We start from the raw sequence: 143,302 nt of genomic DNA, 5'->3' as shown, positions 1-143,302 counted from the left end.
AAAAAAAAAAAGAAAGAAAGAAAAATTCAAACAGAACACAGAACAATATGCAATCTGCTAGTTTATGAAAAAAAAGCTAATTAAGATAACCCCCATTAATTCCCCCATGAAATTAGAAAGCAGATCTCTAATTCAGATAAGATCATTCAGTGACTGAATGCTCAGTTCCTTTTGCTCATCTCCACAAGCTGCAGCATCTCCAATGAAACAGCCTGAAATGAATCTGAGAAAGACTTAAGAATGCCCTTCTAGGTGGGACAGGAATGGCTCCCATGCATTCACTTTCACAAGGTCTTCCTATGTAGACCTAGTCAGAAAAATTTAACTGAAGTAACTGAAGTTGTGTATTGTAACAATCAGAAAGATCAGTGCAGTGGAACAAGGACACAGGAGGTATAATGACAAAGATTCCAGCACGATGGAAAGGTATTGCAAAGGAAAAGCGCTCACCGATCTCCGAACGTCCAGGCTCAGAAGGAAAACCCCACAAGGGAGGGATCTCCAACCAGAGAACCTTCCCCAGTGCCAATCAGCCCTTAAACGAGGTCTGAGAGAGGCGCAGCCAGGCTGCACCCCTTCCAGTCACACAGCAGAATTGCCTTCACCTGTGCTCCCAGGGCTGAGCAGTCCTTTCCCCAGGTGCTCAATCAGTGGTTCAGGCCATGACTCAACAGTTACCAGTTTGTATTAAAAGCAAATTCCTAAAATTTGCATTTTAGCTTCCAGTCATATGCTTTTGTTGAAAATGTAAGCATTCTTCACAGAGATAAGGTTAAATTGTTTTGGAATAATACAGTTATGATTGAGAGTGCACCCTATGCATTTAAACACAGTTTAACAGTGATAACAGTTTCATTAATGCATATGCAAGTCTAATCTCACACATCAGCCAACTAGTAGCGCTTAATATGGGAATACCCAATTTTTATAATCACTGATCAACATATCAGGCCAATTTTCCACTAACTGCTACCATAAGATGATGTGTAGCAACGAAGTCCTTCTTTGAGTGCTGTTTCCATTGGTCATAGCAGAAGACTGCAAAACTAGCTGAAAGATTACGAAGCAAAACAAGATTTCAAATTGGAAATACGTTACTTGAATAAGGAAAAAAGATGATCTTTTGCTCAACTGTTCAGAAGGAGAAAGAGGTTATCCACATTGCCTGAACTCCTCGAAGGTTCAAAATGACCTGAGCAGACTTTGCTCAGTCTCTTCCTCTCTGTTTTTTCTATTCTCCACCAGAAATGGGAGGGACAGAATGACTTTCCTGCCAACATTGACCTCCAGCTTACAGTTGTGGCCATGACCTCTTTGTAGAATACCCACGACAAGTTACCCCAGACTATTGCTGGGGCTATTAATGCATCACAACAAACATGCCCTGAGCTGTTACACAGCTTTATAAAATTCTTTTATCTTATGGAGTCTGTTCTTGGCAGAACTATTTTGCTACTATATAAATATCAACATATTTATGATATATATATGTATTTTAGAGAGAGAGAGAAGTTTGTCATAAACAAATTCATACATGAACTAGTTTACTTTTCTCATAGATGGGCATTCTGCACTATCTGACTCTCTTCACTCTTTGTATAGCCAGAGTCAATTATAAAGCCTTTATATTTCCCTAGCAGGAAGGTTAAAATTCAATTTTCTTTTATTGCAGTTTGCAAATATGATATACTCTCCATCTGGCTTGGAAAAGCTCTTCAGTTAAATCATTTTGTGCAACACTGCTTTTTAGGTGCTGGTACCTCCCTGTACAACAACCAACTGACAGCTCAGCTCTTTCAGGCTATTTATTGGTCCGTTCCTTAGATATAATAGTTATTTCATAATATGTTTATTTTTCGTTGAAATGACCACACAGACTGTTCTGGTGTTGGGCTTTTCTGTTAGATTATTTTTTTTTAGTTGGTTCTTTGCTTTGTTTGTTTTGTTTTCTTTGGTACGGGGTGTAAGGGGTGTTCTGTTTCAATTTTTCCTTTTTTCTTTTCCTTTTACTTTTGACTGTGCTTTTAAATTTAGAATGTCTCCTAAAGACTTCAAGCGAATGTTGTCCTTCGTCCCTCTCCCCAGTAAATCACTTGCTTGGTTCTTTTTGTTTTCAGGGTTTAAAATACTGCTAACTAACAGAAAGCAAAGTGATGTGTTAGCATAGCAGTTTGCTGTGCTATTGAGCTGAGGCAATGAGCCCAGAAAACCAGATGAAAATATTCCACAGAAAACTTTCTGTCTTCGCTGTATCTCCAAAGCAGATTTCTGTGCTTGTTAGAAATAACAACTTATCTGCCCATGGCCACTGCTGAGGTCTGCAGGAATATTAAAAAGGGCCACATTGAATTACTGGGCTGGCTCAGTTCTCTTAGTCCAGCTCAAGCTTCAAAGATACTCATTATAACTCATCTCCCAGCCAAGGGGAGCAAATGGACTGAATGGGGCTCTGAGCACCTGATCATCTGTGGGTGTCCCTGTTCACTACACGGGAGTTGGACCAGCTGGCTTTTAAGGGTCCCTTCCAACTCACCCAATTTAATTACTAGAAGGACTAGATGACTAGACCCCTTCTAGAAGGATCATTATGTTCCAAAAAGGTGAGAGAAGAATAAAGTGGTGAATGTGAATGCCATTCTATGGGTTCCTATGAAAGTGAGAGTGCTCACCATGAGTTGTTTCTGCTGCCAACGTGGCAGGTCCCAAATGCAGGCAGGTTTTCCTGATCTTTAAGCAATATCTTTAAGCAATAAGGCTGTCACCTGGCAATCCTGTTTGCAGCACGCTTGAGTCATTTAGTCTCAGTTTTACTGAGTACTCCTTGCAACAGAGACTGTTTCCTCTCTGCATTCTAAGAGTTAAGAACTGCACCTAGTGCATAATCACAATGTACAATAAACTTAAAATTCAAGGCGCCTTGGTTGGTTCTGACTTTCCATGACTCAACAAATTTGGTTCTAACCACAGCTGTGAGCTCGAAAGAGAGGAAAATAAAGATCCATTTTTTTTACTGCAGGAGTGTTTTCTCATTCTGTAGAAAGCAAGTGATGCTGACAGCACTATACCATGTGTAGGCTTCCCCTCTCCAAGATGTTATTTTTGGGAGCGTGCAAACCATCACCTTCCCAGCAACATCTGTAGGACAGAAGACTGAGTACCTTTGGTAATTTTACAGATGGAAATGTACAGCCCTGCAAACAACGCCAACAGTGCTAATGACAGTGAGAGATGTCACAGAAAGGTGCACTAATACAGTAATTTCAGGGGGAAAAAAAGCTGAAGTCCAGCTGATAAACACTTCCAAAAGGAAAAAATGGGACTTGCACTTTCAACATACCTGTCCTTCCCTGATCTTTTTCTAGAGACCAATTATTATTCCTACAAAGTTCATTAGGTTCATTTCTATGCCGGATGGGATTTCCCAGTGCCACTTGAACTGGATAATCAGCCTCTGGGAATTCTCAAGGCCGTCACAAGCAGAGTTGGAGCCTCCTCCCTCCCTGCGGAGCTGCTGCCGTTCTCGTAAAGTTTCACTTCTGGCAGTGGCTCAGAAAATCTGCCCAGGAGTCATAGAGGGATGATGAACACCTTACACAACGTCTCGTTGTAAGAAATGCTAATTAATGATTGCTGTGTTACGTCTGGGGGCAACCAGGTGGAGAAAACTCACCCACACCTCACCTGAGCTGTTGCAGGGACACGAGTACAGTTCCCACGCAGCTTTCCTAATGGCAAATATTTCACTGTGTGATCTCTAATGAGAAATTCTGTACTGCGGCTCGTCTTCTTCCTACCTCTATTATTACTGTTCATTATTTCTATCACATCAGCATGCTGTAGAGCAAGCCCTCACTGACAGACATCCTACAGACAGCTGACAAGGGTGATACACAGCTGTGGAGTTGTGCTAAGTCCAGCATGTAAATTCATGAAGCTTTGGGGTGCTACTTTTTGGCTGTGCCCCTTCTGTAAGTGAGGCTGAAATGCTCCACTCTCAAGCTGGGAGCCCCCCTCCCCTTCCCTCGTTGTTCTGTAAAAAAAAAGAAAAGATTAAGTTTGGTTGGAAGAGTTCATTCCTCAGCCTTTAAAAAGAGATTTGTAATATCACCTCAAATCTTTCTGAAACATAAAAACAGCACTGAGCTGCAAATTCAACTGTGAGTTACTTAACACAACAGCAGCAATGTGAAGGAAGGCATCCCCAGCCCCTTCGCCTTTAAAATGCCATGGAAGCAGTGGCTTTCAGCAGAACACCTTATCTGCTCTCAAGAGCTGTGACTCTTCATCCTTTCCTTATGAAGACCCAGGGGATTGCTTACTTAGCATCCACCAGAGGCAATGGATAGGGTGAGCAGTCGCTGCAGCCAGAAAAGCCCAGCACGGAGCAAAGGCAATTACCTCTGCACGCAGAGACTTTGGAGCTGAATTGTGCTGAACACAGAGCCCCTCCGGCTGGCAGAGCCATGTGCGGCCGAGAAGAGCAGCCACTTTCACTCCGCTGAAAAGCAATGCAGTAAGTGACTCTGATATTGCAGCAGGCACCGCTTCCTGAGGTTATTAAGAAGCTGAAGCCCTGCAGCTTTTGCTGCCTCAGAGACAACCTCCAGTCCGGGACCGGTGGCAGGAGCTGCAGGAATTTTTATGTTGTTTCTAAATCAAGCGAAGGAATTGAGCCGATAGCAGTGACACTAAGTGAATAATTTTGCATTGTTGTGTGTATTGCAGAGCAGTGCTTGCTGAACGGTCCTGTGCTGAACTAGTGCTGCTAGGTTTGTGCCTTTTCTCTGTACTCGTGTCTGTAGCGTTTAAGCAGGGATGTTGCTTAATAACTTAATGTCAGCCTACCTTTGTGTGTTCTTTATCACTATGGAGCGTGATTCTATGCTTGGGTGCGAGCTACGGTCTGTATATAGTGCTGGATTTATAGGGACTGTGGCACTGGGTAATGAAAAGCTGTGGATTGCAACTATGTGAGTGAGTGCATTGATGAAGAATAATCCTTGTATTTTACTTTGTCAGACACAGCCCATTTCTATTTTGAGTGGTCTGATTTCTGGTTTCGGTGCTTTTTTGCAGGTAAATGTTTATAAGCAATACTTTATCATAGCAGAGCTGTGTCTTTCCTAGGATTCGAGTGCTATGTCTCTATTCCTGCAGTAGCACAGCTTTCTCTTTGCAATGTATAGCAAAGGGAAGGCATGGTTTAAAGTTTGGTTCCTATGGGGTCTTTGCATAGTTTGAAAGTGTTTGCAAAATAGGGGCTTGTGAAATAATTGCAGCCTTTGGAAGGAGCTCTGTACAGATTTTAAATCAGATTTGTGCAGCTTTTGATCTGTTAATTTAGGGACAGTTATTAAGCTGCGTTCCTCTGGTTTCTTGATACAGCTATCTTAGTGACTTGTGATAGTCCAGCTTCAGACTAACTGCTGTAAGGAGAATTACTGCCATTTCTGGCTCCAGGCGTGTTTATCTCCTCAAGGTAACACATACTAATTTTATTTTTGATAGCAGTATGCACAAATCACAAAAGTTAGGTATTCTTTTCTTACTGCTCTGTCGAACATCATCGTTAAATAGCCATCAGCCTCTTGTAAAAGGTACTAAAGAAAGCAGTCTCTAATTTCACAACTCTCTTTTTTCTTTGTAAGCAGCCCTTATTTCGTCATTGCAAACTACTGGGAAATATGTAGGAAGCTTTCCTCACTGGTACATGTGTGTCATTTTAGTTTTGTGCAAAATTTGAAGCATCACTTGATTAAAAGGGATACTTCTCTCAAATAAGTCAGCTGAAGCTCAGTGCCTGCTGAGGCTTTTTGCAGGAATGCTGCTATAGATGTGTAGCATTTAGCCCATGGCACAGCTGAAGGCACTGAGAAATACCCTGCAATTACAGCTCTGCGTTATCACATCTTTCTGCTCATATGCAACAATTACATCTTGAAGACTTTGCTCCTTGAGAGAAGGAGACAAATGCTGATAATGGTCATTTTCCCTGACAGTGCCATCAAGATAATTTTCTCCTTCCTACCTAAGAGAACCTTTGTGGTGTAAGGTGCTATCGGGTGAAATCATTAAGGCAACAAACAAACACTCTCCACTTGCTGTACAACTTTGAAGATGGGCAGATCTACAAGGCAGGTGAATCGTGTCCGAATCTGACCTGGTCACCTCTTCCCTTTCTCTCTTATCTCAATTTCTCTGGGTTCCTTTCTGTTCATGAGCACCTGGTGGGTGTGAGAGCTGCTCTCATTCAAGGACCTCAGCCCATGATCTGTGCGCTTTCTCCAGCAGCGGGTTTATGATCACTGTGTCATCCATCTCTCTTTTCTTCATCTAGATACCCAGGGAAGCCAATAATGAATTTGGAAGATACGAGGATTTATTATAAGATAATTCTGAATGTGATTTATAAACCTAACATTGATTCTCTATCATGAGGAAATAGCCAAGATTTTACCTGTAAGCAGGATGTATGTGAAACATACAGTTTTGATAACATTATCATCAGACACATTCAGGTAAATTAATCGTGGTAATTGAACATGTCATTGCTTTCACATGGTTTTCTCCCACTAACAAAAGATATAAATTGGGAGCAAAGGAAAGGCAAATAATGTTGGAAAGATGCTAGGTACATAATGAGAATCACAAGAGGAAAAAGAAAGATTATACCTATCCTTCAGCCTTCATGCAATTCTGAATCTCTAATCAAAATGTGTTTCCTGAACTGGAACTTAGAATTATTTCCCAGATATCATTGTTCATGTCAAAATTTAAATGGAAAATATTAAATACAAAAGCTAATTTCTCAACAGTCTAGAGTAAGTATATCAGCAAACAAATGTTTTCACTGCATCTCGCCTTTCAAATTGCTCTGGCAAGGACCTTGCCTCATAAGTCAAGTTCCCTTTATTGCATTGCAATCTCAGAGAGAAGCACACAAAGGAAAGTTTAGTCATTTTAACTTGCGCTGCCAGTAATCAGTTGCAACCCAATTTAATTAACGTTTAGACTACTTTAATTCATATCGCTGTCTTGCTACCGCTTATTTCTCTTGTAGAAGCACTGCCAGCTCTTCACAGTGCTAAATGACTGCACCATCTTGATGTTTGAGCACCAGACAAAATTTCCAGTATAGAGTTGCATTAGAGAATCAAAGAATCATTAAAATTGGAAAAAAACTTCTAAGGTCACATAGTCCAACCTCCCACCTCCCACCAATAGCACCCACTAAACATACCTCTGAATACTACATCTAGCCTTTCCTCAAACAGGAATGGTGACTCTGCCACTTCCCTGGGCAGCCTGTTCCAATGCATCACCACTCTTTCCAAAGGGAAATTCTTCCTAATATCCAAACTGAATCACACACACACACACACACACACACAATCATAGGTGGGTAAACATGTTCTCTAATTTCAAAGCACAGTGAAAACATGTGTCATAGTTGCACCAGAAACCAATTGCAGACAACGTTAAGTTAAAAAATACAACGTTCAGCATGTTCTCAAAGGGATAAGCTTAACTGCATTTGAACAAGAGCAGAGAATTCTTCTACCACGCTTAGTAGAGCTGTCATGTTTATATAGAAGAATAACTTAGGGCTTGTGACATCCAAAATGTGCAGTGCCTTTTTTTCCAGACTATCAAAGGAAGGGCACTTTCTTTCCTTTCTATTGTTCAAGGGTAGACTTTCTGATGGTGTCTAACTACTTAGATATGCTGCATACTAATTATTTTATTCATATGTATGAAAGCAGATGACTTAGAATCTTTGTTAAACTTTTCTGCCGTGAGCATTAAGACTGAATTTAATTGGGATCTTCAGATATATGTTTAGACAATCCATTTTCAACAACAAAACGGCCGTGCTAAATGTTACTTGCTAACACTTCCTACCAAAGGCAATTGTTTAATACTCTGTAATAGTTTCAATTCAGAATATCTTCTTTGCCAGGCTATCTTCATTTTCCACACCCACACAAGTCCCCAGAAGCTCTGTTCCTAAAGCAGCAGTGCAATAGTGCTCAAGGAGGATTAAAGGACTATGATCGAGTACTTCTTAAATACTGCTGCCTGCTCCTGCTCTAAACAACAGCTCAAAAACAACACCTTGCCGCTTTCAAGGGCTGTTCAAGAAGTACAGATATGCACCCAAAATACATCCAGAAATTGAAAAATCAGGCTCAATATTTTGCAAAGTATTCCCACAGGGCAGTGTGACCTTCAGAAGATGTAGAACTGGCCCACTATTCCTCTTTCTCTGAAGCTTTAGAGAAGAATTCTGACATACGGCTTTTTGGTGGATAATTCAATGCAATGAACTTAAAAAATACGGCCATGAAAGTACAACTACTAATAACCTCAGTGATCAGTGACAGACTGCAAAACAGACATTTGATTTTCACAGAAATGTCTGGAGGAAGCTCCAAATGCTCTGCACTTGGTTCTTTCTCTAGGAATTGGCTCATGGAATTTTTAACGTTCTTTTAATCTCTTTTGAACATAAATAGGAGGGAAAGAGCATGTGTACCTAACGAGTGTTTGCTTCAACAACAGCTTCAGAGACACATACACTTTCTGAACATAACTTGAGCATCACATTTCAAATCCATTTCACCTAGCCCTGGCAAGGCTAAACCTCTGGGGTCCTATTCACAAATACTCATAGCAGTCAGCGAAGGAAGGATTCCAATACAGGAGGAACACCATATCCCCAGTGTGTCAGTCAGTACCTTGTTCAGAGGGAAAGATGATGAAGCAAGACAGAAGGCTGCTGAAAACACAGATGCTCATATTTCTCCCACTAGGAACAATGCAAGAATTTATTTTCTTTTATCATAAATCACAGGTTTTCTCTTAATGCTATGCTTTAGACTTTCAATCAGGGTTTATGGCAGTATAGAACCACATGCTCAAGCAAATACAAACTATCTGCTGGAAACAGCTTTCCTTCTTTCTCTTTCTATCCCTGCGCCATCTGAGTCATTTGTTGGTTACTGGAGAATTTGCTGCATCACACTTTTAGTTTAAGCTACAAACTGTCCTGAAGTAAGCTGATGCCCCCCATTCAATACTGTTCTCCAGTACTGATATTCAAGCCCCCACTGTTTCTGCCAGCATCACCAACCTTTCCATGACTTCTTACCAAATGACCACAACACACCACATGTGTGTGCAGAATTCTTTTGGATTTTCACAAGTTTAGTTTGAAAATCAATCCTCAGTCTGAGCATGATCCAGCTAAGAGGAGGAACAACTAACAGATACGAGATCATTTTTTCTACCTCCCTTGAAGGCACTAAGTATTTGTCATACAGAGCCTTGCCATATTGATCTGTTTACCTCCTCTATAAAGATGGATCTGCTGTTGTGAACCTTGTGCTTCCTCTTTATGGAGGAAATCAGGGAAAATAATACATCATATCAGTGTGGCCTATCAATTACGCACAATAGCACAAAGAAGGGCCTATAAAGGAGAGGTTCCACGGAGTTGGAACAAAGGTGAGCTTATGCATATTTTACCATTTACTGTGAGGTTTCCAGAGAGGTTTAGAAAGAGCTGGTACTAGGCTGGGAAGGGAGGTCACTCCAAGCTGGCAACTTGTCAGGAAGGTATCTCCTGTTCCAAGAGGCTCAAATAATGACAAATCATAAGAAATCATTCAAAGTCATGAAACTCGGGAAGGGAACTCCATTCACTTCTCATGGGCTGTGTCTGTTCACCACATGAAAGATGAATAGCATTATATTCTCTCCCAGTTCAGACTCTGTCACAGCATTACAATGCTTGTGCTTCTCATCTCTATGGGGATTTTTGTGAAGGAAGCAGATTCTCCAGCTCAGAAAACAACTGAAGCCACTTCATATCATTTCTATCATAGAACCATATCTCAGCAATGATCTTTTTAAGAGTTGTCTGAAGAATGGGAGCAAGTTGGTACTCACATTCTAGCAAGTAGGAAAAAAAAATCTAACTCCAAATTGCTCCTATAAAGAAATTTTCCCCTAGCATCCTAGTTTGGGTCTTGATCCCAAATCAGCAGACAGCAATGAGGAGACTCCCAGTGACCCTGGATCAGAACACAGCAGACTTCCATTAAGGGCAGATAAGAATGCTGTTAGTAATCAACAACTACTTGCATTTGCAAAACTTATCCTTTTGTGGAGCAAAAGATAAAAAGGAGCACAAACAAACCTGACCTTGCAATCACTCACCTTTGTGAGCAATCCTTTCTTTTGCAAATAGGCAGCCTCTCATCAGTGCCTTTATTTGCTTAAGTCCTTGCAGATACATTAAAGATTTATAATGGAAATGTTACAGGCAATGAAGGAAGTTATGTGTCACCCTTCTGTTTTCTAATAGTGGTTTGATTTAAACTATGGTGAACAAAGGAAGTAATATTACAAAAGAGAAATGAAAACGTAATGCAACCACAAAGAAAATCTGGTCATACATGGAACTTAAGCAGATAAAATGACTTTTCTTCGAAGAGACACTGTGCCTCAGTAGTATATTTTGTATCAGTGCTTCCCAGCTTGAGATTTGGTTTGAGCTGCCCTTTAGACACCTTCACATCTCCAAATGTATCTGAAGCAAACCAGAAAATGGCTAAGATAACAAGTATTTCTGAATGAAATGAATACAAACAAAACCAGTTAATCAAGATTTGGAAAGGGAATAAAAGCAGCACAACCTCCACAAAGTTTCTTTAAGCAGCGTTAGTACAAAAGCATTTGTTATCTTTAATCTGTGAGGAAAATAAGCAATGGGTCACCTCAGTGGGTACCCAGATGGATAGCTGTCTCTCTTGATGAAAGCAGATGAACATTTCAACAAGCAGCTCAGGGAGAAGGGTATATTTTTACTTCATTTTGAGTTTATCTGACAAGACTTGTACAGCAAGCAGTCACAGGAATGGCTGACATCAGTATTTCTTTCTAAAACCATCCCCTATGCTATGACTGACTTTGAAAGGTCACTACCTAGGTGTTGGGAAATTACAGAAACTGTCACTGACCATAACAACAAAAACTTAAATGTCAGTAACACACAGAAGGAGAATTTTATATGCAGTTGTGTATGTTTTACACACATGTAAAACTTGAGGTTCATCTCTGGAGTTTCTACCCATTGAAAGAACCACTAAGAAGAACTTGAGAACCCGCAAGCAACACAAAATTTTAATTTTTACAGATTAAATGCACCAGAGGTTGGACTAGAAGGTGCATCAATTGATTATCTGTACTTTCTGCTCTAGCTAATGCTAGAGTGTAAATGCAGCAAGCACAAAACACGTTGTTCCCCCTCTCCTGCCACATCTAGTTGATGCAGTAGGGCAAATTGCTGCCCTTACTTAAAGTTCCCCTGGAATTACTTGAACACCACGTTTGGTTTAAAAGCTCCCTGACGCACAGTTGAGGATAAAGACTTCAGACACTGGTTTTCCTGCCAAGTCCTGTTCTTTGCACCTGACTGAGAGATCACCAATGCAGATAGCACAGTCCATTTTCCTCAGATCTGCTCTCCCTCATTCTCTGTCCTCTTTGGCAAGGCTCACTTTTTCTTCTCTCTGCTGCTATTTATCTATTGAGTTTCCATTCCTTTAAACACTATGCACCTCTGTCATTCTCCAGCCTCGAGGGAAAGTCCTGTGTTTTCATGGACAGTTTAGTGTTTAAGCAGCAGCCAATTCTAGTCCAGTGTCCACCTTACAATGCGTACTTCTCTTTATGTGCATGGAAGAGTTAGTTGACCTGGTCAGGGAACAGATCTGGGTTAACAAGGCTGGCAAAATATGGTTCAATTAATTCCGTTCTCTGACTCATGCAGTTTGGTGTGTAGCCTTGAAATGTTTTGGCCACCCCAAGTGAGGGATCAGACCTAGACAGGAATAATAGACCACTGCAGGTGAAGAGACTGGACTTCTGCATAGGGTTAAAGCATTGTATCTCTCTAATTTCCCATAAAATGCCTGGCTTGCTCATTCCTCAGCTGCTCCTCCCCAACATTTGCATGCTGCTTACAATCAGACTAATGAAAAACACAAGTTTTAAAACATCTCTGATATTCTTCTATGTTTCAAGTATCTGGACTTACTATATGTGTAATAGCTGATAAGTCTACGTATAGCTTCCAAGTAGGAACCAGCCCTGCCATTTATTTACATGCTATCATAGCAATCCTGTCTCATACATTTAAATATGCTCAAGTGATGCTAACAGGCAGCTCAGTAGGAGAAAACCTCACTGGATTTTCCTTAGTTAAAATTCATGTAAGTTATATTTTAAAACTAAACTTGAAAGACTGTCCATCAAGCAAAACACAGAAAGTAACTTCTACAAATACATGATCTCCATTTCTGGCTGTCTCAAAAATGTAACCCTGCCAAATTATGAGTGTTGGCCTACAAAACATTGCCTACCTGCAGTTGCTGCCATGTTATATGATAGAAATTGCTGAAAGATACCAACGTGAATTTTGCTAGAAACAGCTCTAGCACATCTTTGCCACCTTCCTATTCAGGTGAATGAAGAGTTTATCTTTGAAACTTCCAACCTCCAGGAAACAAAAGTCTTTCTAGTGTACTTCAAAGCCTTGGCCAACTGGAAGCAGGCTGTATAGAAAACTGTTGTAGAATTCATTTGGAAGCTGACTCTAGCACAATTCAAATAAATGAATTTGGCATCTAAAAAGAGGTTTAGTGGAGTCAATAGTTTCTAAGCAGTGTACAGAGAGAGATTTGGCAAGGTTTGTGCATATGTTATCAGCGTTTTACAAAGGGGTAACCCCAGATCTTGTAAATCTCTAACACTGCTCAGTTTGCAGGTGGATGGCTGGAACAGTGCTGTCTAGATTGGGCCATAGTCTTTGTGCAGGCAGATGAGTGTTAGAGACCATCAGAATATATATGCAAAAAAACTTATTTTTCTCCAACCTGTGCTTTTCTGCACTCCCTCCAACCCACAAACCAAAGAGAAAGCTTTTATATGAACAATTGTCAGAGAATTAGCATGGGAATGTTGAGAAAAGGAATAATTATGCTTGCTTCAGGTTATTCAAGCTAAAACAGTTTTTTAAAGTAATTTTTGGGAAATTGAAATCAACGGTGGTTGGCATCATGCTCAGAACATTGCCTTGGGACAGTGAAGCACATAAATGCTTTGCTGACATTTTGGATGCAGCACAGGAGAATTTTCCAAGTGATTTTCCATCTCACAGCACGAAAGATGTTACTTCAATCTTAAACAATTTCTTATTTACTTGTGGACATGTATTTACAGCTTAAGCAAGCATCTGCAAAACATGAATGCCTACAGCACTTTTTAAAATTAATAGCAGAGAAGGAAATAACACTTGCACTCTCAGCAGTATTTTATCTGTTGGATTTGGTAAGAATGGGCTCCTCTGTATAAAATCAAGTCTTGTTTCGTTACTTGTGTAGGGATCAGAATGGGTGTCTTTCTTTTTGCCTGACAATTCATTACTGTAAATCTCCTTATGCACCTACATCAAAACCTAGGGCTCAGCTGAGAGGTCACAATTTAATCAAATCATCAGTACATTTAGCAGAATCCAACATAGCAAGTCAGCCCACAAACTACAAAAAAATAAAATAAAATAACCAACAGCAGCAATCTGTACTAGCTCACCTTTCTTACTACGCCTTCTTTCTCTGTCCCCTTGCAAGTTAGGTCTGTTTATACTGAATTCCTGATATGCAAAACAGTCAACACAACAACCAGGTTTGTTCTGAAGAGATCCTTGGTATTTTACAGTGGTGAGCACATGAGCTGCATGCATAACTGCATGACTGGAGGGTGTTGGGAGTCTAAGCACGTCCTGGTTAGTGAAGTATCATGGCAGAGATCTGAGATGGGCCAAGTGACCTTGTTTTGGGGTACATAAGATTCCTCAAAGTGGCTCAACATCAACAGAAAACATATTCTTGAATGCAAAGCGTGTGATATCACAAAGCCTCGGGCTCCATCCAACCCAGCTTTGAATATCTCCAGGGATGAGGCCCCCACAGCTTCTTTGGGCAGCCTGTGCCAGGGCCTCACCACCCTCTGCACAAAAAATTTCCTGCCAGCATGTAGCCTGAATCTCTTCCTTTTTAGTTTAAGACCATTCCCCCTTATCTTTTCACAATCTGCTGTGCAGATAAATCTTACATTGAGAATTTCCACACAATCAAAAACTTCTTGTCCCATCAATACGCTGAGTCTCATTTTAGCAGAGCAAAACTCTCACTGCCCATATTCCATGAGGCAGTGTCCCATTCAGTGGGCAGTACCACCTGAATGACCTGTTGTTTTTTTTTCCAGAGAGGAAGAGGCTGTATTGAAACAAATTCTTCTAAAAATGTCAACTGCAGCTACTCTGCTCTCCCAGTTCCTATTTCTTTGTCATGAGATCCAACATAACATCTCACTCATCAAATGTTTGGAAAATTGACTAAGTTAGAATAGGAAAAGTTTGTCCCACAGCTCTATTAAATTCACTGGGTTTGCTGAGAGAATAGGATTTTCAAACAGCAGCAGACGTTGTAATTGTAAGCAGACCTTAATTTTAATATGCAACTTCCCAACAGCACTTTTCTGAAATATCTGGAAGTTCCACTGCACTGACAAGATCAGCACTTTTAGAGCAGTTTCAGCCATAAAATAGACTAATAACACCATGGGAAAAATAAGAATACCCGTTCCTTCAAAACATTTTGAGTGATTGGACTTATTTTCAATCTTTCCTACACGTGATCTATTATTTGCCTCCCACCTTTCTTGATATTGGCAAGCAACATCTTTGTATTCTAAACTTTTGTTCTCCTCCATTATTGATGCACTTCTCTTGAAAACAATGGATTTTTGCAGAATGTCTCTGTAAGAGAGATCAGAGAACAGGAGCAGTTCCTTCAGACTGCTGTGCCAGTTCTCCTGAGCACAATGCCGTGTCACTGCTGCTATTAAGCATTTTCCTGCCTTGAAAGCAAAATCAAAGAGAATTTTAAAACAGTGAATAAAATTATGAGACCAGACATGTAGCAGTGAGGAAAAGCAGACACTATCTAATAGTCACTAGGATAAGTGAAATAACAATTAGGCTCTCTTAATCACAATGCTAGGATCTGGACAATCTTTCCCATATTTGTCTCATCATGAAATAAAAATCAGTAAAATCTCTAACCAGAAACTTTTGTCAGAGGAAAATGAGGATAGTACTTTTCTGGGAGCATTTTTTACATGGCACATTAGATAACTATTGCTTCTTTTTTCCACTTGACCTCTTTGGATTGTCTTCATAAGTTTCCCCACCAATATTTGAAGAACTGAACACAAAAAAAGAACTGTCCTTCTGCACAGAGTTTCTGATCAAAACTTTCTGGTTTCTGTTTGCATAGTTTCTTTGTGGTTGAATTAGTGTTTTCTCTCTTCCATACAACTCCGGATGACATAAAGGTGCACTTGAATTATGTGTCACTCAGTGAGAATAGAGGTAGTAAAAAACCAGTAAAATTCTTGTTAGAACAAATTTAGCAACTGAGAACGCTAGCCCATGTTTGAATGAACAGTCACCACGTCTTCAAAATAACAGACAAGTCTACAAATTCATTTGTGAGGCTTTTTTTTTTCTTCTCAGTAACGTTATGAGAGGCCACTATTTTAAAAATGTGAGGCTAGCAAGAGTGTAGGAAAGAAAATATTATCTAGGGTTTTTTTCTTGCACTTATTCTCAAATATGCTGCTTGTACCTATGCAGAATAACAACTACCGTGACTCTGAGAGGGTGCTGTGAGAATCACCAGTCTGTAAATCCTTGCTGGTTGCTGTTAAAAAAAGGCATATGTGAAAGAATAAAAGCACTTTTTCACCAGGTTACTAAAAGGAAGGAAGAAGAAATAGTTTCCAACTGGAAAAAAAAAAACAAAAAAAAAAAAACAAGGAAGTTTTAACCCACGCTTCCATGCCACCTCATGGGGATGTGAAGCTTTGCCTAGAAGCAGCCTGTGGTCAGCATCAAGCCACCACTGACAGAGTGGGCACCATGGGGAATTTGGGCTATCATGTCTCTCCAGGCTCCGGAGCCTGGATGAGAGCCCTTGGCCAGATGGAGGCCATGGTGGCAGGTGCCTGTGGGGGACATTCTTAGGGCTGGCCTACCCAAGGTCCTAATGCAACCAACGTGAAACCAGAGTGCCCTTCTCTCTGTCCATGAAAGCTGCCTCTCTCTTCTACCCCTGCAACACAGGAAAGTACTTATACATAATCAATTTCTGTTTGCCAGATAGCATTTCCCAACACATTTCCACACAGGCTGCTGTTGTTTTCCCTGCTCGAGTAGCGTAGCAATAACAAATACATCTATTATTCATTAAATGACATCAACGTGCATTAATATGCATCAGCATTTCTGAATGGCATTCGCATCGCAACGATACAATTCATTTCTCACCCCATTTGCCACATTAATAGCTAAACATTACAGTTGTTGGTTTAAACTTTGGAGTGCTCACTATCTGTTGAGCGTAAGGCAAAAAATTTAAGGCCTTTGCTGAAAATTCCAGCCTGTGGTTTTGCCCATGGAGCTCAAGCACATCAAAGTATCTGTTTACCAGTTACCTCTTAGTTGGCAACATTTCATAAAATCATTAAGATTGGAAAAGAGCACTGAAATCATCTAGCCCAGCCACCAAATCATCCTCACCATGCCTGCTAACCATGTCCCTGAAGGCAGGATTTGTGCAAAGCAACCACAAATCCTTACAAAATCAGAATACATTTTTGTAGATGCTTCGTACACATTTTCAGACAGAATGGAAAATCAATTCGGTCAGAGCTGAGCCCATGTAGAGAAGCTTTTCTTTTAAAAGGGAAGGATTTTCGTCCTACAGAGATCAGTTTTCCCATATTTTAACCTAAGATTAATAAAATTTACCAAGCTTGGATGATGAAAAATGTGGAAAAGGATCTGTCTAAAGTTAAGGGTGATACATAGGTAGATGCTCTAGTATGCATTTGCATTGTTTTGTGGGTTTGTCTGTTTTTGTATACACCAAAAAAAAAAAAAAAAAAAGAACATAATAGGAAAGAGTAATCAAGAGAACTCTTGTGGTTTTCTGTGCTTGCTGCCTGGAAGCAAGCCTTAGCAGTGCTGCATTAACTGACACCGTGGTCCCAGCCTACATTTGCAAGACAGAGAGCTCTGCACAGCATTTTCCTGGCTGCCACCATATGTCAAACTACATGGAAGATGATTTATGAACTATGTTGTTTATGAGAATGGAATTATGCATAGTTCACAGTGTCTCAAATAATTCCTTAAGGTTCCAAAGTTGTGTAATTCTGTGTTACCATAGTTTTATGCTAGTATAAAATCAAAATAATATGAAAGAACTACTGAAGCAGAATGCATAGGGAACCAAAGCATAGCGCAGTGGGAAGTGAAATGAACCACATCAGCCCTGGAAGCCGTGTAGAACCATCACGTTTTATTCCCAGTTAATGTTCTGTTCTTCCAGTAAAATACTACCAGTTTGTTTTCTTGTCACCAAGTGCAGTATTTGGCCAAATATAACTAGAAATTGTCCTACAAAGTTTAGAGTAAAAGCAAATTTAAATGAAATCTAAATGGTTTCTCTCCTTAAAAGAGGAGTGCTTGAACCATCCAACTCATATTGCACATGCTGGTAAATAGCAAGAGAAGGATCCTTCACTGATTTAAAAGCAGGATGCATTGCAATAAACAGTAACAGTGGGACACTATATTCTTTAAACACCACGGCAACGATGGGGACCCATTCCTGAAAGCAGTTGAGAGGTAATACAGACACTGCACCATACAGACATACACAGAGATTGAATCTTGAAGCAATATCTCACAGATATGCAGAATAAGGCTAGTGGTGAATGTGCAAACTCACCATTATTATTTTTATATACTACGTATCTCCCAGATACGATTGTGGAACTCCAGGCTTTTAGAGAATTATTCCCGGGGGTCTGCATATGCTATCTTCCAAATCCTGGCAATGACATATCTGCCATTCATGAATTTCAGCAGATCTCATGAGCTAAGGCTGCTTTTGTCATTTACTATCTAGTTAGACACTTTAAATGGAACATGAGTCTATTTCTCGTGACTGGTCAGAGGCTTATTATAAAGAGTTCTCCTTTGATACATGAATCTTGCTTTCATAGACCTGAAATAAGATCAGACACTGAAGAACTAGCCGTGCTTTGGGGCAAATACTAAGCAGTTACTTGAGCCTTAGTATCCCACCAAGTATGGGATAGAATTTACTTTCCAGTTACAAAATGGGGAAGTCCAGTGTTTGTAAATTAAATGTTATTTAAAAGAAGAATTAGGAAACATCCTGTACTAAGGAGAAAAGCTTTTGAAAATAGATTTTTATCTACTTGGTCCAAGTCCACAGTTCTTTAATGGTTTCATAAGCAGCAATGTTTTTGTATTGCAAAACAAATTCCCATTGATCTGAGTTTCTAATGAGTGCTATGTCAGGCTTGCCGCATACTTGCTTAATTATTTACTCTGACCTTCCCTCCACGTAACACTCAGAATGATGAACTTCCATTTTACCAGCTGTTTAGGTGCAATTCTAAAGTGCTTATGATGTCAAAGGCTTTGTATTAATTTACTAAGCAAGTTATTTCCAGCCTTTTTTTCCCCAGTTTTGCCTGGTCAGCATAGATCTATGAATTGTGGGGTTTTTTTTGGCTCAATCTGATATCCTTTGTCACATGGATTTAAATTAATATATACTCAGTAACTGTGTCTTTCCCAAAGGTCAGTATTTCTTGAGATATGAGGAAATAACTTGCATTCCAGGGAGAATTTCAGATAAACGCATTAATTTTTATAGTTAGATTTCTTTCTTCTTGTAATTAGCAGTGCTCCAATTCTCTGCCTTTCCATTCAGTAACAGAAAGTGGAGATTAGAAAGTGAATTATTGTGTCCAGCACAAAGACTGAAGTGCACAGAGTAGTCTAGTTCTCAACTAGCAAGACAAGCAAGTACTTGGAAAATGCATTTAAGTTTGACTGTATTATTTGGATTTAGGTTAAAAGTCAAAGACAAAGGAACAGATTGGCTCCTAAATCCTGCCTAAGCACCTCTGTTCTCATTAACGTAGATGAGAAGTTAGGATTTAAGAATCCAAATGCAATTAAGTGTCTTGGCCTTACTGCTTCACTTCTCAGGGCTGCCCTAAGAACATATTAAAGTTAAGTATGTACTTAAGCCTTTACATTAAAAATTCATTTCAAATAGTTCAGAGCAAACACCTAAAATTAAAATATTAACCTTGACTGTCTTATGGTTGCAAATCAAATTTATTTTGACAACAGGTTAACATAAGACATGGCTCAGACAGAGAGCCTGGAGGTAGATGGGTTGTGCAGTTTAATGTTCTGCCATTGAAAGACAAAACCTTGAGCTGCTGTCTTTAAAATGTATATGTTGCAGTTTTGCCAGAGTACTGTTGTGTGCCTAAGTGCCAGCAAACTGGGGCAGTTGCCACCCTGCTTCATGGAACATCACTTATTAAAGCAACAGTTTATTTAGTCTGCTTAAAGGAGGTGGGATAAAACACCAAGCTGGTATTGCTATATGATTATGCTATTATTTTTGTTTCTGCTTATTAATACTGAGCAACCTGTACTGCAGCCAACTTCAAGACATTTCAGAAGTTCTTTCTTTCTCATTCTTTGGCTGGAGAACAAAAGCCTTCATTCTAGACAAGGGTAGGAGAAATAATATTTTCATTCTAGGACACTACCAAAAACTGCCTTCCCTTGGATCTTCCACGCACACGCAGAGATAATAATCTTGATTTTACTGTGAGATATTCAATTCTTTTTTTGGCCACATCTGACAAATGAAATATAAGCCAACCTTGCATCAGAACAGATGGAGTCCCAAGTCTGAATATCCCACTGAGGAAAAACTCAATTCCAGTCTACACGCTTGTGTAATGCAATGCATTGTCTACCATGATAAAGTTGAATGTGGTCTTCTTCATGCTATTAACTTGGAATAAATGATTTTTCCACCTGTCCATCCAAAACTATCCATCCTTCTCCCCACCCATCAGACCTCCAAAATCTGACCTAGAGAAGAGAGCCACAGTTAACTGCAAATCCATCCTGATGCCATGCAGTAACATCGTGCTGCACTAAATCCTGAATAGAAAACAGTCTTTGGAAGCTATTTTAATCAATTAAGAACAGTTAGACCCATTAGCATATGGTTACTGTAGTCTACTTATTATGCATTTAAAACTCAATTACGAACAGGAAAATAATGACCTCTTTATACTCAAGTGAATTAAGTCTATATCTCATCTGCATTCACACTTCCAGCTGCTCACTGACTGAAGCAGATCCTGTTGGCTTTTGCATCCAGCAGCAACGCAGCAGCACTGTATGTAAGGGCAGGGAGGGGGATGGGAGCTGGGAATGCCTCCTGGGTTATCAGATGGCTCCAAGTGCCAGTGCAGAATCATTCTTGGGATGGTGGTAGGATGATGAAGTAGGAAAGAACCTAGATCCAGTTCCCAAGCTAAGGTCTGCAGGGTTACAAAAGCAATCTTGCTTCCCAAGCTTAAAAAAGCAACATTTAAAATAACGCATAAGGAAAGAGAGCCAGGCTTTAGAGTCACTTACTATAGCAGGGAAAATTTCTGTGATTGTTGGTTATCCAGCAGAGTGGGAGGAGAGTGACAAAGGTAAAGGAGCACACTGGGGGGGAATTTTTCCTAATGTATAAATAGAAAATCATCATACTTTCATTTGAATAAGCAAATTTGCAGGAGGAGCAAGTTACTGTGCTTTGAGATGCACCTGACCACAGCGACTGAAACATTTTCCCACACACTTTCACCAGCCAACAAAGCACAACTGAAATTCAGTGCAGCAAATAAACACTGGCTGACACTAGTGAAAGTTGCTTGCTATCATAATTACTTTTGTCAGAAGACCCTAGGCAGAAAAGAGTTAAGAGGAGTCCCTGCCCCACAGTTCAGCTGATATCAGTAGCAGAGTGGTGGGCAGTAAGGATGTTCCAGAGTTCTTACAGGCAGACTTGGACTTGTTCCTAACCACTGCACTTATATTGTCATTTGACAGAGAGATATTCACACATCAGCTACATTTCACCATTAGATTGCTAATAGAATTTCAAGGTTAAGTTTATAAGAAACCTGGCAAACACTTTAATTGCTATCCACTGCAGTAGGTCACCAAGAAAAAAACTACTGTGTAGCACTGAGGATGCTCTTCCTAGGTTTAGAGAGGCATTAAGCTGGGACAACAGTCTACAAGGACTTGAAACCACACCGAAGAGCTGTCACTATAACTCATACTTCCAGCAGATGCCAAGAGGATAGTTTGAACACCATTCTTTATGGTCAAACTTGCTGCCTACCATAGGATTTCATGCTGCTGGTACAGTCCGTCAACACTTCCCACTAAAAGCTGCATATCAATAGAAATGGCCTTATTGGATCTCAGATAACTACTGGCACTTCTTTTGCAAAGTCAAAGCTCTGCTTGGATTTCCTTCTGAAGGAAAAGGAGTTTTATTAGTTGGAGATGAGGGGAGGTGATACCAAGGGGAATTTGTTTGGGGAATGCAGTGTTCTGTCAGAGCATCCTTTCTGGCAGAACGGCTTTCCTCAAAGACAAAATTCAGCAGTGTTTCCTGAAACTGTTAGCTCTCAGAGCTGCCTTAGGTTTTATGGAGGCTTTGGAAATTGTGCATATTTAACACTGCATAATATGGGGGATGCCAAATGTAGGCTGTCAGTCTTTATGGTCCACTGACTCCAGATAGACATCTTGGAAACACAAGCTTTGCTCAGCCTGAATCGCTTGGAGCCTCCCTTTCTCCAGACCTCCTCCTGACCATGTGAGCAATACCTGACCACTGCCATACCAGTCCGAAAATAATTACCCTTATTATTCCTGCTAGTGAAGGATAGTTGCCAGAAGGATGATATTGGTCAAGCACTGGCAATCAGAACTCTCTACCTGCCCACAAACCGTCTGAAGCCAATGCAGTTTTTATGAAGCGTTTTATTACCAAGAAATAGATCTAGATATCAACTCAGTCACTACCAGTCCAATGTTTACAGAACTAATGTAATTCAAGGGTGCTCACCATCAAGTAAATGCAAGAAAAACATTATTCTCTGCTAGAAAAAAATACATTCAAAGAATGCAATGCACAGATCATATTTTAACATGCCCATAAAGTCTTATTTTCTAGCTCAATGCTGTACATCTCTCTGCTTTTGAAAGGTTTGCAGTTAGTGTTCATTCAACCCAGGATAGATGCCCTGGGCAGCTCTAACATAGGAATCCCATTATTTATTCAGTGTATCAGTGTAGGGCTGCTGACCTCAGTAACACTACATGCATCAGAGTGCTTGGAGCAGGCTCCAACCTCTTTGTCACACTCTGTCTTCTCCAGCAGTAAGCCAAAGCAAGTCTCTCCTACTCAGAGGCCTGGTGTATACAAAAACTGAATTTTATGGCAGTCTCATTGCTGTCTGCTTCCTACTCTCCAAAAGCTGTGGGTGCATTCTGGGGTAATACAGAGATGATTGACTAAATCTCAGTTTGCAAAGCAGGCTTAAATAGAAAACAGCATTGACTGCGATGCAGTGTTGGAGGTTTCAATGAGTAAAGGAGCTTCCTTGTATCTTGTTTAATGTATTAGCCTGTGGGCTTATTTTGAAAAATAGAAGAGATTATATATTATTGTTAACTCGCACCTGTACACGTGCATGCCAGAAAACACATGTGCTGAAGGTGCACACATTTGGACTGTAGTTGTGAGCATAAACAGATCTTTAAAGCAGTCTTATTACACCCACCCACCCATTACAAGGGTAGTCTGAGCTCTGCCTATTCTCTCCTCCTTTCTTCTTCATCTTTCGCAGAGGTCTCATTTTTGCGTCAATATGGAACAAAAATACATTTTTTTAAAAAAATCACAGATTTTATTAAATTTAAAATCATTTCTCCCCCAGACAACACAACCTGCTCTCTCTTCACATTAACATGTGGTGACAAGGGAGAAGATAGTTGGCTGCTTTATTTTTGTGAATCAGCTAACGCCTGAAACGCTGCAAAACTGACGAGCACCAGTTGCCCTTGCATCCTAGAAGCGAGCCAAAGCCTTGCTTTAGGAAAGCTGACACTAGAGTAAGAGTCATTTCTGAACCTGGCACTGATGGAACATCAGCAGGCAGAACTGCAGATCAGCAACTGGAAAAATCAGTGCTGTTTTAGGCTGCATGCACTGTCCTTCCAGATGCTCCCGGACTCAGCTGTGGCATATTGAGCCTGTGGGAGATTTGGAGTTGATCCTATCCATAATGCTCAGTGCTAGGATCACCTAGAAGATCTCAGTACAGAAAACAATTCAAGGAGAAGGGAAGAGCACCTCATCTAAAAGCAAGTTCAGATCTGTAATTTGCACATACGTGAAAATTCACCTAAGAAAAAAAATACTCTTTTTTTAAATGAGGAAATAACTACAGTCCAGTTGGCTCCTAGCCTACCACAGATCTTAATATGGATCCACAACAAACAAGGCAGGAGAACTTAGTTAATCCTCATTGCATCACCATAATTCATTCCCTGCATCATTTTGAAGATCACTGGCGAGATGCTTTTGCTTTGCGAGATGGGGTTCAGACAAAGGACGTACTTATTTGTGGAGGCAATATCTATCAGTTAGATTCATACTTATTTCTGTCCAAAAGGGTTCCACAAAACAACTAGCCTCTACAACCTGCAACCTCCAGAAGAACAGATATAAGAGAAGCCTTTGACAGTAAGCAGACAAATACCAACCATGGTCTGGCAGAGACTCACTGGGACTCACCTCACCTTGTTATTCATAGAACAGAGCTGCATGATTTAAGTTTCCTTTCATGCATGAAAAGCTTTTGAGGAATCTCATTATTGTGCTGAATACATATATAAAAAGAGACAACCTAAAAGCAAAGGGCCTTGGGAAAACTATATCTTTTCTTTTTTTAAGCCATTTTCCTACTCACCAGATCTGTGATTCGGTACAGCTCAAACGTATTCCTCCTCAGCCACCTTCCCAAACTGAAGAGCCCCATCTTTGGGTTCTTTCAAAGCAGCTGATAGTCTTTTTGCTCACTTTAATCAGTTTAAAGATAATTCCAGGACAAGAAGTAATAGCTTTAAGTAACAGCAGGAGAGGTTCAGATTAGACATTAGAAAAAGAGTCTTCTCCAAAAGAGCGATCATGTATCGGCACAGGTTGCACAGGGAGGTGGTGGAGTCACTGCCCCTGGAGGTGTTCAAGGACCGTGGGGATGTGGCACTGAAGGACATGGTTTAGAGTAGTCACAGGCATGGATTAGGTGATCTGAGTGGTTTTTTCCAACCTTAATGATTCTGTAACTCTATTTCTTAGCCCACTGACTTGCTTTTGAATTCTGATGATCTCAATCCATCAGAAACCAAAATAACAAAAGGTGTACAGAAGCAGATCTGTGCAGAAGCAGATCATTATTAGTCATGAGACATTCAAGCATGTTCAGAAGTCAGTGTGATCCCTGCAAAGAGGAAAAGACCTTCAAACTGCTGAGTCAGTTCAGGCAAGCCCTCATTTCTCCCTGTACATTATATTTGCTTGAAAGTGTTCCCTGTGGCTAATGGTGCATTAATAAGCTATTGGATGTGTAGGACTGTTTGATGCCATGCCAGAAAAACAGCCTTTTATAAATTGAACATGTACAAAGGTTCTGGCAGTCTGATTCCCAATGACCCACTGACAAGATTCTGATGTAGCTGAAGATGTGGGGATGGAATGTAATTACACACAATCATTTTAATCAAGGGCTACATTTCCAATAACCTGCTGAAGTGACAAAGAAAACAACATTGGGCTGTAATACATGACAGGAATCAAAGCTCCTTTGGTACAGTCTTAATTAAAGAGTGGCTCTGACTACAGACTTTACAGAATAGTCTATGGGTTACCAGCTGAGGAGAGGCTCTTTCTTGATTTGATTGAATGACTGCATGTGTATTTAGAGAGCACAATCAGGAAAAAAAGCAGAAAAGAAAAAAAAAAAAAAAAGCAAAAACACAGGATAAAATTCAGGGCACAGGCTGTGATTGGTTTGCAGTTTGAGATGATAGGAAAGGAGGGAGTGACACAGCACCAACCATCCCCAGCAACTCCAAGCATTAAGCTATAGACAAAGCCATTGCTTTCGGTGCCTGAGGGCTGCAGAGCTGGTGGTGAAGAATGGAGAATGCCCAGAATTAGGGATGAAAAGGAGAGTAATTGTGTGGCTTTCATACCACTTGGGCAGCCTTCAAAGTCCATTTTAGAACAGATGGAACTAGTGGGAATTAGTGGGAACTAAACCAGTATTCTGCCCACCTCCTGACACCCAGGCACATTCAAAAAATAACTAAGTGCTTTACCACTCTCAAAGATCATTTTCGATTTCTCTGTCTTTGATTAATTACAAACTGTATTTTACTCCCATCCATCTGGCACATCTCAAAACGTATCAACAGAAAGATACTAGAAATTCATAAGTTTGCTTTGCTGTTTCTCTGTATAATCGCACTAACATCCTTATCAGCCTCAGAGGTCAGCAAGTTTAAAGGTGTTTAGATGGGCTGTCCATTGCCAGTCACCCTTAGTGCCAAAAAATAGTCTTGGGTGCATTTGATTCGAAGGACAACAGAGGCCATACACAGCTGGTACAGGCTGAGGACCCTGGCTGATCCTCACTCTTCTCAGCAATGGGGCCATTCATCCTTTTGCCCAGCCTCGCTTGGTAGCATTCGGAAGCTGCTCTATTTGTTACGTACCTGCAGAGCTGGAGACCAAAGTTCAATTACCCTTAAATTCTTATCAGGATCTTTCACTCCTGCCAGTGCTGTCATGGAAATGTAATGCATGTCCTGCCTCAAGGTTTTGGTTCATTTATAATAGAAATCATCTGGCCCCTCTGAAGGAAAATGCAATCCATACCCACTGGGAGACAGCTGAAAACATAATTTATCTGGATTCCAGCTGCATTCTCATCACAAAGCTTTTGTGCAGTATTCATGCACGGATCTGCACAAAAAGGGAGTCTGAAAACAGGAAGGTTTTCTGTAGTGTTGAACTGTTTGCTCACACTGATTCCAGAAGGTACTCCAGGCACTCAGCATCTCTGAAAATGGGCTCACTCTCTCAATTCTAATAGCTGAAACAGGAAAAACCTCTCAAAGGAAAAAACTAGTAACAATATTTCTACTTCTTCTGTTGGCAAATTACAACCAGAATTGGCCAACATGCTGCAACAAGTCTGACCTTCCTGCTGGAAGGACTGACAGCATTGAGCTTCCCGATGCCTCCCATAGCACAGAGCTCTGTGCATCCCTGACCCTCACTCATTTCAGGTCATCTGGAGATGCCCAAGGCCAGGTAGGATGGGAACTTGGGCAGCCTGGTGCAGTGGGGACAACCAGTCCAGAGCAGGGGCTGGAACTCAGTGATATTTTAAGGTCTGTACCAACCCAAGCATTCTGTGCTTCTATAACCCTGTGTACTAAGCAGTTCTGAAAAGGAACAAGACCCAGGCAGCAACTTTGGTCACAAACTCCGACACAAAGACAGAACTCCAGACTTTGAGCTCTGTTATTGCTTACATTTATTTAATCCTTCTCTCCTCAAACTTCTGAAGCACCTGAGAAAACCAATCCATGCACTTTTTAATGCAGACATAATTCCTTTGGACTGATGAGTACTGTTATTCACAAGACTTCTCCCCATGTCAAAACACTGATGCTGCCTCAATCCAGTGCAGGCATTTGTAGCTTCTCAAGATGAAAGGTCAAAGGATGTGTCTGAGAAATACCCTGCAAGCTAGAGAATGCTGGACATCACCGTCAGGAAACAGTCACGTGAAAAGGAGTTCCTGTTCTACCTTGAAGTGCATCTTTTGCTTTTGTAAAAATATTGTCACACACTTTTCATTTTTCCTCTTTGTCAGCTTTGCTGCAGTGAAAAATTTCCACAGAGCTTTGCTCATGGTTCTCCTGGGTAGCAGCCAGTTTAATCTATAAAATAACTGACAAGAACAACAGATGTGTTTGTCTCTGTCTGTAGAATTTAAACAGCATGAGGTTTGAACAGTACATAGTACATTAAACTGTGTTCACATAGTATCTACTCAGACCTTACAACCTTGGCTTAAAGGCCAAACCCATTTGTTTCTCCAAGACTCCTTTGTTTGCTGTTTACTGTGATTAGAGGGGATTCACATACCGTGCACTGTATCACTGGGTGATGGGAAAAGCAGCTTCAGTCTCCTTGTCAAAGCACAAATGGGATGAAGGATGGTCTTGGTGCAGATAGACACTGCTTTCCAAGCTCATCTAAACCTTACATATCACATGAATTGTTTTGCATCATCTCTCAAAGGATCAGAGTGGCTCACGCACTGCTCAGAGCCTGGCCAGCCAAAAGCAATACCAGTGAGATACAGAAAAACCCTTTAAACTGGGGATCCAGTTCTCCAGCACACAGCAGCTGACAGAAAGACCTCAGTCCTGGCTTATCTGCCTTCTTCCAACTGGTGTATGTTGCTCACATCCTAGCTCTTTCCACCAGCATGCTCAGCAGTCAACAATTCACCCCATTTTACCCTACTCTTATCTCTGAACTACAGTTTCCAGTCTCTCATAAAAAGCTTCCTAGACGTCCTCAGGATCTCACTTTGGCAAAGTTTAATCAAGGATTATCCACACAATTTGAACTTTGGAGGACTGGAGAGGCTTTTGTCTCCAGAGGCCAACTGCCCATCATTCAGCTCAACAGCTCACAAGCACAACCTTTTGTTTTTCTCTTCTTCTCTGACTTGCAAGTAAGACCATGCGCGTCTCAAGTGAGAAATGATTATTTGATTTAGGGTTATAAGCAGCTCAGTTATTCTATGTGCATGTTGCATCTTTTTCCTCAACGATGATTAATGTTATTCTTACCACAGGGTTACACCAGAAGGAAACATTTGCACAACAGCAATTTTTAACACTTTCTTCTGATTGATTTATGTGCTTATTTGGTTTTGACTTTTTTGGGCAACCGCAAACGATGCCTTTAGTTTTCAGAGGGTGTACTGACCAAGTAATTTATGACTGGCTGAAAGCAAGTTTATTGAGGGAAGATTATTTATCACTTGACCGTAACTGAGTGGGATAGATTGAATGAACAAGTTTGCAAAAACTAAGTGTAAAGTCAGCATTTAAAGTATGCAAAAGAACAAATCATGCACACGCAAAACCAAATAAAGTTAAAATAAATGTTAAAAACCCAACAAGTGGATTAAATAAAATAGCTTAATCCTGTCTGTGTGCTACAGGTAGACAGGAGAAATCACGCTTGTAGGAAGACAGAGCTACTGAAATAAAGTATTGATTTTCTGCTGAGGGAACTGTAAGTATAAAAGGACAATTAATTTTTAAATGAAGGTAGTGGTTATCTTATTGCTCTCTGGATATAGAAAGAACCTCATCTGTCCATATCAATCTACAACATTTCACTTTGTGCTCCAAGGCAGCGAGTTTTTAATCGAAACTAGATTGTTAAGAACATTAGACTATGATTAAGCGTCCAGACTCCTCTTTTATAGATTTGAACTTCAAACTGAGGGCAAGTTCATCTGACACACACCAAATACATCCCTGAAACAGTGCTTCAGCTTCTATCACTTGGGATTTGGGGTCAGCGTTGGCTCATTCTTCTCTCCTGCCTTCACATTCTAACTCTTAAAGCTTTTCCACAGGAACAAATCAGAGTTGTCGCCTCCACAGGCACCCTGAAAGCAATCAGGCAAGCTCCCTATTTTAATGCCTCACCATTTTAATTGCCACAACATCCTGTCTTCCAGCTTGGATAAATATCTTTCTCTTTCTCCAAAAAAGATGAGAGATCAGCTCCTGCTTCTTCCTTTAAATCTCTCCCTTTCCCACCAGACATGCACAACTCTGTTCTTTCAGGAACCACAACAGCCTCTCACCAGCTCTTCCCACCTTCTTCTCCATTTAAGCTGGTCTTCACACACCTCTGGTCACTTGATGAGCACCACCCAACTCCTGCCACGTGTCCCCTCACAAACAGGCAAGGAATTTTGCAGTGACTACAGAATCACAGAATCATTAAGGTTGGAAAAGACCACTGAGATCATTTAGTCCAGCTGTTAACTCATTACCACCATGCCCACTGCACCACATCTGCTAACTGACCTCACTATGCTGGTGCTCACAGCGCTGGGTGGCTGAGTTCCAGCTGTTACCTTCCCAAGCTACCTACTGCCTTCACATCTCAACTCTGAGCCCCTCTGAGCAGCTGCTGCCATTTGGGCCCGTGCTGACAGACACCTTAGTGTGACACATATGGTCCATGGCAAAGTCCCACTGCTTCTACAGCAACAAACAGAAGCAAGGCTTTCAGCAACCAGCAAGATGGCGAGTGGTGCTGCTGAGCAGATCAGGGCTATCCACTCCAGTTGCTGCTGTGACAAATACTTGAGAGCAGATCCAGACCCTCATTCTCTGGTCTAATAAGGACTGTCAGCATCAGAGCACCAAGCTCCCCCAGGAGAAGAATCAAGTTTCTCGACCCTTTGGTTGGTTCCAGTGGGGGGAAAGTGTTTCAGAATCCCAATGTTGACCTCTTTGTCCCACACTCCAGGCAATAAGAAATGTCTAAGTTAACAAAAGTGAGCAGTGAGATGGGTTTCTCATCCAACAACTGTCAAAACTATTGCATGTAAAAAAGAATAGCACCCCAGATTAGACTGAAAAATCAGAAGTAGTAGCCTTCAAAGTGTTGCTACATCAGGTTGGATCAGCCACGTTATTTTTAAGCTGCTGAAATGTTTCCCTTCACTTTTTGTCCTTTTAAAAAGAAAAAGAAAAATTCTAAAAAACTAGAGACGGGCACCACTGGTTCGTCTTTTGCTGATAAAAAGTGTGTGTTTTGCTCAAAGAAACAGCCTAATTCCGGGCTCAAACACTGCTGTCGTTTTGGATCAGGTGTTCTTCTCGGGAGTTTCTGACAGAGATCCATCTCACATCTGACTGTACCCAATTGCTTCAGGCTGTCAGAGAAGTGCATCCCTACTGCTTAACGACTGTAACGCCCACATCCTGCCTGATGAGCAATTGCCAATTATTAATTTTTTTATTTTTTTATTTTTTTTCCCTTCAGAGCACAGCAGTGGTAAGAACTGCTTCCAGGTCTGGGTGGACACGAACCTGAACAGAGCCTGAAGGCGTTAAAGCCAAGCTGACCAACAAAACTTTTAAAATATGACTACAGTGAGGATTTTAGCTCCACGATGCTGCCATGCCGGGATGTGACAGGCTTCCTACCCAGGTCTGGAAGGTAGGAATCTGCTTGCATGTATGAAATAGCGTTGTTTCCCTTCCCTTTGCACATACGTTACTTTGGAAAAGGAGCAGAGGATTTTTTTGTGTTTTGAAATGCGTTCTATGGGTTGAGATGAGTGGAAACAGAATTAACCAGCATAGGAACTGGTTTAGACAAGCTCCCTGTAATCCATGTGCATTATGACTTTGTCTTTAAAGTGACAGCGCCAACATTTGCAGCTCTGGGGGAAAGGAAACATCTTTCACAGCACTGCGCCTAGATAAGAATGAAGGTGAAATTCAGCCAGCCTGCTCAGCACAAGCGTTGCACAGCACTCATAACAGAGGATGCCAACCCATCTCTGTCTGCTGGTGCATACAAAGTCATAGAAAAATGAATATGTGTGGCAGTCCAGGAAAAGAGCACTGGGAAACAAAAGAGCTGAGAACAAAGGATGAGGGTGAATTCTCCTTGAGGGACATGAGTTCTCCATCCCTGCCACACTGCCCACAGACCACACGGGAATGATTTCTGATGGCAAGAACAGTCAGACAAGAAGCAGACAATTCCATGGCCACCGCCAAGAGTTTACCTGGGATGTTATTAAACACCTGGGATTTACAGAAGAGCAGGCACTCATAAGGCTGCTAAGCTGCCTAATAAATTGGAACCAGGAAATGCTCTCATTCATTTGATGGCTTTAAAAAAGCCTAAAAACTGAATGGTTTTCAACAAATCCAAAGAAATTTAAAAGGTACTATTCTACAGCTGAGTGCTCACAGCCCACAAAAAGTCGTTTCCCAAAGTTCAGCTATTCAGAGAAAACCTGATCAGTCAAGCGTGAACGTTTATAATCATTTCTGCTCAACTTTTTGTTTTCTCCCCACGCATACACCATCAGAATCATCAAGGAAATGAAAACTGAGGCAGGGGGCTGGGAAATAAGCAGAATAAGTTTTCTATATATTAGAGGGATGGAAGAGCACAGGAGTACCAGCAGACAGGCCCAGCCCCAAGAAATATGTTTTCCATTACTTAGTGCAGAGTAACTGTCACATGGCAGGAACCTTATGTTTATGGGGAGAACAGAAGGAAGGGAGACACGTGATTGGTCTAACCTCAAGAACACAGTAATCTGGAAAAAAAGATCCTTCTGTCCCATGGAAAATATTGACTGCTTTGCAAAACATATCAATTTAAATCTGAAAAAAAATACATTAGATTCAAGCTGTCACCATAATACGCTGTGAACTGTATATGTGAACTGTAGCTCGAATGCCATATGCTTTCACTCTGATCTCTAGGTGCCAAGAGTATCCTTTTCACAAAGTCACAGAATGACCTGGGTTGGAAGGGACCTCAAAGATCACCCAGTTCCAACCCCCTCCATGGGCTGGAAGTTCCCATCAGCTCAAGCTGCCCAGCGCCCATCCAACCTGGCCTTGAGCACCTCCAGGGACGGCGCACCCACAAAACCCTCTCTCCTTTTTGGTAGGGGTAAGACACTGCTCCAGTGTTTCACAGGAAACATCACCCAGCTTCAGTTCCATAGGTAATGAGATTCTGTGATGGAATTTGAAAAGAAACACTCGAGAGGTTTGATTTTCTGATGACATCTCAGAACACTTACTGAGTAAATTATTAACATTTTAAGAGGCGGCATATTTAGTTGGAAATACAGATTCTCAAAGGTCAATCCTGATGGAAACTTCCTGGTAGTTCTGATATTCCCAGGGGTTAACTTAGTGTGAAATAATAGCACAGCCAGTAAGCCAGGAGGGAAAAATCAAATCCATCCCTACCTTGATAGGAGTACTGATAAGGACAAGGCTACATCATTTTGACAACAGCTTTTTTGTTCCACTCCACAAAAGCACCCAGACTTAGTACTCAGCCTTGCTGACAAAGTCTTGACTCCTGCTCAACAAATTAAGTTATAATGTAAGATCTCTTGGCTAGCAAAATAGGTATACAAACTTCTACAAAACTGTTATTTCAGCATTAAATCCACAGTACTATTTTCTCAGCACGAGGGACTCTGCAGGGAACTATGAAGCCTCCTAACCAGACAGGGATCAAAATCCCCCCCATACTCCCAAATTAAAAGCTGCCAAAATTTCATTCCAAACTGAATTCACCCTTCCTCATAGCCCCACATCACACTGTGGGATAACAGGTAATGTCCATAGGTGCTCACTTCTGCCACAGACCTCAGCTCAAGCCAAATAGGGTGGCAGGGACTTCTGGAGCAGCAGCATAATCTTCTCCAGGGTAGCACAAGTAATTAGCACAAGTAACGGTGTATTCTGAGGACTAAAAACCTCTGGCCAGGTCAGATGAGCACCACAAACCTACCCCACTCCTCAGTGATCATCTTGCTGGCCCATATTTGCTCTTCTCTCCTAAGGATGGTAAACACATACAGTGGCTGCCTGGTTTCATTCAGTTCATCTTCTCTTCCAACTCCCTGCTGCAGGAATGGCTGTTGCAGTATTTTCTAAGCTTTCTGAAAATAAAAACCAGCCATTCTTGTGCTTAAAATAGACTAGAGAGCCCAGCTGATTTATCCTTGCCATGTAGGATCTAGGAGGTGGTAAGATTGGAAAACTTGAAAGGGAATAAATTATGAAAGTAGGTACAGTGATTTGTTTTAAATAAGGGTCCTCAGTTCACCCTGGGAAGAATTCTCGGGGCAGATGGGCTCAGTGCTGGGGTCCTCACAAGGTGCTGCAAGGACACAATGCTCCAGCCAGATGTGAACTGCTGCTGAAAGAGCCCTGCCAGCAGCAGCAGCTCCCTGTACATGGAACTAGGCAAAGCTGGCTGGGATCTCCTTACGGCACTGATGCAGTTATAGAGAGCAGCTGCACCATTTGATACCCAAATTTCACTGTTGTTTAACATCTCTTTGTCTTCTCTACTCCCAATGAAACATGGCTGGTTATTATCTTTCGTGTGAAAGACATTTGCTTGTTTTAAGGAGGCATTCAACATTATTACTCTTTCATAGAAGAAACCCTCAATTCTTACATCTCCCACTTTGACCATGTCAAGAAACTTCCCTCACTCACTCTGTCAGCCAGGTCAGCTCCTCTCCTTAAGCACTGCCACACCAAAGCCAGCTGCCAATGAAGAATCCAGCAGCATACCTGTGTAAGGAGTCAATCTCTGCTGAAGTAATTTTGCTTACGGATTCAGATAAGGTCAGAAGAGACCTTCAGCAGTGCAGACATCTGCATTAAGTAAAATAATTCATGTACGAATCACGTAATCACCCATACCTTTCTGGGTGATAAAACACCTACTTAAAGAACATTGCTTCTGAAAATCATCTCTTGCCTACAGAACCTATGAGTAGTAGAGATTAAATGTTATGGAAAATGAGTATGCATAATTTTCACTTTGCTTTGTGCCAGTAAGAGACAGGAAGTGTTTGGACAGAGAAGAAAATTGGGATAGAAACAGTCTGCTCTGCCATTTGTCTGGTCTTTCACACTAACAGAGGAGTGGAAATATATTTATGATTGGGGAATACTGATACAAGATCAGTGTCTGGATTTCTTAAAAGATGATATTCCAAATAGAGGAGTGCACAAGCACCATCCTTCTCTTTTGTTAACGTTTGTTTCCGTTGTCTGACATTTTAGCAAGAAACACAGATGAATGAAGAAAGAATGTCAAGGTTCTCCAGCTCACAGCCCCCTGTTACTCAAGCTATGAGGTTTCCAGCAGGTTGATTTCCCTCTGAGAACACATCATATATTTTCTGTTCCCACTTGCACCGAGTTTCCCCATTGTCTGACATTGTTTGTTTTGCAGGTGCTCAATGATGTTAGCAGCAAACATAAACCCCGATGAGGAGCAGCATGAGCCATGGAGGGACCCACCCCAGAGCCCGCATATGTTGATGTGGACAAGGGACTGACACTAGCATGTTTTGTCTTCCTCTGCCTTTTCTTGATTGTGATGATAATTCGCTGTGCAAAAGTCATCATGGACCCTTACAGTGCTATCCCCACATCCACATGGGAGGAGCAGCACCTGGATGACTGAAGGGGCTTGGCTACACAGAGCCATAAGATGCTGCAATCTAGGAGGACTCTTCCTATCAGGAAAGCAAGCAGGAACGGCCATTTTGAGATATGCAGGATGATGGCAATATATTTAAGAGCCAATAGCTCATATGATTACTGCTCAATACACCAGGACATCAGCAAGCCATTCTGGAAGCACAATAATACTATGCAGCAACCCTCATCTTAATGAAGATGGTCATCACATAACTCAGTAGCACAACATCCTCTAGACTTTTCCTACAGCTGTAGCACAGTTTGCCCTCTCAGCGTCTCCCGCAAATTCAGGGCTTTAGTCAGAAATTGCAATTTGATAAAGCAATAAGAATGTCTTCCCTGAATACAAGATTGCTTCAAATACCTTTCCGAGTCATTATATTTGTGCTCGGGAGAAAGGCAAAGTTTTGCAGTTGTGTCTTCCCAGGTAATGTTAGGTAGAATCATAAAATCATCAGGGCAGGAAAGACCAACAAGTCCAGTCGTCAGCCCAGGAGAAGGAACACTAAAGCACCATGGCTATCAGCAAATTTATTCTCAATGAATTAAGTAGTGTCCATATGCTTCCCTACCACAGTGCAGTCATATTTTTAGTGATCAATATACAGAAGCACTCAAACTGCAGTTTCCAAGGGGGCTGTGGGCTACTGTTGACTCTGCAGCACAGCCTTTCTCTATCCTACTCATGGATAACTAGATATATTGACATCTGCCATAGGTCCATCAATCAGCCAGATCTCTTGCAATGAGCTTGGTAGCCACAGTTCACGGATCAGAGCTTGGACACCACTGGCTTCAACTACAAAGATCTTGCAACGTTTATCAAAGGCTGACTCCACACAAAACTTCATTAATCTCTTCTTTCAGAGACAGTTCAGTGGGGTCACACATAGATGTTACAGACAATAAGCAAAGACACTCCTAGCTTTGTCAGTCGAATTTGTTAGCCCAAGTTACAGTAGCAAGAACATGCATTCTACCTCGAGCAAAGTACCTTTTAAAAAAAACTTTTCCTCCATGTTTTTGTTGATTATCCATGTATTTCCTTTACTCAATGCATTAAGAATGCCATTACGAAAGAAGCGAAAAAGGGAACTCTGGAATTATATTATTTACATTTTGAAGAGTGGTAATCAAAGGTTTCCCACATCCTCCATTTCTTAAGTTCTAAGGTTTGCCCGTAGCTGCCTTGAGTGACTACACATATGGCTTAAGGGATTGTAAAGAGCTGCTGAAGCAATCAGGAGTAGTTACTGCAACCACTGGTGTCATGAATAGACGAGACCTAAGAGCACAGATCTGCAAAAAGGATACTTCATTTTCTCCTTTTCCTCACCATCTTGTTTTCTACATTCTTGCCATAGGACAACATAGAGTGGATAAAAAAAGGTGGAAAAAGAGGCTGGAGCAAGGAACCAGGGCATAATTGTGTAGGCTGGATATAGACTCTGTAGATTGGTATTCTGCACTCTGACAGATTTGTTTGACTATTACACTAGTCCCCTCTTTCTGTCACAGTCTTCAAACATGTAAAATTGGTACAATACAATTAACTTGTCCTGCCCTGTTTCAGCTCTATCACATCACTATACAAGCTCTTGAAGAGCCTTAGATAAAGACATGGAAGTAAGATACTGATTTACAACATCTTTACTTAAAACTAAACAGGAAGGTCTGAATCTCAGTGTGCTCTATGTACTTTTATTGAGATCAGAACATCCTGAATTATTCTGATGGCACCTGATTTTATTGCCCATTGCATGGAGTTCCAAGGAGTACCGACTACAGAAGAGCAGGCTATGAGGTATATGGAAACTTCGCATGCACCTTTTGCCCTAGGCTCAACTGCACAATTTCAGCTAATCTCTGTTGTAGGAGAGCCCATTCAGAAGGGAGATTTGAGGATCAGCTTTAATCCTGCTCTTCTTTACCGAGAGATCTCCACTGCTTCAATTATCCACTGCAGATTGCTCACCAGCCTGCTGTTCAGCTTCAGGTTCTGTTAGCTAATTAACCACTAGTAATGGAAGTTTTTTAAGTGTGAATGTTAAAGTCCAACACTCTTTGAGCAAATATGTTGGTCTCATTCATGTGCGTGCCTATCTATAACACAGGAACCAATACCCCAGCTCAAAGGGCATGGCTTCCATTCCACTGACATTTAGAGCCTGGTTTTTTTAGTCATTAAGTTCCATATCCCATTTTGATACCAGTGGGGCTACAGAATATACAAAGCAAGAAGTAGTAAAATAACTATTTCCAGCCTACAGAGACTTCTGTATTTCAGGTTACCTGACTATATTCAGAACTGACACAGCAAGAAAAGTGCTTGTCACTACTCCTGGTGCCAATAGTCCTCTCAAGGAGAATATGCATGCGTTGGCTTTGCTGCACACCACCAGTAAGCTCCTGTTCAGCTAAGGATTTATGCATATTCTGAAGTTTAAGACCTGCACTCCCAGGGAGCAGGGTCAGCCCTGTGCTGTGCCTTTGGCTGGGCATGGACAGCAGCACACAGCCCTCAGGGGAAGGAAGCGCATATGAGAGCAAAGGATTATGAATGCTGGGGAAGCAAATAGGTTCACCTCAAAAGAATATTTGTGGTTATCTTCCCCCACTCTCCCCTTTCATCTATACAAAGCATTTTAAGATCTTATTTTACTTTCTGTTTGCAAAAAGCCTCCCCTACATCAAACCTTTTCCTATGACTACCTAAACACTGGTGGGGTTGTTTTTTGTACTTCTAATGTATATATGTATATTCTAATTTCTGCCTTCCACCAACGGTTACCAACACAGCCTCACCACTTTAACTAAAAGCAATACCAAACACCATGCTGAAAGCAGAAGCTTCACCTTGCTTGCATTCTGGCCACCCAGGACATGTTTGTTACTCCATCTCCTGGGAGTCTGGTTGGCAGAACCACGTTCCTGGGCAGTGGAAGTTTGGTAGGGGCTGCATCGCTCAGCACTAATTGCAGCTGCATGTAACAAGTGCCTCTGCCAGTTCTGTTGTTTTTAATCATTATGCCATACTACCGGCACTTGCACTCAGAGGAAATAATGCAAACTTACTGCAGATGTATTTACTTAATGCAATAAACAGCTTCAACATGGAAAGAAATTGTGTGTGTTGCAGTTCACTACTCACCAGGATCCAATGCAGGCACAGATTGCAACAAGCCACTCCCTACACCAGAAGCAGCAGATGGAGTTACCATGCTGCTCTCAGAGCAGCTCCTGAATGGATAAAAGCTCCATGCACAAGCATAAATCCAAGCCCTGGCCACCCTTTCCTCCTGACCCCACTGGCCCAGCCTTGCCGGCCATTACACCAATCTCTATGGCTGCCTTCTGGTTCTGCACAGCCCAGATGAACTGATCTAAATAGAGGATACCAAATCCCCAATTTTAACCATGCCTTAGCATGGCCATGGGAATACCTTATTGCTATCTGTATTATTCTACATGTTCACTTTTCCTTTTTAAACTCCTTTCATTAAAAGCAGTCGATACCCTCTGGCCACTGCTCCTTTTCGTAACCCAGGAGGAAAACACTGATCACAGATGTGTTTTTAAGGCCATGCACAGTTTAAGACTTCTAGTTGCATTTACTCTCAGGGTTCATCTCAGTGCACAACAGCATTATGAAGCGTTGAGTGATGTGCTTAATTACAAAGCTCCCTGTTTTGTACTGCAACTTGTCCAGGGAGAAATCAAAAATCAAACAAAAAGTATTAAAACTGCATTAAGTGTGCTGAATCCATAAGGAAAAGGAAGGGTGTTAAAACAAGTTTATAACTCAAATAAGCTTTTCAAGCAGCAGCCATCTACAGACCAATCCCAGCACAGGGCTGTACCTTCAGCATGTCCCTCACGTACAGCCAAACGCATCCAGAGCTTTCAATCAACTTTAGAGCCCAGAAATTATCTCTCTTTCTCACACAGCAGTGACAGCGTGGGCACCTTGAGCGAAGGCAGCAATCCTGAGCTGAGAAGTGGCCTCTTAGAAAGAAAGTGGATGCAAATATCAGCTACTAACAACATCCCTTCTAACAAAGTCACTGCCTTAACCCCAAACATCTTCTGAAAGAGCATTTCCCCCACCCAGGGAAGGAGCCTATCATCACACCACCCCAAAACCCCTCTGGGGTGGGTTTACCTTTCCTCCAGGCCTCTGAAAATCCACAGGGGAATTTTTTCTTCTCCACTTGAGTGACAATCTCAGTGCTGTGACAAAGTAGAGGAGCTCTGGTTTTAAAGCTTTACTTCATTCATTGTTGTTGGAAACTGCTATACAATACACTTAACAAAAGCAGACTTGAATTAAAAGCAATAAAATCCAGAAGCAAAGAGCTCCACCTTCAAATCCAATGGCAATAGAAGCTTCCAGACTTGGAGAGGAAGCTTTTTGTAGGGAGGGTCAAACCACTTTAAATGGCCCTTTAGAAATAAACTCCTCCCAGCACCAGGTGCAAGTATTGATCCAAGATGTAAGCATTGTAAGCACGAAACCAAGGGCCCCAGGTTGAAGCACCCTCCTGCTCCACCCACCTGTTTCCCCCTTGTGGGTGCCCTCCCTCAAAGGGGAGATGCCTCCAACACCATGAGCCCGTGTCTTTATCCTGCAGGTGAAAAAAAATTCACCTTGGCCATAAAAATAATTTCTTTCCTTTTTTAGCATCTGCTGGACTTTTGGCCTCTGGCCATGCAGCAGGCGGTCCGTGTCTCTGAGCTCTGTCCTGAGCAAAGCTTTGGACTTCCTCCAGCCCACATCCAAAATCTGCTCAGAGAGCTGTGTGAGTTCTGGGAAGGAAAACATCAATTTCTGGAAGCCTGGGATTTCTCAGATTTAATCAAGTTAAGGAAGCACCTGGGGGCTATGGGAACACCCTGTCACCTCCTGCCTGTCCCCACCATTCCACAGAGGTTTTTGACCAGGAACTGGGATTTGTATCCCTGAGATGGAAGATGTAGCTGCACTGCCTTTGCACAATGGTTTTAATGCTTTCCAACAAATATTCCTGTACCCAAAAAGCACTGATGCTGCAGTCCTTCCTGGCTGCAAAATGACTTGCATCAAGGTCAAAACCCACGAATAGCAATGTACTGCCCTGACACCTCCATCAGCTCTTGTCAATAGAGATTGTTCCCGGGTTTTTCAGAAAAACAGCCTTCCTTCCAGCATACAAAACCCCTCCGTGCTTCCATGGGATGGTGGCATCATGGCAAGATGAAATATGGGGCTGCCACAGCTTTAGCATCAAGGATCACACAAGTTACTTCCAAATCCAAGAGGGAATATGGCAGCTTGTGGTTGTCCTTCAAGGTCATTTGCCATCTAAGTCAGAGTGCATTAAAATAAGTATCTGTCTATTAGCTCAATTCGAAGTACCTAACAGACCCTGAAGAAAAAATTCCTTTTTTTTTTTTTAATATAAACAAGGAGCTGTTTTTCTGCCCAGGTCATCCCTTCTGCCAACAGTGGAATGTCTTAAGCTAAAAATTTAAATTGATTTGAGGATGATCCTCCCAGCATCATTCTTGAAAGGGACTGTTATTGTTGCACGCTGAGGCTGCCCAGGAGAGATCCCATTTCAGCAAGCATGCCCCGTTAGCAATGATTTATGCACTGTCACATTTGTTCATTAATCTTCATTCCAAATTCACTCTTCCTTCCTGCCTGGCCAAGGGGTCACACAGCACACTCCCCCAAGGGTGATATTAAATATCAGCATGCCCTGACACCCATGTTTGGAGGTGGTGCACCCAGACCCTCTCCTACAGGCAGCTCCACAAGTCAGGATCGTAGCCTGCCCTCCTGCTGCCCCCAGCCCCAGCATGAGGGGCTCCTGGCTCTGGGAAAGCATCTGCAGCCCTGGGACTGCTATCCTTGCACGAAATCCACAGCTCCATCAGCCCCTTCACTTGGAGGACTGAGCAGATATTTGGCAAGATTCCCTTGCACCATACCAGAGTTCATTAGCTGCTCTCTTGAGCTCCTTCAGTCAGTGATGTCCTCTAATTGATGTGATTTGGCACTGGGCCATGGCGTTAAATTGATTTGTAGGCCATGGGACAGAGGCAGATGCCCTTTGCACAGGAGAGAAGTGCCATGTGCTTTGTTCACTGCCCGCTGCAAGGAGCTGCCAGCACCCAGACCCATGTTGTTCCCTGACAGGGGACAAAGTGCAAATCATTATGCTGGGGCTGCCACCCTCCCTTTGGTACAGTGTAATTTCTGTTTTCACCCTTTTGAAAAGGCTGCTCCTTTAGCACCCTGTTGTTTTGCTGTCAGTTGCATTGACCATCACGTTCAATTTTGTGTTTTTGTGTGTTGGTTTTGGGGGTGCTCCTGGAGCAATCTTCCTCCAAATGGTTCCTGGGTTTTAGCATCCACTTTTGGGGTTTTACCCCCAGAAGATGAACACTGCGAAAAAAAGAAGCCAGGATTTAAGCTCTGCTGTATCACCAACCCAGTGAATATTTCAGTTTACTTGAAGACCTTTTTATAGCTGTGATAAAAATATTAATGTAGAAGAGATAAAAATCTCGCTTTCTATTTAAATCATCCTATTCTCACATCGCAAGAACTTTAAAGCTAGGGCAGAAAAACTTTTCTTATCACACCAGAGAGCCACATTCATCTTGCAGATATTTATTGATAATTAAAAATAGTAAGTTTCCAATCAGTCATATAAAAATAATAAATCTGAGTTCAGTAGCACAGCTGTGAGAGGCTGGGGAAACGTCCTCCTTCTCCTTTCCCTTATATTCCACCTTCTTTTACTCCTCCTCCTGGATGTTCCCTTCCCACGAACATCACAGACCTGACACAGCTGGGAGGATTTTTCCTGAGCAATGACCAAATCCCACGCGGAAGCCACTGCCTTGGCAGTAACCTGGGGGCAGAAAACAGGAGACAGGTTGTGCTGTGAGGACAGTGGGGTTCTGCCATGAATGAATAGAATTATCCTCGTGGATAGTGGGGTTGCATGTGCCCAGGCCTGCGCACGTTGAGATGTCGTGATGAGGCTATCCTATGGTAAGGATATTTCCATTACTTTTTAGATGCACATACACAAGAACGTTTTTAAAGTTGGAGCCCAACCCATGAGCACGGTGAGGCTTTGTGGTTTGGTCCTTCTTGTCAGACATCAGGAAAAGTCATAGAATCACAAAGGCTGGAGAAGACAGCTGAGATTATCTGACCATCAACCCACCCCCACCATGCCCGCAGACCACATCCCTCAGTGCCACATCCCCACGGCTCTTGAACACCTACAGGGACAGTGACCCCACCATCTTCCTGGGCAGCTGTGCCAATATCTCACCACTATTTCAGGAAATAAATGTTTCCTAATACCCAACCTGAACCTCCCTTGATGCAGCTTGAGGCCATTCCCTCTCATCTTAATGCTGTTCCATGGGAGCAGAAGCTAACCCCTTCCTCAGTACAAGGAGAACCTGGGTCTGATCTTCCTTCAGGATCTTCCTTCAGCACTGTCCCTTCTCATCGTGGAGCTGTGATCTGTGACAGCTGCTGATTCAGGTGCTGCTACATTTAAGACTGTGTGTAAAGGGGGTTATGAGTACAGTGGTCTTGAAATCTGACTGATAAATAAAAACTTTAAGAACTGCAATGGGGGAAAAAAGAAGTTCAAATAGGCCAGGACTATTGGTGAAACACAGCAATATGCAAGTTCAGTGAATGTGTTCAAAGAACAAACAAGATGTGCAATATTCCTGCAGTCAGAACCAACCTGCAGCACTACCAATCCATTATGCTGGATTTTGTCAGCTCATCCATTTTAGCATCGCCAGAAACACTGCTCTAGTAAGCATAGTGCCTACCTTCATCCTCACATTTTACTTAGATGTTCTGGTGCTTTACTGTGTTGAGTTTTCTCCAATTAAACATTTCTGAGGTAGAGATACAGCTCGGTAACAGATCTTCAGCTTTAAATGCATTAATTAGAGCAGGCAATTGTAGCCTGCCAGCACATGCCACAGTCCTGTTGTTGCTTTCGCCCACTGAACTTTCCTGCAAGGTTTAGGGTTGGTAGCTGGATCATTGCTAGAGGCCAGGAAAAGTGTAACTGAAGACAGTCAGGGGTGGGAAGGAAATGCTTTGCAGTGCAGAAGGAAAACAAAGTGGCCCATGCTCTTGCAAACTCCAGCACTAGGGGAGATGCAGACACATGCATCTCAATAACAATGAAAACCATAGCCCAGCATGAAAGAGCTCTCAAGCACAGCTCTTTCAGAGGAATGGAAAGAGCTGGGGTTGCATGCGTGCACACGGAGCACAGCCATGTCCTCAGCTGTTACCAACACCTGGAAACACCTCCTAGGTACAGCATACGAGCATTTCTCAGCCATTACCTGTTATAATGATTTCATCTCCATCCTGCAGAAATTTACGAGACTGTCCATGGCCAAGAGGAATTTCTTTTGTCCCGTTCCAAGAAAGCTCCAGCATGGAGCCGAAGCTCTCAGGCTCCTGCAGCAAAAGTTATCAACAGGTGAATGTCTCTTTAGTAACAGTCCTACTGCTAAGCTACTTATTGCTGGAAGTAGATTCACAAATAGATTAACACACAGAATGGAGTTTTGCTGTTGATTTACTTCGTTGGTAATACACTGGCTTATTGCTTTGCCTTTGCGTTACAATTCCTTGCTTGCTGTAAGCAGTCATGGCTTCATCTGGTACATTAAAAGCAGTCCTAAATCCTTTACAAGCCGCTTGAGGCAGCTACAGAGAGCATGGAAACAAATCTAGGGCACTCCTGAAAACCCACGCTTTCATGTAACCACATTGCAGTTTTATTTATGTTTTGTTCTTCAGAAGCAAAGCTGGCAAAGGTTTATAAATCATCAATGTCAATCTGCAGCACAATGGGTTAGGGGAAGCAGAAAGCACTGCAGAGGTGCTCAGAATGGAAGGATAGGTATCCATGTTTGGAAACCACTTACCCTGAAGCTGTCTGAAAGACAGCATGAAGAGTGATTATATTTGATGTTTCAGCAAGTGCCAGTACCTTACTCAGACATTGCAACCACTCCCCGTACAAGAGTGATAGCTTGCAAAGTTAGGCCTGTGGATGTAGTATTTTAAATCTGCTGAGCTGTTACTGGTGCTATCAGCACTTGAACACTCACAGGCCCACTGATGGTTCCTGATGCCAGGAGGTCTCCAGGTCGAAGGTTGCATCCATTGATGGAGTGATGTGCCAGCTGCTGCTTCATGGTCCAGTACATGTGCTGCAGGAAGGAGGAAGAGGCTAAAGCAATGAAGGACAAACCTTTGTCACTTGCCTGTGCAGAAGGAATTGCATTCTCTGGATGATGCTGGTCAGGAGATCCCTAAAGATATTTTCTTATTTAATCAGGAACCTTCAGCAGCCTAAAAGTGACACACCCAGCTGCATTTCTAATAGTAACTGTGACATGGCTGATAGCTTTCTATATGATCACAGGATAGTAGAATGAATCATAGAATGGATTGTGTTGGAAGGGACCCCAAGGATCATCAAGTTCCAACCACCCTGCTACAGGCAGGGCCACCAACCTCCATACCTGGTACTAGACCAGGATGCCCATGATGACCAACGGGCTGTTGCATGCATACAAACTCAGACATGTAACATGTAACTTTGCCCCTTAAAATTCCTCCTCTTTCAGTCAGATGCCATTTATCCTCTTCTTCCTCTTCAAGGCCAGCACTACTAGCCCAGGATCCATGATCACGTTTAGTATTCTAACAGGCTTATAGAAAAATCTCCTCATTACTGCTGTGCTGACTGCTGATTTACTGATTAGGGTAATTACTACAGATGAACAGAGCCAAATGTGAACTTAAAATGGTTCACCAGCCCACATACTGTACCAGGGCAGACCTGGGCTCACAGCTGTGTCCCCATGGGAGGTACAAGTTGTGACTGCAAGGCTGTCTTCCACTGTGGTGCAGCAAGAGCCCTTTTACATGAATTCAAAGCTGAGCAGGAGGAGGAGCTGCTCTCTTGTTCAGTGCTTGGGAGTTCTCATCCCAATGGAGGGAAAAGCTGCCACTACCATCCTCTCCTCTCCCTCTGTTTGCATATGGACTGATTTTTGGATGGTCCTGTGAGGTGCCAGGAGCTGGATTAAACAATCCTTAAGGGTTCTTTCCAACTCATGTTATTCTGTGATTCTATGAACCTTACCCAAACCTGACCTGATCTTTGACTAATGCAAAAATCAGTATTTGAGGCTGCCTAAGAGCTGAGCTGATAGCATCAGCAAGATTTCAAGCAAATGAAAGAGGCCAAAGTCCTACCTTGAAATTGGACCTGCATATAGTGGTTGGCATGCTCATTCCTTCTCCTGCAGAAAATAAAATGCAAGAAACAGGGAAACAACTCATTTGTTTTGGATGAATGATGGAGTCTTTTCATTTATAGATGGATGACTTCTTTTATCATTACAATCCCTAGCAGCAGTGCAGCAAATAACATTTTCCATTCCCTTAAGAAGGCCAGAAAACAAGTGTATGGATGGCACCAACGTAACATCAAGCTACCCAATTCTGATCATTTCCTTTACTGTATGAGCAACAATACGGACAACTGGACCTTCTGCTCAGTGAGGCCATTAACTGGGCTTTGTGCTGGCCTAACATCATGGATTTCTGCTCTCTCCTTGCCCAACTCTTGCCCACCCATTCAGACAGCCCCCATAGGGGCTCGTCATCAAAGGTTGATTATCTGCAATCCTCAGGTGGGCTTCATTCCCTCCTATGTGCATCACTGGTTGGCCAAGAGGGAATGTGAAGAGCTTTGCAAGAAAAGAGGAATGCAGAGCCGAGATTGCCTTATGTACTTGGGGGGGTTCTGCAGTCCTTAATTGGTGATTTCAGCTTTACAACTGGCTCCACACTGCCATACCTTTTATTGCAACAAAGAGATTGATGTCAAAAGTGTAGGGTTCTTCATCCCGAAGGTAGGGCAGTGGTTTGGGATCCTAAAGTCATATAAAAGATGTGACAGTTTACACAAGCAAAAAGGAAAAATTCCATGTGCCATGTCAGTGAGTTCTTGTTAATGCAGGCTGTGCTACAATCCATTTACTTTCCATTATTACTGTTCAGATTATTGCTTTTCTTGCTTTCACACGCACGCTTTTAAGGATCTTTCTGAGCAGATGTGATATCCCACAGATTCAGATTCCCTCTTTTGCACTTGGGCTCCAAAAGCCCTCTCCATCTTTTTGGCATGGATGTTAATCCAAAACTAATACAGAGCTAGCACATCTCTGTTCTGTGCCTGCTCAGAGAGGGTGGTAAATTCTCTGTAAGAACTTCATTATCTTTTCCCATTTTAACTACAGTTCCACATAACACAGATGTTTGAACAAAGTGCTCTGGCACAAACCCTTTCTCTCCCTCCTGCTTTCTGGATGCTAAGCACTACCAAACATCACCTAGCAGCTCAGTGATCAGTTCATTTTCAAGACATTTTAGAGGAGATGATATTTCTGCTCTGCTCGAGTGGGCAGGATGGCAGGTACCACGTGTTTGTGCTGCATCAGTCAGCATTTGGATTCGAAGGGCTCAAGCTTTCTTTGTGTCTTTGAAGCAGGATCACACTTACAAACTGTTCAAAGTTTCAAGCCTTTTTCTCTTGCTGACCTGGATGGGATTTGGCAGCAGGAATGGCCGCAGAGCTTCCATGGTGACAACCCAAGGGGAGATGGTTGTGCCAAAGCTCTTGCTCAGGAATGGGCCTAGAGGAACATACTCCCATTTCTGGATGTCACGGGCTAGGAAGGGAAAATTGAAAGTAATGCCATTAAACATACTTGGAGTTGTACAGCCTCTACACTGGTGGAAGACCTCTGCACAGCTACAGAACAAGTTGTGTGGACTTGGAAACATTCTCACTACCAATTTACAGCCATTGTGCCCAAATTCTGGTTTAATTCCATTCTCTTTCTCAAGCCAAAGTTCTCAGACCAGCTACATTAAGTAGTCAGGGATAATTAAAGCAAGCTAGGTCATCCATAATCATATTTTCCTCCTCCATTCAGTTAAACTGACACCCAGCCAGGGGGCTGCACCAGCCGGAGGGCTCATTTCACCTCAATAACAATGCTTTTGTCTGCTTAAACCTCTGCATAGGCAGAGGGATTTGTGATTGCCAAATTATTTCCTAATCCTGACATTGAAATCAATCCTCTGTTTAGATCACCATCCTTAGCGCTGCTCGATCCCTGCTAGATGCATATTAGCTCTTTCATAAGTAGATCAATCTTCATTAGGCAGCAGACACTGGTTCTACTGATTGATCAAAGATGGGTTTAGAAAGAGCTTAAGAAATGCAGGTAGTATTTCATTTTGAAACACACCCAGTGGTTTCAGTGCCCATGAATGTGTTTTTAGAAACATTATTCATCCATCTCTAGGGCACCCCATAATGCTCTGACCCCACCCATGGTGCTGGTTACCACTCCAGTCGTTCATAAGGACCATTCCAAAGATGTGCTCATGGGCTCTGCTGACTGGGATCGGCTCCCCGTGCTTGTTGCCAGGTCCTACAAAGAATGCCTGAAAATCAAAATGTTGGTTAAGTTTCTGAAGGTAGAGAACTTCACCCCTTCACAGAGGGTTACATGTCAGAGCAACTGAGGTTGGCCAAGACATGGTTTTTTGCATCCTTTCCTGTACTAATTAGACAAGGAACAACCTACTCCCTCTTTCCTCCCTTCCTTAAGACTTTGAAACTCTTAGGAGACTTGCATTTCCAAGAGGCAGGAATTAGCAGGACTGTATCAAAACAAAGGAGAAAAATTAGTCCCTCCATTTGCAAAATAATACAGTCCATTGGCCACTCATATTTTCTGTGGGCTGTGAAGATGAAAGAGAATTAAAGTCATTGCATTGCTCAGTGGGAGACTACAGTGACAGGAGGTAGTGGGGAAACGTCCCTGCTGGGTGTTTACCATGACCTAGCATCTCTCTTACCCCCATATGAAACAACATAGGCCACAGAAATCACAACAGGGAACCCTGCTCTCTCCTTTGGAACCATGCTAAGCCACAAGAAGATGCATTGTCCAAGGATATTTAATTACAAAACCCACAGCATGGGTTTTCTCTTTCTAGCCAGGATGAGGTGCTTGGGTTGTACTTGCAGCAATTTCTGCTCCCCCAGCTCCTGCACAGCCTTTCTGGGCCTCCAAAACCCCCACATCCAGCAAAGGATCTTGGCTGCAGCTCCATGAGAACTGCTGACCAGGGAACAGGCTGTGGTGCCTGATAGGAGAACCTGCCCATCTGCTTACTTCCAGGTTGCTCACGTCTGACCAGACAAGTTGTTTCCAGTCTCAAAGCTGTATTAACAAAATAGCGGATGATCTAAAGCACCCTGCTGTCCTCAGAAGGGAAGATTTCCTCCACAGAAACATTCATTGCCTGCTATATGGAGTTTTCAGAGGAAATGGATAAGTGGATTGTGTAATATTCATTTTAGAAGCTGATCCTACCTTTTTTTCCCCTCTTTTTAATGTTTATCTATTAAAATGGCAGGGGAAATAACCCATCTTACCATTTCTAACTCGATATCCAAACGTTTGCAAGCACCGAACACTGGAGGTTTATCTGTGGGCATAAAAAAGAGTATTTTATAGGCAAGAAGCAAACAGAGAAATGAAAATGAAAACTGTACAGAAGAAACAAAGCATCCAATGCTGCCTGGCACGCAAACACAGGGCAGTTTTAGCTCTTGGCTTCCCCTTGCTTTCTGCCTTGACCCCAGCTGGAACATCACAGACCCTACACTGCAATGTGCAGGGAAAACAATAGTTAAAAAAAGAGTAAGGGACCATGTTTAAAGCCTGTCATGGACTCACCATTGTCAGGTTTCATTTGCCCCACAGGTCTCCGGATGGGTGTCCCGGACACCACAACAGAAGATGCCCGGCCGTGATACCCAACAGGCAGGTGCAGCCTCAGGAAAGAGCATCACAGAGTATAGGTTAGATCTGAGAGCACAGCACCCAGAGCAGCTTCATGGGCTGCACAGAGTGCAAGGTTTGAGGAGCAGGCTCTGCACAGACGGGCAAAAACTGTTGCCCCGTCCTTGCTCTGTGATACAGACACATACAAAATCCTGCAACCATGTAGCTGTGCTAATGCACTCCCGTGCCAATGCTCTGCTTAATTCCTTGGAGCTTAAATCCAGAATGCAATTGGCAGAACACAGTTTCTTAGGTAAATCTGCCCTTGAACCAGAGGTTCATTGTGGTTGGTGCAGATGCACCAGCACAGGTTGGGGAAGTGGGATTTGGGGCTCTTTTCTCAAGCTCTTGACAGCAGTATGAGCTGACATCAATGTTTTGCTGAAGGGTTACCCTGACCTTTAAAAATGCATATATATACCTACGGGTGAGCACACAGCACAGCCACCCTCATAACCCACCAGTTGGGCATCAGAGCATTCTCCTTCCCCCGGAACATGATTCCAACGTTGGTGGCGTGTTGTCGCGATGAGTAGAAGTCGGTGTAATCTCCTGCATGGATAGAAACCCAGAGGATGTGGAGCAAAGGATGTGGAGCAAAGGATGTGGAAAAGCCCCTCGTGTGCTGGGACTAAAGGTGATGAAAAGAGTGGGAAGGGGTGCAGGGAAGGATGCAGGGAAGGGTGCAGAGGCGCTCAGCAGCACTTGGAATTGGATACAAGGCTGCACGAGAGGAGCTCCTGCCGAAGCGGGCGGGCAGCTGCTGCCCTCTGCTGGGGGATGTTGTGCTGGAAGCCGAGCTGCAGCCAACTGAGCGTTTAATGCTGTGCATAGCTTCGGGTGCCGTAACATAAGAAGGACGTAAAACCATCAGAGCATCCACAGGAGGACAACGAAGATGGTGAAGAGTCTAGAGAGCAAGGTGAGTGTGAGCCACAAAGACCCTTGGTGTTGCAAATCTGATGACAAGGATCTCATGGCACAGGACAACCCTTAACCCACATCCAGGAATTTTCAGGCTGATATTGAGTGTCCCTGGACTTTTCTTCTTGCACTGCAGACAGCACCTACCATGCACTGCATACAGTGAGCTACTTCTGGCTCCTACAAAGCCCATTCCCCATCACAGCTACGCTAAGTCTGAGCAACCTGGAAATAAAGCAGGTCCTTTAGGCAGGAGCAAAGGGCAGAGCTGAGCAGCTGGCAACCCACAAGGCTTACCAATGTGTGCCGGCAGGTGCATGGTAGCAGAAGCCTGAGGTACAAATGCCCTGAAACAAAAGACAAAGACTTCAGCTCTCAGAACAGTTTGTGGCTTTCACCCTGAAGTGGTTTACAAGCACATAAAGGGCTGAGAATCTCTCGAAGCTGCTCCATCCTTATTTTACTTTGCAAAGCCTTGCAGCGATTCCTTTCTGTTGAAATAAAAACAAGGGCACTGCTGGGATAGGGGGAGGCACGGGCTGGAGGTCCCACAGCCACCTCCCTCATGGAGGCTGTGGTTGGTGTGCATGGAGCCCCATGTATCCCCTGGACACCTGGGACTCTGATCAGCTGTAAGTGCCCTGTAGGTGCAGGGGAGTTGGACCAGTTGGCCTTTAAGGGTCCCTTCCAATCAAATGGTTCTACGATCGCATTTGCAGGCAGTGATTAACCAGAGACACAGCAAGGGGTGGGAAGCTGTCCCTGAAGCTGTATTTAGGCACAGACAGCAGTGGGATCCCATTCAGATGGCGGGCAGCTGCCTCAGGCCCGGGCTGGCTCACCGTTTCCGCAGGTCTGTGTTGTCCCGCAGCGTCGGCTCGGCGGCTGACAGCAGAGACTGCAGCAGGGCACGGGCTTCCCTCCAGGCTGTGGGACCCAGCCCCATGAAGGCGTTGAGGGTGGGCTGATGGGCAATAGATAAGAGACTGAGCTTTGCTTCACAAAAAACATCCAGGGCCCCAGATGCCCCCGCTGCATCCTCACAGCCACAGCCTCTGCCTCTAAGCGTAGCACAGCCAATGGTGCTGGCTGTGTTCCCCATGAAATGCCCCAAATTTGTGCCTTGTCACAGAGATCGGTTGGATATCAGGAAAAATCTCTTCTCAGAAAGAGCGATGATGCAGTGGCACAAGCTGCCCAGGAAGGTGGTGGAGTCACCATCCCTGAAAGTGTTCAAGAACCGTGGGGATGAGGCACTGAGGGACGTGGTTTAGAATGGTCACAGGCATGGGCTGATATCTAGACTAGGTGATCTTGGTAGTCTTCCCAAGACCACTCCATATGGCCCCCAGAATGGGACTTCGGGAAACTTGCATTTCTGTTCCTGCCTTAGATCCAAAACCAAAGTTTCATGAGGAAAGCTGCTAGCACTGCTCTGTGCTGCACTAACAATTCAATGGAAAAGGCCTCAAGGTGACTGGAAATACTTTGCTCATTCTGGATGTTTCTTTCACTTCTCCTTACCACTCAAAACATGGGTGGCATTGCTTCATTGTATTTCCACTTTGCAACTACACCAGGCTAAAAACGGACCAAGAGCTTCAGTTCTGAATGAAAATCAGCATTCCCAGTTTGCTGTCTATGTCTCATTGTTCATTGCTAAAAATTTTCATGCACATATTTAAAAGCATGCAGAAATTCAAACTATAGACTGAGATAAATACCTGGTCAAAGACATGCTGGTGTTTGGCAAGAGCTGGTCCATTAAACAGATGCTTGATAACACTGAGATCCAAAATTTGGTCTCCAATTGCTACTCCAATCCTGTGCCGAGGCTGCAAAGCGGTGAGAGTCAGAGAAAGAGTTTACAGTTGTAGCCAAAAATTCTCCAAAGAACACACGGAGGAAGGCAGCAATTGCAGGGAGCTGAATCCACGAGGACAGGATCGAATGTCACAGCAATTTGTGAACACTGGTGCAATCCTGACTGCAGGGAAAGCATCCTGCCTGTGTAGGAGAGTGCCACGGTCGTGTTGCCTGACAGATGACAAACAAAGCCCCCATTCATTTGCTGCAGTCCTGAAGGGCTCACCATGCTGGTGCTCAGAGCAGCACAGACCATCACAGCCCATCACACTGCAGCTCCACCACTGAGGAATGGGCATTTCAGAAACGCTGCCACGTTCAAAGGCAAATTTCAATTACCCACGCCTTTAAGCAAATAGAGACAGTCTGGTTACACTCATCAGGAAAACTAACTTAACAAAATGGAAAAAAAAATCACTGATGAAAATCCATGCTATTAAACCTATTTTTTAACCTTGAATTTCCAAATGAGATGTTTCTTAATCTTTAATTTCTAAGCATGATTCCCAATGCGATAAGGATTTATTCAGCAAACATTCCTGCATAGCACTCTAAAGGTCACATCAGGTTAATTTGTAACTGGGGTGCACGACATCAACCACCATAGCTCGAAATCAGGGCGACACGGTGCCATTTTAAAAACAATTTTTCCCCCAAGTAATTTCCATAAACCCTTGCCTGCCTTCTAATAAGATCTTAGCAAATATGTTTTCTTCGATGAACAGCGTGAAGGTGGAAAAATAATCCAGACTGGTTAGATAACAACGCATGCACCTAGGAAAAGATTAAATGAACCATCTCGTTTTGATCCGTGGAAAATAAGAGATCAGAAAACACAATCTTTGGGCTTAAATTCTTTTTTAAACCAGTATCGATAAGCAGAGACAGCAGCAACCAGGAGATAGCAATGAAGTTTCAGTATGCAGTCCTCCAGTCCTTCCTTCCCAGGTACTTCTCTTTTTTTCCAGGCCCTGTTACAGCTGCTCTGAGGCATTGGGTGGCTGCAGGTTTCAGGTCAGCAGCTGCCTAATGGGGCTCAGCACCCAGGAACTGGGAGCTCTCTTCTTTGGAAAAGGTTGAACCACATTTCTTGGAGTCCCCAGTACAAGAAAGAAGCAGAGGAGGGCCACTAAGATGATCAAAGGGCTGGAGCATCTCTCCTATGAGGAAAGGTTGAGGGAACTGGGCTTGTTTAGCTTAAAGAGAAGGCTCTGGGGAGACCTCGTTGTGGCCTTCCAGTACTTAAAGGGAGCATATAAACAGGAAGGGGAATGGCTGTTTTTGAGGATGCGTAGTGATAGGGCAAGGAGGAATGGTTTTAAACTGAGACGGGAAGGTTTAGATGTTAGGAGGAAGTTTTTCACACAGAGGGTGGCGATGCACTGAACAGGTTGCTCAAGGAGGTTGCAGATGCTCCATCCATGGAGGCATTCAAGGCCAGGCTGGATGTGGCTCTGCACAGCCTGGTCTGTTGTTGGTGACCCTGAACATAGCAGGGGGTTGAAAGTAGATGATCATTGTGGTCCTTTTCAACCCAGGCCATTCTATGATTCTATGACAAAACAGAGCTGGCTCAAGCCTTTGGGCACAGCTTTGCTTTGGCACATTTAACCCTTTGCTGCAGTGCCGTGCCCAACAAACCATAATGGGGCAGCAGCAGAGACAGAAGTAACACGTGTATGCTGTGCTCTGCTTTACTACTCTTGCAACCACTCCACCCAGCTGGTGAAAGTAGGCTGCTAAGGACCAGAACACGGCACGTACAAATACAGCTATTGCAGGAGACGATTCATTTAACAATAAAAGTAATCAAAACTACACAAGACCTATAGGACGCAGCAGCCAAAGTGCTCCTCAGAAGTATTAACACTTTCCATTCTTTAGTACGGTTTTGAGGAGGCTGTCACCAGAAACCCTACAAGAAGCAAAAAGACAATGCAGTAGCTGCTGCTCTGCTGTCAGATCAGCAACCTGCACCACCTGGAAGATTTTTCCTTATCCCACATCGCTGGGAGTTTCTCCTATTCACAGGATCCACACCATTACAACAGCCCAAGGACAACATGTGCTGTCACTCACCTCCTCCCTTGTGGAAAAAACCCCATAGGGGAGATTCTGAAGAGGGAAATCTGAGTCCTTGTCCACGTGGATGAAAGACATGCTGAATTCTCACAGAGATGGCTCCGACCTGCTGGGCCACTGCGTTCCCACCTCAAAGGAAGAGCCCCTTCAGATGTTGCAAGGGGGAGCACAGCAGCACCAAATCCCACCCTCCATCCGCAGCCCCAAACCAATCACAGCCCTGCCCGCATCCCACCCCTCATCCTGCTGGCAGCAGCCGCGGTTAATTAGTGCCAGAGGTTTGCATGAGTCAGCAGCTGGTAACTGTTCCTGTCGAGGTATGGGGCCAGCACGCAGACAGGCTTTTCCTGCTCGATAAACCCTTATGTGAAACCAAGGCCATCCTTCAGCAGCTCCATCCTTGCAGGTGGGGAAATCCATGCAGAGAGCTCCAGATGGGGCACTGAGACCAGAGATGCCATCCATTTACCTTCCATGGGGTGATTCACTTGACAGCAAGGCAGGAGAACGATGTCCCCACCTAACCTCAACAGAGCAGTTCTTCTGCCAGAAGCTCAGCAACACTGAGAAAGTGCTCAACTGTCACCTCCAGCTGCACTTCACCTTCTTTTTAGCTTCATAATGCTGTATCCAAATTACATTTTTGCCAGACGGTTCCAATAGCTTAAAAACGGGTTTGTGCAAACAGGACAAGGGCAGGGAAACTTGTGGCATCTTCTGATCACCAGCGCAGCTTTTACCCAAAGCACGGGACACCCACATTTGGGAAAAACAGAAACCAATGAGGGAATACTTGTGAAACTGAAACCAAACAGAAGAGGTCACACCTTTTCAATAAGTGTGGTTAGACAGCTTGTGACTGCCAAGGCAAAGAACTTATAAGAACTTATTTCCTGCTCAACTCTTTTTTTTTTTTTTTTTTTTTTTTTTTTTGGCAGAGAAGACTCATTAGAAGAAACAGAACAAGCTGGAGAGGCAGAGATTCAGCACATGATGACACAACACCAGTGACGAGAGCCCATCTGTGACAGCTCCTCACTATAGCAAAGACAGCTCACGTGGTGCCATCTGGAATGGGTTCTTATTTCAAACAATACAATGCCTCACACCAACTCCTGCAAAATTCCCCGTAAGCAAATTCGATGCATCTCAGATACAACTGTTCCAGTGACCGCTGAGAATGTTTAACACTGTGGTTTCATGCCAGGTTACAGGAATTGTGTGCGCATACTCCAAGAAGAAAACATCTTGAAAGCGTGCATCAAATACACAGCACACGTCTGGAAAAACAAGATTTATGCAAGGGTGCTGTAGTGTTGTGAATGCGCTGGTATTAATTAAAGTGTTCATCTGCTAACCTAATGCTGATGACAGAATATGAAAAGCATCGCTGGTTATCCAGGCTGAGAAGCAGATCAACCACCGTGATAACATGAAGCCAAGGCCAAAGCAAACACCAACTTACTATCAGGGAAAGGTTGATTTCCAGTCCAAGTTTCAATATTACATCTTTCAATATTCTCTACTTGGAGCAATCTGCACAAGCCAGGCCACAAACAGATTTATTGGGTTATTTTGAGAATGTTACGTGTAGAAACAGAATTACCCAAGACTGACCCTGCCAGTCAGCACTGCCATCACACTGCAAGTCCAGTTTCCTCTTGGCACAGTTGCATTTCCTACCTTATAATCAAGGGCCAGCAGAATTATTGCTTCATAACAGGCAGCAGTAAGGATTACATGAATTCCAAAGGCAGCTGCTTCTCTGCCCTTTCTTCTTCCAATCTCTCAGATACCAGAACTTACAAAACAACTGTTTTTCCCCCATTGCAAAATCGATGGCATCTCCTCTCTGCTTAGCCCAGAAACATCACTGCCAGAGGAAATAGAAAAGGATACTTCTAGATAAAGGAGGAGAGACCAAAAATACTAAAGAGGAAGTTGTTAAACTCAGAAGGAAAGCTTTAGAGAAGAGTAAAGCGGTGGCTAAGTGAAAAGCAAACAGCCACGAAAAAAGAAGCTGCTGCTCTTCTGCTCTCTATGCTGCATAAGAGGAAGTTTAGCAAGTGCTCTGAGGAAATGCAAGATCTTTGACCCATAGGTGTAGACTGCTACTGGAACATGGAGTTACTTCTCCGCTCCTCTACTACAACAACACTTTGCTTCATCAATTGTGAGTAAGCCACTTCAGCAAGAACAAGATACTTCATTTATGACTGGTCTTGCAAATTACTCTCCATAGCAATCTGATAGAGAAAGCTCCTTCTGCTGTGCAGTGTTTGTGCTAAATGCTTCGTCTGCTAATTACCAACCATAGCTTTTAAAGAGCATTCAAAATTTTAAGGGATGCAGCCAGCTTTGATTAAAAATTTAACATCTTAAATAAAGCCACGCAGTTCCATTTATTTCACAAATGCTCAAAGGCAGCCGCAAGCCACCACGTGAAATGTCAGCCAGGGATCAGAACCACCTGGAGAGGAATTAGTCCCACCTCAGCGTTCTGCTAAGTCCTGTGATAAGCAGCACTGCCTGAATTTACCATACTACACAAACTACTCAAACTTTATGTGGATGACCTGGGTGGTAGAATGGTGAAACACTCTGGGTCTGATCAAACATACTGTCTTAAAGACAACTACTGAACAGTTACAAAACGGTAAGAAGGGTTCTCCCTACCCCCCACAAGAGGATTACTTACAAACCTGCAGATCTGCTGATGCACATGGAGGGTGGCTGTGGCAGCTTTCCATGTTGGAGCCTGTGGATTTCAAACCTGAGAACACAATGCCACTGGAGGAGCTGTCTCAGGACACATTCTGTCATCGAACTTCAAGGAGGCTTGTGCAGTGCTCTGTCACAGTGAATCACAAACCCCAGAGCAGTATTTTCTAGGACCAGAGTCACATGTGCTTGGCCTAATCACCAATAAAGCTGGAGACATTGCTTTCACCTATCTGTAGGCATGTTCCCAACTTCAGCATATCATCACAGATAACCCCACTCCTGCACACGTCAGGGATTTGCACAAAATACAAAATCAGACTATAGCTGGCACTGGGATACGTACAGCCTGTGGACAAATGCACTGTAAGTGAAGGAACCATCAATGGAAGGTTCCATGAAAACAAAGCAGGAGAGATCCAGGTTATTGATGCCAGTGACAGCCACAGGGGCTCCAATTTTTTTTTTTTTTTTTAATTTTATTTAATCAAAGTTAAGACATGAATAAACATAAATACAGCACAGGTACTTCAGATCATTCTTCATATTGTGTACAGACAGACTGATGGATGTAATACCAATGGAACCTGCAGTCAGTGAAGTGCATACAGCCTTCCCCCATACACACAAACCAATTTAAAAAAAAACAAAACAAAACAAACCACACAGACAATCTCAGCACACACTCTCATTACAAATGATTCATACATAAATAGGTAGAGGGTGCAAACAAGCTAATATGCGAACATGTATAACCTCTCGTTAATGGGAAAAAAAACAGAAGCAGCCATAATGATTAAAATACATTCAGTTACTGATAACTAGTTGTGCCATACAAGGCATTATCAAAAAAAGGAAATTGTGCTGCAGAGAAATGCTATATACAACAAGAAAATAAACTGCAAAGTTAACGCATGCATGTTTTATCCTGGAAAAGCACAGCCCTCCAATATTTTCTCCACGTTTGTTATAAAAGCCCTCTGCACTCAACTAAAATTAAAATGATCTTAAAGGATAATACTTGTAAAGTTTTACTTAAGTCTTCAGCCACAGAAAACTGCAATGAAAATAAATGTTCGGTCATTTTCAAAACAAAAACAAAGAACAAAATCTATTCATCTGATGACATGCATGATTAAAAGGTCTAGGCAAGGTACACTGCTCTACATTCCTGATGACTAAGGAAAAAAAGCTCAAGTCAATTTAATTTGCAGATGGTCAAAGGATTTTGTATTCCAGCAGGAGCAGCAGTTCAGATCTTCTGGATTTTTTCCCCCACAACTACAGGATTCTCTTTTCTGATTTTCTCAGCAGCATCAGCTTTGTAATTGTAAGAGCAACTGTGTACATCTGAGTAGCGGTGCATCCCGCAGTAAACGTTCCCACACCGACACTCAAACCCTGCGGACAGAAACATCACTTTAGGCAGTTCAGTGTTCTGAGCACACCCACCTGTTCTAAATCCTGAATGTGTTCACTCACTATCAATAAATCTGTCACCAGTGTCAATCAGCCAAAGAGAAGCTCTGCTGCAGAAAGCATAAGAATCAAAATAATGCATTTAAGTATTTAAATCAAGACTTGACCAATCCTTCCTATTGCATTATGTATCAGTGCAAAACGCATTCCTGAAGACTTCTGGATCACTTTCTTTGTTTCTGAACCATTATCCCACACAACCCAAGCTTCTCTGGCCCTTCCACTGACCCACTGCAATGATGGTTAGCAGATGGCAGCCACCTATCAGCCAACCCCCAGCTAAGCAGACTTCAAAAGAGCAGTACTTGCAGTTACAAATTTCACTTAAAGAAAAGAAGCTGAAAAACAAAACAAATGCATGGAAGACTAGATCTAGTACAAGCCAGCTAGAAACAAAACTTGGGCAAAGGCTCTTTCAATCAACAGCATGAAGAAGTGACCGTACCCCATTTATGCCATAAGATGTTTTCAAAGCTCCAAAGCCTAAGTTTCTTTTTAAGAAGAAGCAAAAAGAGAATTTCTTACCAGTAAGTCCAACTTTCTTCCTGCACATGAAACAGCGATTCTTTTTCTGTTTTGGTTTGTCAAGTGACTTGTCTTGCTCTTCAGGTGTAGGCTCTGCATTCTCTGACACGGAAGCTAATATTAAAAAGTTGATGAGAACACTGGAAAACATTTCTCTCTTCTTCCTCTAAATGATACGATAAGCTAAAGCCCATCTTGTCAACTCAGGCTGTGGGGTTGAGTCATGTACTCAAAGCACTCCCTCCCTTTAAACCTTCAATCCAACTCAAGGAGAGAACTCACTGAACGCCCTTATAGAATTGACAGTATTAAGTTACCACACATTAAAAGGTTTGCTATCTGTCCCTTTGTACATCAAAGTAAGTAAAAATAGGTTTAAAAATTAAGAGTCAGAGCTGCCAGATTTGAGGAGAGAATGAACATCCAGCACCAAGTGTTTCCCATCAGTGTTACTGGTCTGTTTCCTAACACAGGAAATACAGAAAGAAGCTTTTAAGCAGCATTAGCAGCACTGTATATTATGAGTACGTGCTATGAAAAATCCTTCTTACCAAAATGTTGGAACACTTATTTTCACTGAAGGCTGCAATACTGAGGCCATACAAAGTGCAGTGTTTCAGAACAATCTCTTCTACTGTGATGCTGCTGCTCACCTACATCTACAGCAAGGAAGTCACTCCTTTGTCCATGAATCTCAGAACTACAGGACGTCCACTGCTCTGAAACCCACGAGGAAGGGAAATACCTCTCTCAGTTTGAAGAGATTTGTTAAGACTACTATCTGTTCAGACTAGTTCAGTGTTCTCTCACACACAGAAGACAGCTTACAGATTGTGTGGAAGAACAAAAAGTACTGGCAATATTTGCCTTACTCAGGTCAAAACAGAAACTGGTTGGTTTTCCTCAATATTTGCACATTCCTCACTTTTCAAAACAAAAATAGATACCAGAACAAACTTGATTTCAAGAAGGGCTCGAGAGGTTTGCAAGGTAAGTATGAAAGCAGTAAGGACTGAAAGATGCACAAGAAGTATCAGAAGCGGGAAGAGTTACCAAAGTGCATTCTAGCAGTGTTACACAGAGCAGACCTTCCTGCATTTATTAATTCATTAGGAAGCCTTTATGCCATAAATTGGCATTTCGGAGCTAACAACTCAGGCTTACATTTCCTCTTGCAGCAAAATCCAGTTACTTCAATATAAGTTTTTACAGAAAGCCTCTGTAACTGTAAGGCAAATTTAAGAAAAGCTGGCACAGTTCCCTGCATAGCAAGGCTCTCTAATCTACACATACACTTATTTACTTTCTACATAAGACTCTCACACAAGAAAAAAAGGTTTAATAATATTTAAGGGATGCTGCTTACTGCTGAACTGAGTGGGAAGATTCTACTGCTGCCACAAGTCATTTTCTATCTACAGTAATAACCATACATTCTGCCTCTCAGTTTGCTTTTGCACAGAAGACAGATTTGACTGCAGATCCTCTCTGATAATCATGAATGCCCCAACTAATAAGTCACCTTTAGATAACAGGGTGTCAGTGCTCTGTCTGTAAACTAGGCATGACACACAATAGAAAAAAGCTAGGTAAAATGCAATGCCACCCAGCTTGGAGCTCACAGGAAATATGCTGCAACCACTCCCAGCTGCTGTATTTTGTCTGGATTCCAGGATGCTGCTGCCTGTGCTGCTGGAACTGCTTCCCTCCCTTCCTCCAGCCCCAGCCCTGCCTTTTGCTGGGGAACAGAAGCACCAGCAGTACCAGGACAAGCTGCCAACTAACCAACAAGGAACAGAGCAAGAAGAAACACTCACCTCTCGGGAGGCGACAAGCTGTCCTGCCCACTAGAAATCCCTTGCTTTACAGAGCGTGCTCCTAGCTGATCAAAACAACCAGAGCCTGGATTTCCTTCTAGAGGCAGCAGCTTTTGCTAGTGCTTTGCTCATGCCAAGTCTGCTTGAACTTCAGCATACTCTGACCATGAAAACAACACCTTGGAGATAAAGCACACTTAGTTCTTGTATCCCTGCAGGCTCAACACAGAACTGCGTACATTTGTTGCAAAGCTGCTGACACCTCATCTGCTCTCTCCTCTCCGCCTGCTCTGGATGTTTTGTTTGTCACCTCTGCTACCAGGCAGAGCTTCTGAAAGAAAAAGGTCATTCCCATGAAAAGACTAACAGCTACATTTACCTTTTAAGCACATCTGACCAAACCTAGGAAGAACAACACTCACTCCCCAAAAGAAATGAAATATAAGGTTAAACTAGAAGATCACTACTAATTTTCAACAAGAAGCCAAAGTGATCAGCCTAACACACACTGCACCTACAGAAAGACAACAGCAGGATATTGCTGCATTCCAGTCCTGTTTGCATTTTTTCCTCAAATGAGAGGGATTGTTTCAGCCTCAAATTAAAGATGCAACAAAAAACAAAAACCAACCTTATCATTTGCACTCCTTGCTAGGTTCCTATACAATTTAAAAAGGGTTCTCTTCTCACTTGGGTCAGGCTAGCCTTCCCCCACCACAGGCAGAAGGAGTCTTAGATGTTGGCTGATGACAAACATAAGCTAATCCTTATGGATATGAACTAGAAAGTAAAGATCATAATAAAACATAATCACTGTGCTACTTGAACAACCTTAGGAGTAAAGCAGAAGTTCTAAAAAAACTAATCCAGTATACTACTGAGAGACCTTGTACAGTGTTATAATATGGAGGCACTACGTTTATTTTAATGCTATCTTATGTAAAAGCACACTTACCTACAGAATTTAAGTTTAAATCTTTATCATCCTTCCCTCTCTGCCTGGAGAACTCCTCTAGTAAATCAAAATATCCTACGTTATTTCTGCACTCCTATCATAAGCATTCTCCACACCCAAGTCCCAGGTACCACCACAAAAACATGAAGTAGCCATCAGTGCCACTCCAGTACAGCTTACTGAGACAGCCCTGATAAGGCCCACTGAAGTTGATGAACTTTTGGCTCAACAGCATTCCCATTAGGTCCAGGTTACCTGCCTGTAAAATTCCACAGCAACTACTCTTAAGAAAGCTTTTTATTCAGTCAGTGATACCTCACAATGAAAACAACAGCCCCACAACCAAAGCCAAGCAAGTGCAAAACCAGCTGGCTTAATTGAGAACAAACATGCCTGCACTTTTCAGCTGGATACTCAAGTTGGTTAAGTCTGATTTCCTCTTAAAAAGTCTTTCTGAAATATGTGAATCCTAACCTGACTGATTTTAAACTCATTAAACCTAGAGCAGTGAAACACCTTTTTCACTTGCTTGCAGGCTTGCCAGGAGGCAGCCCAATTAACCCAGTGCCCAACAAACAAGGAATCCTGACTGGCTAATTGTAACACGGCTGTAACATTGAGTGAAAGGTACAGCAGTCCACAAGGTAACCTAAAACGAGTTGCAGAGATGCTCAAAATAGAAGAAAGCTGCTAGAAGAGCTGGATTGTACCTACTTAGTGCATTTCATTTTAGGTCACCTTCAATGATACGTTCATAAGAACAGTAAATTAAAGATATGTACCTATTAGCCACTATCTAGTGTCTGGGCTTTTTGCTCTACTCGGTACCTAAAAGCAGGTTTTTTTCCCAGCTAATAAATGCTGAGCAAGTGATCAAACAGGAGAATCCCCACACACACACCCCATGCACAGACAGCACAAGAATTATAAGCTCTTAGTTTGGGACTCCTACCATACTGAGACTTTTTAATGCTACACAGCTAGTCATGCTAACTGCCTCACACAGCCCTATTACATTCTTGTCAGAAGCCTAAAATTCAAATTCTGAATGATGTGGAAAAACAAACTTTAGGATGCAAAACCTTAACAAGGCAATAAAGCCCACTTAGCACTTAATATAAGTTGCTTTCTTTTCAAACTTGCACTTTTCAAAGCAGAAGGCTAAAACTGGAAAGGCTACATTTCATACAGTTTTCAGTTAAGGGATAGCACAGAAGTAATCTTCAGAAAAATGGGGCTGACCCTGCCACAGCCAGTTATAAATAGGGACTGTAATTTAGAACTGCAATTACGTGCTGATGTTCTTAGTTTAGAAACTAATAAGGTACAAAGAAAAGGACACAGCTGAAACACTCTAAACACCTGACGTAGGTTGACCCTTGAAATGCATTCTGCAGAATGGGAATACAGGAACATACCCTTGAAATCAAAGTTTCTAGTTCCTATCTTCTCATAGGGAGAATTAGTTTCAGAGAGGGATAAATATATGTTCCCTCTAATTCTCTGAATGTGATTTGAGACATTCTTCTGAAAGCTTGCTGGGTAAAGTCTTTCCAGAGGCCCAATCACAGAAAAAGCAAAAATGATTTTAAGCTACAATACTATTACCCTACCTCCAAGTGAAAAAGCAGTATATGCTGTAAGCCCAAAGTTTCAACTTGCAGTTAAGCCAAGCAAGCAAGACGTATATGTAGACAGAGACACTAACCCAGGCTCTGGGTGGAAGAAGAATCATGAGACTAGCAGGTTCTGGAAGCTTTTGGGAGTGAGTAAGAAAAAACATGGCAGTAGATGATGAGCCTAAAGAACTGACATCATATTGCCTGATACAGGCTTATTCTGATAGAGATGTGACATGCAGTACAAAGATTTCTGTGTCTGACATGAGGTCCCCTGCAAGGCACATACCTGTACAGGAGCTGGGTTACAGCAATGCTTCCCAGTTTCTCCATACTGTAGAACTGAGATGAAAGTAAAGCCATGTGTGTATTTTTACTCAGAGGTACAACAGCTCCAGATGTGCCTTGAAAAGCCACTTCCACTGTGCAAGTACCCACAACTTGAGACCTATAAGCCCTTGCAGCCCCTGCTTTCTCTCAGACTAGGTAAGGTCAGATGTCACTGATCTGTATATTAAGAGCATGCCTTGTGCACACTGTCGAAGTTGAGGTATTCTGTTCCAGAAAATGAAGTAATGGATACTAGTACATACTCTTAAAGATGCATTCTGGATGTAAATATGTTTCCAGTAATTAACTTTGCAAATAGCAGTACAAAACAGCCTAAGCATTAAAGTCTTTCCACCTCCTTGGTCACACAAACTGTAGTTACGAAACTCAGAAGACTTTGCTGAGCACAGGTAACAGTCACAGAGAGTGACTCTTTTATTCTACCCTACAAAAAGGGACAACTCTGATTTGGTAAAATACCTGAAACACTGAACTTCATTAACAGAAGTTTCAAAAGAACCTGTATTTAGCAACTGAGTGAAATGGCACATTGTATCTGTGGGAAAACCTGAACTGCTATTTTAAGCCTGCAGAAGCAGAGCTCTGTACACTGAAGCCTTAGCTGTGTCAGCAAGAGAAAACACAGAATACTTACTGACTTACCTTTAAGTACCTTCTATAAAGTCTGTGGATTGCAGGCCTGAACAAATTTGGTATACTATCTGATTTTTGCACTTTCCTAAGAAAACTAAAGCGTTTAATGGCATTTAAGTTCTGCAAGCCTCTACATAAGCAGAAGAATCAACAAAGAAAAAAAAACAAGATAACAACAAAATCTGTTTACATTGTAATAACAACAAGAATTATAGGCCAGACTTGAAATGATCCTTCCAGGTGGTTTTTTTTTTTTTTTTTTTCCTCCAAGCAACTGGAGTGCATAACCTAATAATAATTTTATCTTTGATCAAGTAATACACTAAAAATCAATCAAGTCCCTAGGCAAAAGGCTCTTCAGTAGATGTTTCGTGCTTACACTGACAGTTTTCAGCTATGTCATAACACCCTCTGTAACAAATACACTCAAACTTCCGTGGTGCTTGCCTAACCAGCAAGTTACCAACCTGAGAAATAATGAATGCTCCCAAGTCTATCCTCATGTAGTAGCTGTGGCATAGAGACTTAACAATACATTCATTTATGACGTGTATTTCCAATCTCAATTAACACACTTGTTACTGAAACTTGCAATTAAAGTCAAATCTACAGTTCAAGACTCTTACATTAAGTTTATCATTATTTTTTCACATCTGATTTCACAGAACATTTAGTTCTGAGAATGGGCCATCTCTTGAACAGGAGTGTATAACGAACAGTCGAGGTTTTAAAAGATATTTACAAGATCCGTCTCCAAAAGCCAGGTACCAACCTTGCAACTCTTCTGTCTCAGGTACTGTTTTGTCCACAGCTGTACTATCGGGTTGGGATGATGCTACAGATTCTGTTAAAAGTGACTGACTTGATACAGGGCTGAAAGGCAAAGAAAAAAAGTTATACTTTGTTTTTTAACATGAAGCTTGTCTATGTCCTCCAGAGCATTCCTGAAAGAAATACATTAGAGTAAATCTTGACAAGCATGCCAGTACTTTTCACTTCAGTGTTGTTTCTGTAACCAAAGTTCAATTAAGATTACTAGGCAATCTGAACTGATGAAAAATTAAACATCTTTGCATTCATACCGAGAGCAATAAACCAGTTCAACTAACAAAAAATGTGTTATCTCAAGCCCCCCAACCATTTATTGTAGTTCAGTATGTTATTCCTCCATACAGAAGAAGCAACAATGCAACATTCAACACAATTTCTGAAACCTTAGCCAGCAAGATAATTGTAGGGGAGCTACCTCTGGTGTTCCTGTGATACGAACAAGAAAATTGCAGCATGTCAATGTTTCCAGCAGTAAAGCATCTTCAGTTCTACACAAAACTTATATCCGTGCAGTATAAAACACCAATGGCCAACTTTCTCCACTCTGTCAGCCATACTGCTAAAACCAGAGGGCAGCTGAAGAGCCACAGTCAAATACCCAGGATAGTTATGGGAGAGACAGGGGCAGCTCTTCTGTGCCACAAGGCTCAGGTGAGGGGTAACACCACCCACTGGCCCAACTTCTTTCTCCCTCTGTTTTCAGGGATTTGCTCTGAATAAGAGAAATTGGGTTACCCAGCAGCCCACACTTTAACAAAGCCCTCCCCGAAGGCCATGACACAACCAGGACATTTGGGTGGTCACTTCAATTGCCAAGAGTTGCACGCAGCTCTTGACCTGAAGGTCTGAACACCTACAGAAAGGCATGTTTTGTTCTGCAGCTGTTTCCTCAGAGCGTGGAAAGGCTCAGTGAGGTACTGCCAAAGACTGAAGTTGAGCCCCCAACTTTTATTTTGGAAAAAAGAAAACGATGTTGATTTTCTGCCATGCGAGGCTCAAGGCAAACAGCCATTCCTTTCTCCTGTAACCAACAAGCAAGCTAGTGATCAAATACAGTTCTTTTAAATACAGGTTGGGTGGGAAAACAAACCCAAGGCACTTCAGCTGGTTCACCTCTGCACACCGACCTGGATGATTCTTCTTTCATTAATTTATTTTAAGAATACCTAGTGTAACTGTTGTATGAGGGCAAGATATTTACATTCTACCTCAGTTAGAAATCCCAGAATAGAAAAATCAAATACGACATCAAGCACAGCACCCAGAACTCAGTTCAGAGCAGGAGGCAAGCAAGAGATAAAACCTCCTATAAAAAGCTATAGGGCAGAAAACAGCCTGAGCAGAATCAGTCAGCGATAACTAATGAAACCAAATCCTGCTTACCCTTGGTCTGCACTTTACTACATTTCATTTTTTAACCAGCAGTATTTACTCAGATTTTCATTTCACTTCCACCATGCAGCTAACATTCCTCACTCCAAAAAAATTCCAAAGCACTTCTAAAGTTGCTGTTGGTTATACCAATCCATAACTGAAATACAGCCAAGCAAATAAATATTTAGCTTTCACAAATGGAGAGCACTTAGTAAGTCTGAGTGATTTACAAGAGGACATTACGTCTCTCTGTATAATCCAGTTGGAAATGACTTGTTTAATAAGACATCAATTCAGCAGTACAACTTGTACTAGGATTTAGACATCCTTCCCCTGCATGCTCCACATTTTGCAAAGCAACCAGTTTGTTAACACATTATCATACACTTATGAGAGTACCCATCAACAGCTTTCTGCCATTTTTACACAATTCTCAAGTGTATGGAATGGAAAAAACACTGCCTTAGTAAGTATACAACTAACTGCAAATTGTGGAGCTGGAAGACTAGCCAGATAAATCTCCATGGAACAGCATGAAGCTGGCAATGCTCCTATTTGAGGCTAAATTCTGAAGAGAAATTTGCATTTGAATGCAAGATGTAGCTAACAGATCCTCTACTATTTATTGTGAGATCCCATGCTTTAAATGTTTCAGTTAAATTTTAGATGCTTTCCTAAGCTAGATCCCTGCACTTAATTACGGAGCATCAAAGCACACTTAATTTCATCACGCAGACTAAAACACTTCCATGCAAAAAAAGACAGAATGACAGGACCAGCTTACCTTGGCTGCATAGATTGAGTCGATGAAGAATCTAAAGTTGACTGAGTTTCCTGGGCACTGCCTTCTGTGCACTGAACCGGTAAGGACTCGGTTATACTACTGACAGAAGTTGCTGGAAGGAAGACACTAATGTAAAATGTGTTACACTACTTCCGAGGGTTACATAAACTGCACAACTATTCTTTGACCCCCATGACACCAGCCAGGAAAGTAATTGAATCTCAGTCTACATCATAATGAAAAATAGTTTTACAAAAAAGTAATTATGTCTGGTCATATTTCAAACGTGTTTCAGCCGCAGGCCACCACAAGCTTCACAGCACAAAGCTGCAAAACTAGAGCTTTAAAATACTATTTTCTGTTACTTAGAGTGTCTACAAACAGCCTTCTCAGTATAAACTCCAAGTTCTCTAACATGATAGGTTTTGATATTCTTAAATGAACCAGAGTGGATCTCCGAGATACAGCACTGCAGCATCTCAACATCTCCTTAGGATACACTAGGAAGTTGTAGAACCTGGATCTCTAGGTTTCCAGCGATGAAAGCTGAAGCTTCCAAGTAAAAATTACATTTATAATAACAAAAAAAAGAAAAAGTTCACAATAGAGCCCAATGGGAGAAGCTTGGTGTCGATATCCAGCCAAGCCAGAATAGGCATTTCAGATTCTAGAGGAATGCACTTGTCACACTCCTTCCCACAGCAGGACATGCTGAAGTCTGAAAGAGTGAAATAGAACAGAGAAAGGGTTCCTTCTCCCGAGGGAATCACCATTAACTCTGAGGGTGAAGAGCCCTCCCAGCTTTCTCCTAGAGAGGAAATTTCTACTGCACTTACTGCAGTGGGTTGGGGAAATCAGTTATGTAGAACAGAACAAATACTTTGGGCACTGGATCAAAAAAAAAAAAAAAAAAAAAGATTAAAAAGGAGGAGAAGCCTTTCTTAAAATAGAAAAAAGCGTCTGGGAGTCAATCCTTCAGCATCAGGCTGCAAACCTACACTTCAAACGCTTTTCACAAACATTCCCTAGGACAGATGTTTCCTCCACTATCAGTAGTTTTGGGAAAAATGTGTTAATATATCTCTGCACTTTCATCTTGGAATTGTAAACCACCATATGAACATAATATATATTAGCAACTTTAAGGAGCTTAATTACAGCACAACACTGTGAGCATTTCATCCAAGTTCAATCCATCAGTTAAAATACATGGATGAATACAATCTATTGGTTTGCACTAATGCTCCTGCGTATTTAGCACTGTGCCACGGTCAAGGTGCAGTCTAGCTTATCATTTCAAGTTTCCAAACAGCAGCACAACAGCACAACTTACCAGGAGGGCTAATTCTACCATTACTGTTCTGCCTCTGAAGATGTTCTTTGTAGCATACTGAACACATGCCATTTGTCCGAGGGTTCCCATAAAATCCGCAACCAGTGGAACAAAGCATAGGCACTTGGCTACGGTTGGTTTCTTGAGCCATTTTCTCTTCTTCTACACACCTGAAATTGATATATTTCCCATTATTCAGACACCTCAGAAGCACTCTTTTACACTTAATACTTGGAAACCTACATTTCTCTACGCTCCATCAAGGTGCTTAAGGATAACCTTAAACCTTACCAGCAGAACTACCACAAGTGATCCTCCTTAATGGTATTCTTAACTTTGTGACTATTCTCAAAAGGCCTAACTTGTAGATGAGTTTCTGACATCTGTTACTTACTGAGGCAAAATCAATTTTCATTTTTTTTCCTCCTCATATATACAGACATATCTGCTCAATTTTGCACCAGTTGCAAAATAAATGTTTCTTGTTAACAAACTAAGTATCTCAAGGTATCAGCTATTTTATTCAAGATCAGCTTAGGTCTACCATTTTATATTTCCTCACCAGAAATTAGGATGAGGCACAGACAATTCTTCTAAGACAAAATGAAGACAGATTAGCAGCATCACTGAAAATCAATGCTACAAGTAATGTCAGCATACATATCAAAAGCATAGAAAAAGAAAACTCAGAAGTGAAGAGGATCTAAGATACTTGATTATTTCACCAATTGTCTAGCTATAAAACTAGATGAACCTATGGTCAGAAATACACCTGGGTGATAAGGCTTCCTTTTACACAAGATGTATTTGAAGTCACACAACAATTGCATTTTGTGTTCATTTACCAAAAGCACGTGGAACTGATACTCAAAAGCAAATCTCTGGGTTGCAAGGCTCGGAGCAACACCAACACCAGCCAAGTCCCCTGTTCATAGCAGTGAAGTGCTCTACTTTGAGAACTCAAAATGTAAGACATGGAAGAAAAAAGAAAAACTTCAGTATCTTATTAAGGTTCAACCTGCAATTAAGCTTCTTTCAGCTGTCTGACCCACCACTATACAGAAGTGTTTTGCTTTTAACACACAAAGCCCCCACTGACCTCAAATGGCAGCTAGATTTGATTTTGCTGAAGTACTGTACTTGTAAGTGGAGAAGCACCTTCCTGCCTGCCTTTCCTCCAGATAACCCCACTCAAGGAGCTGCAAGTAACCTATGCAGGAATTCAGTTCTTATGCTGGGCCCACTCACACAGTGCAGCTGAAGACTGAAGTGTAAATTAACACGAGTTGTCTGCGCTGTGGTAACTCAAACCACTTTAAAGATGAAACCTTATACAAGTCACTGCTGGCATACAGTATTTAAGATTGAAAATCTAATTAAGAGCCACTTTGGACAGAGTATTTCAACAGCTAATAAAGACTCAGTCACTGGACAAAAACAAAGCTTTTAATTTTAGATTTAAAATCCCTACCAGACTAAACTTCGAGTTTTACTATGATTGTCTTTCCATTCACCAGCCAGCTTCAAGCAGTGCATAGGAACTCAATAACAGCACATTATTGGGTTTTTAATTCCTGCCCAAACAACAGCTGCTGAACAGAGCAGGTGCTAAAGCAGTCACACAGTAACAATCTCTGGATAATGGACTTCAAGTCTGCTCCATTTCAATAAGCAAATTGTGAAAGGTGCACAAGGATGACCAGAAGAAAAACTAGAAAAGCCAGCTCCTGAGTTCCTTAACCAGCGGATCCAGCCACCAAGTGCACACGAGCCAATGGCATGAGGCTCCAGAATGTGCTGATCAACAAGGGAAGTGCCACAGATGCCTCCGGAGTTTCAATAAAAGCCACAGGAAGTGGAAGTTCCTATATTGGTTGCTAATATTTTAGGAATAAAATGAAGAAGAGATAGTATTGAACTGATGCAACAGTACAAAACTCAATGAGAAAGGAGCTGAAACAGCACAACAGCTTGTTGCATTCCAAAGGGGCAATGCATCCATCGCCTCACTTCATTAGCAGCCTGCAAGCTCCAGGATGAGATGGCTGACCTGAACCATCTGAACCCTAAAGCCACACAATGCCAAATCAGCATAATGAGCTTTTGCTGCCAAGCTTCTCACTCCCTCTCCCATGCTGTTCCCACCCTTGCAGCGCTCATAGGCACTAAAAGGGATCAAAGAAGTGATCAGCTCTAGAAATCCAACTGCATCAGCCAAGCTGTTTGTCACATGTTTGTCACGTCCCCTGGAAGTGCTCAAGGCCAGATTGGATGTGGCCCTGGGCAGCCTGGTCTAGTATTAGAAGTGGAGGTTGGTGGCCCTGCATGTGGCAGGGGGGTTGGAGATGCATGATCCTTGAGGTCCCTTCAAACCCTGGCCATTCTGTGATTCTGTTATGTGTTCTTGGGCAAGAGAGAGGGATGAGAGTGGGAGACGCAGGAGCTGAAGATGCATGGAACAACTCATTTCAGCAGAGGAGCTGGCTTCAAGCATTAGGAGAACCACTGACCAAAAAGCAGACACTTGAGAACACAAGTGACCAGAGGCCCAGCATATGCTTCATTGGCACTCCTCCCTCACCTCTCTCACACCACTGGAGCCAAACAGCAGCAAGCACAGCAATCAGGGCTGCTCCCATCTTAGCAGGCACTAATAGCAAGAGGTGGTGGAACAGCTGTTCTGGTTCAGCCTCAGAAGATCTTTTCAGAACCGTCCATAATTCCTCAAACAGGAAGATTCACAGAATCACCGAGTCCAACCATCACACATAACAGTGGGCTGTCATGGCAACTGCACCCTGAGAAGTGCTGCAGGAGGAGTATGCCTGCTCCCACAGCCCCTGTTGTGCTCCCACCCCTTCCTTTGTTGGCAACCCCATGGTGAGTCAGAGCAGCTTGCTTGTGTGATGGAAAACCAGCAAGATCTGTGCAGGTGAACTGGGAAGCTCACTGGTCTGACAGACAGCTGAGATCCAGCATACAGTGCAAGAAAAAAGACTACAAATGGGACTGGCCATTTGTAGTGGAAGCTAGCTGTTACCAGGAATTAAGCCTACTGAACGATATATCCTATCAGCAGCTTCACAACTGTCTACAAGCTTGGCTTGGACACAAAACTTGAATAAACTTCACAGTTGGAATGACAGCAAGGTCTTGGGAGCAGTGTGGATATATGCATGTCCCAATGAGGTGCCACAGAGCAAGTACAGAGCCTGGAACACTGCTGGAAATATTTCTAAGCTCTGCCTGTTCCCCCCCAAGCTGTGCTACCACAATGCTCATAGGGTCACCCTGTTACTTTGAACAGGAATTGATCCATCTTTGGAAGAAAAAAAAAAAGAAAAAAAACAACCAAACATCCAAACTCTTCACAATATTTCAGAGACGTTCCCTGCAGTGCTCTGTAGCAGAGCTGCACAGCCAGCTGCACGAGCACCAACATGAGGGAAGAGCACTGTAGGAAGGGCAAGAGCCTTAAACCAGCACAGCCCCAACACAGCCTTTGATGAAGATTACAGAAGAAATGGCCTCTTTTTGTATTGGCTAAACATCGCTGAAATTAAGACTGACTTCATATTACTGCTCAATTCAGAAATGCTTCTCGTCATAAGAAGCCCGCAGTGTGTCACCACATTAAGTCCTCTCCTTCCTACCCTTTCAGACCATCTCGACCACTAGCACAGGTCCAACTGCTCCCCTCTCACTACTGCACATCCTCAGAGGGGAAATTATTTTCCACAACAAGCAACACAGAACCACATAAACAGCACCAGTGATCATAACACATTCAGAACTGAACTGCGAAAGCTGGTTACGCTCCCCAGGACATTGGGTTCTCTGGGAGAAGAGAGAGCTCTCCCAGTAATTCAAAGAAAATAACAAAATATTTATGAACCTCCTTTCCCCCCCAGACTATGCACCACAATACTGTGCTGTTGGGTTTGTTGTGGTTTGTTTTTGTTTTTTTTTTTTTTTTTAATTAAAATGTTTCTGTGTCACTCATTTCAAAGAGCTGATATTCTAGCTTTATAGGCTTGAAATGTTAATCAGTAAGATCAGAGAGCAGCATTTAGTAGGATTAAACACACAAGGTTTAGGAACTCCAAAATGCCAGCCTGCAGTCAGCCTTCCTTTCATCCATTCCCCTTCAGGAAAAGATCTCCTGAATTCAAGTTGTCCTCACACCTCCTTCCCATTCTGACACGTCCATTTCAACAGCATTTACTCACACCTCATCCTAAAGTTTCTCCTACTTCAATTTACATCATCTTACTCAAAGCTGTCAGTACTGAGACATCTTTTAGCAGGTGCATAGCCAACCAAAATGCAGTTTGGACCACACTGATGCCAACTTTGGAAATGCTTCTCCAAGAGAAAGCAGAGAGCTGAGTTTAAGGTGCTCTTCACTGTCAAGGAAGCTTGAGCAATGCACTGACAGGTATCAACATACTCTCATCTCAGATCTGATTCCAATTTTTAAACAAGTGTTTAAAGATATTCCCTCCTCTATCACAATCACATTTATAATGGAACAGTCCATTTAAACCAGTGCTAATGGTCATCTCCCCTCATCCTAAAGAAGCAGGGAAGAAACTACAAAAAAAAAAAAAAAAACAAAAAAAACGGGCATTGGTGCTGCTTAAGCATGTAAAGCTTCATCCCAGGTCCAAACACAAGCAAGACACAAAGCTGTGCAGATTAAAAACACATTTCACTTTATAGAACATACAGGTATGGATGTCTGATACCACTTGTATCACCGTGTGAAAAGGCACGTTGGTGCAAAAAGCAGTAAGCAGCAAAATGCATTCCTCCCCCGATTTATCCAAACAAATAGCAAATAAAGGCCTAAGAAAAGAGCTCTGCTGAGTCTTGCTGCAGAAGCCTCCCAAGTGCTGACTGTTACAGGACACCACAGCACAAGCCACAGAAACAGGGAGCAGCTGCTCAGGTGCCCCACTGAATGCAGGGCTCTGCTCAGGGTACAAAGCCCCAGGAGCACAGAATAATAGCAAGCTACAAAATAGCCCTGTTGTTTCAGTTTTTACCCTACTGCTCTCTCCCAAGAGGTTCCAATTCACATTCACTGAGCTGTGGCTTGGAGCTCTAAGGCACTGCCCTGCCCCAGCAACTTGCTGCAAACCCAAGGAGAGCTAGCAGGGCTGAGCAGGGCTCTCAGTCCTTACAGCCAGCCCTGCACACCGACTGCAAGCAGACATGTAGGCATGGCATTCCTGCCTACAACACTACAGCTGGTTCAGATTTGCCAGCATAGCTGTGTGTAGTTACACTCTAACCCAGTTTCATCAGAATCCTCTGGGTTAAAAAAAAAAAAAAAGGGAGTATGGTTAAGGACCAACTATGCAAGCAAATCTGGAAGGGCAGTGACCTCTTTGCGTAGCAGCAAAGCACACAGCTGCTGCGTGTTTGGGCACACAGGAGTTCTCCAGCTCCCGCAGCAGCAGGAGATCCCGGCACGTAAAGCTTTCCACTGATTCCTCCAAACCTCTTCCTGCTCGCAGCTGAATGTGGCTTTAAGATGCGATTTGAACTACCGAAGCAGAATTTATGTAATGACTTCATATTGAAAACATAATATTCAAACTAGTGACCAAAGACTTGCATAACGTGTTCTCACAACTCATTTGACAAGTCATCTAATATCTACTTATGCTCCAGTCTATTCTTGTTGAACAGCTTTTTATTTTTGTTTCATGCATACATGTATTTTAGGCTCAAAAACAACAAGCACTTCTATTACATGCTCCTAACAGGAGCTTTACAAAATGAAGAATTGAAGAGTTACAGGAACTCTTCCCTCCACTTCTACATCTAAGTAGGCTGTGAGGTCAGATCCGTAAGAATTAAAGTTTGGACCCTCAAGGAAGCCCCCTCCCCCTCTGCCCCCCCTCAGCAGTATACATCCCAGATTTAAGATGGGAAACAAACAGAGAGCCAGCATGGCTCAGAACCACACAGGGAGGAAGAAGCCACAGCAACACACATAATGCAGCTTCAGAAATGGAAGGTGGACAGAAGGTGATAGGAGGGGAAGAAGCATCAGTCACTTTCTCAGCTGATCTGAGCCAGAAAACAAACCAGTCACCTCATTGCAGGAGCCAGGAACACCTGGTACAGACAAAGCCCTCAGTGTGGAAGAGTTTATATCATCAACTCCAGCTGTCTGCTCTTGTACTCAAGGTTACACGAGGAACAAGACAAGTATTCCACTACAGTGCCTTTGCTCTTACTAGGCAAAAATAAAGACACAGACTCTATACTGGTATCAAGAAGATCACTGATAATGAGGATTCAGCTTCTCACGCTTGTCTGCATGCACTATTAATAGATGCTACTGTACTTACTTGTGCCCACATTCAACCTTTGTAAAGTAGGGATTACAAGAACCAAGAAGAGCTTCCGTACAGCAAGGCACCTTTGAAACTCTCATTCACCTCAAACAAAAGCATCAAGTTACTTGCAGACACCACTGCACCTACAAGCAGACAGCAGAAGCCAAAGCAAATTTTCCTAATTTTGTTTCCAAACCTTTAGTACCTTCACCATACCAAGTAAAGGGGTAATTCCATGACATTCACTACTGCAGCTTAAAAACACCAAGCACAGTACCAGTTATGTTCCATTGACTACTATGAGGAATCACAATCTGTTTACATGGGATTTCAAAGAGGCAGAGCACAGACAACAGGAGTTTAATGAAAGTACCAGAATTCCAGAAAGCTGCCATGCAGAGCTGTCGGCTTTGGCTGCGTGATGCTGGGGGAACATCTGGTAAGTGCTGCAGCACCAAAAGGGCTCAATGCAGCACTCTGCGTAAAACCTTCAAGAACTTTCTTTCTAGAGCAGAAAAACAATCACCCCAAGTCAAGATGCTAAAGCATGCCAAGGTTTATATTTTCAGTGCTACTTTTTTTTTATTATGTATCACTTACCGTATTTTTTTATTTTTTATTTTTTAAACAAGTGCAGTTGGACTTTAGTTCACCAAGACTCACAGTGCAGCATTACCAACATCAGGCCCTTGTGCATGACATTACCCGAACCTGGTGAGATTCAAAGAAAGCTTTTCTCTGGCTGAGAACCCAAGAGTTTCTTCACATTACTCCCAATAGCACAATGCACCTGGAGGCAACCCCAAGAAACCCCAGCACAGAGAAGCACCCAGAGGCTTTCAGAAACACCACCACCACGTGTTCTGTGCTCTTCTGTGATGCTTATCAGAAAGGCTGCCCTTTCTGGAGAGGTCAAACTGCATGCAAGTAACAAACAAAACCAAAAACCCACATACCACAAAAATCACTTCTAGGGTTGAGGAGAAAAAGAGCAGAAAGCCCTCAGAGCAGGACATGCACTTGTTTACAGCGAGACACAACAGAGACCTCTAATGAAGAGAACTGGATGAACGTTTAAAGCACCAAGAGCAATACAATAACACAGTTGTTTTGCACAAAGTGAAGACAACCTTCAAGTGAGCTACCGACCAGAAAAAGAGAACCAAAAAAGAGCATGTCAGCATGTTATGCTTCTGCGAGCTGCTTTTGCATTGGTAAACCTGGGCGAGCTGGGAGAAGCACAGGAAGCAGCACAAGGAATGCCCAGCACCACCAGCATGCAGGCCAAAGGAAAGGAAAGCTCCTTGCTCCCAAGGCACAAGGCTGCACTGCTCAGCTCAGCCCTCCCGTGATTAAAGGCAGGAGGCTGCAGGTCTGCCTTCCCCTTTGGGAAGCTGGCTCTGCAACAAGAGTGCCACAGAGACCTTCCGTGAAGTTACACCAGTGACGGACCACACCACTGTTAGGAAAAGAGCATTAATTTTAGGTAGTGCAGCTCAGGCATCTCTCTGCTCAAAAGCAATAAAGATCCAGGAGTTACACCCATGAGAACAGCAAACCATCTCAGCAATTACTTCCCAACTCACACGAGCCACAGCTGCACCGCATCAGGCACTGCTGATGGGCTCCTCTCTGCCCCAGCACAAACTGCAGGGAGGGCTATCTCACAGCTGAGCTTTGGCACTGAGGTGCCTGAGGCCAAAGACAACACAAGTCCTCAAGCTATTCTCTATATTTTCAATCACAGCCCTATAAATAAAGTGTTTATTTGAAACTGTAGAAATGCTTCCTTTTAAGATGCCCTGGAAGAGATGAGCAAGCTGCTCTGAAGCAGGCAGGACAAAGCTACGTGCAGCCTGCCATGCTATCACGTACTGCTGCCATTTCAGAAGTCAGTGGACGTGTAAAATTAGAGGATTCTAGAATTCCCAATATTCCCTTCAGCCACCAGATGGAAGTTTAAAGGATGAACACGGAATGCAGCTTCATAAACTATCACTGATGCCATTTTATAACAGGACTGGGTTCACAAACTGATAAAAAACACTTAAGGAAGATCAAACATTTACAAGATTACCCATACAATTATTAAAAGAATAGACTTGGGTTCAGTAATCGCTTCCTTTGAGATTCAGAGAGAAGTAATCTTTTCTCAATACAGCATGTTTCACTTATTTTAAGCATATCAAGCCCAGAAGAGATAAAAGCTGCCTTAACACAGCTTCCCAAAATAGACAGCTTCTTGCTAACAAAACACCTGTTGCTCAGAACTGGCAGTAAGCACAAAACACATTATAATTTGTTTTTGTAAACAGCACTATGTAGAATTTTAATTAGCTTATAATGCTACAGCTCTACGTGGGCCTAATGCTAAGGGAGGACCTGCTTTAATATCAGGGTTCCTGGATGTCAATAAATAAAAGGATCATCATCACTTCTGGCTAGGGCAGCTTGAATTCAGCTTAACTTCCAAGAACATTGTGATTACCATGCACGACGTGTTGTTCTATTTAGAATTATGCACTATGTCTAATTTAAGTGTCCAAAATTATACAACACTCTTACTGTGGTTCGATGGGGAATTTAACCTAAAGCTAAAGCCTGACCAAACAAAGAGGGTATTTAGGGACAACTTTTTGGCAAAAGAGGTATAATATTCCCTGTGGCAAAGCTGCATTCCTGGTCTTTTGGAACGCAGTTAAATTTAGCCAACGACTCCAAGGTGCTACTTTGCTTTAACCCTAATGTGATTCTAGGCTTTCTGTTGTTGTGATTGAAATAATAATTAAGGAAAAAAGCACAAGAGAAGACAGCTTACATGTATCCAAATACATAAATATCAGAACCAATCACCCCGCAGAAAACACTGGAAAATACAACTGATCAGTAAGCATCATGCTGGGCAACTGGTATTTATCTATCACTCCACATTTACTAACAAATGGACGAATACATCAACTAACTACTCATACTAGCCATTAAGTTCTGTGTCTTTCCTTACCTTCCTTTCAGCTGTCACTTACACTGCCATGTGCAGCCAGTACATGTATATCCAACATATATTTCCCTGTGACCAATGCAAAGATACAGGTATTTGGGGGATTATATCAGCTTCAGATGCTTCTGACACAATGCTGTTGTGCCAGGCACTCAACTGCCTTGAAGACTTCGCTCTTCAAAAGCCTGGGCCCATTCCTGCACCTGCTTCCTGGTACAGCTCCACAGTTCTGCACCAGGGCAGTCAAGGAAGCAGTTCTCTACAGCAAAAAAGTAGAACTATCAAATCTATATGGGAACCTCTACACCACTGCCCAGCCACAGTGCAAGGAGAAACACAAGCTGCACGTGGCACCAAGAGGGCACAGGGGCAACGAAGTACAAGTTGCCTTGTGTCAGCCTTAAGCACCCAAAGCAGTGTCACATTAACACGTAAGGAGTTAAAGAACAACTGGTGATGTGCAGAGTGTAAGGCATTCTCCCTTCTGAAGGTTTCTAGAACTACACTGTTTGCTCAGATGGAAAGATTGTCAGCACTTAGGAAAATCTTAAGAATTCGTGGAAGAAACTTAATTGATGACACCTGGCATTTTCCCTCACTGCTATCACAGAACAGACAATCTTTATTTTTGTTAATACTTCTAAGACCACACAGAGGAGACCTCAATGCATTTCAGTTCCTCAACCTGAGCAGACTGCCAGCTTCCAAGCAAGACTTTACACTGTAAGTACCAGGGCATCCTTTTTACTTACTAATACTCACTTCAGGTACAACACCAAACTGCTTTTCTGACAAGCAAGCTTGCTATTCACTCCGTTTTCAGACAAGACTTTACTACGTGAGCATGTATTTCTAGTACAATGTCTCTCCCACTTACTGTCCAGAACACTTAGATCAGCAAATTAGGAGCACAATAGCCTAAAAATAGCATGGCTGGATGCCACTGTCTCCCATTTGTTATGATGGTACCTTTGTACAGAGTTCTTTCTACAATTCTACATAGAAAAATACAGCCATAAATGGCATTAAGGGATGGACTCGTATCCAAAAGGACCGAGCTGTTAAGCAGCGCTTTGGGATTCCCCCTAAGCATACAAGAAAATTACATTTTTAAAAACACTTTGAACTATAACTCTTTCTGAAGTACGTCTGATTTCTTCTCTTACCACAGTGATTGTGCTCTCTGGTGGAATACATCAACACATGACAGAGTAACACCTTTCAGAGACAGGAAAATTCATCTTATAAAGAAATAGGAAAGCAAGGAAAACAAGCCAGACCTCACTTCAATTAGTTTGCTAGGCATACTAAAGCCTGCTCCCTCTTCATCCATTCCGAATTATGATTCAAAGCCTGTTCACAAGATACCAAACCTCATTTTGGCCAGCTGCGTGGCTTTATCACAACACTCATTCCCTTCCACTGACAAGTACTGGCCAATGGGACTTCTATCAGGAAACAGTGGATAAAGAGGACAATATATTCCCATTTATTACAGCATACGCTTACAAATACCCAGAGATCAGCAATACCAAGGCCCTTAAACTTGACCTACAGACACATTCACATGCACCACAGCCTCAGCTGCTGCCTTACATTGGGCTAATTCCATGAGTACCACCTGCTTGCTGCAGCTTGAAAAACAGAAGTCCAATACACCAGCGTTGTCTTCCAGAAGTCCCTCCTGTTTCACACTCCTTTTCCAAAGGGAACGCAAAGTAAGAACCACCACTGTTGAAGAATATTTTTTTACCCCTTTCATTAAAAAAAAAAAAAAAAAAAAAAAAAAAAAAGCAAAACAAAACACCAGCACCAATTTCAATGCCATATCCCTGCAAATGCATGGAAGAGAAGATTTTCATCTATTGTAACAAACAACACCAAAGCTGCTTAAGGAAATCCAACAACACATCAATATGCGTTTCACACCATATATACCACCCTGTGTAAGTTCCCCAGACAGAGCTACCAGGCCATGCAAAGAAATTCCAGCAAGTTCTTCACCTCAGGCCTTCGCAGTATAAGAAAGTACCGTCACAGCTGCATGAAGGACAGAAGCATTCCCCAACAGAACAGACTGACACTTGAAGCATCAGGATTGTGCGGTGGGGGACCCGAGGTAGAAGGATAAGTAACAACTAATCAGGGATTTATTTACATACCAAATAACCACGTGTAAAATTAACACCATGACTTTGAAGAACAAGCTAATTGTTGCAGTAGAGACAGATCAAAATAAGTAAGACCAAAACAACCAGAAGTTTCACAGACACTAAGTTAGAGAACGCAAGGGCAGGAAGGCAACCACCCGCTGAGCGACTGCGAGGTGAAATTAGAGTTGTTCAGCACTTCTGTTTCTTGGGAGGGGCAGTGTGGTTGTTTACCCTTCCTTCCCCCCCTCCAAAAAAGAAAAACAAACTTAAAAGCGAGTCAGTTGTTCTACTCCTTCACCCGGGAGTTTTCAGGTGGAATCAAAGCACTGAGCCAAGGCTTGACGAGACTTTTTAGGAAGGCAAAACATCCACGCAGGGCTGTGAGGCCAGTGCAAGCAATGCAGATGCTCCTTAATCTGGGGGTTGGTCTCAGCCCCAGCTCTGCTGGTCACGCTCCAGCCAACAGTGCTGGTTACATAACTAAGAACACACCCACCGTGACCCATCCTTACTAATGCCTCCTTCCTGCTCTTCCACGATACTTCAGACAACCCCCACAACACACACCAATATCCAAACAATTCTCCAGTTGAGCAATTGACAAGTTGAGCAATTCTCCAGCCTCTTACCTAAAACATCATCTAGGTAAGTCCTTCCATATCAGTACTTGTTTTCTGCAGGAGCAAAATGAAACCACTGTGATATCAAAAGCACTAAAACAGTTACTTTCCACCAAGATGACAACACTGGGTTGATAACTAGTTCTAACTAGCTCCTATAGAATCAGTTTACTCAATGACCTAACACCAGTACCCAACAGAACATCACACTGTTACGATATATGGATGGTCAGGTCCCAACACAAGGAGTCTGCAGATGTTCCCTCAGAAAACTTGAACGTGGAAACTTTGGGAGGCTGTTCATCCCACTCTTTTTTAAACACTCAGAACACAGCGAGTTCCTTTGCTCCTTGATCGAGGTTCTGCTGCACAGAAGTCGTTCCATTTCATGATACAGTTAATTGCACTACAGGTCTTGATTCCATGATCATTTTTGGAAAGCATCTTAAGTTTACATAGCAGAAATAGAGACAAATTCAGCTTCCTTTGCAGTCTCTTATCTGCCTGTAGGTTCTTGTCTCCTATTTCCAAAACTTTCAAGTCTTCAGTGGAAAATATCTGTTTCCTCATGCAATATTTGTCTTTCATCAGTCCAATTCAGCGTTTATAGTCAATGGCACACACAGTCTGCTCTCCTGCCTTGTTTAAGCTAATAGCCAGAAGTTAAATCATTGTTTAAAAAACAAACAAGACCAAAACACTCAACACAAAACATTTAAACAAGCTGAGAGCACCTTACTTCTGCCCTCAAAAATACTGCTATTAGGCTGCCACGCTAATTTGATAACCAAGTTTGTTTTCTTCCCTAATCCCTCCCATGGCTGCAAATACATCAGCACCGTGAATCACAGGACATGCCAGCAAAGTGTCGCCTTCAACCCTGGGCTAGCTGAAGCATTCAGGTGGCTGTCAGGGCCTGCCAAGGCAGCCGTGCTGTTTATACTTCAGTGCCACAGATACAGGATTATTACATTTCAGGCTGACAAATACCATGTCCTGAAGGTTAGAGTGCTGTGACGCAAATGGATCCTGACAGGGCAGAATGGCTGAGCAGGGGTGGTCTGCAGCTCACAGGCAGCAACGGCTTCTGCAAGGCTGCTGAACCATTAACTTAAAGGAAGAACCACGCATTTAATGAAACTGTTGCTTCAAAAAGGAACTATTTTTATGAAACGTGCAAGTGAACTTCTGCATTTAGTGTAAATAACACTCAAATGATCGTCTAAAGTTGATCTAAATTTAACAAAAGATGGATTGCGCTAGGATTTCACTCAATCTCAATGCATAATTTAATAGCCAGAAAAGTTACTTTCCAGATGGAAAAAAACCAAACACCTGAGCTTCTGTCAGCAACCACGGAACAAGCAAGCAAATACAACTTCATTGAGAAAAACGGTTTTCTACACTGTCACAGCTTTGTTTTTGCTGATCGATTTAGCTCAAAAGCCCTATAAACACAGTTGGAAGTAGGGATCTGTTAAAAATATATCACCCCACCCCTTCAATTAAGGGCTGAGAAGCTTATGACACATCTGAGACATCCAACAAGAACAGGGAAGAAAGACTTAATGTTCCTGATATTTCTAAAAGATTAAAAAAAAAAAAAAAAAAAAAAGCAGGTTTAAAAAAGCCCAAACCTTTCATGTCTCTGTTAAATGGATTTAAAAGCAAGAAAAGACCTCGGTTATTTTTATTCCTTTGTAGGTCATGTGTAATTAACTGCTTATTTTCACAAAACGTTATTACAGTGTAAACATGGCCAGCCCCATCAGCTGCCGCACCCAGGAGGCCGATCATGTCCTGAGGAGCCCTGTACCACTCTGGGGCCTCACCTCCAGCACCAGCCCTCTCTGCAACACCCCAGCCACAAGTATCAGCTCCACAGCCTTCCTAGAAGCAGCCAGCTATGGAGTGGGCACAGCCCCACGCCAGAAAACACAGACAGATATTGCTTTTTTATTTATTTATTTTTTATACGTAGGGCTGAAGTGTTCTAAGATGACATTATTCCCCCCTCCCACCCCCATTCTGCCTTAGGCACAAAGCAATTAACAGAAATGATCACTATACCACTCTGGGAATAGGGGGAAGAAGAGGGAAGCACAGCCAGCCTGCTTGGCTCAGGACACTCATTTAAAGCAGAGCAAGTGAGTGCAGCTGGCTCTGCCAGCATCACCCACAGGACCACTCTGCCGAGGAGCAGCAGGCTCTCAGCAGGGACCCCAAGCCCAGCTGCTGTTTGCAGGACAGGCCCACTGCCTTCCCTAAGGCTGCAGGGCTTGGTTTACAAAGATCATCCCATGGGAGGTACATGACCTTCACTAAGTCGTTGTCAGCCAGAAGCAGAGCATGGGGTGACCCTGCAGAGAGCCACCCACCCCACAGCATTGGGAACTGGTGAGAACAGTCCCTCTCTGCGTTGCCAACAGGATAACAGGTCCTGCAATTTGTACACGGGTTTAAAATCACTCTAAGAATCTCTTACATCAGAGATGAGCCAGAATGGGATGCACGAGCAACAGACAAATCCCACAGCACATTCACAGTGTTTAAGATGTGCAGATGGAGCATGTGCAAGGGAAGGTTTTATGAACAAGGAGCACTGGTGCAACCAATCAGCGTGGGGACAGCACAGGTCCAGCCCCAGCTCTGAATGCTGCAGCCCAAATACAGAAGCTGTACAGCTGTGCCAACAAAGCAGTACATTGATCCTTCAGGGCAGATTTGCTTTCTACAAACAGCCTGTATTAGAACTGCACACGTGTGGTGAGAGACCAGCACTTTGCATGCTGAATGAATCCAGCAAATTGATCCCAGAGAACGTGTCTTCCCTAAGTTGAGGTAGAGGGGACCAGAGAAGAATGGCTCCTCAGACACCAAGCACCATGAGCCAAAAGCCTGCCTGATGGATGCAGCCTTGTTCTGACTCTTAGCCTTTGGCCAAACACTTGAATTTACTTCAGTTTAACAAGTCTAACTCGCATACACACAGCATCCATTTACAGAGATGGAAGGAAACTGTTTGATTGTTCTTGCCCCCACCTGAGACATGAAACCCATCCACGTGGCCTAGTATCAGTTTTAAATTAAGAAATTAATCAAACCCCAGGTAGGAGTTGGACCCAGTGATCCTTATGGGTCCCTTCCAAGTTGGGATCTTCTACGATTCTAATCAAACTTATGTATACCCCTTTCTAAATTACCTCCCTTTAGACCAGAGAACTGGCTCACCCCTTGAGTGCATACAATCACTGCTCATTCTACAGTATTCCCAAGGTATAAATATGATCTCCAGCATTAAAAACGCCGTAAGCAGATAGAAAAAGATGGTAATTCAGACCTTCAAGCCAGCAAGATGCCACCATGTCAGGATGCTTTGATGTAGTTTCAAAAAAGCAATCCGTACCCATGGCTTTGGGAGAAAGCAAAAGGGCTCAGTGCAAAACCGAAAGTGTGAGGGATGCTTTAATAACCACACTTTGCACAGCGCGAGATTCAACTATGGCTTTCCACAGCCGTTCTCTTATCTTGATTAGTCATACAAATCCCACCAAACTCTTTACTGAGGCTCAACAAGTATTAGGGCCACGCGTATCGCTTTCTGACTCCCAGGAGGAGCTGCATACAGACAAGCGGTTTTGTAAAAAGAAGGGGAAAAAAAAAAAGGCAGGAAATATTTAGGGAAGCAAGAAAATAGGCTCACCCCTTTGGAAGCATTGTTCTGTACGTGGCCTCATCCAACACACTTGTCAGAAAGACCAGAAGGATGGCGATTCACGGCCCCGCTCTCGCCGCAGCCCGGCTTCCTGGCTCTCACTTCCTGCTCCCCTCCCTCCCAGCCCTGTCCCATGCCACCCTGGCAAGCTGGGCTTATCCTGCTCCTCAACGTCCCTCCGATGCATAAAGTATCGCTAAAAATAGTGCTGGGAAGGGCCTTAAACGCTACGTCTGGGACAAGAGACTAAAAATAATCCTCCCTCTAAGCAGACGCCCGCTGTCACCGGGCGATGCAGGGCTCTCAGGGCCCCGAAGGGAAGCCTGCTGGAAGGGCAAGAGACGCTCCCTGCCCGTGCGTGCTCCGACGGCCCCGGCCGTTCGGCAAAGCTGATTAAAAAGGAGGAGAGGAAAAAAAAATCGCCGTGCCTCGCATGGAGTTGTACGTATCTTTGTTCTGAGCGACATTCCTCTCGCCGAGCACAGCCGGCAGCAGAGCGGTCTCCCGTGCTGTAACAATGGACAATTGGAGACACACGGCTCGGAGCAAACGCTATCGCTGAATAATCCAATCGCAGCTGTCATCGTTCGTTAGCTCCAATCTGATCAGAACGAGCGAAGTTGGGGCTAAAACCCAGCTCTCCCTCTCCGTAACATTGTGTAACTCCGGCACAGCGCATCGCCCCCGATATTTCCGAATTCACGGTCTGCCCGCACGGCTCGACCTTCCCGGGCAGAGCAACGCGCTGCGAGGCGCCCGGCGACAAAAGAAACTCGGGCAAGTTTGAGCCCGGCACCCGATTTCCTGCCTAAAGAGCCCTTTTGTTCTGCTTCCCTGCAGAAATGTTAATGTTCTGCCATCATTAGGAAGCAAAACAATGGAGAAAAGCCCCACGCGCGTGCACTTCGCCGCCCCGGGGGGCGAAGCGCGGCCACACGACGCGATTAGAAGGGGAAAATGCCTACCCACGGATCGCCACAATTTTCTGTTCGCTTCACCCCAGATTAACTTCACTTGGAGCTGTGCTGCGGAGCAACCGAGCCTGGCCGCGGCGCCCCGCCTACCACACCGCTATTGGGCGAGGCGAGGAGGCCCCGCCTCCCCCGGCAGGGCTACGCCCGACGATTGGCCCAGCCGCGTATCCATTATAGAAAGAACTTTTCCTTGCTAGCACGTTAGGTTGGCCCGCTCCGAGCACTCTGGGCGAGCGGCTTCTTAAAGGGGCAGCGCCTCGCGAGGCTCGGCCCCACGCGTGCTCCGCCGGAGCCCCCACGCGGGGCGCGGCGCCGCCCCTCCGAACAGCGCGGCGGTGTTGAGCGACACGGGAGCACGGCAAGCCGCCGCTGCGGCGAGCCCGACCGCCGTCACGCGTGGCACCGTGCGAGACGAGAGGCTCCGTGGGTTCGGGGCCCGGCGGCCGCCACAGTTGCCCCGGGAAGCCGGCACGCCGCCCGAATTAGTAACCCGGCTAAAAATACGCGCAGAGGGCAGTTCCACACTGCGCTCCCGGTTCGAGGCGTGAGTCAGCACGGCGCAGGCAGGAAGCGGCTGCCTCCCGCTCGCGAGGTGCTGCGCGCTGCCAAAACTTTTCGTGCTTATTCAGCCTTCCCCCGGCTCGCCACATCTGCACGGAGCTGCTCGAGCTGCGACGGACGGCAGCTTTTCCCACAGCACAGCTTCTTCGTGCTGCGCAAATAGCCGACGCTGGTGTTGTAAGGATTTTCCTACCCGTCAAATGAATACAGGAAGAGTCAAAAACAAAGCGTAACAAATATTTCACAAGCACTGATAAATCCCATTGGAGAACAAACCTGGGGTGGGCCAGAGAACCGCAACTTCCCTCGCACACCCACCAAGTACCAGCAGTTACACAATACCTACCTCACCAGCAAAGTTGCCTTATATAAAGCAGTTTCAAGTGCTTATTTCTAGGTAGCTACCAACACAAAGCTAGATGAAGCTATCATGTTGCCTGCATAAACACATCGGGGTTGGGTTGTTGCTGTACAGGGGAAAAGCTGTTCCGTCTTTCTGCTCCTTCCCACCTCTCCCCAGGCAATGTCTCCCCCACCCCCAGCACAGCCACCCACCTTAACTCCCCCTGTGAACATCAACCAAGTCGAGCACAGCTCAGCACGCTGCTGTTTCACAAACTCTACCAAAGAGAACACAAGCACCTTCTGAACACATGTCTAATTCCCCTTCAAACAGTCACACACGCTTTGTGCTACCTTATATTACAGGCTGATCTGTCACACCATAAGTCCAAACTGAACTGGAAAGCAGCAGTTTGAGCAGTTGTTTAGTTAAGGAGCACAAAGCATGACAAGAATGGAGATACCTTTGATAGGATTTGCCAAACTTTCCCTACAGAACCTAAAATCTGAGCTAGAAGCATCAGCTGTTAACCCTTATGCTTGAATCCAGTACTTCATAGGACTTCAAGTTACCCTGAGGGCAACCAGGAGACCATACTTACACAGCACTTATGGCCACAGCTATCAAAGCAATGAAAACCAAGCATGTATTTCATGCAAATAAAGCATACCAGCAAAGCGTCTTTCAAGTATCTCAGTGACCAATCCTGGAAAGCTTCAACTCAGAGCACATTAACTTTAGACCCATAACAATAACAGCAGCAGAAGTTGCACATCTTATCAACAGAACTGCCCAGTGCTAGCAGAGAACGTGACAACTGCAAACACTGCTTTATGACTTTCAGGAGGAAAATAAAAGTGTTAACCTATAACTAAAGAAGCCTAACCACCTGGTAACTGTTACAATGATGAGAAATCACTTATCATTAAACATCCTGCACTTGAACTCACATTTCTGTTAACCAGGCAGCCAGTAGCTCCTTATCGCAGCACCAGGGTCAAGTTTCTTCCTCCTTTCTCCCCATCTTTCCCCTCCCAGCCACACAGCCTGGCCTACTCCCTCACCACAGCTCTGGTGCTCATCAGCCCCTTCTGTGCACCTCTGGCTCACTGATCTGGCAGGAGTTTGCTCACCTCCTGATAAGCCAGAGTGTGGCTCACCACGGCATGGGGGAATGGCAAAGCAGCTTCTCCTCTCTTCAGAACTGACCTCCTCAATTTGCTCACCTAATTTCATTTTAAAGCAAACAAACAACGTTCTACTATCTCACCAGGAATGCCCCAGGAGTTATTTGCTATCAGCACTGAAGTAATAGAATCCTCCAAAAAAATCTGTGAAATGGGGAGAAAAGTAAAATCAAAACTAGGTTCACAGTTGGCCCTGTCTCATCAAACTGGAAATTGTGGATACAACACATCTGTATTTAGATGTTGGAAGTCCACATTTTAAATAAATTGCTACTCTAGTTATTTCTTGTGCTGAAATCTAGTGGAACTCATCATTAAAAAGCCCGATTTATGAGCTCAGTTTCTGAGCACAAATAATCTATTTCCTCTTCAAACTCAAGACACTACACAGGAAGTGCAGAGACATCATTTTAAGGTCTAGGCTGAAGTTAAGCCTTCGTTACTCTTACAGCATCTGCAGTAATGCAGAAGAAAATAAACCAGCAGATTGCAGCTGCAAGTACACTAAACAGGGAAGCTTTGACAGCAGTGTAAAAGAGATTCGGTTTGCTGCCACTGAACTTTGCTCTGAGGACAACAAGAAGAAAGCACCTGACTCTCATTTGACTACTGTAATCACAGAACGGCTAAAAGCCCATTTGTTCTGTAATCTTAAATATACAGAAGACAGTAAGTTTGGAGGACTTGACAGCTCAAGAGATCAACACCAGAGCCTTCCATCTTTAAGTCACCAGTTCCAAGAGAGACCAGAATAGTAGTGATCAAAAGCCCTGTGTGAAGGCTGTGAGGGGATTAGATACAGAGATGGTTACTTGCTATCCGATTCCCAGATCACTGCATCACAGAAACTTTCTTCACATTTTGCACCTGTTTTCCACAGGTCACAAATACCCAGGACTTCTGGATTTTATACATGTTAATAAGTAGCAAAGCAGTAGAAGTGCAGCTTTGACACACTGAGCTTGAATTGTAAAAGAGGACTTTACCCTCCTGTTGTCAACTGTGTCAGTGTTACAGCATGCGCTGGTTTTGTAAAAACAACCATAGCTGTCTTTTAGTTTTATTTGAGATACTTTTAAAATTAAAAAGTTGTTATAATACTTGTTTGTAAGCTGCAGTTCTCAAACTTGCTGCATAAGAGGTCTTTGCAAATACATCAGTTTAAAAGCACACAAGCATAGGAATTTCAGAACTTTGGCATTTGAGGGATGATTTCAAAAGTTAGCAGTTTTACTAAACCTAAACAACATGTCTACATAAGGACCTGAAAAAAACACCCCTGCATGATGAAAAACACTCTTTTTCATGTTCTTATGCATTCTTCAGCAAACCATTGCGCAGCCTCTAGAGAGTCAGGCAGTCAGGGATAGCTTCTTTCCAACTTGGATTTAGTTTAAAGAGCTTGCAGAAACGCCTGGAAATGCAAGGCAGGATGGGCAAGATGAAAACAGGTTCAGAGTGTATGTTGACTGAAGGTTCTGGAGCGCAGGTTCATTGCCCTGGTATGAATAACACTACTGAAAGTGATCTCCTGCACTACCCCAGCAATATAAAGCTCCATAGCTCTTGGTAGCATACTGCTTCCTGAGAATAATGTTGCTGATAGCAAGACAAAGTCCTAGAAACTTCACTGTCCTAAGCAGTAACTAAGGAGGCCCATGCATACAAAGAATGCAACTTGGTACCCCAGGAGCCTATGGAGCACAACATACCAGACTGATGAGATTGCAGCACTCTTGAAGAACTTCCTGAGGTTTCCCTTGCTGCTTTCGATCCAAGATGTACCACTGCACAGCAATAACCAAACCTGGAAGGAACAGAGAGGTGCACATGGTAAATATCAGGCCTCCAGCAGAGCGGGGCAGTAGTTGCCTGGACAGCCACAGACCCTGCAGTTCAAATAGCTATTTCAGATCACTCACAGGTGAGCTACCATGAGAACTTACTGAAGTTTATCCACGTGTTACACTCCAACTGCTTCCTCCTGCCTAGGGAACAAGCCAGTAAGTGAACAGCTTTGATTATTATTTTTTTTAATGTTTTTCCTTCTGTTTCCCTTTTGCTCCTCTCTTGTCTCCTCATGTACAAGCTGCACAGCCACAATTGTTCTCAATCACCCAGCAGCTGCCATGTTGATATTATTAAGTTTTTTTTAATATTTTTTTAAGATCATAACAAGGAATTACATCTTGTACGGACGCACAGCTGAAGGCTGCAGCATGAGATGCCACAGAACTCATTTCAGAGCACCTGAGAAAGGATCCAAAAAGGATTTGGAAAGATTTTTCCTTGTCGTCAGGTAACTCTCGGGTGGGAAAAAAAAATAATAAAGCCAGTTTCCACTTAATTCAGCATGCTTCACCTGCATCTGTACATAATCTATAATACTCTCTGCAGCTTAAATTGAGTATGTTGAGTACAAGTCCAAGTCTATTCAGTACTTAATTAAAAAGGGAGCTGCACAACTATTAGCTGACAAGAAAATGGAGCCAGGAGTTTGGGTACTTCTAATCCCCTCCGAAATCAAACTGATTAATACAGCTGTTACAGAAGGACACACTCTTACAGAAACAGGGATTACCTTTATCTGTAACCATGGCAACTTTTCACTAGTTTATGTCAGTGCTGCTCTCCTGATAACTTGCTGCTATCTCTTTCAGGCTATTTGTACAAGGTTTTGTATGCACCATCCGAGACCGTGAAATAACAAGAAGCTGAAATGTAAACTTGCATTCTTAGATCACTCTCTCCAAGGTGTATTATGAAACACAACGTTTGTCATCCGTGTCAACAACACACGATTAGGTAAGTTGATTTTAATCTGTTATTATTTTAATGATTCCTTGTTTTGTAAGGCAAAAGCTATTTTAAGAGGTATCCTCAGAAGCACACGCAGGATAGAGGAAATCCTTCCCTGCTGAAGACTCTATCAGGAAAGCAGTAAAATCAAGGAGTGCTGCCACTGATGTGTCAGCTTTGGTACTCAGCATCACAAGGAACAAAAAAAAAAAACCAAGCAGGAACACGCTGTTATTTTGGTCAGAATAAATATATTATGGATGAGGCCAGAGCCAGGCCCCTTGTTCGAGGCTGGGCAGTAATTAATATGATTGATATGAATTAATATGAAGAACAGGTGTACGTACTGCAACAGCACATAAAGGAACCAGGCAGAACTCAAAGAGCAAAGTGACAGAAGTTAAAGCAGACACGGGAAAGACAGCAAGAAAGGAACTAGCAGATTCGCTTCCCCCAGCTGCTGAGTTACCATTATCAACAGAGGAGGACAAGCTTTCTGCAAAAGGAATCGTTTCAGAGGACATCAAGCCAAATCACTTGCTTGGAAGCAGGAGGAGGAAAAGAGCAGCTGCTTCCCCCCCCTCCTTAAAGTTCATAGGGCAGCTGACAGCGCTGCACCCTTCCGCGCAGCGCACACACTTTGGCACAGCTGATGGAGCGCGGAGCCTCAGAAAAACCTCTTAACTCCAGTAACTCTTATGCAATGCCCCCCCGTGCGGGACAAGCCCGGACAGCCACCCAGGGAACGGACTTCAGAACGGCACGGCGCACCTCGGGGCAGCTCCCTTATCCGCCCAAGGACACGCGTACAAACACCTCTGCCCCGGGACGGCTCTGCGCACGCAGCCCAGCGGCCGCGGGAGGGGCGAGGGAGGAAGGAACGACCAAAAAAGGCAGAAAAGCAGCCCCGAGCACGGCGGGGAAACAGAACAGAACGCAGCAGCTCAGCGCCGAACCGCCGCCCCCACCCGCAGCCACCGCCGGTGCCGCCGCCCCGCTCTCACCTGCTGCTGCTGCTCCCAGCCCCGCTCGCTCCTCACCAAACTTTTTCTCCCCTTTCTCCGTGTTTCCTTGCCCCGAGAGTGACGCGGGCGGGCGCTGATTGGAGGAGCCGCTGAAGGAAGGCCTGGAGGAAAGGGGGCGGAGCCGGGCCCGCCGCTAATTAGCGCAAGGAGACGGCGGCGACGTGAACCTCAGAATAGTGTTTAAAGGGACCGCGGCCCGTCCCGTGCGTTGTGTCCTTGTGAGCTGCCTGGGGCGCTGAGCCTCCGCTTTAGGTTCTGTCACGACCTACGATACGTCACACGACAGTGCTTTCTGTGTGGCAATACCGCAGCTCACGAATTGCACCTGCACTAAAGCCTGACATTGCTGCACGGGGTCGTGGGGTGACATTGAAGGGCGATGAGCGACTCGGTGGCTGTTAGCAGGCGGGGGGGAGGACGGGATTCCAGAGGGATGAAACAAAGCAAATACAAGAGGAATTTTATCTGTTGGGCCGAGACCGGGGGAGCTGTAAGGGAGGTCAGAGCAGCAGGTGAGCCGAGGCTGGGAGGAGAAATCCAGCTGTTGTGAAGCTCCAGGGAGTGAGACAGGGCAGGGAGATGGGCAAAACATTTCCATTTCTTATCAGGATATTTAACAATGTTATGGAATGCATGCTTGTTTTAGGGCAGAGGAATTTGAGACTATTCTAAGATAGGCACTGCAGGGGGACACAGGGTGTCAGCAAAAAGAAAGTCTCAGAAGAGACGTTCCATCAGTATGAGCTTCTCACTGCCTACAGTGTGAGCCCAGCAGGCAGACCTGCAAACCTGGCAAAGCACTGAATGGCAAGAAGACCCCTAATTATTATTGCTTTTTTAATATCTGAATTTGGATCAACACCAGAAAATGCTTCTGCGACCAGCGTGGAAATGCTAACATAGCTTTATAGCTATTTTGGTAGAGATTATTCACACTTGGCTGCCTTTGCTGATGCAATACGTCTTCCAAGCGGCAGGTTGCACGAGCAGAAGATGACCTGCATCTCGTGTGGGTATCACAGCATTCCCCACAGCATTATTTGGAGTGCTTTCATGGCCTTGGCAGTAATCACAAGGAGCTGTGGGGAGTGATGATCACATTCCTCCAAGCCTCCCCGTGGTCGCTTCTTTTATATAGTGTTTTATAAAGAAAACATAAAACCCCTTGGGTTCATCTGAAACTACTTATTTGTGCCAGGTTTCATCTCACTGTTAGAGATACAGAGGCTTACTAGAAGGATAGAACACGCTCTGTCTGCTTAGGGAAAGGCCAGCTGATTCTTCTGCAGTTGTGAGCAACCAACACAACAGCTGGCAGGGAATAAAAAGGGAAATGCAGACAGTGAATGAGATGGATACCTCCTGCCAGGAGATATTGACCAGCAACACATGGTGGAACAAATGTTAAGTTATGGCATCAAATGTCAAGGGGGAGCAGCAGAATGTTCAGATGTGATCTTGCTTGATTGCGAATGAAGCTCGCTGATTTTCTGACGTGCCAGAATGAGAAGGCTTAGTCACAGAAATGCTGGAGTAAGTGGATTTCTTGAAACGTTCAGAATTGGTGTTTGGTGTGGTCAGAAGCCACAACTCAAAACAGGCAAACAAGTGGAAAATAGGGAACAGAGAGTCGCGTGTCATCTGCAGAAGGGGCTGTAGTCAAACTGTTAGTGAAGAAGGTGGCTGAGATAATTGGGTAACGGGATGCAGATTAAAAAGCGAATCTTGAGCAACTGCGAGTAGAAGATGTATTAATGAAATAGGGTTCAATTTTTTCATTTGAAGACCTCAAGATTGTGAGGCCAAAAAAATAAGCGTTGTTTGGAAAGAGGGAAGCATCTGATCAGAGAAATGAGTAAAGCAGAGAAAGACCTCCTGGATTTGGAAGGATCAGAAATCAGCTAAAGAGGATGGAAGGTTACATGTGGCCAGTAAATGAAGACAAAAGACTGTTTTCTACAGAGCACAGAAAAGAAGTTAAAGGCTATTTATCCTCCTCAAGTTGATGATAGCAATAGCTTTGATTTTAAAGAGTACACAATTGTTAGCAGGACACATTGTCACTAAAAGCACATGGAGCTTGATAGGCAGTGCATGGAGATGAACATCCCAACAACCTCATTCTACTAGACATGATTTTGCTGTGAAAGAATAGTCAGAAAGGAGCTCCAAGCTCCACACTTTCAAATGGGGCTTCTTAGTGCAAGCTGAAACACCAAAGATGGGCGTGAAAGGTTCTCAGGTCTGTGGCGATTTGATGATGTATGGGAAGGTGGAACAACCCATGAACATTATTACCTCATTTACAGTGTCACAGCTGAAACAGCATTTGATCTCCTTGGCCTGCATTATTTAGATGTTTGTTGCATTTTAAGGTTCCTGTTACCTTGATACTTTGGCACAATTTATTTCCATATTCTTAAGGGCCCTCTGCCTCTCTAGAAAACATATGCAAAAAAAAATTCTGAAATAAGTTTATTCTAAGTTTTACTCCCTTCTTCCCATTATATTCAATCTATCCACCAGCATATAGGACCTTTTCCTTTGGTTCCTGTTATGTATCCTGTATACTGCTATAGCAGTATAGCAGCTTGTTATTTCTTCTTTTGCTAAAATTTTGGGAATTACTTGAGGAATCTTAGTAACGTATTCATTTTGAGATTCTTCAGAGACAGTAAACAGAAAGTCTCTTCTTCAGTTCAGTGGGCTTTGGATCAGGTGTTCAGCGTTAACATCATTTCAGTTCTTATAACCTAGTTGTTTGGGGCCCAGCATGCAGCCCCTGAGACTGCCGAGAATTTCACTGTGGCATTAATGAGAGAGGAATCAGCCTCTGCTTCCTGAGAGACAGCCTATACAAATCCAAAATAAATAACCCCCAAACTTTCTTGAACAGCTGAGTCTCAAATGAGATTTGATTTCATTCTGAATCTCGATGATTATCTTCCCGCGGTCACCCTGACCTCTGTTCCATTCCATACACTAATGGGACGAGTTGGAGTTTGTTATCCAAACCTACTGGAAATTTGGTCCTATGGTCTTTTGGCAGTGTTCTTTAATCAGCAACAATGCCAGCTCCCTCTTTGAATGCACACATTCAGAGATTTGTAGAATTCGAGTCCAAATCCTGCTTGTATTTGCAAGCCCAGAATGCCATTGACTTCAAGGGGGTTGCAGGAGCTTAGCTAACAGCCAAAATTGGCCCAAGATTTTCAGATTCCCTCATGCTTCTGTTTATATGGTGTTATCATCAAGAACTAAGAGCAAACTTTATGCTGCATTTCACTTTTATATTACATAAAGGGTATTTACTCTGCTGATGTTATACAGTTTGCAAGAAAGATGCACATATAAGAATTAAAAAAAAATTAAAACCAACACTGATTACCATTAGGACTTCCATCTTTCAGTGTGCATTTTCCAAAACAACCCAGAGATTATTTCTCACCAGGAAAATGCAGAAATGAAAATCCCATTCCTTGGCATTTCTCTATGGCATTCTGGAGTCTTACTCATCCAACCTGTGATTAAATGGTCAGTAGAAAATCAATCTAATAATGTAAAAAAAGTTAAATGCTGTGCTTTCATTCTCTGTGTGCTGGTTTCCCAATCAGATTCCCTCCCTGAAAAATCTTCATGTTTTTGTGCCTCTCAAGGGGCGGGAGCAGAAAACACACTGTGGGGAAAGCTGAATGGCCACAAAGGACTACAGGAGGAAACAAACGTAAAGACTGAGCAAGAATGGATCAAACCTGTGAAAGCAAGTAGATGGGATACCCAGCAAAGCCCATCTGACTGCCAGGCAGTCAGGGCAGCACATCTGCCATCACAGCACTGCCTCAGAGCCAGCTGCCTACTGGCACTTGGAGCTGTGGAGGGGACCTTGCAGCAAAGTGACTGCTGAGCGCCTTACTTGGACGGGGCACAGCGGAGGATGGAGATGCTGCACAGAGCCCTGCCTGCTCAGCATTTTCCAAAGTGAGGCAGATTGTTTTGCCACACCATTACAAATCTGGGAGCCTCCTTCTAGATAGTCCTGTTTGGAAATCTGGGCTGGGGCCTTTTAAAGACTTAGCAACTCCCTGGTTAAGCTTTTAATATCCACATTAAATAGATCACTGAGCGTGTCCTGGTATTCAGGAGAACAGTGGGCCATTCTTGGCTAACGAGTAACTTCTACACAAAGAAATCATTTGGTACCTCTGTGCTTTTTCTCCTCCTGCTTTGCCTGTGCATAGTGCAGTCTTTGAGGGAGGGACTGGTCCTTAACACAGCAAGCACCAGCTTCCTCTGTGCTCCTCAGTCCTCCACCAGCAGCAGCCTCTCAACCCAAGGGCTTCTGCGTAGGCTTGACTTTCACCCCGCTGTTCTACAGCATTTTATTATTAATCACTATTTAAACTTCAAATCTGCAGCCCTAAATTCTGTAATGCTAAATTATCCATATTCCATGATTGCTAAACACTTGCCCAAACAGGTGACTGGACAGGATGCCCCATGGGCTAGCCATTGCTCTAGCAGCCCAGCACCAAGCTGTGAGTTTAAGGAGCTCCTCTAGCAGGGCAGCAGCATTCCTCCAACCACCAGGAATCAAAAGCCTCCATGCACACAAGAAAGCTGCCTGCCTCAGTTCTGGTCCTCACAATTCAAGGGGAGCAAAGCTGCTGATCCCTTCGAAGCATTTAAAGTCGGCAGAGATGAGTGCATCCTTGGGGCTGCACTTGGCCAATTTTTACTTTTGCAATTTTTGTTTGCCTTCGCTTCACGTAGCAGAGCTCTTAGCTAATCATGTGTCACTGGACTTCTGGATTTAGAGACAAAGAAGTGGCTGGCCTGCTCTGTGCAAATAGCTTTGGTGCTTGGCCACAGCGGGGCATCTGGAAAGCAAACAGCACATTTGACATGGCTGTCAAGGATCTAGATACAAATGGTACAAATGACAGAAGTGTCTGTCCATCCATCTACCTGCCTGTTCAGGAATGCCAAGAGCACCAGCCTACGGCAGGGCTGACTCTCTTGTTTGTGTCGTTCCTGTCCATCTGACCTTGCTGTACCAGACAGGCTATTTGTCAGTGCCAGCGAAATCTGCCGCAACAACAGAGGGAATATCTGGTGTCAGTATCCTCCAGCTTCTTGATGGAAATATCTCATTAGAGAAACTAAACCAGTGCTTTGATTGCTCGAAAGGAAGCCATTTGTTTTGCAGAAATCTCCGAGCTGTTATTCACTTCTTGTAAAACTATAATGCCTCAAGTCTTATTCTAAAGCAGCCTTGGATAGCTGGAATGACTTGAAGTTTGCAACCAATAAAAAAATTTTACAGCAAAGCAGAGCTGATCAGTGCTTCCTAAGTGCCGTAATTAATCTTTTCTGTCAAAATGTCATCAGATTTTGCTGGATTTAAGAATAACAAAATGTTTTATTGGAGAAAGTAATAAAACAGGACATTTCCATGGCTGCAGGGATGTTTCAAATGCGTTTGACATTTGTATCTTTTCCTGAGAAAATTTGGAGCTGAAACCCTTAATACACCTAGAGCAGGCAGTTCGTCCTGGAGCAGCCAGGTATTTTGCCACAGTCGGCTTGGAGCTGCCTCAGACTTTGGCAGAGGACACCAAATGTGAAGGGGATGGCTGCTGTGCTGGTGTCCTACCTGAGGAAAGAAGCTCGTGGACTTGGCATATTGCAGCTGTAGCCCATGTGAGGACACAACTGGAGAGTCACAATACTAGAGACCTTTCCACCTCATTCCTATCCCTGCTACATTTTGTAAAACTAGATCTGGGTCACTCCTGTAATGTTAAATTTACTTTGATCTGAAGAAATTCTGGTGCCCAGTTCCCTTTATTACCTCTTAAAATCTTGAGCACTGTACAGAACAAACTAAAAACACATACCAGCAACTTACCAGCGTTACACAGAAAGTGCCCGGATGCTCTTCCAGAGCAGAAGGTTGGGGATTTGGATCATGGATAAGTCAAAAGGTGAAGAGAGGCTTTGTCTTAGCATCACTCTCCCAAGAACACTCACACTACCTATGACAGCTCAGCTAATGCTTCTTAATGTGCGGCTGTCAATGGAAGCTTCAGCCATCTGCGATTCCTGCTTTCTTTCCCACAGTTTGTTCTCTGTCCATCTTTCTTCCTCTTTGCTGCTGGCTTCCCCCTCTCCTGCTGCCCTGCAGAGTGTTTACTGCCGGGTAGTGGGATTATGACTTGCCAATAATCCAGAAGATTATGACATCAGAGCACTCCATCACATCCATTCAGCCTTTTCTGCTTTTTTCCCCTCATAAGATAAAGAGGAAAGTCAGACCATTAGAACACACACATTCTCCCAGCCTCTCCCGTGGCATCACTGCTTCCCTGCTTACATTTTTCCCTTTGCCTCCTGTGGACACGTTGGTCAAAATATACATCACACTGTGTGCACACCGACAAAATGCATCACTGTGTGTCGGCATGAGTTTCGTATGCACAAAATTTTGTGACACAGAGCTTCTTGTGCTGATCATAGACATCATAACTTTTCGGTTTGCTCGAATGCATTTCATAGCTTTCTGTTTAAAAATAGGGGAGGGGAATTTTATCCCCTTTTTTAACCATCTTTAAAGTTTGTGAGATACTTGTGCCTTGTGTTCCTCCTCAGTCCTTCAGTCTTCATAATGACTTCATGCTATGGTCTTATTTTTGCAGTAATGGCCAATTGACAATATTCTGACATTTTACAGGCTTGCAAAATTCTCCTTCCTTCGGGAAACTGCTAATTATCAGAGTTGCCACAACAAACTAATCCTGCAGAAAGAGGGCAAGGCACCGCAGTACAGACCTCAGTCATGAGGAAGTTGGAATGTGCAAGTAATTCATATTTTTCACAAGTATTGCTTTATAAAACCTACCTTACGTTGTGCTTTGCTCTCTTATGTAGTGCTCTCAGGAAGCTGCGTGGCAATATTCACCTTACCTGTTTTCTTGTCCTTACTAGTACAAAATAATATTTATACACACCACATCGAGTTCACTAGCACTCGCTGTGGATTATGGTTAACATACTGCAGTTAATTTGCTGGCATACCTAATTATACAACTGAATACATCCAGCATTAAGTTATATCTACCTGACAGACATTGATGTGGCTGTTAAACAACACAGAAGCACCCAAGCTACCTTTAAATGAAGCTCAGGCACTGCTACCAGCTTAGCCACGCCGAGCCATATGCACTGTAAAACCAGTCAGAATAGTCCCATAAATATCTGAGTTCCCAGCCTATGCCAAGCCCTGGGTTACAAAACCAGAATGCTACCAGTAAGCAGTTGGGAGGAAGGGATGGTCACCCAGCTCAGAATCCAGATGGGCTCATTTACAGCGCTGGCAGAGATGTGCTGGGGTCTGAGATGCTGGGCTATGTACTGCAGTATGAGACACTCAACCTTTTGTGCTACTTTTATGCTGATGTCAATAATGTCCAGCAAAAAACACTGGGGGAAGCACTGATCATTGGAAGCACCACAATGAAATGTGCTGGAGCCCTTGCTCTTGGAAGGGAGGAACTGGGAGAATTACCAGCCATAAAACAGAAAGCTATCTGATAACAAAATGTCCCAGTGTAGTTCAGAATCAATATTAAGTCACAGGTAAATCAGAGACAGCAAAGCAACAAGCAAAACAGAAAGTCATAAACCTTGAAGACCTGTGTATTGGTCCATATCTAACAACAAAAGTTACCTTTTCCTGTATAGCATATGATTTATAGATGCCACAGGACAAGAGGCATAACCTCACCACAGTACATAGTGAGCCTTTCTAGCACACTTGGGGCAGGTTTAATACAAGGGCAAGTATTTACACTCTTCATATTCTGCGGGAAAATTGATTGTTTGCATTGGCATCACATGTAGGAAGTATTTCAGTGGGATCAGGATTGATTCTGCTCCTGAGAAATGGGATCCTGCTAACATCTGGGGGAATATTTGAGTAAGATTTCTAAGGGGTCAGATACTGTGAAAGACTTGGCAACAAGGAGTAACTGCACATGAGCTTTACTCATTTAGCAAAGCAGAGCAGTTATCAGACACACATGGGTTGTGGAAGGATGGGGTTTTGATGTGAAGGGTCTAATACAGAGCTACAAAGATGGACAAAGACGGGGAGCACTGGCTGGGCACATTATTCCTTACTGTATCGCACATGTTAAATAAAATAAGGCCCAGAGGGAAGCACTGCAGAGCAGTGGAATTTAGGAAGACATCAACGCTTTGCTGGCTAAGTCAAGTATCAAGTGATGCTTTTTTATGGATGGGTTTTTTTATGCATGATTTCCTCCTACTGGCAGGGTGATGACTAAGGACAGATCTGAACAAATAACACTGACCAGTTCTGTGCACAGACACGAACCTTCCAGCTGCAGTTGATCCCTTCCCTGGCTGCTACTTTTATGGCCTTGAGTACACCAGAGAATCAACACTTCAGCTTTGCAGCACTCTTTGTCATGTCAGGGTAATTAAAAGGATGCCACTGCACCTGGAAGAACTATAAAAATGTCCTTATAAAAGCCTCAACAGTATTTAATATTTTATTCATTGCGATGTTGTTGTGTTTTGCCTGCAGTAAAACAGCCGCAAGGAAGCGAGGCACTACAGCTAAAGGCAAGCAAACATTTTCTCATCAACACATTACTTGAGCTCAAAGGTTTTTTTGCCTTCCTATTTTGAATCCTTGTATCTAACAACCTTCCTGCTTTCCAGAAAGAAAGAAAATTACTTCGCTAGAAGCAAGAAACTCGGCAGAGTTTAAGCTTCCATTCCTTTCAAATGCGTGGAAAGGCTTCAAAACTTTACTTCCCAGGGAAACATTTTTCATCTTTTGGTCTCACAATGCCTGAACTGCCTAGCATATAACGTTCTCTTCTGTCAGTGACTCAAGACCCAAAAGGAGAAATAACGTTTAATATATACAAAAGGACATTGATATTTGTTTTATAGAAGGTACTGCAAGCCATGCTGCACAAGCATAGACATAGCAATTAAGGGAAGATTATGAAGTTGCCAACACAACATGTTCAAAGCCACACAATTGGTTTCCAGAATACAGGTTCAGTATGTTCTTATTTGTCTACACTTCTTGATATGCTGGGAAATCATCTGTTATCAGCCTTGTTTTATAAGCATGGAGGCTGGAAACTTTGGTTGAAATTCTTAGGTGATAAGAACTCCAGAACACAGATTCCAGAAAATCACCACCAAGCCACATGTCCTGCAGTAGAACTACACATCTTGGCACCATTCACAAATGAAGTGATGTTCCCATACATGAAGTTCCCCATAAGCACACTGTTTTTCCATCCACCAACCTTGTGTCAGAGAAAAAGGACTCTTTGTTTAAGATTTACAGACATCTTGCAGCACAAAGGGAAGCAAAAGCAGGCTGGGACATCAAGAAGTCCCCACTACATTCTGCATACGCTCAGCTCATACATACATACACACAGGATGTCTGATTCATCCTAATTCCTGAATGTAAGTAGAGGAGTCCCAGGTGGAGATTGTGCCAAGAGTGCTATAAGCACCATGACTAACATCCATCATATGTAGTTTGTTTTCCCATATATTTTTTTTTCTTTCCAGGGGAAGGACTGCACGCCTTGGCAGATACCATTGTATTTTTGGATATGAAGAGCTCTAAACTCTAGGAACTGCATCCAGCACAGGAAGCTCAGAGTGGTGATGTTTGAGACAGCAATAAGTTCCCAAGGGAATGAATTACTACTCCTGGAGACTTGGAGTCTTTCACCCACCTGGCTGAGCTGCACACTCACTTTGCAGCATCTTGTTTGGCCAAGAGCATGGCTGCCAGCCCGTTAATTAGTCTGAATGGTGAGGTATGCCAAGCTCAGCCTTTCTAGCATCTTGCTATAAGGCTCAGATTTCATCAAGGGAAGGAAAATTAGAGAAAGCTTGGAAGAACAACATTAAGAACCTGGTCTAGTGGGAGGTGTCCCTGTGTACAGCAGGGGGGGTTGGAAATAGATGATCTTAAAGGTCCCTTCCAACCCAAACCATTCTATGATTCTTAAAATGCAATCAACCTAATTGCACCAAGCCAAGTAAAGGCAAAAAGAGACAAATGTGCCAAGCCAAAGCCAAACCTTTGGCACATTCAGCCACATGCTGAAGGCACAGACTCTGGGACATTCAGCCCTATTGTGACTTTTGTCCAACACCAACCCACTGACACATTCTAAAAAACAAAGTCCTAGCAAAAGGACTGTTTTCTTAAAGAAGTCCTATATATATCCAAACATGGAGTTATTTCATTGTCGTGAAAAAAAATCAAACCCCACGTTTAGGATGGAAAAGGTAAATCACTCACTTGGTTTCACTGAGTGCTTTCAGCAACAGAATCAGTGTTGGCCATTCTGATCGTTTTACTGTAAGTGTTTCAGTAAATAACTAAAAAAAAGAAAGAAGAAAAAAGGCACTGCGTGTAGCTCATGAAAAATAGGTGCCCTGAGTTTCTAGCCTTCGTGGGTGTGCCTTAACTTTAGAAAGCCCAAAGGCAAATAGAAAGCATGCATTTTATTGTTTTTGATCATCCTTGTGATTTTAAGTCATGCATGACTTTTCTAGGAGGCCTGACTCACAGCATTCTAATATGCTCATATTGGGTTGCAGCATCCCACAAAAAATGAAAACAACTGTAAGAGCTGTAGGGAGATGCCTACCCAGGTGAGAGAGGCTCATGGCAGCCCGGTAGGCAACAAACACTCGGCATTTGCCAGTGTTTGCAGTTTCATACCCACACCTGGCAGTTGGAGCCCAGCACTCCTGGTGTTTATGGGAACAGAGAAAGTTAACAAAGAGCAAGAAGAGGCAAGGAATTCCTGCCTAATGCAAAGATAGGTGAAAGTTTATCCTGGGAAAAAACAGACTGAATCTCTAAGAGCTATCAATGTGTTAATGAAAGGTTGGGACAACAGAGTTTGTATTGCAGAGCTGGTAACAAGAGATTCTTGGTTTCGTTCTGATTTTGCCAGTGACTCACAGAGCAGCATTAGGCTTCTTCACTTCTCACTTCAGAGTGGGTTTGACTTAACTGTAGACCCAGAAGCTGTCACATTTACTCATGTTGAATAATACTTTCTTCCCTGGTGACACTATTTATGAAGTAAGAAGCCTCAAAAAACGTGAATGAGAATTGCTGCAGAAACAAGGAGATATGATGCATCTTCAGCACAAAGATGCTCTGAAGCTTCTCTCATTAGGTCTAATGCCTAATGCATTTCTTAATTAGCTGAGCCACACATGGATAAAGGGATCAGTTACTACTGGGAGCAAATGAACAGAAACAGGTTTGGAGCTCAGATTTGATCAGTTTGAGAGCCCAATGAGTCCTCATCCATCATAGCTGGGGTGAGGTGACCGAGAATCATGGAGCACCCCTTCCATACCTGAAGCAGGAGTAGAAAAGGTGAGGAATTCCCAATATCTTTCTGGAGATGGTCCTGAAAGTCCCCATCCTCAAATCCAAGACACTGCATCCAAACAGTTGCAGATCAGTTGACAGACCCTAGATTTAGAAAGTAAGCTCCATAGAAACTAGGATTTGTTATAGTTGTCGGACTGTGCCTGTGTTGTTCAAATACAAGAGGAGAACTGCTGATACCTTCTCAGATTTCAAATGAACTACATGCAAAATTAATTCAGGCCAACGTTTCATTAGTGCTCTTATGAAGGCCCTTGTGTTTACATTTCTGACTGGTAAATATTTACATTGTTTTCCTTTTCTCAGTGATCTCAAAGAAAACACCGCCTTGTTAGATCTCCCAATTCCTATATTACCTGATTTACACTTATTGTCATTACTTCAGTGCAAAAAAAAAAAAAATAATAAAAATAAAGAGGCCGGGCAGCTAAACATCATTGTGTACTAAATGCTTCAGAACTTAAAGCTGCAATAAAACCCTCAACTTTATGCTCACTAGCTCAACAACTTCACACCCCCCCTTTTATTACATATCCATAACTTACAGCAACATAAAAACACATCATTGTTTCTCTTGATAATTCTACCATCCTGCTATTTTATGAGCCTACGAGGACATGCACCAGGTACCATATCTTGAGAAAGGAACTGGGTTACTGCCAAATAAAACACTCAGACCATTACTATGGCTAATATGCCAGGAACGTTCACAATGGGTTTTTAAATAATCCTCTACATTTATATTACATCATTTATCCTGAAGAGAACCGCGGTGGTGTGGAGGCTCTTTGGTAAAAGGTAGCTGCTGCTAAGCTGGAGGAAAGGTGACAATCCTGCAGTGTTACAGAGCGTAGAAGGTAACGAAGCAAAGAACAATACTGCAAGTTAATTGCTTGAGTTGGAGTTTGATGAAGACATGACATGCTGCTCCTTGTAGATGTCCCACAGTGTTTATGGGCCAAGTTTCATCTCTTGAGAGTGATGGCTGTTCCACCAGCATCAGGTTTGCCACTGTCACACCATTCCCAACTGAATTCAGGAAAAGGATTGCGACTTGGACAGTGAGAACTTCACTTCTAACATCACATAATTTTCTGTAGGAAGTTCCCTAAGCAGTCTGGTGACTTGTGAAGCCCAGCTCTCTTTGGCTTAGGAGAACTTCAGCATAACAGCTTTACTCACTGCAGTCCACACACGATAATGCGTGGGAAGGTGCATGACAGGCAGCCTTCAGCCAGAGAGGCGTAGGCACTCTGTGATGTCTGAGTTGTAATGCAGATATAGCGGACTACTTAACACACAATGAATCCTCCCTAGATGTGGTAGGAGGATCTATAGCTACCTACTGGACTTAGAGATGCATCATCAGTGCATTCCCTCAGTCTGCTCTATCTTCTGCTTCAGGAATGGCTATGACACATTATTGAAAGACGAGGAGATCAGAGTAAAACACGGGGAAGGTGAGCAATTCTTCTATTTTGTCATTTTCTGCATTCATTATATTTAGTTACGAGCAGATAGCTCTCGACAGACTGACCACATCATGTCACTTATATAACCCAGCCCTGTATGAGTGGAACAGCAGTACAAGGGAAGATCACTGACCAGACCATCCTTGATACTCCAGTATCCATCACAGACAGCGCTCACATCCCAGGACATCTCTATTTTCACGCCAGTCTCCTCCCCTTGCTCACAGCCCTGGGAACAAGGCATCCACATTACTGAATCTTCTCTCTGGTTCCCATTGTGTCAAATGCTATTTCAGATGGTGCTTGTTATGCGTGCTTAACCAAAATCATTAGGCAAATTATTTAGCAGGGCGTACAGGGATTTTAGCAGTGGGATTTCCATTAATATGGCCAGACGTGCACAGCTAAACCTCTGCACTAAGATCTGCCTGCACAGTATTGCCTTAATAATCTTCTCAGTAGTTTGTTTTGTCTATACAGAGATGCTGTAGACAAAGCGAAGGTAAAGCTTTACAGATTTTAATCAGTCAAAAGTCAATACTCCCTTGCTTCAGATTCCTCTAACCAGAAGGAACCCTGTAATGCTGTATGACAAAAAGGGAATGTGCCAAATTAAAAGCAACATAATAACTGGAACTGATTGGTATTGATCTGTCCTTTGTAAGCTGATAACCCAACTGCTCTCCTCAAAATAAATTTGTACAAATTCCTTAAGAGGCAACAGTGACTGCTGCAATAATTCCCCCACAATAACAAGTCAGCCTGCACTGACTCAGCATCCTTCCTAGTTTAAATACATTGGAAGGCACCAAAATCCCAAACTTCATTAAAGGGTGGCGATTGGAGAGACTTCAGCATTAGTCTTTGTAAACTATTACAGACACCTTGGCACCACATCCTAACATGCACACAGTGCAGGAACATTGACAGATAACACCACTGCAGGTGCTGAGCTTTAACAGTTAACTTCTTGTTTATCATTTTGGTTGTTTAACAACTGAACCTGCTGCAAAACATACCCTGGCATCAGCAGCCGAGGACAAGCTTTCAGTCAGTACTAAACAGGTATTTCAAGGTGTGAAGATGGATTACAACATCCCTGCCTCTAATCCCACTGCACCACCATTCAGACAGCTCCAAAAAAAATCACATGCAAGTATCACCTATACTCAGGATATCAAGAAGAGTTTAAACTGGTGTTGTCCACCTTGATCTATGAAGCTGGAGCAGTTCAGATTCTGCTTCACAAGAAGCTGAGCTATCTCCACAGTAGGGACAGAATGGAAGAAGAGAGAGGAGGGAGAGAATAGGAACCACAGCAGTTTTACAAGGCATCAACAGGCATGAATCAGAGCCCCCATTCTGCATTGTTAGCTCTGTGAAACCATTAAAAGGAATGAAATTGTAAAGCTGTGGGGGATTCATCTAGCTAGCAGAACTGTCTTAGCTGGAAATTATGAGCTATACATAAGGAGGCACTAATTGAAATTCTGTGGTTTGTATTAGCAAATAGGGCAGACTAGACAGTCTGTTTCAAGTATACACTTTTAAAAATAAATACTTATCAGAAGGAATCTATCTGGACTTTATTCACACCCAGTTGCAACATGGTTGATGTAAATGCAAAGCAGAAGCAAAACACAACCAAGTCATAACTGCAGCACTACTTCAGAGAGATGACAACACACGGTATAAGGCAGCAGAATGGGAGTACAACCCCTTTTTACGGCTGGTGGCTAATAAATAAATCTTGTACTTCTGCTTGTAAACTGAGCACATTTGGTCTGGCCTCACTGAAAGCCAATAATCCTGCAGCTTGGAAGTGACATTTTTACTGAGTCACTTGTCACAGCAGAACACCACTTGCAGTGTATTATTGGGGTTGTAAACATTTGCCTCAGCACTCCTATCTTGTTAGCGTTACCAAAAGTCAGGGAAGAGGTCTGCTGAACTTAAGCCCTATTTCAGACTTTGCTGTCCTGCTGTTTCCTCAGAAGACAGTGGAAGTATTCACAGCTTTTTAGGATGGAGAGAGCATCTTTAGAGGCCCTGCCTCTCTCCTCTCAGGAGGACATACTGACAGTAAAACATGTACAAGAGGCTGCAAGGCCAGGACTTGAATCTGCAGAAGAGAAGAAAAACACTCGAGATGATGTTTTAGGATGAAAACATCAGTTTCTCAAAGAGATATAATAGCATGAGACTCAATGTACCTAGATCTCCTACTGATTTCAGAGGCCACAGTTAATGCAGACAGCCTTGCTTGGCAAGGCAATACAACAAAACCCAGTATTTTCTTTGTTGGGCATCCAGCTGCATGCCAGTAACAGAAAACTGGGCTACATCATGCAAGCATGTTGTGCTTCTACCATCTAAGAGATATTAGCTTCTATTAGATTACAAGTTAATTAACAATAAATGTGGTTTATCGCTATTGCAATTACTTCCAATTTTCCATTTGCACAACATTACATACTGACAGAACTATTTCTTCACTTAAAAATGAGATTTCACCCTTTCATGAAATCTACCATTTTAAACTACTTTGGAGAACCACACAAGTTAATTTAGTACACTAAGCACTTAGTAAAGAATCTTCCCATGACTGAATAGGAACCCTCTCAAACTGACTCTCTTGGAAGAGTAGCTTCTATACAACAGTTAAAAAGGAAGAGTGTTTTCAGGAGGAAGGAGCTCATATCAAAGATAAACATGTAGGAAAATGAATTGACTCAGACACCAGCAGCAGTTTAACAGAATAATCTTACAGCCAGCAAAGCTTACTGTAAAAAAAAAAAAAAAAAAGTAATTGGAAGAGATGGACTGGATCAAACCATCCTTCAAATTGCATAACCAGCACTCAGACTTTGGTAACTTCTCTAAAACATGTCTGGAGAATTACAAGTTCTGCAGCTCTGGCACTTTTAAGGAAGATTCATCAGCTATCCACAGTGCCACAAAGGAGAAGAATGGGATCCAATAAACAAACAGCAATATAGATACCCAACCCAACAGATCAACCTACAGCATACAACATTAGGCTATGTTATTAAAAATATCATGAGCTTTGTCAGCAGAGATCAGGATCTCAGTGAGAGACAACTAAACAGCATCACTGACTTCAGACAAGGAACAGAAAAAAAAAATTAGGGCCCTGATTCACACACAGCTAGCAAAGAGCTAGAATGATACAGCTCTGAGTCAGCTTACCTGCTACAGCTCTACTGGATACATGCCTACAAACTCACTGCCAACAAACCCAACCCACCTTCCTGGAAAGGCTGCTAAATACGGGCAAAAGGCAGCCACCTGACTGCAATTCTCTAATTTCCTCTATGTTAGAAGTAGGGAAGTGACTCACAGAGAGGCTAGTTGCTTTCTCAAGGTCAAAGCTGTGCCATAAGTTGAAAATATTTGCTGAATCAACGAATCTTTTGGAGCAAGCCTCTCGCAGATGGGGAAACAGAAATTAAAAGAGCTAAAGGGCTCTGCTAGACCATACAAACACCAGCTTTTCTACAGAGTATAAAGGCTGTACGTTTTGTGGTTTGCTACCTTTTGTGGAGATTGCTGGTCCCTGCCAAGGCATTCAGCTAACAACTGAGCTGTGCTGACCAGAGACAACAGTTCCTCAGTCCCTCACAGGCAGCCAGAAAAATGAACTCCCCTTTGAGTTGTAAGAGCCATTTATTAACTCAAGAATATAAAGGGTGAATGAATGTAAAGCAAACTAATTACTTTTGATGGGGGCTTTTTGGATCTGAGTTCAAAGTTGCAAAATAGATTGGGACTGGCTGCTTATTGTCAAGCCTCCAGAAGGAGATTAAGGGAAAGGATAAAGCAAGGATGCTGCTACCGTTTACATTGCTTGAGCACTGGCCACTGGATACGCATTGCTCAGAGAGAGATTAACAGTTATCCAGCACAAAGAGCAATTAACAGCCTTGTCTAACTCAGTCCCATTCTCTCTGGCCTTGCTGCAATAAACCATGTGAAACTGCCTGTTTTATTTGCTGTCACTCTTTTGTATTGTTAGTCTGCTGTGATGTCATATTTAAAAATCAGGAATAATTAAAAAAAAAAATAAAGGAAGAGATCTTTTAAATAAAGTTCCTTCCCCTTGAAAATCAATAACTTCAGGCTTCATTTAGCTTCCCGTAGGTAGATTCACGTCTCTGCACAGATGAAGTTACTGAAATCAATAGAGCTTTGCTGAGGCACAAGGGGTCAGTCTGTGCAGTGCTCCTCTGATTTCATGAGCGAAGCACTCGCTGCTGGGTCCAAGCTTCCATCTGCATTTGGGCTTTAAAAGGTTTCTCTGCTCTAGAACAAACTACGAAAGCCCTTGATTAAGTCATTACGATGCGTAATTCCCTGGCATGCCAAGAATCTAGTCCCAAATTGACACAAAGGCAAGTCTACTAAGGACGAACGGGTGTTCTGGGGTTTTGCTGTGAAAACTCCAAATGACGTATGCTGGACTGCTGGTGCAGAGTTCAGTTGCTCGTGCTACAGATAGCCGTTGAAATGCCTCACTGATTAAATGTGATTGCAACAAAGATGACCACAGTCCTGCATCTGCTTCTTTGGGAAGCCAGCCTGGTGCTTTGAGTAGGCTCAGCACTTCTCCCAGCACTCATGAGCCGAGGCAGGAGACTCCTCCTGAGTTTCAGCGGTCAAACAGCCAGCACAAGGCAATCCATGCTTCCAGTTGGGGCACCCAGGTATTGCTTTACTGTCCAGAACATTCAGCACAAACAGCAAATACTTTGCATTGAGATTAACCGAAAGTGTGCAGAAGAGCTCATCCTTCTAAAGACCCCATCATTTGGGGGTGTGACCAGGCTCCATCATCAGCATCATGACTAACACACTTGCAGCTTCAGCTCCCTGCATGGACCAAGAGCTCGATATACTGACACAGTGGGACATTAGGTTTCTGAGCTCTTCCTGGGCCAATGCAGGACATTTTATTCTACAATAAACAGTCCCATATCGTAGGCTGTAAGTGGACGGAATTAATTTAATACCAAATTTTAGACTCTTTGAAAGTCTTACCGAACTGCAGTGTAGTCTGAGCCTTCCTGCTATGTTAGGTGAAGGACTTAAAGAAAGAGTCCAGAAATGTGATAAAGCCCAGGCTCTAAGCACCGCAACAATTTCATGCAAATACACAATTGAGGAGGTAAAAAATTACTGAATTAGGGTTCAGAAATGTGTTTTAACATGAATATTTATTTTTGAGCATATGAAACTTGCTAAATTCATGTTACACATTCATGTCCTAAACATAATTCCTAATCAAAGCAGATCCAGATTGATTATAACAGACAAAAATATCTGCATGCCATTGAATTTTTAAAATATAATTTAAAATAACTCCAGACAATTTGAAAGGGGAATAAAAATAAATGCACTCTCAGAGTGGACCCTGCATGTAAAACAAACTACTGGTGAGTTACGAACCTCCCTGAAGGGTGATTTATGGTATAGAAATACCAGTGCTGCTACAACTCTCTTTTATACAATAATGAACAGATATCATGAAAAGGGGCTAAAGTGATTTGTTTGAAAGATACACTACCTTCTAAAGGCAACATATTTAATCTATGAATCACCAACCCTTCAGCCAGTGCAGAGGTTTCTGGTATTATCAGGAGCAGATGCAGGCTTGATCTAAATGAGGGAGAAGCATGGAAGCAAGCATACTCCTGGAGGGCTGAGGCCACAGCTGTCTCAGATGTGTGCCACCACATTTTAAATGTCACCACAATTTAGAGTATCTTTAAAGCACTGATGCAGCTGATGTTGAATGCCTGTCTCTCCTGATAGCATTGCATCCAGAGATTCAGATCAAAATGAAAACTGCACATTAAAATACAAATGGACCTTGCACATGTTGACATTGGACTCTATAATGGAATGAGCCAAAAGTCAAGAGCACTCTTGCCTTATGGCAGTGGAGATCACAAAATCTTGGCTATCATGTTGAACTATGAGCATACTGACATATCTTGACTTATTTCATGGATATTTACAATCAGATTTTTTTTTCCTTTTTTTTTTTTCTTTTTTCCTTTTTCCACATCTAGGAACAAGTATTTTCAGCAATGAAGCTGGATTCAGCCTGAAATTTTCCACTGGGATCTGCAAGGGCTTGTTAAGCTTCAACCAAAACTGGCTGAAGGTAAGTAAGAAGTAAGCCATACTTTTTTGAAGGTAAGGTAGCCTTACTTTTCCATGGCTCGCTGCCAACAGTCTATGACTCCTTGTTCAAATTATCCTAATCCCGGATAAACATTTGGAAAGGCTTGTGAGAACTTCGAGCAAAACACGTGTCCATGCACATGCGCACGATGACACGTGGCACACGAGCGGTGGAGCAGTGTGCTTGGCTGCTTCCTTGACTCATGATGATGAGAGAGGCTTGGATCCACAAGAAGCCAAGTTCTGAGCTGAGTTACCAGAGGAAGTCACAGGGCACTGATGGACCCTGAATAACACAGCCAAATTGCTGTGTGGTATTTGGGGAATGGGAGAGAGCTTGTGCTGTATTGCTCAGCACACCAGGGCTATTCTGCACCGCCCTACAGCTCAGCAGAAGGCTCCTTGGTTCGTGTATGCTGAGGACTGCTCCTGCTTTCCAACTGGCCTAGAATATCTCAGCTGGCCAAACAGATGCAAATATATCTGCACCCTCCTTTCCACCCCGGAGCTCCTCTTGTGTGCTCTGTCAGCATCTCCTGAGATACACAGCACACAAACTGGCTCCAAGCCTTTTAGTTGCCACACAATTTGAGATCTAGGATCCTCAGGAGTCTCATCGCTGCAGAGCTGCGTCTCTGTGCTGCAGAGAATCCCAGAGCGCTGCCTTGGTTGTGGGCACCCAAGAGGGACGAGGAGCTGAGCCTGCAGCCAAGACGGCTGCGACTAGGTGGCAGCACTCCACTGGGCAAACCGAGCCGGGACTTCAGCGACAGCCAACGGCAACTGGAAAGAAAGTCAGATTGCATATCCCAATCTGTAGGAAAATGGAGTGGAGCAGAAGTGACCAAACCCTCCCTTACATCAGGGCTGTGCAGGACAGCTGGAATGTTAGAAGTGAACTGAGCAGCTCTTTTGCAATGAAGCTCAATGCCACACACACACACACGCACAAAATCCTGATTTGGACATCAGAAAGGGAAGAAAAACAGAACAAATCTGTAAGAGCTTTCTCAAAAACTCACTGTTCCTCCAGACAAAGCCTGGCTGTCTTAGAAGAGTTCACAGTTCCCAAATTCACCTGGAACTGGAACAGCTCTGGCAAAGCAGATGCAACACAAATAGTTCCAAGGAGCTGTCATTTTGGCTTAGTTTTGTTTGAAACAAGATAAGATACCATCATCTCTTACCAGTCAATTTTATGAGAAACTGTCAACTCACTTCCCATCTGTGCTGGAAAATAAGCCTTTTCAGGTTAGGTGAGGATGTGGAGTCAAATCCACAGAGCACAGATTTAAATTAAAGTACCCGAAGTCCCTTGCTATGCCAGCAAGCAAAGAGAGGGTTTGAATTTGAGCTTCCAAGTCAGGCAGGTTTCTATTTCAATGGTATTGTCAACATTTATCATGTACAAAAGAGAAAGAACATACAGGCAAGAGGAAAAGAAGGAAGCAGCAAGAGTGCACAATATGCAGCACTGAGGGGATAGAGCAGGTGGAAAGAAGAATGGAGACACATTATGTTAAAGGTATTTGCTTATAACTACAAAACGTGGATGAGATCTGGTAGGATAAAGGAAGGCACTGCCTAGTGTAGATAATGAGAATCAGAGCACTACAATGCAGGTAAGAGACCTAAAGCTGACTTCTTACAGTGCTCAGAGCTGAACAGTAGAGCTTGGGAAGGTAGAGCTATGTACTCTGGTCTAACCTTATAAATGCACATATATACATACACACACACATATATACACATATTAAGACATAGCAACTGTCACAGCTACTAAACATCCAGCACTTGGAATCACACCCTGCACAGCATACTACTGAAAAGAAAACGTGTCTGACATTGAGGTCAACAGGCTTGGGGCAGCTTCAACAGCTACATCCCGAATTATGGCCACAGGTGTCACACCTTGCTGCTAAAGGTGTCTGCTGAGAGCTGAGAAGCTGAGCACTGAGCTTCACCCTTCAGCCCTGCAAGAGATCAAGGGGCTGGAAGTGCAGCATTTGCACCCAAATTGCCAAGGTATTAACATGGATTTCTTTCAGTAGTGGTGACGTATTCATAGCCTTATCTGATCACTCCCTTCAGAATCCTAAATGCTCCACTAATGAAGAAATATCAGCCTCTGCCTGTGTTCTGATGCTGTAGATGGTGAAAAAAACAAAACCTGTCTCCTCAAGTACTGCTCACTGTCCCCATATTCAAGGATTACTTGTATTCAGAATGAATACAACAAGCTTTTCATTAATCGATTATTGAGAGAGTCAAGAGTGATTTATAACCTCACAGAATGTGCAATATAGAAGAAGGGTTCTCATGATTTTTCCTCGAGTACTTCTTGCAGCCCTGTCTGCAGCAAGCACTTGACAGGAGAGGAGCTGAGCAGAGCCATGCTACCCCATCCCAGAAATTTTTGCCCAGGTTGAGTTGAATTGGAAGAATTAAGAACCATCATATTTTTATTTTTTTCCTTTTTTTTTTCTTCTATTTGCATTACCCCCCACCCCTCCACACCCACACCCCCAAAAAAAAATAATGTTGGCAGTTTGCTGACGTCGCTGAGCATAACAGAAGCAAAGCCAATCTGCCAAAGCAGCAGCTGGAGGTATGGGATGGAGAACACCTCTGAACCTTCAAAGTGAGCTCTGGTTGGTAAGACAGTGTGTGTGAAGGAGACAGCAAGCTTCCCACCCCAACCTGATGCTGCCACTGGGCAGCATCCAACACGTGAGTTTTTCCAGCTTACCTCCCACCCAAACCCATTCTGAACACAGTGAACACAACATCAGCCAGCTCTGCTTCCAACAGAAAGTGAGTCAAATATTTTCCTTGTAACCAAAGTCATTGATGTCTGGGCTACACTGATGATGATGGCTTGAGGTTTCAAACTTCGCTGCACATGGAAAATTACTGTGTCACTCTGAGCCAGGTTCGCCACATACAGGAGAAAAACCCTGAGAAGGAAGTGGAAAGTATGCTTTTCTAATCAATGGCTTTCTGCAAAACTGAAGTCAGAGCAGCAGCATCCACAACCTGGGGGGGACAAACCAGACCTATAAATACAGCACATTTGCGTCACAGCTCTAGACAGGCTTTGCTCCAGCGTGATCAGCTGCTCTGAAGTCTTTGCAGTGGGGTGAAGCTCTCGCCACAATTTCACCCTTTAGGAAAGTCAGAACTGGGTTTGTCAAGAAAGAGCGGGTTTGACATCTCTGCCTCTTATCCCCTCAAAAAACTGCCTGATCAAAACGTAGAATTGAAGAGTTGCCACTGTAGGTATCATGCTAATTTTGTTATTTGTCAAGAAAGAATCAGATGGTATCACACATTACCAGCTTCACCCTGTATTTTCTACTTCATGTTCTGACACACTGACTGCATTAGCATTGTCTTTTATACTCAAATTGTTTTTCATACCAAATTCCCTATGGGGGAAAGAAATCTTTGAAGCCATCCATTCAAATCTTCAAAGAAGGACCTTGAAGAGCACTCACAGAGTGTGAGAAAGTTTGGAGAAGGAGATCATGCTATAAAGTTGGTTTTCCCCTTTTGCTTTCCATACTTTTACCACTGCTGAGCTTCCTCTGCCAGTCGTTACATAAAGCTCCCTGCTTGATGGAAAAGCTTTGTCCATTTCTCCATGCTGCAAACTTCTACCAGATTCTTCCAAAATTTGTGACGTAGAACTGACCCACATGCAGTGGTTCTGCAATGCAGACCGCTGCTTTAACCTGTGGTAATGAAGAGATTTGGGGTGCAGGATGTTGGGGGTTAAGAGCAGACTGCATATTCCTATAAGCATGCACTTTTCAAGACATTTTTTTAAGCTGGATCTCTTCCAGTGTTACATAGCAAAAGACCCTAGGAAATGCAAACTTATACTGCTGAAGAACGTGGTAAAAGATGGCAGATTCAGTTTTAGAGTCATACTGTCTGTAAAAATAATAAATCACTCAGCAAGACTTGTTTTCTCCCTGGAACAGACATTTGTCTTTCGTTTCCGCTATGACATATTCACAGCCTACACGAACATTAAGTCATTATGAACAGGAACTTTGTGGTAAAACCAAAAAATTCCATCAAAACCAGAAGATACAAAGCTGTGTGCATGTCCTGTGGCTGCTCACTATCGAGCCTGATTAAGAGCAGCACACTGCTCTCTGAGCTTCGTACTAAATGGAAACTGCTGAGTTCTATTATGTTTATTATTTAGCTCAAGATTATCTGCAATATGTGCTTCAGGAATCACATCTTGGACCAGCCCAAACCAGAGTTGCTCACGTCTTGCGAAACATCGCGTCCTCGCTCCAAGATCAGACAGAGGAGGCACTCAGACCCTTCTTGGACAGGATCGATATTACCTCTGTAGATGTTGCCAAGAGAATTTTCAATGGAGTCATGGAAGAAAAGTTTGCCGACGGAAATACTAACTGGGGACGAATTACGACCATATTTACTTTTGGAGGTCTTCTCACCAAGAAGCTTCAGGAGCATGGAGTTCAGCTCACTGGAGAGGAGAAGGAGCAGATTTCTTATTTCATCACAGAGTACATCATAAATAACAAAGCCGCATGGATAGATGCAAACGGTGGCTGGGTAAGCTGCAATTCCGTGTCTTCTCATTTTCCACCACAGTGTAGATTCAAAGATTTGTCTTAATTAAGGGAAACTTTTGTTACAGACACTTACAAAAACATTTTATCCGGGGTTTTATTTGGTGACTTAATTTATGATGTCTGCAATGTCTGCTTCAGACTTACAGTGAAAACTTTGCTTCTGCTTTAAATAGAACAAGGTTAAAAGACATCTTTCTTTTGAGAAAGGCACTTTCTGTTAACAGCCAAAACCCCAGAGTAAGACTTGAATCATAGGATAGTACAATAATACGGGCTGAGAGAGATGTTAGGAAACCATCTAATTCAACCCTGTGCTCAAAGCGCATTAAATAAGACATTCCAGCACACTTCTTATTACTAAATTTAAAAGTGAATGCATCCTATGGTTAGAGCAGCAATTCTGCTTCCACAGAAGCAAGCTGGTCCAAAAACACTGATGTTCAAGGCAAGGAAAGAATACACAAGTCTCATTCTCACAGTCTAGTCAGTACTTTTGCTGTGGATCTCATGAAGCTGTTATTTAATCCTCCAAATCAGTTTACTTAAACAAATTTGCAGGTAAGCACAATGGGGTCCAATCTTTTTTATCTGTTTGGACTGAGATAATCCTAGAACTTGCATACATCAGTGGTCAGAGCAGAGAAAAGCATTTGTCAATATGCGGATGAGTTCATCAAGCTGCTGAAATTCCCTTCTGCTAGCAGAGGCAAGGTCCCTTTTGCTTTGCATAGTTTCATCCTGACAGTACCTTTCACTACTGCACTTCGGGGGAGGCTGAGTATCAGTGACATCAGAGAAAGTTATTTCCCTGGTACTTTTTTCCTTCTACCTATTTGTAAATGCTACTTTCTCTTTCCACTCCTCTCCAGTCTCACTTCTCTTATATTTCCTCTTTGCTATTTCTTTTTTTTTCCTTCACTTGTTTTCTAGTGTTTCCCTTTATTCTGCTTGTTTTTATCCTTCTCTGATAACATTAAAAAAGGAGGCAGTGAATCACGACCCTTGATGCATCAGATTTGTTGTAATGATCCTCTCTGCATCCCTTGCAAATATAGAGTTATTTCTATTGAGGAGAAGTATTAACTTCAGGCAGCATTCTGTCATAATATGTGCCTTATCACAACAGAATAAGGATGTTAAAGGAAGATATTTACAAGCATATTATCACATCAGAAACACAGTACCTGTATCTTCCTCTAAGGTGTGGGCTCAGATGATGCAGTTCACACTCATTTTCTCTTTACATAGCCAGGGCACAGTCTTTACTTGGAGATAAAACAAACATTCAGCAAGGGGGCACTATTTTCAGCTACTCATTTTGAAGCCCTATTCATCTGGTGGAGGTAGAGCTGTGAAGAGCTGCCCCTCTAAGCACCAAGGTGTAGCAGTGTCACTGATACTGGCACAAAGCGGTGCATTTCTCCTGCACATCCTAAGCTGGCCCTAACTGTGCATATTCTTTCCTACAGGAAAACGGTTTCCTAACAAAGTTTGAAAGAAGATCACCACTATCTTTCTCTACAATTACAGACATGTTTGCAGCTGTTTTTTCCTTGTTCAGAGAGTACTACTGAAATAAATGGACCTGCTTGCTGCAACAAGCTTCATTGCTAAGTTTTCCTCCAAGCAGTATCAACTAGAAAATAACTTCTCTGCATAATTTGTTTTTAATTTATTTCTATTTATTTTGACTAATGCAATGTCTAACACACTCTCCTAATTGTCAAACCTAAAGAAAAGATGCTTCTAAAGAGGAATCAACGCTGCATGTGCAGCAGTGCAAGCCAACCTTTCCAGGCACAACTGCTTCGAGAGAGTCCTTTGCATCCACACAGCTCTTGGAATTTCTGTTGCACCTCCAATGAAAGGACATTGTCTTACTGAAATACAATCCAATGGGTTAGGAAACAAGTTTTAATCTCATTTGTTTTGTAAATGAAATACTACTGTAGTGCATTTTTATTGCAACATTTGTATAAGCAAAAGGGGGGGGGGGGGATTTCTGTGGAGAAAAAGGAAATGCAAATTGCAGTGTAAAAGTGGGTACAAGTTACTGATCCAGACAAAGCAATCTTAATGGGAAGAACAACTTGTGGAAGCTAGCAATTTAAAAATGTGCACTCACTTACTGTTAATGCAATGGTGTGTGTTTCTTTGTTCTATTTTTAATTGCTCATATCTACACTGACTGTTCTTTCAAAATTTTGTAATGCAGTCACCTGGCTGGACTTTTTAAAACTAAATTTTTTAAAGAGAGAAGTACAAATTGTTCTAATTTGTTACAGTGTAGCTACACTAATATTTTTTGGGAAAAAAATAAAATATGCATTTTTTCAAATCTTATGGTGGGCCTCATCTCTTTCAGAAAAAATTGTTGGATGGGAGAAGGGAGGAAAATCTACCTGGTTCAGGTAACTCAAGAAAGCTGTTAGAGAGCTACTGGACAATCTAAGAAATACATGGGTTAGAAGACCAAGTATGTCAGTAGTACATTTGCTGTAGTGCTCCATTATGATTTGGTAGTTTATAAAAGAAATAGACTAGTTTTCATAAAATAAATGATCTGAATCAACTTTGGTGACAGAAATGAATGTTTTGGGTTTCACTGCCAAGTCAGCAAATTCACAAGTAGCCCTAACAGATTTCCAGACTTTCATAGTCTGGGGCAACTACTATTTGGACTCAAGAACCATTTGATTTGAAACTTTAAACAGTAGTTTCTCACTGATTCATTCTAGAAGGGTGTTCTTTAGCTGTACTGACTGTACTGCAGTTGGGAACCAAGGTAGCACTGGGCCTGTGGCTCACAGCAGCAACATTCTGCGATAAATCCTATGTATCACCAAGGCTTTATGACACTGGCAGAATGAAGCAGTCTTCTTCTGGTAATGGGTTCTCCAGCCAACTTGGTGGCTTTAACTACACACACAGATGTTAACATCTGCCAGAAACTGTATCGCTTCCTCTTCCATGAAAGCAAGAGAGATGATTTAGCATTCATTGCTGGACTTCAGCTGACCTCCTTTTCAGTATCTAAAGATGGAGTGTAAGCAAGGAGACAGACTCTTTAGCAGGGTCTGTTGTGACAAGAGGAAATGTGTGTTGGACAAGAGGAAATGGTTTCAAACTAAAAGAAGGGAGATTTACATTGGATATAAGCAAAGATTTTTCTTACAATAAAGATGGTGAGGCACTGGCACAGGTTGCCCAGAGAGGTGCTGGGTGCCCCGTCCCTAGAGACACCCAAGGTCAGGCTGGATGGGGCTCTGAGCACCTGATCAGCTGTAGGTGTCCCTGTTCAGTGCGGGGGAGTAGAACCAAATGGTCTTCAAGGGTCCCTTCCAATGATTCTATGAACACCTAGAGCAGATGCATGACAGTGCCTGTTTCCACTTCCCTAATAATGAGGAAACCAAAGGACATTGGCAGTATCTCCCTTCTGAGCCCATCACCCAGGCCTGCACACAGGGGGAGTGAAGCTGCTGTGGGTGCAGCGCTTTCTGTTCCTCGCAGCCCACGAAATCTCATCCGTATTCCAGGTCCTCCAGCCATCACCAGGGCCTGTAGGGATGTGAAACTATCTGGCAGGCAGTGGTCAAATATCCTGCTGAAGTGTAATTTCCCTTTCTACAACAAAATTAAGAAAGGGGAAATTCTCTGCAATCGATGCTAGACTGAAAAAAGAAATGACAGGCCTTGAAGATGTTTTGGCATGGCACTGGTCTCACCCTTCTGCATGCCCAGAGAAGGACAGTGAAGCTGTGAAAGGCCTGGACACACAAATCTTACAGGCAGCAGCTGAGGAAGCTGGGATGATTCGGTCTAGAGAAGAGGAGGCTCAGGGAAACCTTATTGCTCTCTGCAACTGCATGAAGGGAGGTTGTGCTGGGGCAGGGGTCAGCCTCTGTTCCCAGTAACAGCAATAGGGTGAGAGAGAATGGCCTCAAGTTGCAGCAGGGGAGGTTTAGGTCAGATATTAGGAAAAACGTGTCCAAAAGAGCGGTGATGCAGCAGCACAGGCTGCACAGGGAGGTGCTGTGGTCACCGTTCCTGGAGGTGCTCAAGAACCGTGGGGATGTGGCACTGGGGGACATGAGGCACGGTGGGGTGGGCTGGGGTTGAACCGGGTGATCGTAGCGCTCCTTTCCAACCGTGAAGATTTGGTGACTCTGCACCCTCACAGCTTAGCGGCCAAATGAAGCACAAACCGTGCCCAGAGCCCACCGGAGCTTTCCCTGGCCCAAAACCACGGGACCGCCCAGCTCCCCGCAGGCAGCGCTGAGCGGAGGTGACCGACCGAGCGTGGACAGAGGATGAACTCCCCTCAGAGGCCACCGAGCACCCCCGGCCAGCCCGCCGCCCCACAGTCCCCTCCCCGTCGAACTGAAAACCGCGGGGGTGCCCGGCCCGTCAGCTCGGCGAGGGGCGAGGCGGTGCCGCGGCCTGCATGGAGCCGCCGGCGGAGGGCGGCGGCGAAATGGCGGCGGCGCTGGGGGCCGCCAAGCGGGCGCTGCGAGCGGAGCTGCGGCACAGACTGCGGGCCCTGGGCGCGGCGGAGAAGCAGCGGCAGTCCCGGCTGCTGAGTCGCAAGGTGGGTGCTTCCAGGAAGAGCGGAACCCGGAGGCGGGGGGAGGGCTGCGGGCATTGCAGGGCCCCCCGCTCCTGGGGCGCTGCGAGGAACGAGCTCTTCCCTGCCTTCAGCCGGCGGCCGGGATCGTAGGCCGCGGCGGGAAGCGCTGCGTGCCGGGAGGCGGTGAGGCCGGAGGCGAGCTTTGCGACAGAGCCCAAAGCGGCGGGGTTTTGCGGCAGGCGTTCGGCTTGCGTTTGTCGCATCGCTCTCGCTGCGCGCCCAGCAAAGCGCGTCTGAAAACTTTGCGACTGACTGGTTGCGGCCTTTCGGCTGCCGTTTCCCGTTCGTGCCTTTCAGTGTGCTTCTTCCGTGCAGTTCTGTTCCTAATGTAATTTCCATGCTTTAAAGCTACCGGGCAGGGCTCACCTCAGCCGTGCTTTTCGGAATTTCTGTTTGCATTTGGGTGATTGAATTTTTATATTGCTGTATTTTATCATTTTAATAAACACAATAAAAGATATTTTGCAGTCACTGCGCTTAATAGAACACAGCTCTATTTTTTTTAATTTATTTTTTGCAGCACCAGCGTGTGCATGTAGGTGATCTGCATTTCTGTAGTTATTTTCCTGCAAAAGGACCTGAAATCATTTTATAAGCTTAACTTAATAGTGATGTGCAGCCACTTCATGACATAGCAGCACAGAAACTTTAGGACAGAGGTTGAACTAGAACTCATGTATGCTTTTTTTTTTTTTTTTTTAATTTGGAATGTTTCATTCTTTCTTTCCTCTTTTATATATATATAATGTCCTACTAAAATATGTTTGCACTGTAGTAATTTCCATCCTTAAATTCCAGTTTTTTGGAACACTGTCTAAAAATGCACAGTCCTCGGCCAACCTTATAAGCACCCAGGCCATGTGATGCAGAATAGTTGGAGCTCTCAGCCTTTGGTTTGACCACAGCTGATACACTCAGCAGCAACACATTTGTTGTTGGTAGTATGAACATGCTAAAAGGTAAAGCTTTTGTTTTACTTAAAGGAAGGCTGGGGAGATATGACAAATTCATGCCACCATGACATTTTGCTAGTATGACACAAGTTGAAAGTCTAGAGCTTTCTTCAGACAGGGTGGCATTCTGCAATGACAAAAAGCAGTCAACTTCCTCATGGGAAAGCGATGCAATAGACATGAAGTTTCTGAGAGTGCTGAGAAAATACTTGGAACAGCATGAGGCTCAAAGTGCAGCTTTATAATACACACCAGAAATGGCAGCTAATAAAAGCAAGCACATTATTTTATAGCACCTGAACAATATTTATCGAAGCAAAATATCTTTTCAAAACGATCTTTAAGTTCAAACTGAAATTGCTACGCTAGTTGGCCTAGCCACTGGTGTTTAATTAGCTACTGGATGACTATTCTTCTTTAATGTGCACATCCATGATTGAAGTCGTGCTGTTTGCATGCTCTGATTCTGCAGTAATAGCCATCAGCGGGTGAGCAGAGGGCACATAATATTTTTTAAGCGTGGAAATTTTTTTACTCTTCTCAGAAACTACTCAGAGCAGCTTCATCTTCACGTTTCAGAAAACATCACTAATTTTGTCTTCCTGGTAGCTTGTGGTTTTACATCTCCAACCTCATTTCTTTCTGTACTGCATAATCAATGTGTTGTTGGACATGTCAGAACACATTTGGCCTGTATGGTGCCCACAGCACCACTCTGAAAGAGGAGAGCTGTGTGTTTCAGTTTCTCTGTTCTCTGAAGCCATGAGAAGGTGAGGGAACCCTTCAGTAACATGAATTGCAGGCTTTAGACAGTGCTGTGATTCAACTCAGTAGTCAGTTCTTTCAAACAAAGGCTAGCATGGAGATTCTGTTGTTCAAAAGCTTAATTACTTAGTTGGAAGAGTCTGTGGGTAAGGTTGGGTAAATTACAAAGAGAAATAAAATACACTTTGGAGTTGCTAGGTACATCGTCAAGCAGAACATTACCATAATTAGGGCTTGAGTACCTCATTATATCTTACCTTCCAAAAATGTATCCGTCTTTTGATACTGGGTTTGTAACTGGGGTGCTAGAAAGAAAGAACAAAAAGGAATGAGAACCAATTTGAAACTCAGATATTAGCATATCTTTCTCCAGCAAGTGCAAGGGCTAAAGCTCAGAAGGGCAGAAACCCTGAAGTTAGGCAAACACAGAGGATTTGCTGTTCTCTGTTCATTGATAAGCCCCATTTCTCAATTCTTGAGAGATGTCTGGAAGCGTGTAGAACAATTATAAATCCCATTTAATTCACAAGGGACCCATTTGTATTTGTTTTGTAATAAACTAGAAAAGGAGAAGATAGGCCTTTAAAAAAAATCCTCACAAATCATAATACGGGATTTAATCTGGAATTGGACAGAGACACAGCAAGGTATGAATCCGTTCATTTGTTTTTTTTAAACCACATTCACTGCTTTTTGTTTTCCTTCCCACATTCAATCTTTCCTAAGTCCAGCACAGACAACCTCCTGAAAATCAAAAACATGCAAGTCCATCTTTCCTTCAACCTCTGAAAAACATACAGTAATAAGATTGCTCATCAAAAGCAGGTGATGTTTGTAGCTGTATATCTAAATTTGCTTGTGGAAAGGCATCCCAGATTAACAAAAGAAAGGCCTGATCTTCTAAGACTTTGAGCTCTGCACTCAGCTCTGATGCACATCTTCTTTTGGGTTATTGTAATCAATGTTGTAATCAATGCACTTCTCACTGTGGCCAGGTCCAGTTATGAAGAACAGCATATAACAAAGATGGAATTAAAGGAATGCAAAAACCTCATGTAGTTCTGGCAGTTCTGAGCTGCTGTATTTGTCCCCAGTGATGTTGGGTATTTAAGGATACTGGTGCTGTATGGCATAAGTACTTGAAGGGTCCAGACTGACTCCAAAATTGTTTTGTTGTTAGTCTCAACCTATTTTATTTTTAGCTGGGTACAAAAATTTGCTTATTTTGATTTTGCTGATGGTGGAAGTGTTGGAACAGGAAACAAAGTCATTTTATTCTCTTTATGGTAATTTGTATTTGTACTTATATTTCTACAATACTCCAATGGGTATTTTCCTCCAGTGGTATTTTTAATTAAAATAAAGTCAGTCTTTTTGTGAACTCTCCCTGAACTGATGATGGCAGTTTCCTTTATAGGTGATTGGGCATTCCAAGTACCAAGAATCCAAAAGAATTGCAATCTTTCTGAGCATGCCAGATGAAATCCAGACAGAAGAAATCATCAAAGACATTTTTAAGCAAGGCAAAGAGTGTTTCATCCCACGTTACAAACCTCACAGCAATCACATGGACATGCTGAAGTTGTCATCAGCTGAAGACATGGCTTCACTCACTCTGACATCCTGGAATATTCTTCAGCCTAGTGATGGTGACAGCACAAGAGAGGAAGCTCTTGCTGGCGGTGAGTAATTTCGTCATACATCATAGGGTTGTTGAGCAGGAGCAGCCTGGTGGGAAATAACCTGATCACAAGAATTAAGCGCTTTGCTTTGGTCTTACATGCTTTGGTAGAGATGCTGAGGTCAACGTTAGCAGGTGTTACTTTCTCTTGCCTGTTTTTCACTGCTCTCTGCCACCACTCAGCAGAGCTGGCAAGAGCAAGACTGGACAGTTGATCCAATAAGTCCATTGCTCCAGATAAATCATCTCTCTGGTCCTGTTCCAGGGACAGGCTCAATGCAATCTTGGCAAGCACAGCATACAGGCTCACAGAGGAGGCAGGAGCTTGCCAGGAGTCTCTTGAGATGCCATTGAAAGTCACAGGGATTCACAGTTTTCAGATACACTTTGAGAGCTTTGATTTCCACTGCATGAAAAGTGCAAAACTTTTCACATGATGCCTATAGGCTGACATGAGAATTTTCTGAAATCTTTGATCCTGAAAATTGTATTGCATGGGTGAAGCACAGTGCTGCCCATGTAGAACAGTTTTCTGGACTGAGACTTTAGACTGAAAATGAAGTAACTTGCTTGCAGGATTGGATAAATATCAAACTCTTTTCAATCATTGTTGTTCCCTTACCTTTTTTTTTTTTATTCTGGTCTTACAGTGGTGCCTCAGATTCTTCTCAGCGTTGAAAAGTTCATGTAGGTCTGCATTGATCCCAAATTAACCTCTGTATTTCACCATGAAATTCCCCAGAGTTTCTAAAGAATTGTGAACAATCTTTTCTTTGTCTGCATTATTGTTACTTTTTATAAGCAATAACATCATCCTGCAACATCTGCAGAATTTTTTAGTGGTATTAATGGAAAACATGTTGCATTTGTGCTTGAAACCTCAGTCTGGGGAAATTTTCTCTAGACGGAAATTTACCATGCAGACAGCTTCCACACCTCACAGCTTTTGAATGTGCAATACAGAAACATAAAATTTATATGAAGCTGTTTGGTTGAACTGGGCTTTGCATTTGTTTTGGGATGCTAATGCACTTTCCCTGAGCGCTGTGCTTTAGACAAACATTGCTGAAAGCGTTAGCTCTAGTACATAGTCTTCAATTATCAGCATTTTCACTGTGTTTGATTCCTTTCTCTTTTATTTATCATTACCTCTTCCTTAATCCATGATCCCACCTGTCCATGTCTGCAGTATAGCTAGCAAGGGATTCAACTGCTTCATACAGCTGTGCTCTTTGCATTTAATATTTAGTACTGTTACTTGCTTTCCTATTGGTTTTCCTTCATGAATTTGCAGGTATCAGTGGTATCTCAGAGCTTCTGAAGGTAACCCATAAAAAGTCCAGGGTTCTGTTGACTGGGCTTGCTTTAGGTACTCAAAACAAGCTTTTGTACTACCAAAGAGCTGCTGTTGGTTGACTTTAATAAGTCTCTTGCCGAGATCACAGAGTAAGCACACAGTTTTAATTGTAATGAGAGCAAGAATTACCTGGTATAGAGTACATAGGAATGGACTTCTTGGGGATGACTTGTATGGGGCTGTGAAGATGGAGATGCAGGAGCAAGCTGTGGTACCTGTTTGTCTCTGGAGCTGCTGCACCTGGATCCAGTGATGGGCATAGAACAACACTAAGAAAGCTTGGTAACTTTTAAAATGGTACTTTGTTTTTATGACCAGCAGTTGAAATCACTGATGCACAGCCGCATCAGACTTGCTCTGCCTAAAGCTTCAGTTTAATCTTTTGTACTCAGTAACAAACAAGTAATTAATTCACTGTGGATTGGAAGTCAGACCATAATCCTTTCTCCCTGGATAGGTTTTGAAAACTATGAAGTAAGTTTGGTTTTTTCTTTATGGCATGGTTGAACACACTCACCTCAATCTTTCTCCACAGAAACAGACACCGACTTTCAGTGCTTCTCTAAAATACTTCTACATTTTTGTGTCAGTTATATCCATTGAGCTTTGGTACGTTTGCAGGAATGCAAATTGTCTTGCTGCCACATTCATCCTCCACTGTTGGAATTATGCATGGATGAAACATTTATCTTTGTGATGTTATCAAATACTGTGGTGATCCAAGGCATTTACACTGATATCAGGAGATGACATGGTGTTATATTAGTAATGTTCCCATTGCTTTCATAAGTTGCTATGTAATTTCCAAGGAATACCCTGCAGGTACATAAATAAGTCATGTCACTACTGAGTGTATTCATTTTGCATGACAAAAAGCTTGAATTCAGATAGCCCTTAAAACTTCTTTACTTTTTACAGGTGTGGTTGTTGTGAAGAATAGCTCAAATGTAAGGCTAAGTAAATTTCACATCAACTTCCCTAGTCTTCAGTAGCACTCACAGGCTGTGAGTACCAGACACCAACCCTACCTTTTGAAGAAAGTCTTTTTTTGTTGGATCAGGGTTTACCTGTTCTCATCTTGGCAGCACATGGTGTTACACATTGCTGGCACAGCAAAAGCCACTGCAGGTTTTGTAGTAGATAGTCTGTTGTCTTCTCTACCGTGCATTGATAACTGGTTTTCATATGAAGAGTTCTTTCCTTCAGGCTAAATGGACATGGTAACAAGTAACAAATGTGGGAAAAGCCCAGATATTTGGTATGGGATATGGATGTATATATGTGCATTACTCAGTTGATTTCTAGATATATCTGCTGAAAAGTTCTCAGCAACCTCTCAATTTCTCAATATATGCCCTTTCATTTGATTATATCCTTGCCCACCTAAAGCATAAATACATACTAGTGTAGTGTTTGCTGAAATGGTACTTTTGATTAAAAAAATCTCACCACAGTAACTGTTTGTGGGAGTATAGACACCTTGCACAACTTTGGAAGGAGTAAATCAGATAAAACCATGCTCCCTGTTTGCTTTTTCAATGATTCTTACAGAGATTTGAAGGGTACTTCACCAGCAGCTCTCATCTCAGCATGGTTTAAAGAGGCGGTGTGGTTCAGCAGGGTGGACGTGGGTTTCCTTACTTGTATTATCATGTATTATTATTTTAATTTGCCTAGAGTACTATAGAAAAAAAAAAAAAAAAAAAGAAGCTAATTTAGTACTTGTAAGAATAGATTATTCTTCTTGGGTCTTGAAAACAGTAACTGGATTCAACACATCCATATGATAAAATGCCCCTATAAGGAAAATCAATGGCAGATAGCCTAAATTGCCCCCCAAAAAGTTGATGGTCACAATCCAGTTAAAGAAAGAAAGAATTACTTACCACCCCCCAGGATCAGGTCTTACAAATACACCAAAAGGAAGGATCTGCAGGTACAGATCCTTCCCTTGGAGCAGCCACCCCTTAAATGAGGCTTAGGGAGAGGTGGAACCTGGTTCCAGTCACACAGGTGAATTGTTTTCACCTGTGCTCCCTGGGCTGGCTGTGTACCTTCACCAGGTGCTCAGTCATTGGTTCATTCCCATACAACCCCTTTTCAAACCAGTAATTTCTCTGTGAACTTAATGTCTGCCTCCAGCCCTCCAGTTCTTTGCCCAACAGTCCAAGTCTCCATTTCCAAGCATCTTTTCTGAGCCAACTCCCTCTTTCCTCTTCCTCCCAGCCATAGGCTGCCATTTCGTGGGCAGCTGGGCCAACATAAATAGCTTCCCTCCACCGGAAAGGACATCATGTGCTTTTTCTTCTTTCACTTGCCTGAGCCCAGACATACAAGATTCCTAGTCCCAGTATACTCATTTCCTTCCCCACTGGGCTGGCTTCTTCTTCATTGACTTGGAAGAGTTCACTTTCTGTTAAATTTTCATTTTCTTCCGCTGAGCAATGCAGAATTGCTTCTCAAGCATAGTTTGGTGATAGTTTTTGTTGATCATTGCAGTGTTAAATAAGCTGCTGCCCTCTCCTCTTTACTTTCTTTCTCACTGTCCCCATCCCTCCTCTATGAAGCAGTACAGGTATCTGTACTGGAAACCTAGTCTAGGTTAGAACCAGCCCACCACCAGTAAAAGACTCTCCTCTTAGGGCTATGTGCCATTTGGACTGCTGCAACTACAGGCTTGGTAGGGAGCTGGTGATGAAGAGTTGTGTAAACTGGTGGCTCGCCAGAAGAAACGCTAGTGAAACTTCAGTCATTTCCTTCCTTGTTTCACTTCCCAGTCTTGCTCCAGTTTGACAGGCTTTGTGATGGGGCCCTCCTGGCTGCCCATGGCTTGGAGTCTGCAGGCTGGAAGGCCTGAACTTGCAGCTCCAGCTCTCTCTGCTGGCTTTAGGAACGTCCCTTCCCTGTGATTGCAGCACGCTCTTACCCTGGCCTCCCCATCGTAAACTGGATGAAGAGTATTTTCCTCCTGTCTGCCTGTTTGGGTTGGGATCTTTTAACTCAAGTGACTGGATTGAGTTTGCCATGTGGCTGTGGGGCAGGCAGAATGGAGGGAATGTCCCATGTAAACTGGCACTGGTTCCTGGAAAGTTGCGGGGCTGTCCATGTGCGGTTTGGAGACGGTGACAACTGGAGAGGCCCAGCATTAACCCTGACAGATCTTTCCTGAGCCCATGCAAACAGCAGGTTTTAACAGCATTTTATAAGACTGACTCAAATGGACTTTGAAAGGGTTATAGCCATGTCGTTGACACAAAGGCTACTCTGATCAAGATTTCTTGCCTGAAAACATGGAGCTGCAGAGCTTTTCTGGACATTTTTTGCTAGCTTTGTTCTCAGAAACCGATGAACCGTTTTGTCTGAAATTAAAAAAAAAAAAAGAACTAAACAACCTCGGTTTGGCAGAAATACCCAGGCTGGAAAATGTCATTTGAAAATATAGCATTCTGTGATAATGGGCCATGCTGAATAAGCTGCAGCTACTCTCCTGAAACATAAGTATTTTGCTCCCAGAAATGAATGTATAAAGAACTGGACTTGTAATTTACTTTAGAGACTTCCAGAATTTTCAGTACTGGAAATTTGGTGACCTCCTGATTGCAGTATTTGTGTTGTACCTTCAAAATAATCAGTGAGATGCTAACTAGACAACCCACGATTTGGAAAGTATGTTATTTATTAATCATAAGGAAAAATCCAAAGTTCAAACAAAGTGAGGAAATGCTAACATACATCTAGCAATGATTTACAGCTGCTTTGTTTTCACACAAGCCTTGTATGCTAGGTTAGTTACATTTTGCTGTCCTTACAACTTGCAGAATACTTTGAGCCTTGCTGCAACATGAATGCCACAACATGCTGGTAGCAGGGAAGTGTGGTGTACAAGAGCTACTTATCCTCACAGGGAAACACTGACTTCCTCTAGACTGCCATTCCAGGCAACCTCATGTGGTTCAAAATGATTCCAGGATGTTGATTAGCTCTATTTTAAACTTTTCCATTAGGATCTGCCCTGCAGAAATGTGTTAGCCCTCAAAAGCTGGGTTTCACTTGTCACTGAATGCCACTATTGAGTCATACATTCAGAGAGCTGCGTGTGTTGCCAGGACTGATGGTCTGCCTTGTGATGCTGGCGGTATTCTTAATCGTTCCAAATTTTAGCAAAGTTCTTTAGAAGCAGTGAGAATACAATCTTAAGAAGTAGAGGTTTAACATACAGGTAAAATGGGATGTTAAAAGATAGGTAATGGGCTAGGAGCCCTCTCCTGCCCAAAACAGAAAGCACCAAAAGTGAGAGGATTTTGAAAGATGAGACTTACGGGAGCTGAGAATCAAAAGGCAGTATGAGGAGAAAATGCCTTGCCTTGAAGCACAGAGGTCTAATAAGCTACTTCAGATCCATTAGAGGTAGTGGTGTTGTATGTGGAGGTTTAATGGGAGTATGCAACATGCTGTTAATCATTCTGAAAAAAGGCAGGTAGTAAATAATACTCAGGGGTAACTGTGACATACTTAAGTGATAGACATCTCAATGTGCATATCTGGAATAAATGAAATATGGCTTTGTGGAAAGCAGGCATGATAAATATTGCTGTTTAGTAAGAAAAAAATCAAAACACTAATCAAAATTGTAAAGTGATTGAGGATAGTGTTAGGTTTTCCTTTCCTCTGGGAGTCTTGATTAAAACATACACTACAGTATATGTCAAGAGTTAGATTATAATTTAAAGTCTCTTTGCGCTGGTCATGAAAAAGAAAATCTGAAACCATAGGACGAAACAAAATGGAAAATCAAGGCTTAGTTCTTAATGTAATCTATTTTTTAATGAAATGATCCGTGGTTTGGATGAACTTCTGCATGGAGACAATGAGCCATAGTATTTTGATACGCATAAGGAGAACAAATTCAGTGCTGGGTCACAGCTCTGGGCATTCAGTCCAGCATCAGGAGTTTTACAGGGTGCAGGAAATCTCACAACCTGTACATCTGTAGCAGTAACTGAAATTTCTTCCTACCTCTGTACATGCAGGTCCTGACTTATCCCCTTACAAACAAGTTCTCTTTTCTGCTTTAGCTGTGTGCACTCTGGTCGTGCCTACAAGCAGCTACTGTTATTTGTATTAAGCCCTTGGCTCTGCAGCCTTCTGACAGCAGTGAGTTGTACTCAGTCATAATATGAAACATTATGTTCCCTGTTACGTTAATATTGTATTATGTTCCTATGTTATGTGAAATACTATGTTCCTTGTATTCAATTTAAATCTGCTGTTTTCATTTCAAGTGATACCTCATTCTTCTGTGATGAGAAGTAAATAAGGATGTTTGATTTACTTTCTCGTTATTATTCATTGCTTAGTTAAGCCTGTATTATAACAATAGCATTTTTTTCTTTGCCAAGTGTTTTCTGTTTTCTTATTCTCATATGAAAGCTTTCCTACATCTGTAGCAGTTCCACCCACAGCTCTGCCAACCTTTGCGATTTCTCTGTGTTATTTTGGAGAAAAGATGCCCGAGATACCATTTTATGCCGAGGCGATTAAACATTGTGAAACATGTGTAACGACAGTGTATTAGTTAATTCTTTCTGTACATACCATATCACTGCTTTCAAATCAACTAGCTGGGTAGGTCTTTTTTGGTGGTTTCCACACAGGTAACCCACAAGCACAAGTTTTTACACAGATGCGTGTTACGTTATTCCAGCTCTGTAAAATAGACCAGAGGTAATCTTAAATTATTCCGCATAGTGTATTCCCTAACAAGGAGCACTAGGAAGAAACTTGCTTGTAAAAATAACTATTTCAGGGTTTGGACCCAGCTGTGGCAGCAACTGCTCCCCCAAGGTTTCTGTGTGTTTCAGCCTTCAGCTGCAAGATGTGCGGTGCCATCCCCAGCGCTGGACCCATCTTCCCTGCAGTGATGCCTTCCCTTCCTCTGGTGCTGCACAGCTGCCACAGCTCTCTCGAGACAGCCCTGCAGCACTCCACACCCAATTTGCTACTTGAACACTCATACTTTTAGTTGAACTTCTCCCATTTCTTCTATTTGAAATTCACCTGCAGAATTCTCCTGCAGAAGCTGTCAGCTGGAGGTGTTCTGTGGGGACGTTTCACTGAGGGACATGTGGGCATGGTGGGGTGGGCTGGGGTTGGACTTAATGATCTCAGTGGTCTTTTCAACCTTAATGATTCTATGGTTCTCTGCATGGTATGATTACAAAGAGTCTCTGTCTTTGAAAGATTTTGGGAAAAAAAACTCTAAGATGGGAAAGTTGATGTGTCTCTGTGTCATCACTTTGTAACGTCCTTTGGTATCCTTTCATCCTGAATTTCTCTGGTGTAAACTAAACCATGAACACTGTGGTTTAATTTTAACACTATGTCTATGCAGGGTGTCCTGCAGTGAACCTGGAGGCCTGAGAGTTCTATTATGCTACAGCTTTTTGCTTATGTAAAGTTCATTAAGGCTTTAAAAGTGCTTTTCTTTGTAATTTTAATTGTCACATCCACATTTGCCTTCTTGCAGAAAACATTCTCCTTGCACTCAGGAAAACAACTAAAAAGATTACTCCTGTAATCAATTAAAGTTGATACAGAACTAAAGTCAACATAGGCACAGGCTTTAAATTCACTTCGAGTGACTCGAAAGTGTTTTGTTTCGGAATGCTAATTTTGCTACAGAGTGAATAGTAGCATTGTCATTTTCTTTATCCTGTCTCCTGGATACAAGAGTCTTTCAAAAGCAAATAAGAGGTTGAGTTGTTTTGTGGAGTGTGGCATGAGTCTGTGCAATAAATTAGTACAGGGGAAACACAAAGATGGAGGTATCTTTAGCTGCACCCAGACAGATTTTTGTCTCCCTTTATTTTCCTTTTTGGAAAGGAGGAGGGGACACCAAACTTATCTCTGTGCCTTGGTGCACGTCATCTGAATAATCTGGAGGAAACCTTTTCCTGCTGGTCACCTGTGTATTTGCCCACGTGGATTGTAGGTGCAGTTTGGTGAGAGAGCTGAGCCTGCTGGCTGGTGCCAGTCCTGCTGCCTTAGTCTTGCTTCCAGCTCTGTTCTGCCCTCGTCCTCGCAGCTCTGTTCTCATCTCTGGTACTCACTGCTGAGCAGATTCAGCTCATGAATGCGGCACAGGATTACTATTTCTTCTTTTTTCCTTAGGATTGGTTTTCTGCCAGCTTGTTGGGCTCTGAAGCCAGGTCAGCATTTTGTCAGTTACAAAAAAATTGTCTTCCTGGCACAGGTAATTCCTGCTCTCTTTGCTGAGATTCAAAACACACCGTCAACTCCCAGTGCAGTGGGAAATCCCACGGAGCTGGCAGGGAGCCACTGGCTTCTAGGGGGCAGGAGTTCCTTGCAGCTGTTTCACAGTATGAGGATAACCCTTGGTCTTCATTTTGGCATCCTTACTGTGCTCATTTCCTGCTTGTGGTGGCTTTAGTGCTCGTGGGACGGGAATCCGCTTTTGGGTGTAGATGGAGGGCAAATTGCTGTCCAGTAGTAATGTGAAGTCCTTTGCCGGCAGGTGTCAGTATTCCATAGATTTACTGTGGAGCACTGATGACATTTAGGCTGTTTTCTTACAATTGAAGTCTCATCCCTGCATTGTCACACACATAGGAAAGAGCAAGTGCTCCAAACCAACATCTCTGGATAATAAGGGCATCTGGAGTGAGGGAGATAGAGAATTCCATGGATGTTGGTATCTTTTAAGCTGTGCAAGCTTAATAAACCCAAAATCTTGTGATGGAAGAAGCCAGATTTCTCAGCTGCTGTGATGTCAACATGTTTGACACTAACAGTGAAGGTGCCATTATCTACAAACCAGCTGACTCTCCCTGCTCAGCAAACCCTGCCAGTAAGCATGCCTAATGTTTCTGTCAAGTGGTGTAGCTCCTTGCAGGTTTCTACACAGCTGATGTCTTAACTGTTTGTATTTAACAAGCAGTTTGGAGTATGTTTTGAAAGACTATCTGCTGACTGAGTCAAAGAGGTTGGAAATATTGATAGTGATACATGATGTGTTGAGAAAAAAAATCCCCAAATGATTCACTTCTGACATATTTTGATTTAAAAATAGCCAGACAGCAGAAAGCAAAAGAAGAACAAGAGTGAAGAAATGAAGTGCACATGTGCACGTGTCAATTGGAAGTGTTTAAAATATTTAAATAAGTCCTTAGATAATCATTATGTTGAAAGTAGCTGATAAAATCTTGAAGAATCTCACATAAATACATATTGAGATACACAAAGATTCTCATGTTTTAGCAGAGTTAGCCAGCATAAACAATGCCTTGCCAGTTTCTCTGAAGGAATAGCACTGCAGTTGGCATTTACTGGTTTAACAAGATGCGTTGATGTGCTCTAAAGAAGCTGTAAGGCACTTTGGCTTCCCTTGGAGTTGCTCCTTTGTACATCTGGCTTCAGAGCACTGTGGTGCTTTACAAACAAAGGAGAACCCAGGTGCGACCAACCCTTAGGACCAAAAATTGTTTGTTTCCCATGCTTTCCCAATCAAATCATTCTAACTGTGCTCAAGTATCTGAATGTCAGGAATAGGTAAGTAACTTTTCACAGGCCGGTAACTCAAACATTTCTAGGCAATGATTTCCTTTACTCTGAATTTGCAAGACCAGGCATTTTTGTAGGAGGCACTGGGTAATTACGGTTAATTTACTGTGCTTACACCAGCTTGATGAATAATAGTGAAATAGAAAAGTACTTGATCAGATTTTCTTTTGGGTAGACATTTGGCAAATGTTGAAAATGAGACATAGACCTCAGCTGACTGCGACTTAAACCTCAGGGGAAATGAGTGTGATGGTTGTAGCCTCACTTGTGCATGACCCACAGTGGGAGCCCAGCTAGAATTTGCAAGTCTTAGCCTTATACAGTAGCATCACTGATGACACATGAAGAGATAGTTTGGAGCAGAGCAGGTTTGTTTGTGAAGCTGTGCAGGGCCCTTAACCTCTCAAATGCCTTGGCGCTAAATTTTGTTTTAAATGAGTTCAGAATAGAAGGAGGATGTTTACTTGACTGCAGCTTCACAGCACAGAAGCTGATCAGAAGGAATTATTAGTGTGTTTTGCAAGTTTAATAACAAGAGAGTAGCTGCCGCTCCATTGTTTTAAACCTGTATGAGTGATGGCTAGAATGTGGCTTCTCAAGGAGAAGTATAAATATTTTATCATGCTGTAGTTCAGGAGGGCAAGTGTGAACTGTGAGACCGATGTTTCGTGCTGACACAAAACACAGAATGGATGAGTAGGCAAATAAGTGCTGAGTTGCTCGGTGCTTGTTTGTAGATTCTGCTGATGGCTCTATTTTCTGCAAAATATTTTATCGCAGTAATAACGAAAGCTGTCCCAAGTCGTGCTAATAGACCAATTAGCTGTGGCACATAGATGGCACAGCAGATAGGGTGAATGTATGTGTGCAAAAGACATTGGTGGGTGCGTCATAGTTGTGCATGGAGTTAGATAAAATGTTGAGGTGTGTAGCAGAGAGATGATGTGTTTGAAATGAAAGGCAGTATTTTTCCACACTTTCATCTGGAAGGAAGGACAGGGAGGTTAGCAATCTCAGCAGTGGTGCAAGGGGCACTCCGGGCATTCTATAGGGGAAGGCTTAATGCTAGTCATAAAAAGAAAGGAATTTTCTGTAGCATAATTGAAATATTTGCTCCTGTGGAATTGTTTCCCATGAGATGTAGTGATTAACCTAGACCACAGTGAGTTAGGTGCTCTGCAGATACAGAACCAGATGATGATCTGTGCCCTGCAGTGTACATTGAGAAGCTAGCACCTACCCAAGAGATAAGGCATAACTGTGCTGATGGTAATTAAAGTTACAGTAATGATTCTGCTATTAATTAGAACTTTCTCAGTTATTACAACTCATTGGCCCATACCCTGCATGTCGCCAAGACTGGTACTTTCAATATTAGGATTCAGTGCTCAAGTTAATGTTTACTTCACAGATGCAGCCTGTGGTTACTGTGTCCCTGGGATGGCAGTGCTGCTGTTCCATCTCCGTTAGGACTGTCTGGCTGTGCAGGGGATATGCATGACCCACACCAGGCAGCAGGCAGGTGAGGCTGACTCAGATCCAGGAGGTCGTGCTGGCTGCCTTGCCTGGGACAAGGCCCCGGCAGCCCTTCCGTGACCCATACCTGTGCACTCTGATGGACCCTGCTGTAATTAACCATTGTCAAGAGTGCTTCAGAAAATGCCTCTTGGCATTTCAAATAGGAACATCAGAGTAAGGAGAGGAGAAGTAATCAGGTGCAAGGAGCAAATCTTTCCCTGGGGAACAAATCAAACCTGATATCATCATAAAGGGTAATGAGAAATGCATTGCTGAAGGGAGGAAATTCACCAGCTGCCTAGAGGAAATGAAACTTTGTATTCCCTATTTAAAACAGCAGAGAGAGGGTACTAAAATTTTGGTCTGCTGGTTAAGTGGGGGACACGCAGTGTGCACACTTGCCTGTTGCATGTGGTTTTGCCACACATTTCCTGAGTCCTTGGGCCAGTCGTTTCACTTTTCTGTGACATAAGGTTTGTCTACATGGATGTGTGTACAAAGTGTGCCTGCACAGCCACATGGCAGGTTCTGAAGCTGTGACTGCATACTGCTAAATAAAGCATGACCAAGTGGCACAGTGCAGCCCTGTCCCCACTATGGAGAACTTGGCCTGTCTCATCTCTTTTGGTCTCTCACAGTGCCAGGCAGTGCGCTGGTACTTGAGCGGTATGGACGAGCTGTGATCCTGCAAATGAATTTGCTTTCTGGCCCTGCTTTATTTAGCTGTATAAATGAAAGCTGTGTGGCCATGTCAGCATGGCTGCATGCCCACATTGATAAGTCAGCGTATATTATTTCACACACAGCGCTACACAGTAGAAGGAGCTGTGGCCACAAGAGCTCATGTCACAGATACAGCGAGTATTAGGTGATTGTCATTGTAATTGCCAACCTTACTTGTATACCCTGTAGCTTAATTAAAGTTTATAAGAAGCATTAGTATTCTCTTCATAGGAGAGCTGGGCTAGTGCAATGTATTGCTGCCTGAGACTGTGTTCAGCCTTTAGCATTCTGCAGACATTCTGTAAGTACTGCAGGAGGAGTGCAGATTACCTGCAGCAAAAGACCTCTTGATAGTGAGCGTACTGTGAGTGTTGGTTTTCTCCCCTGGGCTCCTGTATTGTCACAGGGATCCACAAGCCTTTAGTTAAGGACTGAAGGCATGCGGGGGAGAGAAACATTACAAGGAGAGGGGCAGAAGTAGGTGAAGATCACAAGGCCTCATTTACAGTGCCTATAAAAACTGATGGGGTGTCAGGGACAATGATGCCATTCCACAGAGTGAAAGTGAGAGAAGTAGGATGTGGGAAAGGAGCAAACTTGCAGGGTATCCTGAGTGGCAACTCGTGATCCTGCAGGGCTGGAAGGCTGGTCAGCGTGAGGAGGGCACGTGCCTTTAGGAGTAAGATGTCTTTTCCCTCCCTTGCCATCCTGTTGATGTCTGCTTGCCACCGATAGTAATCTTACACGTCTGCAATCTTGGTCTCATCTGTGTGTCACCTCTCATCCTGTGACGGCTCTTCCCCCACGCTGCCGCAGGCACCGCAAGAGGTTTTCTTGCTCCCCAGGTTGTGCGGAGGGGAAGTGTTTTCTGCATGCAGCTTTCTGCTGTTCAGTCTAGCTCCCAGAGTTGGATTTTGGGGCAAATTCTTGAAGTGCCTTCAGGCTCGGTGCGGGGTAGCTGTGTCATTTTTCTACTGACAGTCTTGCTTGGTATTTTACTTAAATCTTGTGCAGTGTGAGTTGTGTGGATATCAATCAGTGTGTTGTGAGTCAGAGTAAAGGCATTTAGTATCACAGTGCTCCAATGGAAAAAAAATAAATGAGGGTAGCTGTTAAAGCATTTACAGCATTGTTTTTCATAGTGAGATTTGCACAAGCTTGTTTGAGTTATTTGGCATAAAAATTCCATGCTTATAGAGGAAGCTGAGTCATTAAAACAGACTCCATTTCTCCAGAGAACCCAGAAGAAAACAGTGCTTTAATGCATCTACGTTCACTCAAGTATGCCCTGTGCTATCAGTTAAACGGCACAGAAAATATATTTCTTCCCAGCACTGTTCTTGCCAATTCCTCCTTCCCTTAGTGCTTCCCTTGACTTGCTTTTCTTCTGTCTGTGATATAGATGTAAAGAGAAATGGCACCTTTTTGCCTAGCAAATTTGCCCCTTGTGTACAATCCTACCTACTAGCAGTAGCAACTGCAAATGTTTTCTTCCTTTTGCCATGAGAGTCACATGGAGTGAAAAAAGCTTGAAACAATTGTATGCTAGAATGAGTTTCTTTCTAAGCATGATTGATGCTTGGTACATACAGGCTCCTGGGCCACCTGAATGCCTCTGGTTTGCTAGTGTGATGCAAGTGATGGATAGAACAAGGAATAAGCATAGTATTAATTGCAGGAGGGCTTGGCATGCATAATCTCCATTACTGATCATGATAACCAGGAAAGACCAGTTGGTTCTTACATTTTAGTCCATAGATCTGACAATTGGCAAATGTCAGTTTTTACTCACAAACTGAGATTTGTCATGGTGCATCATGGTCTGTGTGGTAATACCATTAAAACGGCATCTGTCTTCAGGGGACACTGTATTTCCTCTCTGTTGCCTCTTTTCTTCTTTGTGTGTTATTCACCAATTGTCTTTCTTATGAAACAAAAGTTGACTGCAGTGTGGTGAATCACTTGGGCTCCCTTTTACATCAACCAGTATTACTATGTAGCCTCTCCTTTGGCTTATTCCCTCTCTGTATTTCCTTGACCTTTTTTTTTTTTTAAAAAAAAAAACCACTCTTGCTAACTGCATGATGCCAGCTTTATAAGATTAATCTTCTCTAAGGGTCTCTTACTGCATTGCCTTGCATATTTTATATCAGTGTTCTAATTTGGTCAGATCATGATGGATAGTTGTTCACATCAGTGACTCCTCTCTGAATGATGAGCAGTGGAAGACAATCTCCAGGAGCTTGAGAAGCGTGTGCAAATGAGTTGGTCTTCAGTGCAGTTTTAGTCTACTCTTCCAAGTTGAGTTCAGAGTTGATTCTTGATCTCACTTGGGGTTCCTTGGAAGCTAAAAAGCTCTGCTCAGCTCTGGTTCTTTCAGTACATGCTCCCATGTTTCTCCTTGAATGCTGAGTTGTGTTCTTCAACTGAAAGTGGTGAGAGCTGTGCAGTCCAAAATGGCAGCAGAAACTTGGTTTGGATGTAGGAAAAGCAGAAAAATACCTGATGCATCCCAGCTCTGGTAACAAAGCAGAAAGTAATTAGGAACGTGCTTCTTAAGGTATTACTATTCCTATAAGGAAGAAACAGAGGATGGAGATGTAGCATTTGCTTTCTTTCCAGGCTCATATTAGCTGTGCTTTCGTTCATGCTAGCTTTCCCCTTCCATTCCTCACCTTCTTTCCTTAAGTGTCCATCTGCTGCAGCAGCAAGTAATGCAGGATTTTATTTGCACTGTGAAACTAGTAAGTGGTGTGTTCTGAGTTCAGCAGTCAGTACCAAGGCAGCCAAATTCATTTGTTCAGAGAATGTCTTGCAAGATTTCTAATGCCAAAAGAACAATCTCTGTGTAAGGGATGAGAAGCATCAGAGTGGCTGCGACTGTGCCTGGTGGATGGATGTTGTGTCAACTCAATCCCTTTACGTACCTGGCAAAGAAGAACTTTCAGAATATATTGTCTTCGTGCCTCTTTTTTGGGAAGATGAGTGTTCAAAGGTTTGTGACATCTTAACAGCTATGTCCAGAAGGTGCTTTTTCTCACTTATGCAAGAGAGAGCATAATCTTTCTTCTCTCCTTCTTTATTCTTTTTCAATGTTTGTGGCAAATGTTGAAGTTCATTTAATTTTCTGATTCTTCCTGAATTTAATTTCTCTGAGTTCAATCTCTGTCTAGATTTATAGTCATAATCATTTGTATTTGTAAGTGTGAGGTTAAAGTGATAAAATAAATTTGTTATAAGGTAGATTTTTTTCTTTCTAGCTTTTCAAGGTCTGATTATTTTACAGCTGAGCTAGTATTCAGTTGATAAGATGAAAATGTAAATTCACAGGCTTAGCATTCAAGGTATTTTTCATCTGATCAAAGAAAGGGAAGCATTCTGCAAAACACAAAGCTAGCATTTTTGCTATGCATAAAATTATCTGGGTGTAGTCCAGCCATCAGGAAATCCACATCGCATCCATTAATGTGTATTTTGTTTTTCTACAGGCGGTCTTGACCTTATCTTCATGCCAGGCCTAGGGTTTGACAAAAAAGGCAACAGATTGGGAAGAGGGAAAGGATATTATGATACCTATCTTGGAAGATGTATGAAACATCCCAGTGGAAAGCCTTACACGATTGCCTTGGCATTTAGGGAACAGATTTGTGAATCTGTACCTGTGACAGAAAATGATGTCCAAGTAGATGAAATCCTTTATGAAGACTGCTAGAAGTGCCTTGGTACCATCCTGCCTTCAGAGTGACCAACCAAAGACTACATGTCCATCAGTCAGAACTTTGCTAATAGTCATACATGATGCTGGGGGCATATTTGCCTCTGAGCTGCAAGAACAACAACAACAACAAAATACAGCAATGTAAATGTGGTAATGGTAATGCAAATTGCATTGATTTGTTTCTAATTAATGAATACCTGTAGTGCATTCTTATTCTAGAACCGATAGAAATAAGAGTATGCGACTCTTTAGGAGTCATTTCTTGTCATCATACTTGTGAGGAACAAGCTACGTGGCACTCACAGTTTTATTATTTCAGTTTCCAAGTGAACTGCCTGCTGCTACAGAGAAAACCTACAGCAAGCTGGGCTGAAAAAGGTGATTCCAAAAAAGTCTGAGCTGATTTTTCTGTATTCAAATAACACTGGTTGTTTGCTTGGCTCTTCAGAGTGGTCTCACAATAAAAGGAGTATCTGCTAATAACAAAAGTTTCGTGTTTATGACTTCTGCATATGTTTGTTTCTTTTGTCTCAATGTAAATTTGTCATGTTGTCTCAGATGTGATCAGTGCATTCTCAATTATTTTGGTAAAGTATTATTCAGTGTTACTTCAACCTATGTAATTTTGTATGAGCCATTCAGAATATCCCATTGGGTTGGATGGAGGTTTTAACTTGCCCCTGAGCAGACAAAAGGCGCTGTGAGTGCAATACTTTGAGAGCGATGATGGGATGAAAGAGCCTGGCCCACCTTTAATATTGGCCTGCTGGGCTTCCCACCAATGTTTAAAGAAAAGCTGCAACCTGAGCGTGGAGCTGAGAGCAGTTTGCACTGTGGGCTGTTTAGTAAAGTGATGGTGATCAGACTTGGCCGTCTGTCAGTTCTGTATCAAAGTAGCTCATGCCACCAAATGAAAGAAGCATTTTCTCACTTTGTGTGCTGCAAACTGTGCAGAGTGAGAGGTGTTCATGGGTTGGGATGACAGTGTTGGTGCATGCAGCAGAGCAGCCTCCAGCTCCTCTCAGCTCTTCAGTGCTGTCAGCTGCACTGCCTCACAGGAGGCAGGCAGGCTCTTACAGTTCAAGACCTTAGGGGAATAAATGTGATGAGAAAATTGGACTGGTTTTGTTGTTTTCTCACAGTTTCTGTCCTGGCAGAGCTTTAATCCCTTCTTCATTTCTGAACTTCTCTTGACATAAGGAGAGCAAGAGAGAAAAGATGGGGCAGGTTTCGTGCATAACAGGTCTGTCTGCAGGGCTGTTAGAGTTCACTGATCACATTAGGATGAGCCCTGTGCCATATGGCACTATCTGCCTTGGACATCAACAAAGCTACGCTGATGCCAGCATTTTTCACAGCAGAAACCTGGATCCCAATTCTGATAAATGTTTTAAATGCATGCATTAAGTCCAGCCCTATTCAAGCAGCTACATCCTTTTAGCCCACCAAAATCAGTGTGCTTTTACTGGCGTCCTTCCTCAAGGTCTAACCCTGGAGGGTTAGCACTGATCCTTAGGCATGGTTCCATGGTTTTGGTAGTATGACTCTAAGCACGACTGCATGAATGCTACACCAATTCTGGCACAAATCAGGAGACCACGTCAGCAGAAAAGAACATAACTAGATGCTAATGACCTCCTGCTGTAACATTCAAGCTGAGGAGAAGCTTAAATCAAGAGGAAATGGTTTCAAACTAAAAGAAGGGAGATTTAAACTAAACATAAGAGAGAAAATCTTACAATAGGGGCAGTGAAGCACTGGCACAGATTGCCCAGAGAGGTGCTGGGTGCCCCATCCCTGCAGGCACTGCAGTCACGCTGGATGGGGCTCTGAGCACCTGATCAGCTGTAGGTGTCCCTGTTCAGTGCGGGGCAGTGGGACCAGATGGCCTTGAAGGGTCCTTTCCAACTCAAATGATTCTGTGGTTCTGTGATTCCATAAGCTGTGATGGTTGGTTCTGAACCTGAGGGTTTTTTGTTTTTGTTTTTTTTTTTTTTTTACCATGTTTGATTAGAATGCAATGAGAAATAACTAGGGAGCTATTTAATACACTGCATCATTGGTAGCAAGAGATGCTGGCACAGTGTTTCTTGCCAGCCACTCCTGAATCAGGAGATCATCACAGCCTCATTGGCCACAGGACCCTGGCTGATGGAGATAGCCCTTAACATTTGGCTGGTAGGGACAGTAAAACAATATTTATGTATATTGTCCTGAGAATCAGAGCTAAATAAATGTGACAGCTTTCATTTGGCACCCGAAGCTTGCTGCTGTCGCTCTGGGTTTTTCTTTTTGCCACATAACATGAAATCACTGTCAGTTTGATGGTATATAACAGTGTTTCTGAAGCACAAAGGTTAGGGGGTTGGTAGGTGCGTCAGAATTATTTACGTTTGCTATGCATAAAATGGCACTTGGGGAACAAGGCAGGCTGCCAAGAAGGAGAGGAGTCTAGGCTGCCTGGTTGCTCTCTTGTATCAGGGCTGGATTGTCAGGGTAGGATTTATAAAAATTGCTTCCAAACAGTATCATCCTTCCCCAAATGGATGTGCCCCTGTCTGTTGCAGCGAATGTCATTATTGCTATTCTCATGACAAAGTGTCTATCAGGCTCTACTTTGTTTATAAACAAGTCTGCCTGCCCTGCATAAGAAATGGATAGTTTAAGGAAAAGTACCGTGAGCAAAGGAAGAAGTTAATTACACTTTAGGATCTCAGCAGGGAATGCTATCTCAGAGTATTCAGTAAGATCTGACCAGAGGAGTCACAATTAAAAAATGTCCCCTGGGAGGAACTTGTAAATTATTTACTGTAAGGGGCTTTTCCAGGTTCTTTTAGTTTAATTACACACTCTGAAAGAGAAAGGCTTCAGAAACAAATTAACTAAGGGGTTGAAATGGATTTGTTACAATCACACTTACAGCTAAGCAAGTGGGAGGCTGCAAGTAAAGTTCAAATGTAGGGCAAATCATTGGAAGCTGGCATTGCATACGGCTTAAAAGTCATATGGAAAGCACCAAAATGCCCATGCATAGAAATGCAGTCATTGGGATTGTCCATAATTTCCACTGGCCTCAGAGGACTTTCTGTGTACTCCACGGGCTCAGATCTGATGCTGCTTCACATCCTCACAGCTATTTGAGCAGCTGACATTTGTGGGCTCCAAACAGCCTGGTTAACCCTTGGTGGAAGGTACCATAAGTGCTTCCCTCCTTTTCAGAAGCACAGGGAAGCCTGTCCTCCCACATCAAATATGCTTTAAGCATTTGCTACCGAAATTGGTCTCTGAAGCTGACCTTTGCTGGAAGGCAGCTGGAGCAATCCCAGATCAGATGTGGAGTAGGGAAGTCAAGAGGCCGGAGCCCTCCTCTCACTTCAACCACTGACTCACTGCTTGGCAAAGGAGGGAATTATCTAATATGTCTGCTAAGGAGTAAGGCAGCCAGTAATACTCTGCCTGTCTGTTGATGCCAAATCTTTTCTATGTAATGGCCCTTTTCAACTGCCTTTGTCCTTGCATTTACTTCCTTTTGAAAATGAAAAAAGCCTCTGCTGTGACACCACAAGCAAGCAGCCAGCTGGCTGAGCAGAGCAGCAGCTCTGGTGCATCACTCCGTGTTCAAGCATATAGAACTTCTCTTTACCTTGTGCCTCCTTTTTCTTTTGAATTTATTGACTTAACACATCTGGCTTAGATGGAAACTGGCCCACAGTTAGCAGTATTTCTACCCCCCGTATGCATGCAGTCTTCAACTCACCATTTGATTATAGCCTCAAGGTACCGCTATAACGTCCTGAACAATAAGTTCTCCACCTTCGGGCAGATCAGCTGAAAATCTGTGGATGAAAGCTGCTTTAGTCATTCATCAGGCAGATGAGATCTCAGCTTTTATTTTGTTATAGTGTAAATCTGCTGCTTAGTTTTCTAGTCTCTATAAAAACTACTGAATCATAAAAACGCTTGTAGCAAATGCCATCTTTTCTGTCACCAGAATAATACATTAAATGGCTTATCAACTCCAAGAGACGACTACAATACCTTGGAGATGATTTGGATGTATAGTTAGGGAACAAAATATGTTGACAGCTTTAGAATTGTCTCGATCAGTCGATTTTATTTTGTATTTTACTATAACATATCAGTACTACTTGGAGAGAAAAAACGAAACAGCTAAATTTCTGCAAGTGTAAGGAAAACCATAGAATAAAAGCAGAGTATAAATATAAAGTGAAGGATTGTTCTTGAAAGGGCAAGACTGTGAAGTTTGGCCATTCACAGCAGAAGTATTGCCGTTTAATTATTAGGAATGGTGAGTCCATATTAACCTTTGTGGAAAAGTACTATAGACTATAATAAAACATAATACTTTTCTTTAGGCTTTTGTTATCACCTTGTCAAATTTAATAAGAACTTACTAATAAAGAAATTCCATCAGATTGGCTAAATATATATATATATATATATACACACATGTACATATACTGGAAGGGACCACTTGCTATTAAATAGTGTAGATTCATGAAATGATTGTAATCAGATGATATTAAATTATGCATGACTTCTTCATTCTGGATACAGCTGGAAAAATTGCAGATTGCAGATAAACTGTGCCTGCCACCAATGCCTTCCCCTGGGACTTCATCTGCTGCAATTCTACCAGCGTGCTGCTGTCTCCCTAACAGGAAAACCTCATGTATGAACAGTGCTGTTATAATATATTAAGAGTAGTGGGAAAGGCCATGGAAGTGAGCCATAAATCTGGAGGTAAGAGCCAGGAGCAGCAGGGGCTCTGCTGTATGCCATTAATAAAGATGTTCCAGAGGCACAGCAGCACGTTGCTGTGGATATCACTTCTTAGTCTCAACCACAACAGTGCTGGGCTTCAATACACAGCAAGGCAATCAGTCAAATGATTCCAGTTACTCTTGATAAGCGCTGCTGTTAGCAGCAGGATTATCATTCCTGCTTTTATTTAAGAGTCCAGCTTAATTGTTTAACATAATACAAATTTCTCAAGAAATTCCCCAGCTTGTTGAACAATGCTGTGAATGCTTTGTTTTGCAT

At 42.9% G+C, this 143,302-nt stretch overlaps 5 protein-coding genes and 3 long non-coding RNA genes across 13 annotated transcripts; 4 read left to right on the top strand and 4 right to left on the bottom strand.

Moving 5' to 3' along the window:
* The first annotated feature begins 30,186 nt into the window (after positions 1-30,186).
* Positions 30,187-34,883, top strand: CTXND1 (cortexin domain containing 1). Its single transcript, XM_052671987.1, has 2 exons — positions 30,187-30,461; positions 34,266-34,883. Exon 2 carries the CDS (start codon positions 34,320-34,322, stop codon positions 34,497-34,499), a length of 180 nt encoding a protein of 59 aa, XP_052527947.1. The 5' UTR covers positions 30,187-30,461; positions 34,266-34,319; the 3' UTR covers positions 34,500-34,883.
* LOC128075351 (uncharacterized) lies at positions 31,155-33,711 on the bottom strand. The gene is made up of 3 exons (XR_008203792.1): positions 33,518-33,711; positions 32,802-32,952; positions 31,155-32,363 (listed from the first exon to the last, which is right to left on the bottom strand). It is a non-coding gene; the product is annotated as an uncharacterized LOC128075351 (long non-coding RNA).
* A 6,275-nt stretch (positions 34,884-41,158) lies between the features above and the next one.
* Positions 41,159-53,547, bottom strand: FAH (fumarylacetoacetate hydrolase). Its single transcript, XM_052671986.1, has 14 exons — positions 53,381-53,547; positions 51,160-51,270; positions 50,278-50,399; positions 49,733-49,782; positions 48,973-49,063; positions 48,404-48,501; positions 48,100-48,152; positions 47,000-47,099; positions 46,185-46,315; positions 45,442-45,517; positions 44,835-44,881; positions 43,679-43,780; positions 42,902-43,019; positions 41,159-41,418 (listed from the first exon to the last, which is right to left on the bottom strand). Exons 1-14 carry the CDS (start codon positions 53,459-53,461, stop codon positions 41,339-41,341), a joined length of 1,260 nt encoding a protein of 419 aa, XP_052527946.1. The 5' UTR covers positions 53,462-53,547; the 3' UTR covers positions 41,159-41,338.
* A 3,015-nt stretch (positions 53,548-56,562) lies between these two features.
* Positions 56,563-88,510, bottom strand: ZFAND6 (zinc finger AN1-type containing 6). 3 transcript variants are annotated; one of them, XM_052671694.1, is made up of 7 exons: positions 88,422-88,510; positions 67,806-67,975; positions 66,473-66,584; positions 64,256-64,356; positions 60,881-60,937; positions 58,109-58,222; positions 56,563-57,505 (listed from the first exon to the last, which is right to left on the bottom strand). In XM_052671694.1, the coding sequence occupies exons 2-7, from the start codon at positions 67,954-67,956 to the stop codon at positions 57,357-57,359; spliced, it is 684 nt and encodes a 227-aa protein (XP_052527654.1). In that variant the 5' UTR covers positions 67,957-67,975; positions 88,422-88,510; the 3' UTR covers positions 56,563-57,356. The 3 variants fall into 3 exon arrangements, with proteins under 3 accessions (XP_052527654.1, XP_052527656.1, XP_052527653.1); XM_052671696.1 differs by lacking the exon at positions 88,422-88,510 and adding an exon at positions 84,610-84,721; XM_052671693.1 differs by lacking the exons at positions 60,881-60,937; positions 88,422-88,510.
* A 2-nt stretch (positions 88,511-88,512) lies between these two features.
* On the top strand, positions 88,513-102,471 carry LOC128075184 (uncharacterized). 3 transcript variants are annotated; one of them, XR_008203689.1, is made up of 5 exons: positions 88,513-88,633; positions 88,878-89,019; positions 89,370-89,514; positions 94,190-94,257; positions 100,158-102,471. It is a non-coding gene; the product is annotated as an uncharacterized LOC128075184 (long non-coding RNA). The 3 variants fall into 3 exon arrangements; XR_008203687.1 differs by lacking the exon at positions 100,158-102,471 and having other exon boundaries at positions 94,190-100,129; XR_008203688.1 differs by lacking the exon at positions 100,158-102,471 and having other exon boundaries at positions 88,513-88,712; positions 94,190-100,129.
* An 11,293-nt stretch (positions 102,472-113,764) lies between these two features.
* Positions 113,765-116,776, top strand: BCL2A1 (BCL2 related protein A1). Its single transcript, XM_052671747.1, has 2 exons — positions 113,765-114,293; positions 115,783-116,776. Exons 1-2 carry the CDS (start codon positions 113,874-113,876, stop codon positions 115,885-115,887), a joined length of 525 nt encoding a protein of 174 aa, XP_052527707.1. The 5' UTR covers positions 113,765-113,873; the 3' UTR covers positions 115,888-116,776.
* Positions 116,777-118,692: 1,916 nt separating this feature from the next.
* Positions 118,693-138,726, top strand: MTHFS (methenyltetrahydrofolate synthetase). 2 transcript variants are annotated; one of them, XM_052671745.1, is made up of 3 exons: positions 118,693-118,904; positions 122,079-122,343; positions 138,009-138,726. In XM_052671745.1, exons 1-3 carry the CDS (start codon positions 118,761-118,763, stop codon positions 138,230-138,232), a joined length of 633 nt encoding a protein of 210 aa, XP_052527705.1. In that variant the 5' UTR covers positions 118,693-118,760; the 3' UTR covers positions 138,233-138,726. The 2 variants fall into 2 exon arrangements, with proteins under 2 accessions (XP_052527705.1, XP_052527706.1); XM_052671746.1 differs by lacking the exon at positions 118,693-118,904 and adding an exon at positions 121,144-121,308.
* Positions 122,335-126,162, bottom strand: LOC128075213 (uncharacterized). The gene is made up of 3 exons (XR_008203697.1): positions 125,586-126,162; positions 125,249-125,380; positions 122,335-124,515 (listed from the first exon to the last, which is right to left on the bottom strand). It is a non-coding gene; the product is annotated as an uncharacterized LOC128075213 (long non-coding RNA).
* Positions 138,727-143,302: the final 4,576 nt, after the last annotated feature.

This window comes from Tympanuchus pallidicinctus, unplaced genomic scaffold (genome assembly GCF_026119805.1).
Source record: "Tympanuchus pallidicinctus isolate F22 unplaced genomic scaffold, pur_lepc_1.0 scaffold12, whole genome shotgun sequence".
Classification (NCBI taxonomy): Eukaryota; Metazoa; Chordata; class Aves; order Galliformes; family Phasianidae; genus Tympanuchus; species Tympanuchus pallidicinctus.
The sequence above is the reverse complement of the archived record's forward strand: the minus strand, read 5'-3'. Positions and strand labels throughout refer to the sequence as shown.

Excerpts from the sequence above, each read along its gene's own strand:
- CTXND1 (XM_052671987.1), top strand. The coding sequence starts at position 34,320 with ATGGAGGGACCCACCCCAGAGCCCGCATATGTTGATGTGGACAAGGGA.
- FAH (XM_052671986.1), bottom strand. The coding sequence starts at position 53,461 with ATGTCTTTCATCCACGTGGACAAGGACTCAGATTTCCCTCTTCAGAAT. Across the intron at positions 49,064-49,732 it reads GCACCTGCCGGCACACATTG|GAGATTACACCGACTTCTAC; the intron begins GTAAGCCTTGTG and ends CTATCCATGCAG. Across the intron at positions 47,100-48,099 it reads TGGATATCGAGTTAGAAATG|GCATTCTTTGTAGGACCTGG; the intron begins GTAAGATGGGTT and ends TTTGATTTTCAG.
- ZFAND6 (XM_052671694.1), bottom strand. The coding sequence starts at position 67,956 with ATGGCTCAAGAAACCAACCGTAGCCAAGTGCCTATGCTTTGTTCCACT. Across the intron at positions 64,357-66,472 it reads ACTCAATCTATGCAGCCAAG|CCCTGTATCAAGTCAGTCAC; the intron begins GTAAGCTGGTCC and ends TTTGCCTTTCAG. Across the intron at positions 57,506-58,108 it reads GAAGAAAGTTGGACTTACTG|GGTTTGAGTGTCGGTGTGGG; the intron begins GTAAGAAATTCT and ends TTCTGTCCGCAG.
- BCL2A1 (XM_052671747.1), top strand. The coding sequence starts at position 113,874 with ATGGAAACTGCTGAGTTCTATTATGTTTATTATTTAGCTCAAGATTAT. Across the intron at positions 114,294-115,782 it reads TAGATGCAAACGGTGGCTGG|GAAAACGGTTTCCTAACAAA; the intron begins GTAAGCTGCAAT and ends TCTTTCCTACAG.
- MTHFS (XM_052671745.1), top strand. The coding sequence starts at position 118,761 with ATGGAGCCGCCGGCGGAGGGCGGCGGCGAAATGGCGGCGGCGCTGGGG. Across the intron at positions 118,905-122,078 it reads CCCGGCTGCTGAGTCGCAAG|GTGATTGGGCATTCCAAGTA; the intron begins GTGGGTGCTTCC and ends TTTCCTTTATAG. Across the intron at positions 122,344-138,008 it reads AGAGGAAGCTCTTGCTGGCG|GCGGTCTTGACCTTATCTTC; the intron begins GTGAGTAATTTC and ends GTTTTTCTACAG.